General features: G+C 39.0%; 7 protein-coding genes and 3 non-coding genes across 17 annotated transcripts; 4 read left to right on the top strand and 6 right to left on the bottom strand.

Moving 5' to 3' along the window:
* Positions 1–5540: 5540 nt before the first annotated feature.
* Positions 5541–16246, top strand: ccdc3b (coiled-coil domain containing 3b). The gene is made up of 3 exons (XM_068720266.1): positions 5541–6289; positions 10378–10552; positions 15080–16246. The coding sequence occupies exons 1-3, from the start codon at positions 5925–5927 to the stop codon at positions 15371–15373; spliced, it is 834 nt and encodes a 277-aa protein (XP_068576367.1). The 5' UTR covers positions 5541–5924; the 3' UTR covers positions 15374–16246.
* Positions 16247–25879: 9633 nt separating this feature from the next.
* Positions 25880–59766, bottom strand: camk1b (calcium/calmodulin-dependent protein kinase Ib). Of its 2 annotated transcripts, XM_068720128.1 has the most exons (13): positions 59658–59739; positions 57832–57844; positions 53992–54105; positions 37260–37391; positions 32681–32755; positions 31433–31571; positions 31213–31339; positions 30773–30848; positions 30487–30599; positions 29064–29142; positions 28774–28861; positions 27685–27784; positions 25880–27465 (listed from the first exon to the last, which is right to left on the bottom strand). In XM_068720128.1, exons 2-13 carry the CDS (start codon positions 57840–57842, stop codon positions 27371–27373), a joined length of 1149 nt encoding a protein of 382 aa, XP_068576229.1. In that variant the 5' UTR covers positions 57843–57844; positions 59658–59739; the 3' UTR covers positions 25880–27370. The 2 variants fall into 2 exon arrangements, with proteins under 2 accessions (XP_068576229.1, XP_068576227.1); XM_068720126.1 differs by lacking the exon at positions 57832–57844 and having other exon boundaries at positions 59658–59766.
* A 1982-nt stretch (positions 59767–61748) lies between these two features.
* Positions 61749–69436, top strand: nek4 (NIMA-related kinase 4). Of its 5 annotated transcripts, none has more exons than XM_068719960.1 (16): positions 61749–62020; positions 62600–62866; positions 62968–63165; positions 63254–63361; positions 63742–63896; positions 64120–64246; positions 64970–65629; positions 65723–65773; positions 65889–66038; positions 66509–66673; positions 66961–67027; positions 67305–67417; positions 67603–67694; positions 67822–68039; positions 68121–68254; positions 68708–69436. In XM_068719960.1, exons 1-16 carry the CDS (start codon positions 61934–61936, stop codon positions 68804–68806), a joined length of 2691 nt encoding a protein of 896 aa, XP_068576061.1. In that variant the 5' UTR covers positions 61749–61933; the 3' UTR covers positions 68807–69436. The 5 variants fall into 5 exon arrangements, with proteins under 5 accessions (XP_068576061.1, XP_068576058.1, XP_068576060.1 ...); XM_068719957.1 differs by having other exon boundaries at positions 67585–67694; XM_068719959.1 differs by having other exon boundaries at positions 64120–64264; positions 67606–67694.
* Positions 69434–70929, bottom strand: spcs1 (signal peptidase complex subunit 1). Its single transcript, XM_068719964.1, has 4 exons — positions 70797–70929; positions 70156–70215; positions 69975–70061; positions 69434–69728 (listed from the first exon to the last, which is right to left on the bottom strand). Exons 1-4 carry the CDS (start codon positions 70830–70832, stop codon positions 69603–69605), a joined length of 309 nt encoding a protein of 102 aa, XP_068576065.1. The 5' UTR covers positions 70833–70929; the 3' UTR covers positions 69434–69602.
* A 300-nt stretch (positions 70930–71229) lies between these two features.
* Positions 71230–74603, top strand: glt8d1 (glycosyltransferase 8 domain containing 1). The gene is made up of 9 exons (XM_068719963.1): positions 71230–71514; positions 71679–71777; positions 71894–72098; positions 72237–72354; positions 72450–72534; positions 72649–72761; positions 72872–73038; positions 73134–73246; positions 73632–74603. The coding sequence occupies exons 1-9, from the start codon at positions 71499–71501 to the stop codon at positions 73814–73816; spliced, it is 1101 nt and encodes a 366-aa protein (XP_068576064.1). The 5' UTR covers positions 71230–71498; the 3' UTR covers positions 73817–74603.
* A 339-nt stretch (positions 74604–74942) lies between these two features.
* gnl3 (G protein nucleolar 3) lies at positions 74943–80127 on the bottom strand. 2 transcript variants are annotated; one of them, XM_068719961.1, is made up of 15 exons: positions 80054–80127; positions 79814–79872; positions 79505–79645; positions 79241–79354; positions 79066–79146; positions 78844–78979; positions 78642–78745; positions 77863–78013; positions 77636–77723; positions 77211–77388; positions 76945–77087; positions 76611–76747; positions 75855–75988; positions 75558–75627; positions 74943–75471 (listed from the first exon to the last, which is right to left on the bottom strand). In XM_068719961.1, exons 1-15 carry the CDS (start codon positions 80064–80066, stop codon positions 75371–75373), a joined length of 1650 nt encoding a protein of 549 aa, XP_068576062.1. In that variant the 5' UTR covers positions 80067–80127; the 3' UTR covers positions 74943–75370. The 2 variants fall into 2 exon arrangements, with proteins under 2 accessions (XP_068576062.1, XP_068576063.1); XM_068719962.1 differs by having other exon boundaries at positions 74943–75468.
* LOC137879723 (small nucleolar RNA SNORA47) lies at positions 76227–76301 on the bottom strand. The gene has a single exon (XR_011103755.1). It is a non-coding gene; the product is annotated as a small nucleolar RNA SNORA47 (small nucleolar RNA).
* LOC137879721 (small nucleolar RNA SNORD19) lies at positions 76821–76895 on the bottom strand. Its single transcript, XR_011103754.1, has one exon. It is a non-coding gene; the product is annotated as a small nucleolar RNA SNORD19 (small nucleolar RNA).
* On the bottom strand, positions 78177–78308 carry LOC137879724 (small nucleolar RNA SNORA47). Its single transcript, XR_011103756.1, has one exon. It is a non-coding gene; the product is annotated as a small nucleolar RNA SNORA47 (small nucleolar RNA).
* A 2851-nt stretch (positions 80128–82978) lies between the features above and the next one.
* Positions 82979–87046, top strand: LOC137879676 (zinc finger protein 554-like). 2 transcript variants are annotated; one of them, XM_068720581.1, is made up of 2 exons: positions 82979–83202; positions 84443–87046. In XM_068720581.1, exons 1-2 carry the CDS (start codon positions 82989–82991, stop codon positions 85366–85368), a joined length of 1140 nt encoding a protein of 379 aa, XP_068576682.1. In that variant the 5' UTR covers positions 82979–82988; the 3' UTR covers positions 85369–87046. The 2 variants fall into 2 exon arrangements, with proteins under 2 accessions (XP_068576682.1, XP_068576683.1); XM_068720582.1 differs by lacking the exon at positions 82979–83202 and adding an exon at positions 83326–83700.
* Positions 87047–109775: the final 22729 nt, after the last annotated feature.

Raw genomic sequence — 109775 nt, 5'->3', positions numbered from 1 at the left:
TGGTTTACAGTTTACTGCACATTTAACACCGGCTCAAACCAACTAAAAGCCAACAGATCCTCTATTGGTACAGGTGGCGGTGAACGACGGACTGAGACAGGATTCCCCCATGATTACAAAGTTTATTGGATCACATATTTTAAACAAAGTATTAAAAACACAGGCAATCCATTAGATCCAATGGCTGCAGCAGTAAAATCTCAAATATACAGGTTATAATAAAAGGGTAATTTAATGACGCAACACAAAATCATACAAAACAAAACTAAGTCAAACAAAACCATGAACACAACTAAATTGGTAACAAACAAAACAGCAGTGGCAGTCCACATCTCTCCTGCCTGCTCACTACATAACCCCCATCCGGAAGGCTCGACAGGGAAGTGATAATGTAAATAGAGCTGGACCTAGAATAAAATGGGACAAAGTGTGAAACCCACGGCAAATATGCCTCAACTTAAAAAAACCTAAAGTCCACACCTACCGAAGCCTGGGAGTCAGAGAGAGGGACAGATGCAGCTCATGGCATGGCTTATATAGTGGCAAACAAATTAAGAACCCGGAAGTAGGAGGGGCCAAGCCCTACGGTATCCAAGGAGGAACACTTCAGCACCGGCTACATTAAGTAACATGTTATTTTAGAAGTATTTGTTTTACGAAGACGGATATGGTTCTTTTGGCGATTATATTTGAGAGGTTGGTGAATTTAGGTTAGCGCATGTCCGAGGATGCAGAATGGCCTGCTATGTGATTTAGCACGAGCTAGCGGCTTTGGCGCCGGTTAGCATAGTTGCGCTGATTGTGAAATACTCTGGCTTCGTCGCTTCCAAAGCAGCGGACCTTCAGTAGAGAACACTCTGCTTGCCAAGCTGCTGCCGCTCAGGCTGCGTGTGTCAATAGCTAACTTCCACCATGTGGCTAGTCACATCATGGTTCGATAGCACTTGCCATCTGGCTCAGCACTAGCTCGAAACACCACGTGAAAGGTGCCCTACTGGTTGTAGGGCAGTACTACTACTGGTCGTAGGGCACTGCGGGGCTTGTCGCAACCCGCATCTGATAGTAGACTTCGTTTCACGATGCCCCGAGGCGAAACGCCCCTCTGCTGCTAATAGTTAGGCTACCACCGTTTATGCTAATGCCGCTCAGGCTGCGTCATTTGCTAATACAGGCTACCTACATTTTAACCGGCTGGCACCTGCTGCTCGAGCTTGGCACTAGCTAAACTGCAGAGAGGTTTACACAGTTGGTTGACATTACAGTATAACTGGCTCAATGTTAATCCTGATTTACTGTTCAAAAACTAATATTGGTTCAACAGGATTTCCTGTGTAGTCAAAATAGAACATGTTGTATGAATATGCTGTGTGACATCATCTCTCGTCTTTTCTCTTAACAGATGCTGTTATTCAAGAGTTTCCCAGACGAGTGCCTCGGACATGCGAGCGGTCATCAGACGGAAGTGTAACAACGAGCAGTTCAACCAAAAGAAAGGAACATAACGTGGAACATGTTTATGTGTTTCTGTCTTTAAAGTTTTAATTTGCAAATTGTTGGACGTACGATGTTAGTAAATTGTATATATTTGCAAATACAACCGGCGCCAAAGCCGCTAGCTCGTGCTAACTCACATAGCAGGCCATTCAGCATCCTCGGACACGTGCTAACCTAAATTCACCAACCTCTCAAATATAATTGTCAAAAGAACCATACCCGTCTTCGTAAAACAAATACTTCTAAAATAACATGTTACTTAAGATGGCAAATGATTGGACTTACCTTATAACTTGGTCCTGCTCGGTCGGTCAGAATCTGATCAGAATGCCAAGTCCACACTCAGTCACGTGTCACGTTGGTGAAGTGACGTTTCCTTACGCAGGGCGTCACATGATGATTCAGTCACATAAAGTTTACTTGATTTGCCTACATTCAGGTTATACATATTTTCAGGTTATTGCATATTTACTTAATGTTTAAGTGTTTGAATGAATAAACTTTTGATTTCATACAATTCAGCTACATTTTACTTAAAATATTATTGAATGATTATGAGTGTAGCTATTTGTGTACTTTATACAATTTTGATAATTTAACCAATTGGAAAGGTTATAAAGGGGCTTTCGGTGCATCATTCTTCTAATACACATAACCAATAATAATTAACATTTTCCTCAAGAAATATACACATAATGTACTGAAATATAAGCATGAATAAGATGTACTAAAACAGCACAATATCAAAATAGTTTAAAAATGTGCATCCGGTGCATTTGTTTCAATGGTAATTTAGAGCATACATTTTGAAATATAAAAAAATATGTTTGAAAACAAAGTTCAAAGAAGTACATTTAAGTAACTGCACAGAACTTTCACTTAAAGTATATTTTTTTATAATATATTTCTTGAAAGTATACTACAGTACAATTACTTTAAAGTGTGTTAAAAGTTGAATTTTGAAAATAGGTGAAAGCGTAACTTTTGTATACTTTTTATATATTTACAGAAAGTACAATTCTTTGATAGTATATTTGCAGTGTACTATTGAAAATGTCAGTATATTTTAAATACAAAAAAAAAGTACATTTTTTTTTCACCTGGGAGTCCACATCTCTCCTGCCTGCTCACTGCATAACCCCCATCCGGAAGGCTCGACGGGGAAGTGATAATGTCAATATAGCTGGACCTAGAATAAAACGGGTGAATGGCACTGAAAAAGTGTGAAACCCACGGCAAATATGCCTCAACTTAAAAAAACCTAAAGTCCACACCTACCGAAGCCTGGGAGTCAGAGAGGGAACTACGCAGCTCATGGCATGGATTATATAGTGGCAAACAAATTAAGAACCAGGAAGTAGGAGGGGCCAAGGCCTACCCAGCCCTACGGTATCCAAGGAGGGACACTTCAGCACCGGCTACATTCTGCCCCAAGGTTCTTAAATTGGCGGCCGACAATTTACTAAGACCAGGCTCAAAAAAGAGCTGGAGTAGAACTACTAAAGCCAAGTATCTGGGAATTTGTAGCCCCGTTTGCACTATTCCTTACCGTCACTGGCAAATGGTGAGGATTTGTGTGATTACCGGCTGTCTCACAGGCAGAGATGGGCAGTATTTCTATTACTTGTATTTGAAATACGTATTTCAATTACTTTTGAGTATTTTGTAATTTGTATTTGATAGGGCCGATACAAAAATCTAACGTAATTTATAACAAAATAATTTAGAGTGGAGTAATTTTGTATTTAAAACACTCAAAATACTTTCTCCACGAATCAAAAAACAGTTCACGAGTTCAGTCTTCAGATCTTCAAGTTCAACGGATTGTCTGTCAAGGTAAATATTGTATCTGAGTGTGACAGATGTCAACTAGCTTGATGTATAATTTATGTCTGGGTCTGGCTACATAGCCTATTGTATATACATGGTGATGGTTATAATATCAAGCTAGCGATCGATGCTAACATGCTAATGACGCTAGCATGCTGTCTAGGCTAGTGCATAGCCAGTGTTTAGAAAGTTAGCTTATCAGTCAAGTAGCTAGCTATAGGAAGAGGGAGATTGGGAGCTTGTAACGTTACAATACTGTTTGTGTTAGACTAAGGCAAGCAACACAAATTGTAGTTGCAATGTCATCTTAAATTTGCCATGTTATGGACCGCAGAAGTGTGTGTTAGAAATTGTCAGTTACTTGCATTTCCCTTAGTAGTGCAGTAATTTATTATTTATATGCTTTTCACATTTTTCAGTTTCCGTCCAAAGAGTGCTGCACCAAAGGGCTCGGCGATAATTCAATATGATAAATATGCTAAGTATATTTAATCTTAGCATACTTGAGTATACTTGAAGCCCTACTAATCATCAGTATACTTTAAGAGTGCTATTTTGGAACAACTCATTTTGTACTTAATATATTTTAGTTGTGATTAAATAGTAGTTAAGCACAATTTGAAGTGTATTTAGTATATTTTTTTTGTGCTGAATTGGAACAACTTAATGTATACTTAGTACAATTTAAGTATATGACTATGTACTAATATACATGCCGATAGCTAACTTAAATTATACATTTTTTGTGTTTTAAGTATATTTGAAATATATTATGAGTGTTTTACAAATATGTAAACATTACAATATTAATATATTGGTAATAGTATAGCAAGAGTTATTGTTTTGGCTTATTCCAATTACTAAGAAAGCACACTTTCTTAATGCTATGCTATATTACTTTGTACACTACATACTATTATACATTACAATATTATAAATGTATTACCAGTATCCTAAATGCTGAATGAACTTCCCAGATAGTAATCAAAAACACTTTATTGAATTTCAAATATATTCTTAATATATATATATATATATATATATATATATATATATATATATATATATAACATTGCAAATACACTGCCAAGAATTTGGCTAAAAAAGTACATTTTTTTTCGCCTGGGATCTAATGGATTGCCTGTGTTTTTAATACTTTGTTTAAAATATGTGATCCAATAAACTTTGTAATCCTGGAGGAATCCTGTCTCAGTCCGTCGTTCACCGCCACCTGTACCAATAGAGGATCTGTTGGCTTTTAGTTGGTTTGAGCTGGTGTTAAAGGTGCAGTAAACTGTAAACTAAATCCGGGCCTTGCCGTGGCCCGTGGTCACATTAAGATGGCAAATGATTGGACTTGCCTTATAACTTAGTCCTGCTCGGTCGGTCAGAATCTGATTAGAATGCCAAGTCCACGCTCAGAGTCACGTGTCACGTTGGTGAAGTGACGTTTCCTTACGCAGAGCATCACGTGATGATTCAGTCACATAAAGTTTACTTGATTTGTCTACATTCAGGTTATACTAAAGCATATTTACGTAATGTTTAAGTATTTGACTGAATAAACTTTTGATTTCATACATTTCAGTTTCATTTTACTTAAAAATATTATTTAATTTTATGAGTGTAGCTATTTGTGTACTTTATACAATTTTGATCATTTAAACAATTGGAAAGGTTATAAAGGGGCTTTCGGTGCATCATTCTAATACACATAATCAATAATTCCTTCAATAATTTCCTCAAATATGCACATAATGTACTGAAATATAAGCATGAACAAGATATACTAAAACGGCAAGTTTTCAAAATGCATTTTTTTTTTTTTTTAAATGTGCTTTTGGTGCATTTTCACAGTAATTCATTTTAACACATTCCAAAAGAATAATACAATTAATATATTAGCATGTATACGTTTACTTACCAATTACACTATTACTTGAATACAATTGCCTGCGCAATTTTCTTTGTTACACATTTCCATTTAGAGCCTGGAGTGTGCCTCCGGAAAACAATTAACAGGGGAAAAAACTGAATTTTTTTAAGGAAAGTAAAACTCTACCACCAACCTTATGGCCATATTATCACTAGATGGCGCCACAGATTTATTCTGAATGTATTGTTTGCTGTAGAGCCTTTAAGACGTTTCTTTGTTGCATTAAATGCCACATAATCTCACAGATTTGGAGCTGGAGGATTTGTTGTTTCAGAAAATTTTGTTTTGATGAATTCACTTGCAGACCAAAATGCACACACTCTTTATTTGCTCCTTCTGGACTCATTTCAAAGGTCAGAGGCAGATTTCTGAATGGGATGCTGGTGTAAGAATGGGCTGATCCACTGATCGCAGGTAGCTGTAGGAGGGAACAAGGGCCGCAGAGAGCAGATAAATTACCAACTGCCCGGGACTATTTTGTTGTTTATCACCTTTGTTTAAATTGACTTACTGTGAATATCAGTTGAATCGGCATCGGTGGAAGTATGAGCATGGAGTGAAAGCCCTACAGTTTTTTTTTCTTCGTGATTTTATCCTTCAGCAGCATAGCGCGTCCGGTCCGGTTCGCCTCTCTGACCCAGAGTCGTCCCATCTCTGTCGGATCATGTGGATTATATTGGCGTTTATTTTGGCAGCGGCGGGTCCTGATGGGAGCTGGGGATGTCAGCTTCCTCGCGACTGGAGACAGCAGACAGAAGCGTGCCGCGCCGAGTTGGCACAGATCATAGTATTTGCCAAGGTGTTAGCACTGCACAAGGAGTTCTACAATGTGTATGATAACTACCTGCCCGTCCAGCCGTCCGACACAGAGCTGCTTTTCTCCGCCGAGATTGAGCTGCTGTGCGACCAGGCGTGGGGCAGCATGCTGGAGGTCCCTGCCGGCTCCAGGTTTAATGTCACCGGCCTGGGCTACTTCACCTGCTTCTCATACAGTGTCACCAAAAACAACAACTACTACTTCTTTCTAAGGTGAGAATCCCGGATATTCTCTACCTGGTGCAGAATGATATACATGTATATATATAAAACGAACTTTTTTTAGAGATTAATTCCCAACAAAAGAAAGAAAGAAACTTTGCTTCGTTCCACAGATGCATCTCTGTTATAATTAGGGTAAGGTTTCTAGAATATGAATATAGTCTCATAGGTTGAACGGTAATTGATGCCTAAAGACAACATGACATGGATGACCCTCTTTCTTTTCCAACTGTGTTTTGTCTTTGCTATTCCATATTTTCTATTTAAGAGAAAAGATAACAGTTGAAAATTTTGCAGAACTGTCTCTGGGTGTTTGAGAGTCAGGCATCAGCTTTGTGAAGACACTTTATAAACTCAGCCAACAAAGATGACAGTACTTATTGGAATGCATTACCATGAATTGCAAAAAGTTAATGATTTGACAATGACTGATTGTAAAAGGAAACTACATACAATATTTAAATCTCTATAAAAACGCTGTAAACAATGTGATGTTAAGTTCTCCCTGGCAGTAAATGTACATACATGCACATACACCATCACTCCCTCCAGCACACTAGAACTATCCAGTGATTAGTTGATTCAACTTATGCATCCAATCAGATTCATCCTTTATTTTTAGAATTTGTTTTGCAAGGATGGCATTGTTGCTGTTATTCAATAGTGAACAGTTGAAAGAAGACAGAAAATAAGGGGGAATGTCACTGATTGAACTGGGTTGATGTTACCATCACAGTATATAGTATGTGTCTTAACCAATAGTCCATCAAGACACCTTGGTAATGTATTGTCTATCCATCAACTCCTCCTGGCCTGTCTAGCCAATGAAAACCAGCAGCTCTTCAGTCCGGTGCAGAGATCTGTTATGGAAGTAAGGACTCTCTGGGGATTCAATCATTGGTCCGCCAGTAAGGAAACATTCAGCAGTCAAAAGTGGAAGATTGGAACCATCCCCACATGTTCTCTTTTAATCAGCATCTGTCCATGTGATACCATATTGATTTCAGGTTAATAACATATTTAATAACCTGCCAAACGTTCCACTCAGATAAAAAAAAAAGTACGCATGTTAATTCTTAAGTGTCTGTGTTGGACAGAAACAACACTGTTACTCAGGAAACGTTGCATTCCTCCCAGTGTAATTACAGAGCCAGACATTTCCCAAAAGCTTGAAGGTAAACCCGGTCGGTATAGGACCACCTTTTGTCCTGCTGAAACACACCAGTTTGTCGCTTGATGAAGGAAACGTGTACTGACAGGCCTTACTGATATTTCTCTCTACTCTGCTTTTTCTCTCAAACAGATGAATAGTTAGATATTCAGAGTGGGGCACTGAAAAGCATTCATGAAGTTTAATGTGTGGGCTTTCCCACATGAGGGTCTGCAGCAGGGCCAACTTTAATAGTATTCTTTATGCATATGTCACACTTCATATGAACAGAATTACACTCGTGTATTGTCTGATGATGGCTAAGATACTTTTAAGACGATATCACTGGCTTTAGTTAAGTAGACCTCCAGCGATGACTTAACGATCCCCTGTTGTGATGGTATCCGGACGTTATCCCCATAATCAGCCAGGGCGACCACCATCGGAAAATTTCCTGAAGCTGAAGTCACAACACAGTTTGTTTAAGTGCAGAACCGAGGATGATTAAGAAGCAACGATTGGTCCAGTAAACCAAAGCAGTGATCTCTTGCCAGTGGTTACCAGTGATATAATGAAGAGAGCAATTCCAAAAAAACCTCACGCTCATTTTCCTTTCCAGTAGACTTTAGCCCACAAGCACGTAGACCTATGGGAAACAAGACCTGGTTCAGATGGGTTTTTGTCCAACTGGAAGTTTTTACACATCAGTTTCTGTTCGGATTCAATAAACGGGATATAACGTGTTTCTAGTGTGATGCAGGAATAATGTATTTTGAAGGCCAACCTGGAAGTTAGCATCGCACTGGTTTTCTCGACCAAAAGCCAAAGGGATTTTTCCAATGGATTTTGGATTTTTGCAGAAAATAAGCTCTTTTGTAAACACACGTTTATTATACTTCAACATTAAGTTCAGCAAGATAATCCTCACAAATAAACACAACTTTTAGGATTTTTGAAGCCTGAATGCAATCACCAGAAGTAAAAAGGTAATATGAGGATACAAACAAACTACAGCATGGTCGCATGAGCATGAGTATACACAAAGAGGAAGTAAAGGCGGACTAGAGGGAGTTATGACGTTTTGTTTTTGCATTAAGCCACCTGTTAGCAACTGCCTTTTTTAAAAACACTAAAAAGCTTCCAAATTCACGAGAGGGTTATTTATTGAGATATTTTATATCGTAGAACAAACTAAATCTCTTAAGCTTGTGTTAACTACATACCTTATTTAAGGCATCTAAACAAAAACACATAAAAAACACCCATTGACTTTGATACGAGGGAACCGGGAAGTGCAAAAATGCTAACTCATATCTGGGTTTTAGGACTCATTCCTGCAGCACTCTATTAGTGAGCTTTAGAGGTGCTGGTAGACAGATTTTGTAACTTTTCAAAAGAGCCAGGCAAGGTGTTTCCCCTGTTTCCAGTCTTTATGCTAAATTAAGCTAATCCGCCTGTTTAAGCCTCATATTTTTTTACAAGAATGGTGATGGCATAAGCCGCCCTACTCTGCCTCTGATTGGCTCCCCCTGATATTCCAACCCTAACCAATTTCACTCCTCCTTACCATGCATGGGAATGATATGATCTTCTCATCTACGTCTTATGAAAAAAGCAAATGAAAGTATTTACTTAAATATCTGAACATTTATTCATTCAAATTCTCATTGAGCTACTGGTATTATACCTTGTAGAGAGGTATCACTATTGAGATTAGATGTCAACTTTCATGAAAATTGAAAGAAATTAGATATAACAATTTATCTTCGCATGTAGCATTCTCGCAAATGTGAGATTCTCCGTCAAAAACCTAAAATGGATCAGTGTAGAGTTTCATAGGAGTGTTGTTGTGGTCGATCCGCAGTCTCAGACACTGTATGAGCAAGCCAAAACTAAAAAGTTCTCATCGCTGTCTCTAGTGAATGCCTATTTCCTGTTGTAAAGGCCCCAACAACACTTATCTCAGACCAGAATAGTCTTGCCAATCAATCATGAGCATAAACTCCCAGGACAGGACAAATCTGAGGCTAGCATGGAGAAAAATGGAGCTCTGGATCTCCCTCAGGACTTTTAAATAAAATAGACTGACTGTTCTGCTTGGGCAATGCGTTTGCTGTAAAAACTTGCGCCTATATCTCCCTGCATCCATAAACTGTCACAATCAAGGTTTTTTAATATGTTGGGGTGTGCATGTGCTGCTTATGTACAGCAATTACATTGTTGCAACAAATTGTAAAAGATAAGTTTATGTCACTATTATTTTTTAGTTATGTTTACATCAAGTTCCTCTGGATCCACAATTCCTTCTGACCTCCTGGTCACTGTGCTTACACCTGACCCTTGACCTCTTCTGTTGAAGCAAAACATCAGCTTTCTTTGTGCTCTCTCAACACGCACACACACACACACACACACACAAAAACACACAAACACACGGTCGCGGAGGGACAACCAAACTTTTGATGTCCCTCGAGGGATGTGAGATGAAATCCAGATGTATGGAAACACGCTGCTTCAGGACTTCCTTCCTCACACACTTCATGTCGTAGGAGAAGATATGAAACATGCACAGTAAATCCCTTTGGCTTGTAGTTTGCTGGCTTGACTCATCCACATAATGGTTGAATTTGCATAAAAATATACCAGGGACTGTAAACAGTTATGTAAATAGTTCACGTTTTCTCTTTTTTTATTATAGACGTATGTGTGTCAACTTTATAGGATGAATAGGTAAAACCTGTCCGTTTGCTTCAATTTGAAATCCTGATGACATGAAAATTAAGTATAACATATTCTCGTTGCTCACGACTTTTGTTTATGTGCATCTGCATCTGCTTCTGTTTTTACACATGCCCAACATTTTACCATATGCTCATTTTTGCCTTTGTTCTCCACTACATGAATACAATCCTCCTTTTCTTCTATGCAGGATGGATGAGAACTACAATATTATCCCTCATGGAGTGAACTTCCAGGACCCCATTTTCCCTGACACTGCGGAGAACCACCGCGCGTTTGCCAGCCTTTTCCAGTTTGCCAACTGCACGTCTGGTACCCAGGTCCACAGCTATGCCCCAGAGTGGGAGGCTCAGGAGGACAGCCGGGTATGTAGCCCATTGGAATCACCACCACAAACTAGTTCTGAGTGTTGTTTAAGATAGTGATAAGGACATCTACTTGAATCAGTTTCTGCGGATTCATGGTGGCTACACAAATGGTTTGGGAAAGAGAGTGGAGTGAGCCACAATAGCCCAAAGTACTGTGGCACACACTTAAAAGAATTCAATATTACATCCTGTTGTTTTCAAAGGAATACCATGAAGCTGGCAATTTAGATATGTTCTTAATGCATGGTAAACCAAACACACATTTCCTGACGTTTTGGCTACGCAAAGAACTCACTATGTTTAAAGGAGAAATCTACTTTAAACAGCATTGTATGCCAGCTCTTTGGCAAATAATTTTGTTGTTTAATGGAGTATCTTCTTATTCCCAAAGACGACAGCTCTAATGAATTAGTGAGGGACATCACATGGTGACATATCCAGTGCAACTACAATGGTTTTTGATAACTCACAAAACACTAAAGTCGGGTTTTGGTGTCAGTCCATGAGAATCAAATACCAAGTGCTGTTTTACATGGATGTTTAATAATTAAGCAAGTTTAAATTCATCACAGATTTATAAAACAGAACACAAGCGTAGCTACAAAATGTGATGAATATTAAGTAGAGAGGATGACATAGATCACTTTTCTTCGGACTGGAAAAAACAACTCTCCACTTCTTCAATTTAGATAATCAATGCAACAATTACATATCCATCTGTTTCCAAGAATTTATGGAAACAAAGAAAATCACGAACTAAAGTAAAACCAGAGAAAGTGGATACATCATGCAAGTTAATGAATCATAAAATAGCTCCTGGAGTACACAGGACAATGCAGATTGACGACTTTTTGCTTATGACAAAATTACCTGAATTAACCAGCTTCAGCTCCACTGTTTAATCAATACAAGCCCATTTTTATCTAAACACCATTGGCAAACACTAACACCTGGTGCTCCTTGACTCTTAAGTTTCTTGCATCTTGCCCCAGAGTCAATGTGTCAGTACATGGTTTCAAGTCACTCAACACTGCTTTATCCTCTTTAATGAATCTAAACCTTTGGCCTAATCCGACTGATTTAGGTCAGTCTTCTGTCTGTTTCCAATCATTTGCTGAGAGAATGAAAACATGGTTTGTATTTCCATTAACTGCAAACTTTTGGGTCAGGCCTGTGATTATAATTCCAGAGCAACATTTAGATATCATTGCTGCTTTCTAACATAATTCCCGTGATTAGATTTCCTCCTCTTCAAAATAAAAACAGACTTTGTTTTTACAAGAACCGTGCAACCATTGTTTAGACAACTGACCTAAGCTCGCATCAGAACAGATAATACCAAACGCATCACGTAATCAAGTGTCATCCAAAGTAAATCAGACTGCATTTAGTCTTCTTGATGGTTAACGCCAAATACTATCAGCAATAAAAACAACCATTATTTAACCGTTATTTCAACCATTTTCCCACACGCAGAAGATAAATTGTTATATCTAATTTCTTTCAATTTTCATGAAAGTTGACATCTAATCTGAATAGTGATAGCTTATGCCATCGCCATCCTAAAAACAATATTGCTTAAATATGAGGCTTAAACTAGCAGGCATATTAACTTTGAAGGGCTACAAACATTGTCCTGACCTGATGGCTGGATATCAAGGCAAAACTGTTCGCCGACCCCCGCTGTAACAACAAGGTTAGCGGTTCGATCCCCGGCTGCTACTATTTGCATGCCGAAGTGTCCTTGAGCGAGACACAAAACCCCAAGTATAGCTCCCCGGGCGCTTCTCAGCACCCCACTGCTCCTAAAATATGCTTAGGATGGGTAAAATGCAGAGGTCAGGTTTTATGTATGTAATGTAAAATGATGATTGTAATAAAAAAAGTTTAAAATTTAAGCTTCAGTTAACATGGTCCAACTAGAAAATGTGTCAGTTTTTCCTATGATGTCAATCATGGTTCCCCTGAGATGGCACTTAGAGAGGCTTCAGTCGTGCATAAAATACAAATTCTTTTGTTTTGTCCATGTTGCAGTTGAGTTTGGATGATATCAGACTGGATGAAACAACTAATTGTCACCCCCAACTCATCAAATACTGACGTTGGCCCTAAGCTTCAAACTATGATGCTCTAGGTACCACTCTAGCATCGGTTTCACCCGAACCTCCTCCCTATGCAAACTTTATCACTCTTTATTCTGTGTAACATAACCCTCCCATCATACGGCCACATAGCGTGAGTTTGATACGTGAGACCACTGACCAATTTGACGATTTGGGGGTGAGAATGGGACGATCTCTGATTCCGTTCTATCAACCACTAAGATATAACAATTCTCTTTTCATACACTGCTCTTAATTATTACATTAGCCTATATCAGTAGTGCAAATAATACAAAATGTATGTTGTTTATGAGGTCCAGAGGTATACCTCCTTTCACACTCTTTAATATTGAGAAAAAAACTAATATCTTGGCAAATCAACATTTAAATGTCACATCAAAAATCTTGTTGGTAAACTGTAACAGAAGCTTAACTTTTTGTATAGAAACATGAAAACAGGAAGCATTATGGAGATATGATTCACATATATATGACTGTGTCCATCAATATTTCTTAGACTATTTTAAAACTATCACTCTTCAGTTTATGACCAGAGGCAATTTAAATACTGACTGCTGCATTGCATATGATAAATAAGATCACTTTTCTTCCCTGACTGAAAGCTGTAATAAGGTCTGGTCTACATTTATCTACAAAAGCCTTGTTGGAGACTCGCTATGTCATATCTCATCTTTGCTGCTCTGGAACTCTGGCCCATACTTAACCTGCCCTAATGATTGATTAATGCTTATGAAACAATATATCAGAACTATTGTAGGAAAGAGTGCTTTCCCTGTAAGTGCTGTCTACAACTACTTTAATGAGCCAGATACATTTGCTTTATCGTCTACTATTCTGTCTGTTTAGGACTAGGACTATGTTGTTATTATGTCTCAATGTAACTGTAATTAGCTTCTTTATCGAGCTCTATCCCAGACATGTGGTGCAAGAAAGTGTTTATTATTACCTCTACATTACACAAGGGTATAATACAACACTGTACCTTTCTTGTCTCTTGGCTTGAAGTGTCACATTGATAAAACTTAAAAGCTTATCATGAACAAAATCTGTCTTCCACACAGAGGCAGGTTTATATTGTATGTGTCTCAGTTTTGACCCCAGACTTTTTCAAGGGCAATTAGCAAAGTATTTGTCCACACTGCAGCTTAGCCTGAAACTCTGTAATCCTTGACATACGAACCGACTGAAGGCGTTTTGTGTTTGAGTGAAAGTTATACCTGGGTGCACAGAAATACAGTGATGAGTCATTTTACACCTCCTGCTTTACATAACTTGATTGTTCTGCTCCTGAACTTCATATTTTGCACTATAACGTTTCATACCCCTTTCAAATCCCTTACGGGACATAAGTAAGAGCACATGGGAAAAATCCACAGCTAATATTATAGCAGGTAATGCACTAAGCAGGGATGTGGGCCGGCAGCCAGCCACACATTTTTAACATTTCCTCAAAACCCTCAGCGGTTGTTATCTGATGGCAGGGAATATACATCAGCGTTTCACGCTGGTCCCATTTGGAATCATTAGGATCTGTGGAGGAAATCCACACTCAGGCAGACAGGCATGCAGTCAGAGGCAGCTGGAGCTCATTTTGTCACAGAGGAAAAGGTCCGGGCGTTTGGATCCTCTGTCGCAGGTTTGCTGGCATGTTGGGTTTCATCTTGCAGTGATGTGCTGCTGAAACAGAGGGAGCAACTTGTGCAACCATTTTACATCAAAGTCCTCTTGGACCCTACCTGGAGCAACATTGTGTGTTGTCTTTGGCTTATGTAAATTGGTCGGTACATAAAGATTAGGGCATGCAGTATGGTAACACTTATAGTGTTTCTATGAATTACCCCATGGCAAGAATAGGTATAAGGTATAATAGGTATAATTTTAAACATACTTAATAATTCATCTCCTGTTCTTTTCCCCTTCCCTTTTCTTTTTCTTTCTAGGCCACAAGCAGCCAAAAACTTTCTTTTACTTTCTTTAACTCACTCATACACAAACAATGCTAAAAGACTTACGAGCTGTTGGCACCATGGTTGTCGGCCCAAAGAGCATGCCAGATGTGTTCTCTCATATGACTTATCTGAAAGAAATCCAGCATAAAAATTGGCATAGTATTATCTGTCAGGTGCTGCATCATAAATGTGTCATAAACATACTAAATCTGACACTATTATTTAGTTATGGGATAAGCCTTTGTATATGATTTAATTCAAAACCAAGAGTGAGATGAAAATCTGTTGGATATCTCACAGTACATAATCTGATACTGGCCTTCCTCGAACAAGTAACCTGAAAGTAATTGATCAATGATTTGACCGTTCAGTGTTCAAATATGTCACAGTTAATCGCGTTTTACCACAGTCCACTTAATCGAATGCCCCTCTCGCTTTTCCTCATATTTCAGTTGTTGTGCTCCGCGGTGCAGAAGGCTCTGTTTGAGGAGGAGGAGAGGGTCTGGACTCTCTCCCAGAAGGTGCGCTCCTTGGAGAAAGCCAACGACCACCTGAGGGAAAAGGTGAAGACCATGAAACGTCTGCTACGCCAGGCCCAACGAGAGACAACGAAGGACCAGCAGACCCTCAGCCTCAAACAGCTCTACGAGTCAAAGACGCCCCAAACTCACCCCGATCAGGACACTACCCTGGACCAGAGGAACCAGCGCCTGAAAAAGGTCCTCTCCGGGACGCTAAAAAACTAGACTACAAATAACAGTGCTGGTCAATTTAGAGTAACACAATTTAATTACATTCTCCATGTCTTCAACCCAATTAAAATACTTATTTACACAGGGCTTTCACTTAGTCACCTAGTTTGTGTTCCCAGATGAACTAAAGGATTAATGGAGATAAAGGATTTAAATGGTTCCACAGGGGTAACAGATTTTCATCCTAATCTCCTCAACTCTGAATAACTTTTACCTTTGTCTTTTGTTAGCTTAATTCTGGACAGAGCTCTCAGCTGGCGGATGCACTGTTGAACAATATGTGGACAATGTTAAAGCATTGCACATTTAATATCTTGTTTCTTTCTGTGCTGGACACACTATGCATTGCATGAATATTAGAAATAGTTTGTTACTTCAGAAATACTATCATCAAAATTCTCCAAATCAACCTGCGTCTTTTGTGGGTCCACTCTTGGACATGAAAGGATATGAACATGTCTCGTCTTTCTCATCATAATGTTTTGACTGTGTAAATGAGCGTATAATTAGCATTGCCAAAGTTTACAAAGCTGCAAGACCTAACATTATGTTAAATCAGTATTGCCTGCTTTTCATCTTGTATCTATTGATACCCAAAAACTATGATTCTTTAAAATCAGTGAATTTTTATATAAGTATGTTCAAACACATTGTACTGAATGAAAGTGTAATTTTTGTATTTGAAAACAGAGTGCTGAGCATTCATTAAGTCCAGCCAGTGAGCCTGGCATGGTTCAGGATTGGCTTTTTCTGTGTCAGAAATTAAAGTTTTGCATTTGTTATATTTTATATATTTGCTTTTATTATAATTGTTGCTTTCCCTAAACTACATATGGTTTGCTTTGCCAATGGCATACTCATTTGTTTAACAGCTACTGTATTGTTTAATTACAAATAAATTAATACAAATTTACCAAACTTCTCATGTGGTTGTTTTTAGTCATCACAGTTGATGTCGTCTTCATAACATGCATTTCAATCAGGAGAGACCAGTTAGATGAAGAAAAGATAATAGTTTATTTACAGATGATATGTGATGATCAAGTCTTGTCAGAGTCTTTGGGCTTGGACTCTACAGGGAGATTTGTAATCGAGGGGCGTCTGCTTGTATGTTTTGCCTCATTGACTTTTTCAGACCTGTCCAATCAGCTACAGTTTCACGTAACAATTCGGACCAGTTTCTTGGTTGAGGTGCAAACAACAGTGTAACATTATTTCCTCTTTTCACCTGAATTCAACTAAAAGTTTCTAACCTCAATTGTTACATTTCCTGCTTTCCATGTATTCAAGTCAGAAATGATACATGCACAGTGTGTTTAGTGTGATTCAGTGCTACTAAATCAAGATCTCAAAGAACTGCTGCAAATTTAAAAGCAACATAAATCCTAAAGATGAATTGGCCCTATTTTGACCTCTTCTTCTTAAGCTTTTGTCCAGTTTTACGTCCGGTGCACTTTCAGAGAAAACAAAGGACCATTTGAGATGCAAAATCATCTTGGCAGATGAAATTTTCAACACAAGCTGAACCAAATTTCTTCCATATGGTGGTGTTGTATAAAACAGGGAACGAGAGGCGGGGCTGGCATGGCATGAGGAGAAACAAAAAAGGACACATTTCAAACATGTTTTATGTCAGTAACTCTCAATGGATTGTTCTGCAGTAAAGCAGACATTGACGAGCTTTCCAGTCGCGCATCATCTGACCTCTTGAACAAAGACAGAAAGTGTTGTAGAGAAAAGCTTCTCGTCTTGTCTCCCCGTTAGTTCGTTCTTCTCCCCGTGAAACTTTTTCATCAGACAAGCTTGCCTGCAGCCAACTGTCAAAATCCCATGGACCTGGGCCAAAGATGATATACACACACTGCTTTCTGAACATAAACCACCATGCAGAGCCAAGCTGCAAAACAGATGTCAGGCAATACGACGGCACAGTGGTGGTCCCTTCCAGAGGACCTGGCTATCTGTGGACATGGTTTATTTATCTAGCCTTGTTTTGTGTTTTCAAATGCTGTTACTTTCTCTGGCTGCTCTGGTTTCCTTTTTATTTTTCTATTGATAATCCCAGAGCATCTGATTAGTTAATACAGTATATATTTTCCCCTTTTAACCCCCCTTTCTGTTCATGTTTTCTCAAACAGTTACACTTGAGTATTTCACTCTGTCTGTCATTAATCGCCCTGCATGAAGAAATCCACCAGAGAGCTTTCTAACTTTGAACTCTCCAGTCTGCCACAAACTCCATTGTTTTTGTTTAGGTTATTGCGTAGGTCTTCACTTGGAGTTCGTCATTCCTGTTACATGAAATAAAATACTAAGACTCTACAACCATGAAAGTGGCTCTGCACAGTGGTGCTTTGAGCTAAATGCTAACGCTTCTGCTTCTTTCTTTCTTCCGATAATCAATTTCTGTTTATTTTATTAAAGATATTTTTTTGGGGGCATTTTGCTCCACAAATGTCAACCTAGTGATGGCGCTAGAGGTCAGGGATATTCATGTTGCACCCCTGTGTGCGAGTCAGCAATACAGTTTAATTCTGTCAGTTTGCACCTTCCTTACAACTCTATCACCTGCTTCACAAAGTTACACCGCACCTCCGTGAACATGGCTTTGATTTGAGTGGAAACGCTTCCTCAGCATCTCTTCACACTTCACCAACTGTACTCCGGCGAGGAGAAGGTGATTTTTCATTGTTGCCTTTCCATGTCTGTATCAATAAGGATGACTGATGTGTGTGTGTGTGTGTGTGTGTGTGTGTGTGTGTGTGTGTGTGTGTGTGTGTGTGTGTGTGTGTGTGTGTTTCCCTCAGAGACCTCTGCTGTTCCAGTCAAACTACAATCACAATACCTTTTAGTCTCAGACCCGTACTGTAAGCTCAATCTTGAGACTCCAGAGAGGGAAATGCAGTATTTTGTGGAGCCAAAAAGACCATAACACAGGATTCAATTTCACAACCCAGTCATGGCATGCAAAAAGGTCATGGTTCACACTTGAGAATTTGGTTTGCACTGTTGTTTTTTCAATCTGGGAAACGATTTCTCATGTCCATAGTTTCTGACTATAGGCCGTGACACACAAACATTATTTGTCAATAGTACCAAGCATGTTTGCATTTAGTTTAGTTATTCTATCATAAAGGTAAACCGCTGTTCTTACTTTTACAAAAAACCTACTTCTTTACCTCCCTCGCCCTCCTTTTCCCATCCCCCTTTCTTTCTCCCTTTATCCTACACTTGTAATTATTCCCTTTTTCGTCTGGGTTGCTGACAAAGTCCACCAGACAAGCAGGAGGAATTTGACTTCATGTGTTTGTTGTTCTGCCAAGCTGTTTTTATATCTAATGGTTAGACTATGGGATGTTGGGTTTATGTTTCTGTATTTTCCACCCTGAATGTTTACAGCGTTTTTGAGTGAATGTGCAGGATCTGAGTTTTTTCTGTGTTCCACTCTGGACTGCATGAAGTATTTGCATAGTTTTGAGAGAATAGTATCATGCCGTGAGGTGACTGTTGTACTTTGTGAATTCACTAGGGCTACTGAATTCACTAGGGCTACTGGTGATTGATGTTGCTATCTTGATAAACAATACGGTGTTGCATGCATCTTAGATGTGAGTATACTATACGTCAGTGCTCCAAATCAGATCATTAGTATCATTAGCTGAGTCAAAGCGGATGATGACACCAGAAGAGTCTAGAGCATCAGATGAAATGATGTTGGTGGAACATTGGTGGAGCTAGACAGATCCTACAGTGAGGTGATGAAGCTCAAATGCTTATAGAGAGTGAAGTGTTGCAGAATATCCATCAAAAAAGTGTCCAAAAAGTCTCTTCTTGCAGGTTTAAGGTACAGTATCAGTTTGTTGGCAGACAGATAAGCAAAAGCAAATTATTGCATGTGGAGCAGATAGAGAACATTTTTTTACACAAAAAGAAAACACCCAGAGGAAGGGTTCACTCATGAACGGGTTGGCAGTGTATCACAGACAACCATTCACACCTACAGACAATCTCACGAATGAATCACACCTGCATGTCTTTCGACTGCGGGAGACAACTATTTAATAAAAACAGATTTGAAATCGATCCATTTGACATGAGTCACTGGGCAGGTTACAGCAGATTTAATTTGCAGCTCTGTCGATCAACAGCACTCTTTGCACGTTGGTACAATTTAATTTGAGCATAAATTACTGCCTGAACTAAGGATTCAAAAAGCATAGTCCTGCAGTCTGCAGATGCACAGTGTGTGAGCATGTGTGTTTTGCGTGCAAAGGATTGGTAGATAGGGCTTCACTTAATGAAAAATGTTTTTGGTGTTTTTTCTCAAGCTGTTTTTTGTTGAGAAAGGGAAGGACAGACCCGAAGCAGAATTTGTGTAGTGGTAACAAAATCTCAGTTTAAAATAAAGGGTTTAGGGGCCAAGACATTTAGAAGTGGACAATTTTAAGCTTTTAGATGTAAGCAAAAGAAAAATCTGTGAAAATACGAACCGATGTAGAATACTAGCGAAAGTAGCTGCTGTGTTGGACTGGTGACATGATAAGGGTGCATGAACGAATAAATGAATGAATGAATGAAACTAAATTATCACAAAGTCGTTCACATGGACACACACATTTCACACATTCTCTGCTGGGGTCCTCAGCGACGTTGACCTCCAATGAGCTGACCCAGAATTCCATTTGCGTTGATCTTTTGTCCCCACACAAATCTGTCAAATCCCATTCTAGACGGTCAAAGGTGTGGAAACAACACTCTTTCATGATTTAATGTTTTTTTTCTGACGGTGTGTTTCCTTTTCATCTGCCTGCTGTGTCGTCTGATGGACAGAGTTGGGGTTAACTCCCAGCACAGGCCAGTATCAAATGTATGACTAATGCAAGTAAGATGGATGTCAAGTTTCTGACAATGTTTGACCCTAATTGCAGGCTGAATTTTCCAAAAGTGGAAAATTAGTGGCTCTCCTTGTACTGCCAGATATCCTCCATCCTGCTCTCCATCCTGTTTATTATTACCAACTGTGGTTTGCACAGTCATGTAGGACTTTGAGGGTCTGCAACTTTTCATAAACTGTGGTGCTTTGCCTTCAGGAGGTGTTGCACTCTGAGGGTTGATGCTCTGAGAAGGCTCAGAGTTCAGTCCATGCTTTTTAGAAAGAAATCCCTGAACATCTTTTTGGATTTGAACAAACTTTGAAGAGCTAGCCTTTGAAATACTTTCACATCGTCTCTCCCACTCAGATCGGCTAAAATGAGTCATTCCCAGCAAGTGAATTATTCAGAAACTGCACGTCACTCATCAGGGTGAAAAGAGGGAGGGTGAATTCACTGTGTAGTTAAGTCTCTTTCCCTCTGCTGTGCTCCAGCACCTCAGGGACTTTGACTTGCTCAAACTCAAAACAGCCTGCTTCTACTCAGCAACAATGTGAGGCCAAAGGACCAAGGAGAAATGGAACTGGAAAATATTTTAACATTAATGTTTTTTGTCTGTTTTTCGGTGTTTCGGTCCAAAGAAAATATTTGGCCAAGACCCTCTGAGCTATCTGACGCTGCATCCAAAACAAATGTACAAATGAGATGTAAGGAAAAGATTTCAGTGATTAGGTGTAGTAGGAAATATGACTGTTTGGTATTTTGTTCATAAAGCCACTCTTAATCTTCCCAAAGAACTTGCAAATTGTTGGTAAAGGGCTTCGTGCCGTGGTGTGGTGTGTGTTGGCCTGCCCAACACTCAGTCTGTAAGATGTGTGTGTTAGTTTGAGTGTGTGAGGGAGTTTGGTCTTATCAAGAGAAAATAAAAGCTTAATTAAATTTATCGGTAATATTATCATTACTAGCTCCTTCGAAACATCAACTTTTTTTGCAACACACTTTTGTTTAGAATCAAAACACATAAAAGCCTTAGTCTTGTCTTTATGTCATATGGCATCATACACTGCACAGTGTCTATGATGAGCCTAAACTGTGAATGTCCTTATGAAAATAAACAGCACATCAGACTAGATGTGTCATTGAATTAGTTGTTACCTCCAGCAGGAAGGTTATGTTTTCATTTGTTTATTTGTCTGTTTCATCATGGGCCAAAGCACCAGTGATTGGACTTTTCTATTCCCTTTTAATTTTCCCAAAGGGCCTCATAGAAGACCAGTCTAGTACATATTGACCATATAATTACTTAAATAACTTCTGACCGGAAAAAGAGTGGAGAAAAAGTGAAAAGCTCAAAGAACTAGTGAAAACTCTCCACACCTAAGACAGTAGTAATGTTGAAAGACAATATGGATATAATAGGCATATAAACCTCCTGAGAGCACTGACAGACAGACGCACAATAGGTTCCTGCTGACAGACAGGAGGGCAGAGTGTGTGCTCGATATTTCACTGTGCACACAACACATTTCATTTCAAACCTTAACTCAACACTTTGACATAAGGTGAAACAGGTAACCTTGAATCATGCCGGATTATGAAGAGATTTAAAGAGAATATAGTCAGCATATATAGTTGGTTATCTTGGATGGGAGTGACAAAGGTTTGTGGACCTGTGAGACAGCAGCGCTGCTGGTTAGAACTGTGCTTTGGCCTTTTGGCATTGCTTGTAAGGATAGCAATACTGGTCTGTGGGTCGGTCCACCACTTTGCTCCAGACTGAAATATCTCAACAACTAACGGATTGACTGACATGACATTGTGTACATGTCCTCTGACTTTTCCTCTAGCGCCACCATGAAGTTGACATTGTGGGTTTTAAATGAAATGTCTTGACAATTGTTGGATGGATTGCCGTGAGATTTGGTACAAACAATCATGTCCCTATCAGGATGAATTATAATAACTTTGGAATCAGCTATAGGCTACTGTTTGGTGCTAATGTTAGCATGCTAACACACTTGTGTTGATTGTGAACATGCCATGTAAGCACAGTCTTCATCAATGTGCTGCTCCTCTCATCTTGTGGGGGAAATTAAATCGAGGCTTAAAGATATGTGTGTTAGCTTTAGAAATGTCTTTTAGTCCCATCTTTTATTTAGACGTACCTTTCTACACGGTGTCAAGTTTCACTCTTGGCCATGTTTCACATAATTTTTTCCACTATTCCACATCTAAACAGCGCTTGAATCTTTCAGCACTCTCTAAGTTGTGATCCATGCAATTTCTCTCCTATTATTTTAAATCAGTCTCTTGTTCCTGGTATGACCGCATCATTTTTACTCTGTCTACTGTCTCCTGAATGAGGTTGACCATCAGCTCTCTGGTCTCCTCCATCGCAAATGCTCCAGAGAGCCAAACCACAAGCCTCAATTACCCAGTATTCCTCGGAGACGAGAGGGGCCTCATGTAGCAGACTATGAAATTAACATTCATGACAAACCTTGCAAGCCACAAAACTATTTCATGAGAGCAACAGTTGCAGAATTTCACCATTAAGAAAAGTATCACTGCTATTGTATTATTATTCTAACTTTTCTCGCTGGTTTCTTGTTTCTGACAAAGGATGTGAGTAACTTTAAAAAACCCTATCATGATACTATTCTGCCTACAGAGCCAAAACTATATTTAGTCAAAATGTTGACATTTATTTTGCCATATAAAATGTTTATGATGCCATATACATATATTTTCAAAGAAAACAACATGCTAAATGTGCAGTTACAGAGATAAAGCAAATTCAAGATAGCAGCTCGCCCCAGCGAGCCTAGTTTAACTTACAAAGGGCCCCAAAGCATTCAGAAATATGCAACTCACTATATACTACTTACTGTGTACTTCTACTTCAGAGGGAAGCATTTTAAGCTACTAAATTTACCTGACAGGGATATGTTGGTTTACTTACTTTATGGTTACATTGCAGATCCAGATTTGACTAACAAAATATAACATTTATAATATGATGAATCATTAGTCATCAAACTATCCAGCATCATATTGGAATTGAAAGCTCCACCTTGACGTTTAAGTACATTGTGCTGATAATATCTCTCTTGAATGTAGAACTTTTATATGTTGTATTAATAGTTTTACTAATAATAGAAATATATTTACCTCAGAAAAAAAGTTTTGAGTAGCTCTCTTCTTCTACAACTGCCACTTTCAAAAACATTCCCAGTTAGAGAAAGGGGGCCCCTAAAAAACACACCCAGGTTGGGGTTACTTACGGTCAGAAACACCAGTGAAATACTCAGCGATGTAATTTCTGAATAGGTGTATTAGTCACTTATTTTTTCATAAACATCACAATTAGAAATTAGCGCATGGATTTATTTAGCGGAGGTATTTTGCTGGCAGTAACTTTATTGCTGTTTAGTATGAAGTCATACGCCAACACACTCAAGTAATGGTTTACCCACCTTCACTGCTTTACATTAATTATACAGCATTCATGTAATGTATAAGTTTAATATATCCAGCAGTTAAACACAGTTAATGAGTCACTGTCTGCCGGCAGAGATGACATGCTGGACTCAGTCTTCAGAGCTGTGAAGCCCCCCCCCCCCCCCCCCGCTGCTCAGAGCTGTGGTCGGTTGTTTATTAAAAGTTTATTAATATTGAATGTGTTGCGTGTCCAACTTGTACCAAATTCGATTAAAGCACTCCCAGCAATACACACACAAACAGAGATGATTCTTTGCTTTATAGTTAGATACATTTTGGCGAACTAACATCCTGGTAATTTAGTGGCATTCACGATTTGGTGTGACATTTTTAAACCACATGTTTTATATAATATATGTATTAATTGTTCTATCATTTATTAATTATTCATTTATTCATTAGATTAGTTTAAAGGTAATAATTAACAGTAAGTGAAAAGCTAAAAGGACACATTGTGTTTGTTTATGATTTCCCCTTATTCCTTAAAGTTTTTCAGATTGTCTATGTAAATTAATTTTTGTTGAAAAATAAAAAAACGTATATGGTATCATTGCATAAAGACAGCATGCCATCCTATCTATATGTCGGGACAGTATTGGTCACATTATTTCCTGCTCGTGTACAAATAATACATATGCTTAATATCATTGTGTTTCAGTTACATGTTTTGGTATATCATAGTGTTAAACATGTATGTGACATGAAATATAAGCTTACAAAATGTATTTTTTTCTTTACAAATGGACAAACAAATGGACTCAGATTCATAATGCATAGACAGGTATTTTAATGTATGTTTCACTTACAAATCAGTTTTAAGCACAAGTCACTGGCTTTCACACTGAGCAGTAGTCACTTTTCTACAACTCATGATGCATTGCATCTGCGTATACAGTAGGTACTGTAGCCCCAAAAAGCATTTCTTAAAAGGCAACATATTAATGGTACAAATCCTCGTACAACAAATCTTATCACACATTGGTCATTCTTTACAAGCGGTTAATGAGCGTTCAAAGGAGAAATCTTAACACAAATCAGTGGATTATTCTTTGTAATTAATTTTTTGGTTCAGGGTTTGTTGAAAAACATTTTAATTTCAGTACTCTTGGGATTGAGTGTGCTGAACCAAAAGGAGCTGAAGCATGTAAATCTTTATAATCGATAAAATGAATAATCATCAGCAGGCAAATTACAGGAGCTAAATCACACTGCTGGAAATTAAGGACAGTGTTTGTGGCTATATGTCAAAATAAGCAGAGTTGTTTTTATTATCAGGAGATAAATTGTGATATTGTCAGTCTGCCAACTTTAAAAAGACTGCAGACAACAACCACTTCCATGACTCAGCTTTCCTATGCTGGTTTGGGTCTTCCTCTGTCACAGTAATTTATGAAGTACAAACAATTCACACTGAACATCCCAGAGGAATAAATCACTCTATTAACTATGCTTTACAGTTTGGAGTCACCAGTTACATTACCGTCCAAATACATGACAACGTCTATCCAATAGGAATGCAGGAGAAAGCCAGAATTATTTTTAAAGCAGCACATTAAACTTGTTTTGACCTTTTGAAACATTAATACAACTTTTGTTTTTGTCTTTACTCATCTGCATGACAAACATTTGAAGAGGATTCTGAACTTGTTAAAAGTGTAAAACTTCTGACAAAAATATGTCCTTTTCAAAGCACTCATCTCAAGTTGACAAGTTCAAGCCACATCATGCAAATCACATCGGTACAAAATGTCTATAGCATCAGAGAGGGAATGAAACGGTTCAAATGAAACTGCGATCAGAACAGGATGGAGCGATCAGAGGATGGATGAAGCTCATGTTGGTGGAAGATCTCAGCAGGACAGTCCCTCAGTTCCTGACTGTATCAGGCCCTAAAATAATGAACCAAGGATTCGAACAAATGTGCATTAGGCTCCTCTACATCTGATACCCAACATAATTTTCCTCTGAACAAATAAAATTGTAAAAGAGCCAACACTGCTATAAGTTTGTCTATGCACGTTTTTAAAAAGAGTAGGATGAATAAAATGAATACAGAGTATGTACTCTTCATGCACATACAAACATAAAAAACGCCGACGATGGACAGTAAAGATGAAGTAAGTCAATCTGATGCATATTCACATTCTTTAATCCAGGTTTCCTTTCTAAACAGGCTGCATGTGGAGGAAATGTGACTGTAAAAGAATGTACGAAGAGAGGGATGATACAATTACAGTGACAGATGGATATTCAATTTTGGTTGCAGTTTTTGTTTAGATTTTTTGTTTTCACACAACCTACTTAATCCTTCAAAGTCAGCCTAGTCTTGAATATGACTAAGCACACTGATCAATACTTTTTCACTTTTGAAAATACAATTGTTTTTGCACAAAATGTACAGTAGGATTTGTACTGACATACATGAACACAGTACTTTAATCTGCATCATTAAGGAAGTTGGCAAAATATAAATATTTCCGAAAAACATCTATTTAAGGGATAAAAAAAAGAAGTTCGCCAGAAATATTTTGACAATATGATGGTTTCATAATGATGTTATTTCCCCTTAGACTATAATGGCAGTGTACAGCATGTACGCAGGCCTTACAATACTCAAATTTGAGACAAAAAGTATTTCAATACAATTCAATTTCAAAGCATAAAATGTGATACATACAAAAGTCTGTGCTTCAAGAAACAGACCAAAAATTTCAGACGCCATCCGAAAATAAACTCATCATCCTAAAGGCACCTTAGAGAAAGATATATATCCCTGTGCGAGTGGTTAAAGGGGTTCTGGGTCAAGAAAAGAGAAGGGAAAAGCCTTTGCCTTTAAAAAATCCAAACTTCTGCATGGAAACACTACATTGCCTCAAGAAAGGCTACAGTAGATAGATGGATTTTTCATTGCATAAACTATTCTGTACTGATTGTCTAAAAGCTTGACTTAAAAGACATAGAATGCAGAAGATTTGACTCAATTTCATTTCAAATACTGCATCATAGCAAAATGCTCTATGCTTTTCCTCCTTAAACAACTTTGCACACACTTCATTTGCATTGTACTGCGATACTGCATTTCTGCAACAAGGTATATTTCTAAGATAGCAAAACATGCGAGGGGGAAACTCTCTCCTGATCATGCAGATATTGTCTCTGGGTTTGCACTCCACAGCAGGAGGTTAAAAAGACAACAGAGAAATATATAAAACAATAAAACAAACAAACAAAAGAGACAAGTTGAACCAAAAATCATGAGTAAAATCACTGTCCAACAAGCTGTGTCCTGCTTCTGCAAAAACAATCCCCCTGACATGCTTCTTCCAATGTTTCTTCTCCCCATTTCATCTTATCCCAAACTACCAGCCAAGTCTGTAAAAGTAATCCTTCGATGCATCTTTATCCTCAAGTCTCCCTACTCCTCCTCCTTTAATCCCATTTCAGGTCTTCCCTCTCAGGCTGGACAGGCTTGCCCCCCCTGCAGGCGTAAGGTTGGAACTACGCTGTATTCCTAACCAGATAAGGGGGAGATGAGATGGTGCCTCCAGTTCCACCAAAGGGGTTCAAATTGGAAAGTCGCTGGGATTGATCAGGCAAGTAAGTGGATCAGGTGCAGGGATCACACCCTGCTGGTCGGGTGGCAGTGAAAGGTGCTGTTGGACATCGGGTCAGCTCCGCCATCGACGGTCTGGGAGCACCCTCCCTCGCAAGCCTCTGAGAGAGAAAGAGGACGTACTCAGTTCTGTTGCTGTTTTTTCTTTAATCTAATAAATAAGTTATATTAGAAATGATAACAGCTGCAGTCAAACATTTCCCCCGGTGAAAGGCTACAGTAAATTGTTGCTTATTTCATGCTGTAATTACAGTGTGTGTGAGATAAAAAATTACTCAATGGCAATGTAGCAGCACTAGTAACTAAACCACAGATGGTACCTGCATCTTCCTCTGGCAAAGTGGGGTTGGGTCCCTCGTTACTGGTGCCCAGCTGGAGACGCCTCATGTGACGGACTACTGCTGTGGCATTGAATGCTTGCTGCAGTGGAAAAGACGCAAAGGCAATATAAGCCAGAAAACCATAACATCTCATTCATCTGCACCTGAAAGTTGACCAACTCCAAACTTGACAGCAGTCTAAAGCAGTGGTTCCTGACATTTTCTGCTTAATCATGTTTCAAGGTTAATTTACTGTCATTGTACAAAACAGGGTTGCGCAACAAAAATCTGTTGTAGTGCCTTAATGCTCCATTAGAAAAACAACAAAAAGCAAAAAAAATTTGATGGTTGAGTGTGGAAGATGAGTTGATGAGTCTCACAGCCTGAAGAAACAAGCTGCTCTGTAGTCTGGTGATACGACAGCGGATACTTCTGTATCACTACCAGACGGCAGCAGGTTAACACACTGTGGCTGGATTAGGTTGTATTTTTTAATATCTTTTGAGCTCTTCGCTCGGTAGCTGGGTACCAAACAATGTTCTAGACAGAAGCAACTCCTCACAACAGGGTGCAAGTCTGTGAGCTGGGAGCAGTTCATTTAAAGAATGATTTTTACCTTCTCAGAATGTTTCATACCAGTGCAGTGCACTCAGCCAAACACTGCTCAGCCAAACAACTTCACACTTAAAACTGCACAGAAACTGCACAGAGACCGCAGGAGTTAAACAGTATCTGATTAGAAAATCTTTAAAAAATGTACAAAAATCTAGGGAAGCAAAATTTTGTTTTTTCTTATTTCCCACACTGGTAATCATCTCAAGACTTCATGGATTTATCTCGTAACCCTTGAGGGGATCTCGACCAGGTTTGAAACCACTGCCCATGAGATTTGTTGCAGTCCCAAATCTTTAATGTGTCTAGAAATTCAAAAACGTTCCATTCCCAAAAGGTAAAATTAAAAAGGAGTTATTCTTAAAGTTCAGACCAAGACCACACTTTTTATTGTAGCTAAACCATATACTCTCAAAGATCACATGGCATAAATCATGCATGCAAGAAAATCCAAAATAAACTGGAAGTCTGACTTACCTTCCACTTGCTCTTAGCAAAGTTCTTCTTGATCTGAGCACTGACAGACTCGTGGATGTTCTTTTCCAACGCAGTATCCCCAGCAATCCTGACACATAATTAAGGAAACATAAGAGTGTGTGTGCTATAGATAGCAGCCACAGTCATAATCACAATTTGTAAGCACAAAGGGCTCCATGATGTTCTCAATTGGATTAGTTAAAGCAAGTAAATCACTGAAGCTTGAGTATCAAGGTTTTAACTAGACGACAGAATGAGTGCATCGTGTTAGAGGAGTATAGGACCAGTACCAGGGGTGCTGCAGAGCCTGATCACAGGTGTATCGTAGGTTGGGGTCTTTCTGCATCAGCTGGACTATAAAGTCTTTAGCTAAAATGAAAAACAAAAGGTTAAAATGTTAATATTGCAAAGGTCACCAGTTACATTGATGTAACAATATTCCAGTGCTGTAAACAGGAGAACACAAATATTGAGGTAATTCCAATGTGCCAGAAAAATTGGCTGCGACATAAATTGTATAATTTGTTCTAAATGTTGAAGCAATCCTTGCCCAAAGCAGGGAAACAGATTTCAGGAGGTGTTCAAGAGCCAGGACTGGGTGAAAAAATAAAGATGGGTTCATTGCCTTGGCCTGTGGGCTAAACACCTGTGAGGTGGAAGGCAGGGATTGGAGAACATATTTAATAACTTGGAAAACTTGAGACATCACTCTCTCTGTAGGAGAAAGAGCCTAGCTGGCTCTGGAAACACATTCTTGGATAAGAGGTGATCTCTGTCTTGTACTTGGCCTCGCTCAGGGTGAGATGCGTCAGGTTGGTAAGTGGATACTAACAAGTCCTGGCAGCTCACTTCTTTTTCCTCCTGGATGAGAAGGTCTGTGTTTTGCAAAGAGGAAAATTCCACTGTTGTTTGCACATCAATGTGCCAAACAGCTGTTCAGAGTATTTAGTCTATTTAAAGTAGACGGTGCAAGAGAGGACTTCTAATCTAGAATAGTCTAGATTAATGCTTTTTACTGTATAGAAATGAATCCTATTCCAGTATTTATCAAGGCAATATTGCAAACGGAGAAAAGATAATCATAGATAATCAAAGATAATCGTAGTAGAAAAAATTCCCTTAACTTACATCTAATTTCAGATGAAGTGATTATAATTTTGTTGCATGTAAAATTTAGTTTTTTTCTGACATTTGTGCAATTTAATATTCTATGTCATTATCAGGGATGTTTTCATGACTGGAAGCTGCATTAAAGAACACCAGGTTGGTGAGTGTTTATAGGACATGTGTGGACTTTTACAATCTACGTTCTAACACACACATACTGGGTTGTGAGTGAACGAAAGGCATCACTGGTATAAGCAACAGAAATTAAATTTGTCCCATAAAGCGGCTGACCTCACTCTATGTGATAAAGTAAGGAGTTCAGCAAGGAGGGAGAATGATGGTTTTAGGCCACTTCTCAAATAGATCAAGAGGAATTCAGAATGTTTGGGCACTATGAAGTGAAACGACAATGCAAGGGCAGTTTCCAAGCTGACCTGCGGTCAGGAAAATTGTTGACAAAAAGATGTTCTTGCTGCTTTAATAATTGTGTTTCCCTGGTGTCCTATACTAGATCATGCACCTCAAAAAATGACGCTTCTAATGAGGTCTACACATCTAAAGTGAAATATACAGGTTTGCTGAAAAATAGCTTGATAAGAGCTGTACCTGAATCAGAGATATCATCCCAGTAAGGAGAATCAAACTCGTATTCTGCCTTCAGGATCTGTTCAAACAGTTTGGCGTCATTCTCATCGTAGAACGGAGGGTAACCACACAACCTGAGACACACAGTGCAGCACAGATGTCATATTTTCTACTAGGAGCATCCCAGGAGGTTAAAATAACTAGAAAAGAAGTTATAAAAGCAGTCAGCAGGCAAAACAAGGAGATGACTGCATCAATGACAATACATGCTGTGTTGGGCTGGATTCATGTCAGAAAGTGTACTCACAGAATATATGCTATAACACCAATAGACCAGCAGTCCACTGCTTTACTGTAAGGTTTCTGAGCCAACACTTCAGGGGCTGAAAGAACAAAACAAGGTATTACAAGTAAATGAAGATGGATGTTTAATGATGTTTGACACATTAGTATGTAAACTGTATAAGTTATTAATTTAGTAGTTTGGCCTGTGAGTAAAGTGTGACTGAGGCTGCAAAAGTAATTTACAAAAGTAATTTGAATTTCTTTTACTGGGCTAAAATGATTCATAATTTTTAATATCTGTATGAGCTTCCGATAAGCTGTCGATGGTGTTTTATGAAAGACTTTGCATCACAGTATCAGTTAGATAGTGTCATTGGGCTAATATTGCATGACACACTGTTCTCTGCCTTGTATAACTAATTTATTGTAAGTAGATGTTCAAGATGTCTCTGACTTCTTTACCAACATATCCAGGTGTTCCACAAGCCGTCGACATCACACTGTCAGAGCCCTCAATTTTAGACAGACCGAAGTCACTGATCATGATCTTGGAGTCTTCTTCCATGCTGTAGTACAGCAGATTCTCTGGCTACAAAAGGGACAAAAAACAGAAAGTTGATGAGAGTGCCATCACACAAATCCTGCAAACTCTCTCCAACATCTCTGGTATCTCTGGACAGACCTTGAGGTCACGGTGCACGATGCCCATGTCGTGGAGGTATTTGACAGCATCTAGAATCTGCTGAATGAGCTTACTGGCATCTTTCTCCGTGTAGAAGCCCTTCGTTATGATACGATCAAAGAGTTCCCCGCCAGACACCCTGGACAAAGAGAGAGAGAGATTAATTCATTGAAGCAAAGTGAAGCTTGCGGAATATATTGTAAAGGTATAGAGACAACAACCACACAATCAGACTGGACTGGAAATAATGGAAGGAGAGACAGCTAAAGAAGATAGTGATATAAAGTATGAAAAGTGGTGTAAAGAAAAAAAAAACATTTTGAAAATATAGAAAAACAAGAAAAGTGGCAGAGTTTGAGAGGGAAGTACCATTAGGGAAATATAAAATAGGGGCTTTGTTAAATAAATCCCCACTAATCTGAACAAGGAAACTTGCTTTAGGCTTAGAAGCCACTAGATGGAGACCTCGCCCTGTCAACAGTTAATCTGAAGCAGTTTGTTTGAGCCTCCAATATTAACACACCACACACTCAAAACAGACACACCTTGGGAAGGAAAGATGGTAAAATGAAGAAGAAAAACAAGAAATGGAGGAGAAGGAAAATAATAATCCAGTAAGTAAGAACTGAGGTAGTCTGGTCTTGAGCGTTAAGGGGTTTCTCCTTGCAACATATTTTTTGACGTTAGGTCGAGGTAACAATAAATTAGTAGATCCATTACTGTGGGGAAACACTGGGTGTTACATGAAAGAGTGTGCGCCTGTTATTCAGACTGAACACAAAACGTATTGCGAGGACACAAATACTATTATGCGGGAACACAATTATATTACTGGGGAATGGGGAAGTACTTAAAATAATTTCCCACTCGTCCATTCTTTGATAAATGTACTCCCTCCCTCACTTCCTCTGCCTTTTATGCCTCTGATCTGACGTCGACTGTGATTAATGCTTAAATGATTTATGTCTTCTGGAGCCTCACAGTTAACAGTGCCTCTGATCCTGATCTGTTCCGCCTCTCATTCTCTCTCTCTCTGACATTTCAGGAGTTGAGGTAGGTGGGAGGCTGACAGGCTGCAGGTGTGAGGGCGAACTCCCCACTGGTGTTCATGAGTAGGCATAGTACCTAGTAGGGATGTGCGTGTGTGTGTTACAGAGTGCAATTAAATGGCATGTGATGTGCAACGTGTGGGAGAGAGAGTTTGAAACACACATCAACAATCACATTCACACACACGTGAATACTCACAGTTGCATGACAAGGTAGAGGTGTGATTTACTCTCAAATATCTCTTCCAGAGATACAATGTTGGTGTGTTTAAGCCTGTGAAGAAGGAGAGAGGACAACTCTTTTTATTTAGCCATTAGTATTTGACAAGATCTCACAGGCAGTGTAAGTATCCACCACAGAGTTTCATCCAACAGTCACATGTGTTACACTGTGTGGTGGCATTCAGCTCCCTAATTGGCTTAACTCTGTGCTCTGCTGCCCCTTGAGACCCGTCGGTGTGGTGACAGGGATGAAAACATGAATCACCCAAGATCAAAATTGGTATGACAACTGTACATATCTGTACCTGTGTTACACTCAGCGGCCACTTCATTAGGTACACCTGTACAATCTAATGCAATTCCGTACAACTAATCTGCCATAAGTTCTACCTTTACAAAGAACTGTGCATGATAGGAATCATAAAAGTAGACTTTATGGCAGAACAGTTGTATTGGAAAGCACAAGGTTGTAGAGATTTACCTAAAAAAGTGGCCACTGGTGCATGTCAATACACACTGTCTCATACACCCTTATTATTAATGCATGCAAGTTTATTGTAAACTAGGGGTGATGTAAGTGTCTTTTTGCACCATGAAACATTCTTATTCTAGGATATAAGAGGGTGTTATGTCTGTTTAAACCTTTATTTTCCTTTTAAATAATATATATATATTAATAGTTGTTTCACCTTCCACAATAATAATTGTAGGGTTGGGTTTTAAACCTCACTACTTTTTCTGGTATAAACCAATAAGTGTTCATAATGTTGTTTACTTAATCTTCCACCAGGTACTTCCTGTCAATATTTTGCCATTCCTACTTCGACAAATGTATTGCATTGTCACTTTGTGTTTAGTGTGGCTTGTTTAGTTAAACACATGTTTTTATTTCTAAAGGTAAGGCACAGTCTGGTGAAAAGTATTGTTTTGTTATCATGCCAGAACTCAGGTATCATATCAGCATTAGTATCAGAAAGTGTCAGATGATGCCCTAGATACATGTATTCCTACCATGTGACCACTTAAATACTCTCAATTTAAAGGTAACAAACAAAAGTTTAGTTTACATTCAGTGCCTCTCACCACAACACAGTATGTGTAGCCTTGAGGTCTAACAAACTGCATTTCCTTTCTCATGAAATTATCTTGTTATAATATTAATTTGCATGCAACCCTTTCCTTTAATTTACCTCATTATTTGGAATATGAATGTGTGCTTAAAGGTAGGAGGACAAAGACAACACAAAGGCATGTGTCTGAGCTGTACCAGAGGTAACTGTGTACAGTATGAGTCAGCATGAGGTCATGCTGGATTACGGCAACGACTCTTATCCAGATTGTAACAATAGATGGACCCTCATTTATCTGCTTAGCTCAGTGTGGAAGGAGAGATGGACCCAGTGAAGGATGAATGATGGATTAAACCTGCAAAGTGAGCGGACACATGTAAATCATGTGAGCTCAAGCATGCACTTTTACACATAATTACAGAAGGTCAAATACATGCAGTAAAGATGCATTTAATTTGAAGTTCTGTGCAAGTGTGTTTGTGTTGAACTTATAGTGGACAGTGGTCATGGTGATTGTCAGAGAGAAATGTTATTGAGAGCTGGTGAGTCATCTCAACATAGAAGTCGGCGAATTAGAGGACAGAGTTACCAGCTCTGCAGCTAGTAATGACTACATCAGACATCTAGGTGAAATTGGCAGATCTACTGATTATTTAATTCATATTCTGTTGAGTTTCTCAAATAATTACAAAGTTTAATAATGTATTGAAACACATTCTCAGGTCCATTTGAATTACATTAATTCTTTCTTTTAGTTTTGCACATTTGCTTTTGTATTTTCTCACAGCTGTGACACAATTTGTATTTATTGATATATTTTTTTTGTTGGGTCGGCCATAAATTAATTAAGACTTCTTACAATATCGTATGGAGGTGTTTTTTCAATGGGCTTGTGGTCAGAAACACACAATTATTAGGAGTCCAACATTAATTGAAATCGACCCACTTGACATTTCATGTTAAAAAGTCTTCACAGTAACAACGTCACACCAACTCTTCTGGCACGGCTACAAATGAGTTAGCAGCATGTGATTAGTCACTGTATTTGCACATGTCTGTGTTTGAGTAAATATTTGGTCTGGATAAAATGGGGAGAGGATGAACAGCCAGCTAACCAATTTGATGATACCATATGGCCACATTAGCAGTACTCAATCAAACTACTGTTAGGCTTCTGCAAACAGTAATCAGAACAGAGATGAGTTGACTGAGTGTATCCAACACAAACTGGGCTATTAGACACTAAATTGATAATAAATTAACGTATTTTCATATTTAAATCAAAACACTGTGACAAGTGCTTTACACAGGTTGTAAACATTAAGTTAACAACAATAAATTACAGCGAGGGACAACAGGAGCCATTTAAGAAAAATCAAGATAACGGATTTGGCTCATCACAGGAAGGAAGAGCGGATATACTGTAGTGTGGGCCGTATAATGTTCTGCTACCCTTTCAGTCTCAGGCATGTTCATTACAGAACAACATTTTTATGTGCCAACTGTCTCCTGTGGTCAAAAACAAGAGAGCAGGTTTACGTCACTGTAAATCTTCAGAGTTGTGGGGAGGAATAAAAAAGTAGACAGTGCCATTATATGGGACTATTGTACATTGTTGGCATTTTATTTTTAACAATTACGCAGGTACACAATCAATTTAGTGTTATCAATACTACTGATTATTAGTTCGGCTTGGCTGTTTTTCCCCCCAACATTTGGCTGTGATTACACCTTTAACTGGACTGAATGATCCAAAAGGAGGAATATGTTTTTAATCTGATGATTTCCTGCAAACCAAAGGAAATGTTAAGATATAAAAATGTTTTGCTTATAAATACACCTATTCAAAGCATCAGAAAATATCTGGTTCTTAACTCCGAAATGATGCTGAAAATAAGACGGATGAGAGCGGTGAGAGTGAATCCAAAAAGCAAACCGTAAAAAGCAAAACAATGATCTGAAAGATTACAGAGTTGAGGGTGACTTCAGCGTCGGTTGATACATCTCTGTCGGTTTATCACTATGAGCTATGCCTCTCACATTAAGTGTAGTCATTTGATCCACTGTTAATATGAAAATATTGATTAATGAAGCTTTATGGAAATACAACTCAGTCAGACCCTGTCCACATGCTCTGTGTACCGAGGGGGATTTGAGGATGATGTGTTAAAATTACCTTTGTATGAGTCTACACAAAGCAAGCAAACAAAGATTTTTGTCAAAACTGTAACTGCTAACTAACCCCCACCTCTCTCATTCCTTCAGCCTCACCTCAGGATGGATCAGAGCTGTATATTGGCTAGAGTTGTGTCTCCTGTAACCCAGGCAACAAGAGCTCTAAAAATAACTTGGAACGCAACGTAGATCAGTCATTTTCACCATGGTCTGTAATTCCACACATCTGAAGAAAGTACGTTTGAACCACTCCACAAGTACAAGGAGTGTTATTGTCACTTGGAGGTAAATGCTATTGTGTTTAACGTAATGATGGTCACAGCATTGAAAAACTACACGTACACAAACCATTGCAGTATCTTTTTTTCTTTCCAGAAGCTGCAGGTCAGGTTAATCCCATTGATGTATAAAAAGAACTGGATACAGTGTTGGAGGCGGCGCCCTGTTTATTTCTATGAAAGTTCCTCAGTGGCGCAAGAAGCAAAACAAGTTTGACTTCCAAGGATGTAATTCAGATGAAAATACCCGGATCTTCCACCAATCATTTGCATCCATGGTGCCCATAGAGCAAGCGCACTAGCCTTACCTTTAACCATGCCTCCCAGCCCTGGGTCTAGCCTTGGTCTTGGGCTAATTAACTATTAAGCTATTCAAGTTGATTAACCTCAAAACTAATTATCTGCTTAGTTACAGACATCTCTTTCCCAAAGTAAGTATACAGGAAAAAGTCTTTTTGGGCCCAATGGCATCAAATGATTTACCCGGAAATTGTAATCAACGGTTTGGCCACTATGTAAAATTTGCTTCAAATCCCAGCGCTTTTCCTGGGGGCTCGGTTAATCCACAGAACAGGTTTCACAGGGACTATTTCTTCAGTATAAACTAGTTCCAACGAAAGCATTGACGTCAGTTTTTTTCCCTTGATTAACCAGGAAATTGTTTCCTGAAATACAAGTTGGTCGTGAATTTTCTACCAGATGGTTAGATTAATTTGAATGAACTGGCCCTTTCCTCACTGAATATATGAATCCAGATATATGGATCCAATCTTACTGTTATCAAGTGAAAAGAGGATAAACACTCGATATGATGCATATTAGAAGCAGTGTATATCATATACGACATATATGGTATCTAGTAATGTGATACAACTTACATGATGCAGTAATGGAGATACAGTGAGGAAAAATTTACCATTTTTGTGGCTAGTATTTCGGATGCTGGCTAATGCTGCACATCGGCATGTTTATTTTATATGGCATTGTACTTCATTGTTTTTTTGATTACTAAAGAAATACAGGGTCCACTTACTTGTGCAGGACTGCAATCTCATTCTCAATGCTGTTTTCCTTGCCCTCTAAAGCTTTCTTGGGGATACACTTGATAGCCACCAGTCTCTGGGTCCTCTTCTCCTCAGCCAGGACCACCTCAGAGAAAGCTCCCCTGAAACACAAACACACAGGTCAGTCTGTCAGACCTCAGTCCATTTATCTTCGTGTGCAGAGCTCTTCACATGCATCTGTGACATTGTGGAGAAAAAAAAACGAAACTCCTGCTTTGATGTTAAATCGGCCAAACTTTCGTGATAACTTGGCTACTTACATCTAAGTGCTTGTAAAAATTCTAGCCTGCTGATGCCAGATTGTGTTTATTTTTAAATTCGGCCTCCTCCTGAAGTCTTTGGGTTGCTGCTGAGTCAAGTTTTGGAGAAGGGACAAATTGGTGAGATGAATTCAAAGCACCAGTAACAAATGACGAGTTTTATCTTGGTGAGATTTTTTTTATATTGGCCTAAAACTGTTTATAATGTAAAGTTTCACTCATCTGATGCCACATTATCATTTGTGGAACATACTGTATGGTGACAGGCCTCTTTCTTTCTTTTTCTTTCCGTTTTAAGTATTATTACTGAAAAAGTGTCAGCTTAGTTCAGTACTTTGTATGAAGGTATGTGTGGATCATACAGTTCATCATAGCTTCAGATATATAACAACCATAAACATAACAGAGCAGCTAACTCCATGCATTATTCAATTTTAGCATATATGCAAACTAGGAGTAACAATTACCTAACAGGCATTTTAGCGTATATTTATTCATGTTGTCATATGTGCACAGATAATCTTTTGCTAGATTGTGACATGATGAAGTATGCACAGCTACTAGCTCTACCCTGACACCTTTTACAATAAACAATTACATTTCTTCCTCCTTTTCTCTCCACGTGTGTCTCTGCCAACTAAAATCAATAACGGAAAACAGGTTAAGCAACGGAACTCAAACTAGCATTTTGTTTTTGCATTTTCCCATGACCCATTCAACAGTTAAGTCAGACATTTCTTATAACCTCTTGCGACCTCGACGAGGTCCAGAGATTTTATTACACAGACCGAAACCTCTACAATAACTACGTGGAATCCCAGACCACAATTATAGGTTTATAATGAATTTCCCACTAACACAATTAGTAAAATAACTGCAAGGAGACATGGTACAGGAAGGGAATGAGCCTTCTGACATGAATACTGAATCAGTCATGCAAGGTGTGAAAGAAATGCTGCTGTTGAAGTTAAAGCAGCATAACAGTACTCCTTGACAGTGTACGTGTCATATTGTCTTATCTTTTGTGTTTTTGTGTGACATAAAAGATATTTCTCCACGCAGTTCTTTAATGGTAAATAAGGTCTACAGCTGGAGAGCTATGTATGAAGTCGCTGAAGGATTAAGCTAAAAAGTGTCAACGGTATGTTAGTTGAAATAACACAAAATCGCTTTAAATTATTATGCCTTTTGTTACTAAACAATTACTAAATATCCTGCTCTGATGGAGTAAACTGTAGGCTTTACCATGATGCAATTTTACATTTGGTAATATTTCAAATGTTACCACAACAACCATAGAGGAAGAGCTTTCACACACTGGGAGCATGTAATCTATTTTTATTACATACGCTACAGGATATACACACACAAGTGTATATATATATATATATATATATATATATATATATATATATATATATATGCATTCCAGTAATTAGCCCAGATGCAAAACATCTGTGTATCCTACAAACAAGACCATGGTGACTTCACACCACGGATCGATTGTAGGGACGGGAAAGATTCTCATAAGTGTTCACTTCACCAGACAACTCAAGACTGTTGTGTGCTTGCAGTAGAGGCAAAATCTATTTGAGTTGATTAATTCACAGGTATGCTTTGTGATATGAATGTGCTGCTGTGTGTATTTATAGAACTGAGGCATTGTTACAAACCTGGCTGTCACAAAATGTACTTAACTGCAGCAGGTTCAAACTCTTTGTCTCTATTTAACTGCTCAATAGATGGCAGGAATGTCACACAGTAACAAAGACCATTCAAACCTCATCTGAAGAGAGCAACCTTTCTGGATGAAAGTGTTTGCAATTTTACAGGGAAGTTTGCACATCAGATCTTACTCATGCTTCCTCTTATGTTTTACTACCATGCTGTCATTCACTTTTCATCAGCCCATGGCGAACAAATGTTTGTTTTGGAACAGGCTATTATCTAATCTTTGTACTAACAGTGCTGCCAATAAATGTTGGCAGAGTCAGCATCTTCAAACATGTCTCTGTCTCCTCAATGTGGTAGGAAGGTTGAAGAAAAGTTATAAGTCATGCAGATCTCTTGCATCACTTATGGGAATCATACAACGACACAAAGACAAAACAACCTTACACCACTATAGCTGCTAGTGTACTCTTGTAAACTGCTAAATGTAAAAAACATCCTGCATTTACCTCATTAAAGCAAATGTGTGTGTGTATATATGTGTATGTGTTTGTGTGTGTGTGTGTGTGTGTGTGTTGGGGGGGAGGTGAATGTCAGCTATCTTACAGTATCTCCTCAGCCACATATAGCTGTATGTGTGGGCAGAGAGGAACCATAATCATCCAGTCACTAGGTTTGTAGATACTTTATCAGCGTGGCCAACAAGGAAGAACTGCATGATTCCATGCCACAGTGATCAGAAAAGAAAGAGCATGACCTACAGAACACAAGTCCTCTATAAACACCACCCTCTTCAGTGTGAAGCCACTGCTGTCCATGCTTAAACATTTGTAAGAAACACTGAACTGTACTTTAATGATTTTCGTTTCCCCATGACTCAACCTTACAGGTGCTTCACACAATATGAACAAACCTGAATACTGCACCCTGATTGGTGTTTTGATCCACAGTGAGTTTGACTGCTTATATGCAAATCATATTTGTTCTACAACCGTGTTTTTCAGCTCTTAACTGGAAATTGTATATTTTCCTCGGGCAGACCCTCTGGGTGTTTTAACAGGAAATTAAGTGTGTATTTTAGGAAAGTGCACCAAGCAAACAGCATGCAATGTCTGACTTGCTAATGATAATCTTGGTGCTGCTGTATTTCCATTGGCTTCATGACCAAACAACTAAGGTGGATTTGATGATTCCATTTTTAAATGTGGGTACATCTAGACTTGGAAAGATGCAGTGAGCATGGCTTTTAATCTAGAACAGTTTAGCGAGTGCATGGTCTAAGAAATGACAAGAATTACAGAATCTGCACTCACAGATAAGGGGTCATCTTGTTTACTGTGGGAAAAAACATACGTGTTTTAGCTGAAACAAGGGGTCCCAACCCAATGATGGATACGGCAAAAGGTACACTTGTTAAACGAGTAGTAAAAATTACAACTAGTACGTAAAAAACCTAATACTAGTTAATTGCATCTTTCTTACAGTGCTCAAGAAATAGATTTAATCCTTGGTTCCTTCACATACTTTATCCAGAGTGACCTACATAAAACTTCTAGGGTAATATTAACCTCAAAAGCTCAAAGCTAACAGAACACTGAACCCCTTTGCTGATCAAAGTAACAACAACAACAACAGTATCTTGGGAGCAAAGCCTTGTGTTCACATTTCAACAAGAACGTTAAACTGTCACAGAAACGCCATTAGCTTTGGCATAAATCCAGCTGTGTGGAGGAGGTTGTCAGTGCTGCAAATTCCTCTGTATCATCTGGAGGATTTAGTTGACATTCTCCATGCTCCCACCGAGGGCCTCTGGGGAAGTGTCAAACAGTGGTTCACAAAAACATTGGGAAAATCTGAGAACACTAATGTGTTTTGGACTATGGATAGTCCCACTGTCCGGTTCTTTGCAAGCAAACCCCTTCTAGTGGCACATAGTTATCTTGTGAGGTAATGACACACTGCAACACGTTTCCCTTAATTATTTCCCTAATTACAGTCAGTGAAACAGTGACCCTAGTTCCGCTGGACTTCAGACAAAGCCTGTTAGTCAGAAACAAAAGCATTTAACCCTTGACTTCCTGTCATCAAATGGCACGGCACATTGTTTTCATGCAGTCCCAATAAATACTTCCTTCTTTCTAAATGTCAGTGACCTGCAGGGTAACATTTTCATTGTGTTGAGCAACAATCTCTAACACAACACCATTTCAAAACAGGTGAATTCTGTACATTGTGGACTATGCAGTACACTCCATAAAACAAGGCCCTTTCGCCCATGATGATGTTTATTCTGTGCGTGATAGCAATAATTATATTAAGCTATTGGCTGGCAGTGATCTGCTTACTTCTGCTGCCACTTGCTTAAAACAACAGCTCACTATTGTATCATCCAGTGATAAATGGCGAGATAAGAAAGAGGAAAGAGAATGTAATCATGCTCAATTTTAAGTTTGATAGAAATTTTACGTGGGGGAAAAACACTGCTGAAGACAATGCTTCCACACTTAAGCCCTGTCCCTTCTCTCATCCGCTCACTTCTCCAAGTGCCTTTCAACAGACTATATTGTGGAGAGTCACAACATTACTAGAATAAGGATTGAACGATAGATGATGCCTATGTCCAGCTGTGGAACAGAGGTTAGTTGATTAGAGCAAAAATTACCTTACCTAAAAAAGAAGAAAAAAAACCCTGCCCCTTACACAGTGCAGGCCCGTAAAATATGAAGAGCATGATTGTGATGAATATTTGATGGATGCTGAGTAGTGTGCTGAGTTTGCTGCAAGCTTAATCCTAGCGAAGGCTTCAACTGGATTATGAGGTAAACAACTGTGTTTGCTGAGCTGTTCCTGTTCCTTGCAGGACATTCTTATCTCCACCATGGGACATGTGTCCAGGAAAAGGATACCCACACACACACACACACACACACACACACACACACACACACACACACACACACACACACACACACAAGTAACACTTTATAGCTATTAGCCACTAAACCCTCAATAAAGACATGCTTACTGACACTATCCAAACAGTAGGGCGTGTTCTCAGAAACTCACTATGCAAATACATTACACAAGAGTTTAAATATAGACAGGCAGCAACAAAATGTAAATGTCCTCAGCCTCAAACAGAGTAAATATTTACATGCAATTTATATCAGTGATGGGTATTGTGCTATTGTGCAAATTCCAAATCCAAACACTTTGTATCTTGCACAAACAGTGGACAAGAAGCAGCCTCTTAACTTTCACTGATCAAAAAGTTAACATAACTAAATATTAGCATAGTCAAATCACTCAACTCTTTTCTGTCTCTGAGTAAGCTGCTTGCTTAAAATACACACTTGACATTGCTGATTTTCTGTCACTACAAAGAACCTTTTCATGTGTGTATGCCACGATGCCTCACTCTGCACATCAAAGGAATTTAAAACCAAAGAATTATAATCTCACATGCCATCATGCACACATTTGTGCTAATGACTATACAACAGACACACAGACATGTAACAAACATGTACTAGCAGACCATTATAAGATTATGTGGTTAAATTCACACAGAAAAAAACAGCAGAGCTCTGATGATTTTCTATGAAAACAACAATAAAGACCGTATACATATTACTGACACATTTTTAAATGCAATTATCAAAAGACAAAAACAATCTGCCTTGTCTTTTTGCTGGGCCCACTCTCTATGTGCTGTTACAGTCTCTTCTCTTTTAATGAAACAGTTTTTATACTTTGTTACCATCTGCTGTGTTACAAAGGAGTCTGTGCCAATGCAGACATGCACAGTACACATGCCGTGTTAAAGTAAACTCGGTGAGAGACGCTAAACGATAGCACTCTGAGAAACTGCAACACCAGCTCTCAGCAAGTGACTGTGCTTCTGTCTGGAGAGGTCTGAGACAGATAACAAACTACAAGCCTAAAGCTCCCCACTCCATGAACGACCTACGCCTGGCAAACAAGCTGAACGATTTCTACTGTTGTTTGATGGACAATGTGACAGTCCTGACCCCATCCCCCATGACCCCATCCACCCGCTCAAGACCACCAGGTCCCCCTCCCCCAGCTCAGCAGGGGCCCATGCCTCTGTACCACCCATCACAGTGCCCCCCCCATCCTGGGCTCCATCATAACCCAGGACCTCAAGTGGGACCTTAACATCAGCTCCATCACCAAGAAGGCTCAGCGGAGGATGTACTTCCTGAGGCAGCAAAAGAAGTTCAACCTGCCAAAGACAATGATGGTGCACATCTATGCTGCCATCATTGAGTCCATCCTCTGCTCCTCCATCAGTGTCTGCTACGCTGCATCCACGGCCAAGGACAAGGGCAGACTGCAGCGCATCATTCGCTCTGCTGAGAGTGATTGGCTGCAATCTGTCGTCCCTACAGGACTTGTTCGCTTCCAGGACCCTGAAGCGGGCAAGAAAGATTGTAGCCGACCCCTCTCACCCTGGACATAGACTGTTCGAGTCCCTTCCCTCTGACAGGAGGCTGCGGTCCATCAGGACCTCACACCACAAGAACAGTTTCTTTTCATCTGCAGTTGGGTTCATCAACAAAGCCCGGGACCCCCACTGACTCTGACTCTTACATCCCCAGGACAATTTCCTACTGTTACACACCCTTGCATATCCTTTCTATGTTAATTAAATACACTTGTCACTTTTATAATATACTTGTTGTAAATTTCTGTTATCTGTTTGCTTGTTACCACATCGTATTGTACATTTTAATATTTTTCTATTTTAAAATGATGTCTTGATGTTCATTGTAATGCACCATTCACCAGGTCAAATTCCTTGTATGTGTAATGTACTTGGCAATAAATAGTTCTGATTCTGAATTCAAATAATATCAATGTTGATTTTTATTAAGAGACAAACCAAACAAGGATCGTTCTTCTTATGCTGTGGTGTTTTGAGACTACAGACCTTCCTGGACTATCTGCCATGTATTTCTTTCCTATAAATCTCACATTTCTCAAACACCAATTGTGCCATCTGTCCTGCTGAGAAGTTGGTCAAGACAGTATGCAAGCAGATGACAAAATGGTAACTGTGGAAAGGTCAGAGAGACATAGGGAAGGACCATCTGGTCCAATCAGAGCTTAGAGATACCCAACTGTGATTCTGGCCCTGACACATAAAAAGACCATCTTTGCTCTGTGGGCCCTCCAAAATACCTACAAAACCAAACCACAATCGCTCTCCTTATCTGAAAATTAACACAATGCATAACAACTTAGTGTAAGCAAGCACTGCGAGCTAAATTTAATACTCCAATACAATACATTGAGCAATTTAACTTCTAGATATTTATATTTCTATGAAATATGGAAGGGAGATATGTACTTTTAAGAACATGATAATTATGTTTGGATCCCTTAGTGAAAAGGTGAGATCTTAAAGTTGCTATAATACATATTTTTATACCAACAATGGATTAAATAACTTATTATAAACCCGCAGAGAATTATCACCCGATTCAGTTAAAGTCAGCTCTACTGAGCATTTTAGCTCTTTCACACATACACCCGTATATGGCGATGAATAGTTGATGCAGGTTTAAGTCTAATTCTGATATATATCCTGTGGTTTGGGGGTCATGACTGGTATGTTTGTGATACAGTGCGGGAAGCAGGAAATTACATTTCTTGTCATGAATTAAAACAAATATAACACTTTACAGGTCCTGGTTGGCCACAATTCTTATGTTAAAATCCAGCCGCTGGTACTGGTACTGAAGCTTTTTGAGCGTATGCTTGGATTCGGTTTTACTCTGATTAAAGTCACATGTGTGATAAGAAACTATGCTGTTCATTATTGTTTTGGTTGCATACTGAACAGAAAATGTTTCCAGATGAATATATTTCAATTGTAATAAAAAAGGGATCAATTTAGTCTACTTTGATAACAAATATAATCTGCTGGTACCATCATCTTTATAATCCCTTAATATGAGTGTTGCCATGGTGCTGGTATGTTTGACTCACTGCCAGTAACTGTGTCCTTTGGCTGGAGACCTCAGTGCACTACATGCCACACTATGGCTCACCAAGAGGAAATGTCATGACCATATTAAGAAATATAAAATATTAATATTGTGTACTGTCAGTACACAGTTTCCGTAAGGTGTGTGGCAATGGGGACAGTGACACTGGACTTCCACTAGTCCTCCAAATCTTCCTCCCCAACCTGCTTCACAAACATTTCTGTCCATTTGTAAATCCAAAGGTGGGAATGACGAACAATTTTGTCGTGCTTAACATTTCTCAGTAAGTAAAGTGCAAACAACTTGACTTTGTTTATTGCCAGTATGTGATGTACATTGTGGTTGTGTGACGTGATCTTATACATTGCAAAAATACTTTTGAAGTGTCCTGATCGCTCAGGATAGTACATACATGACATAACTTGTGGTGAACAGGTTTAGTTGATTTGGTAGGAACTATTTTTAAGTAGAGAGAGGCTCTAGTACAAACTCTGTATCCCTACACAAATACTCAGTCATGTTTAGCTCATTGTTATTGGTTTTATGGTCTTTTCAGCAAAAAGTCATAAAGCCACTATAAAACTATCTGCCTAACATCAAAGACAGACCAACTAAGCAAGTAACTGCTGAAGCATGCCAAACATCTAGCGAGCTAAACACCAATATTTTGCCCAGGAGACTAAAATGGAGCTAAAAGCAGAGCAAATGTCAGACTGAAAATATGCTAGGCCGCAGGAAACATGATTCCGATAGAGGGATAATGTTGCTCTGCGGTGGAAGCAGGTAATAGTGTCCTTACACATTAGCCGTTTAGTGGCTTAATTAGTGCAACTTAATTCCACTTACTGAAAGGAATTGCTTTGAAACACACACATGTAAAAACAATGTCACTATCCAACTCGTAAAGTGGATTGTAATTTAGCTGCAAAGCAAAGAACGTCCCTCCCTAAGGATTTCTAGGACCAGAGATAAAAAAACACAAAGAAAGTCTTCTCGAGACAGTTTGCTGATATGTGGACAGCTGGTAATGTGGATAGTATCGGCAATAGGGGATTATTAGAATTGTGAAAGACTGTGGGAAGATGTACATGACAAGCCTGCAAGTGTATATATTGCTGTGAGCAGATGGAGATGCATAAGTGGGCCAGACAGTGGGACTGGGCATACGTGTGTGTGTGTTTGTGTGTGTGTATTCCAGGAACTGCAGGCTATGCCATGCTGAGCTGTGCTGTGCTGAGACGCAGGCTTCTGTTTGAATTAGGTCAGGGCAGGGCTGAGGGTGCCATAAGCAGGGATGGATTTTCAGGATTGGGTTGGGAATTGTTTCAAGTTGTCATTTTTCAAAATAAAGGTTAAACTGTAATTGCTATGAATGCTGGAGTGACGGAAAAAATTGATTTAGTCTCAGTAGCTTGCTTTTATATTCCTGTAATGAAGCCTTGGCTCAAAATCTAGTTTAAAACGTCCAGGATGGTATCTGCACACCTTTGGAGCACAAATAATGTCTGAGCACTGAATTAAAAGTATGTATGTCTGAGACAGAATTACAAGGGCAGACACGGTCAAATGTTATCCTGCATGAGCTTTGAGATGCAGGGCACTTTGTATGCCTCCTCCCCTTTGATGAAGGAAGGTCTTAGCTCTGTTCTCATCCTACAGATTGGACACAATCACACCTTATAACAAGAGAGAAGCTAAGCAAGGAAAGGACAAATTATTAACACATTTCTAGAAAGGCAAGGAGGGTGCATGTGGGACACCTTTGTAGAAAAACAGAGACATGTTTCAAGGAAGATAAAGAAGAGTTAAATTGTAATAAGAGATATCACAGGAATACAACGTATATAAAATATATATGTGATATAAATATAATATAAATCATGGGGAGCGAGGAAGAGATAGGACACAGACAGCGAAAGAGAGAGAGACAGAGATGAAAAATAGATGAAGTGGGACAGCTCTCATGCTGGGAGACTCATCTGCTCTATAAAGGTGGCTGTTTCCTTTTGTCAGAGCCACTTTGTTATCATCATTTTGAACTCATTTGAATCTAACTTGGCACACAAACACGTAATAATGAAGATAAAAGTCAATAAAAGAAAAATTGGTCTGGACTAAAATTCCCTCAAGCCCCTTCTCTGGGCTCCTCACTGTGTCTGCACCTCTAAAATTATAGTGTGGTTACAGATGGATCGGTTGTCACAGGCTGCTTTGCCTACTCACTATCTGAAAATCAGGAAGATGGACATCACAGCAATTAGGAAAATTAAGTTCAACAATAGGGATTCAGAATAAGTAAGTGCGGTGCATCTTATTGGTATTAGGCGACAGTTGCAATATGTTGTAATATGTTATTGGTATGAAGATCGATTGAAAAGAATGTGCAACACACTGTACATTGTGGATGATTGCTTGTTAATATCAATGGATAATTATGCATTTTGATTAATGGTGGCCATAATAAACAGTTTCTGATTAAATGTGACAACAACTAAGTTCTGAATGGACAATGTTCATTCTTTATGTAACCTATAGCACAATCCTTAGTTTTGAAAAACTCACTTACTGTCCTCTGCTTTTGAGTTGAAGTGGCACCCTAACTTGTACTCATCTACTGCAATTAATCCAAGTGCATTTGACATTAAGACAGAGTCAAATCCTCACCTCTTGTCACACAATTTGTAGACTTTCACTAATGCCTCTGCAAGCAAAAGTGCACACACAAACACATACACACAGTATTGAGTTATTGAATCTTTCCACTCCACAAGCAGAGAGCCCTCAGCTCGAGTGGTAAATTAGCGTTAAAACCCATGTAATTTAGCCGAGAGGCACAAGTGTGCGGGCACAAGTGGAGCAAAAGGTTCCTCTTTTGACTACCAGATTGTGTCCCAGCCCAGACTATAATTTGTGAATCACAAAACAACAAAAAGCTTTGTGGATCCAAGATTTGAAACATCAGCATATGTGTCTAATGAAACTACAAAGCAATAAAACTATGAGTATTTCACAGTCTTCTATCAACTGAAAATGGATAAAAGGGCAACAACTCTGAAGTCGTGATGCACAACAAATGCCAGGGTAAGGTTTTAATAAGAGATCTTTAGTCTGTCAAATCAAAAATAACAGCCTGTGGGCGAGAGGCATCCTTGCTTTGTAAAAAGAGAAAATGTGGGATGAATGGGTGCTATGCGTTCATTCATAGAGGTGGAGAGAGAGAGCGAGAGAGAGAGAGAGAGAGAGAGAGAGAGAGAGAGAGAGGGAGAGAGAGAGAGAGAGAGATGGGAACACTGGAGGAGGCAAAGGTCATCAAGAAGAAAACACAAAGAGGAAAGATATATAGAACAACTCTGAACCATCCCAGTGTAGAAAAAAACAGACGAACAACATAACTAAAACAAGTGTCTCACCCTCACCCACACGTTAACACAGACAACTTTTTCCCAAATCAATTGTAGCCAACCAGTAGATCATACAGCCAGCGAGCGCATGGGGCTGCTAGGTCACCGTTCGACATGAGTGACAGAAACAGGCGGGGGCCAATCCATCAGCCGTAATGATTTTAGATGATTACACCACGCTCCCCTACCCTTCACTACATACTCCGTCCCTCCATCCCCTCTGTGTTTCGCAATATATTCTGGGCTGAAAATGCAGAGAATTTCCCCTCGCTGCTCTCGGCATTCATTCAAATGTCAGAAAAGACAACATGGCCCATTAGTACAATTTGTCATTAGTAGAGAAACCTCGAAGCTGGCAGCAAAGAAAAACAAAGAGCTGCTTTTTGTGTTATTGAATTCAAGAATCTTTCTAATAACTTATTTGGCAGTATGTTACATCAATATTACAGCACTTACAGATCCTCTGGCATAGACCTGTGAACTGGTAGAGTTGTTTGAGATGGACATGAAAGTAGAATTGGTGCAAAGCTAAAAATAGTTACTGTAGTCATGTAATAGAGTCACAGCGAAATAAAGAAAATATCAATATCACTTTTGCAAATACGTGTCCTGTGAATCCACAAGCATGTTTGAATGCTGACATACTGAACAACGTATGCTGGAGAGTGCAGGATAAGTCAATATTTGATATAAAGCCAAGGGAAGCACTGGGGAAGCCAGAAGGTCTGAATAGGTGGGTATGTATGTGTGACATGGTATTAAAAGGTGTGTTACTTTTTTTAATTTTGAGAGCAAATTCTAACATATAATTGTGACATAAAGGTTTTTAAAGCTACCCACAATTTAACTGTAAGAGTAGATTGATTATACTTTGTCTCATTGAAAACAAATGGTTTGGCCCTGTTGTGTCCTGAGCCCTGTGAAATGAAACTAAAAACAGGGACGCAGGACACACTGGGATTCCTGTTCCAGAGCCAACACAGTGTGAAACCAGGATACAGTTGGAGAGCAGGTGACAGGGATGGGGAGCTGGATTTGTGATGGCAGAGTTTCGGGCTGGGTTGGACAGAGAAAGACACACAGACACACACACACACACAAAAATACCTTTTCCTTTTTTAATCTCATCTCATTATTACTTGACACCTTGGCAATATTGTCTTTGTTACACTCGTGCGAATAAAGCATGAAGGAAATGAACTGAGAGAGAGAGAGAGAGAGAGAGAGAGAGAGAGAGAGAGAGAGAGAGAGAGAGAGAGAGAGAGAGAGAGAGAGAGAGGGGGATAGCTTAACATAAGTAGAAATGAGAAAAGAAGGAAGGCAAAAGAGGATTTGATTTGATTGCAGTGACAGTGCTGTTGCCTGTGTGTGCATTATTAATTCCCATCTGTTTTGATTACAAAAAACATGTGGCAGCAGCTGGGGATTCAGTACCACTATCTGGTTTAAATCCCTGCATAATTACTATTTGTGTCACTAAACTCAGACATTTGAAAGAAATAATCAAATGTAAGAACTATTTGTTATGTTGTAATAGTGTACTTATGATAACACAATCTATTACATCTAAACATAGAAATACAAACATAATCAATTTGATACTTCGTCTGCAGAGGCACAGAAAAATTTTAATATATTCATGTTTTAGACGTGATGAAAATTGTATTCAGTGATGAGGTTATTTGTAGCACCTACAGTGCATTTCCCTCATGGTTGAAATATCAGTGAAGGAGGCTCTAGAAATATGAGCACATTTACAGAGAAATATCTGAACGTGTGTCATCTTTTCTGTGTTTTCATGTAAAAGAGAGAGCGAGTTCATCTCTTGCACAATGCACACATATTGCACCCGTTGGAGGATTATTATTAGCAAATCAAAAAAACTTTGTTTCCATAGTGACTGTTTGAGTCCATTATGGAAAGTGTCTCCTGTTGTTACCAAGACAACAATCCAGCAATTGCGAACAAATGTGGCGCACAGCTGAGTGGTGTGGTGAGCTGGTGATCGCTACATAAACAAGCTCAGCACCAAACCCGGGGCAGGTGGAGGACTGAAGGGAGGACAATGAGAGAGTTGAAAGAACGGGCAAACATTTTCATGTATGCACCCATTCATTGTACTCATACACTAATACAACTTCAATAAGGCTCGATACTGCTATATTGTATTTACCTGTACATAATATCCTACTTGTGTCCAGATACACAGGGTGCCAGCTAAATAATCAAAACATTTCATGGATTAGATTTACAGAAACTAGCCTCATTGGGTTGCATATCATTAAGCATTGCCATTTCAGTCATCCCTTTTAACTTCTTTGAACTGAAGATCACTGTTGCTCTTGCAAGTTTGGCATCAGATTATTTGGTCTTTGCAGCTTTTCTTTTTTGTGGGATTTGTCATTTATTAGAGATAGAGATAGATACCGACAAGAAGGAGGGTAAGTTTCCATCAAGACTTTCATTGCAATCATTGTAACTGTGAAAGTTACTTCAGTCCTTTTCATTAGGTGCTTGCAACATAGTTTCTACTGTCTGTGCATCAATAACTAAAAAGGCTACGGACGGCTTAAACTCACAATGCACGCTTAGGTGTAATCTTGGATTCAGCTTGTGTTCACACATCTTAATCCTGGGCTAACAAGGACGTGGGTGTTTGTAGAAGGCACATTAAGTGAGACACCTTGGATAAACATTCTGTCTCATGACACTCAGCACCCATGATTAAGGATCATAAAACAGAGAAGTAGGATTAAAAAAGTTACACTTAAATGCAGTGTACTCTCAGAGTAATTTGTTCTTCGAGAGCAAACTGGGTTCCAAATTGCTTCTGCCAATTTTGGAAAGCTGGGCAAGTTCTTCATTGTGGGATGGATAGCAGGACCATTTAGACAGGAGGGCCCAGTCAACCCCAGGAGAGGTCAAGAGGACAGAGATGGTCCTGTCTTGGTGATGGAATATGCTCTATTGTTGTGAGCACCAAATTACATTTGGGTTTTGACAAGTGTCCTGTATAGTTATCAGAATTAGGTTCCTGCTCACTTGCGTAAATATAGAATAGACACAGTGTATACTCACACACACTGCCCTCAAAAGTGAAGAGGTCTAAGACAGATTTAAAGGAAAAGCAGAATAAACAGCAGAGTAACAACACAGACACATCCAACATAACTCTAAAATACCCCAAGTGTACTCGACAGTGCAAGACTATTCACAGAAAGCAGACTTCTGTTGATCTGTTAACTTGCAACAAGACATTTACATTTGTACACTTTAACTTTCAGGTCAATCAAAAATTCAGAATAGTGCTGTAAACCTTGCATATCAACAAAAAAAATCTGATTAAAAGAATTTTTGCAACACAAAAATGGACCCATGCCTTTTTTAAGTCCAAAAACACAAACATACAAAGACCTTGTTTACGGCTCTACTGTAGGATGTGAGCGTGAATGGTTGTCTGTCTGTATATGTCAGCCCTGCGAAAGTCTGGTGACTTGTCCCGGGGGACCCTGCCTCCGCCCAATGTCAGCTGGGATCGGCTCCCCCCCCCCCCTGAACAGGGTAAGTGGTTAAAGATAATGGATGGATGTAGAAACACATGTTGGCCTGAAGCAGGACTGATCCCAGCGTACATGTGGTACTGAATTTATTTAATATCAATGTATGTGTTTTAGACAACATCGTCACAGCAAAAAGTCTTATCCTCAAAATAGAAATAAAACTAATGCCTCACAGTACAAAAACATCCCTTCCCCGGCCAAAATGTGTCACACTCACCAGCTATGCAGACATAAACACACGGTGAAAGAATGGGAAGCTAGAATCTAAGGTTGGAACTGATTTTTACATGTAGTTAAGTTGCACTGTGTTGAGCCATTTTTTTTATTATTGTTGATTATTAGATCTAGCTGTATTGTGCCTTTGTAAAGTCCATTGACAGATCCTTGATAATTACCACTTCATTACATAAGTACATTCTGATGTAATCTAATACAGCGGCCCAGCAATAATTCCTACTTTTGTGAATTGTATGAAGTTTTTGTTAACACTGTGTCAGTGGAGGCAATTTATGAGGCTCAATATTAGCGGTGCTGTTTCACTTTGAACTGCATTTCCTTAAGAGGTGTTTCTGATGTTCTGCCTGCAATCATTTACATGAAGGGAGCAGAATATGAGCCCCTCAATGTCATGCTTTGTGGCTGGTTTGTTGACACTGTGACACTGAGAGGAAAATCAACAGGTTTCTGATGACACAGTGTCAACAAAAGTGAGCATTAGAAGCGTCACATAGATAATATTGCAGTACTATTCTATTACTGAAAATCTACCGCAGGGTTATTGTAATCATTTGCATTAGACTGCATACATTGACTACTTCCAAATAAGCCTGTATATTTGATGGAAAATGTCCTTTTGATTAACCAAGAAAATGGTGTTTGGAGTTTTGCCAATATAAAAATGTCACAAGACCTGTAAAAGGTAAAGCATTATTTTACTTGATGAATCTGAAGGAAATAGTTAACAAGCATGGACAGATTGATTGCTTTAAATTTTGTGTTTTACATTTTTTAGAGAGGTTTATATGATTTATAAACCGCTTTATGTGTTTTAATCAAAGCACAAAAATAGCTGTTGCCGTTAATTTTGTAATAAGAAGTGATCTGAGCAGCTGAAAATGCAGGTGCAATTTCATGCCAAAACAAACCAAATTGCACGGCACCACATGATCCGCTTTAAGACCAACTTATCTGTGCCACTCCACCTACATTGACATAAGCAAAGTTGTTAAGAACCATGAAATTACCGAACTGGGAAAAGCTACAAAAATGGCCTGAAAAAAACAGCATTGTTGCTACTGCTGGCTTTGCACTGACACAATTACCGAATGTGTGCTGCTTGCACCACATCAGGTTCCCATTAGAGCCCGTTATGTCCAATTAAGCATCAAGCTGTTTATCTAGGGACACTGACAGGAGCAGCCCAGGATAAATATACTTAGAGCATTGACACATTTACAAGATACAGCCAAACCTTGTCAGGAGTCTTGTTGCGCTGTAATAGATTTATGGCCAGTCCATCCCTACCAAGTACGGTCTATTGAGCAATTACACAGCAATCTGCCCGAATACTTGCATGATAATTTGTAAAATTGAATTCCACACTAAAGGGTCAGAAACAAAAAAAATTAAAATTGTCTGTGCTTTATCAACCTAAGAGAACGGTTAACTGATTTGTATTAAATACAAAAACAAGCACCCTTTATTCAAAGCGTGGTTGTGTTATTGTGAGTGTGACAAAGCCAATCATACAAAGCTGAAACACAAGTGGTTTTGCCGCCGGCACTGACAAACTTACGTTCCCAGGATCTCTTTGAAGTCAAACTGATCCTTCACATCTGTGGTCTTCTTTTTCCAGGCATGGCAATCGTCACCCAGTGGCATCTTCTTGGTGTTACGGTCCGAAACAATACTAGTGAAGAAAAAGAGGATAAGGAGAAGAAGCTCATCAATACCAACAGTTTAACTGTTTCCATCTCCAACCTGCAATAAATATAACACTACACTTATTGTGCTGCTCACTTTTCTTATATGGTTGATTGTATAAAAGTGAATAAACATTTAGATATTTTTATGACTTGGATTAATGACATTCGTGGATTTTTTACAGTGTTTGCCAGTTGAGATGACACACTAAGAGTATGCAATACATGATGTCATGTCTGGAAATACTGACAGGGGCAATTCAAAGTAGTTAATATTAACCAAGTGTAAAAGACACACGTTAGATCAGGTCCTATTGTTGTGTGAGCATTACGTTGTTTTGGGGTTGATGGCTGGGGTTTGCAATAGCTCTGTGGGTTACATAAGGAAGTGAAGTAAACTAATTGTTTAGCACAATCGAATCTCATGATGCCAAAAGGACAACTTCAATTTCAGGTTCAGGCAACGAACTGTCCTAATTTAAGATATTACAAGCAGCTTGACAAACAGACTGTTAGAGAACCAGTCGGTCTGTTACATAGACAATGGCTAGTGTCTCAGTTGAACGTGCTAAATGCTTCCTCACTAAAACAATTTTCACTTCGGCTGCAGTTCAGCCATTATACTGAAATACTTGTCACAATCATTGTTGTTTATGCGAGTTTGGGGTGGTTGCTGCAATGTTGTTACTTTGGAGGTTCAACATGGCAGACAGTGCAATAGATCTGGTTTTTATTCTGACATGTTATGAAAAGTTATGTCCTGCGGTCATGTTCAAAAATCTTTATGATCGGCAAGTGTGGAATTTATGGCCTGGACGGCTAAAAGTCATGGCCAATATCTACTGAGGTAATAATTAAACTATAGTTTCACTCTAGTACCCTGACTCTTGTTGGAGAAGAATGAGTTCAAATATACATTTTTTATACTACAGCCAAGCAGTGTTAGAGCTGCATTATACCCTGGTGCTTACTTTGGTGTTACAATGGTCTCGTCAAACCTACAATGATATGAGTGGCACTTTAAGATGAGCCTCTGTCTGAGGAGGTGCAGATGATTCGAAGAGCCAAAACTCAAATGCTCATCTGTCTATTAAATGTCAGCTTATGTGTAAGGTTTGTGTGTGACCGAGCTTGTGTAATGCTCAAGTTTTAGTGAGGTGATACAAAGCAGCGTCACAAACTGGGGCAAATCAAAAATCCTGCCAAGGTGTAAAGGATAAAAAAAAAAAACACTCCTTTCCTTTAAGAGTCAGGAAAAGACACAAACAATGTTAATTCTACTTTTGTCTCACTTGCTCGTATTTTTTCAGAAGAAGCGAACATTCAGATGTTTGTCCTCACCATGCTCTCAAGAGTGGGAGTGATCAGAGGACCCTGCTGTCACAGCCATCATCATCTAAACCCAGAAAGTGCCTATAACTCTAAGACCTGGAAGACTAAAATAGCCCTGTTCATATCAGCATGCCTCACTCCTCCTCTGTTCCTGCTGCCTGCCTGGCAACTTCACACTCCGTCTGTGTGAGATGATGCAACGTATTGTTCTGGATTGTACAAGAGCAATATCGTTAAAAGACTTTAGATGATGGCACAATGAATCATTCCCATATTGGTTCAGAGTCAACTTATTTAGATGCTGAATTGTTAATGAGTGGCATTAAGCAGTAGACTCCGGTGGGCGTAACACTGCTTTTATCTCAGAATAAATGTTGATCGAACTGGGCCTCTTCTAGTTGCATTGAGGTGCAGTCACTGATTGCTGCATGCACACACACACACACACACACACACACACACACACACACACACACACACACACACACACACACACACACACACACACACACACACACAAATGTGGTGGCCCTCTCGCCGCCTTCACTAATGTCAGAAATCGGCTTCATACATGTCGCCATGGAAACCCAAAAGAGCTGCTACGGTATCTGAGAGACGACATTGCTTTAGTGTCTGATGGCACGTGGCACCTAAGGTGGAAATCATTACGGTCACTTCAATGGATGGCTGGCTGCAGAGTGTTATGTTTAGTTTTAAAAAAAATAACACACACACACACACACACACACACACACACACACACACATAAGCCTCCAGTGTGTGGTTATAGGATATGGATTAGAAGGACAAGACAAGAAGCAGTGAAAAACCATTCAACCTGACCAGGTACACACGACATACAGCATCTGATATAAACTCACGGAACAATGTAACCAAAAGTACTATAGGAACAAAGGGTACAGCTGAACATTTAAACTGATATCATTCATTATTTCCTCCACTGCATTTTGCATGCCATTTAAAGCAACCAAAGTAAAAGGAAGTATCTCTAAACTTGGCATGATGAAACAGCATGCAAAGGCATGTGCTTAGGGGAAGTGGTAAGAGGAAGTCTAGTCTAAAAAGCCGTAAACCGGCTTTTTGGAGGCTCTGTTACTCTAGTACCTACTGTAGGGGACAAACAAACAATACACAGTACTGTAACTCTATTCCTCAGCACATCTTCAACTTGACACCAGATTCTTTGAGAATCGAGGATCCATTACTGAGCATGATTTTTTTTTTTTTATCTTTTCATTGAAAATAGTCTGGAGTAGGTCAATGCGTACTTATCAATGTCTGATAATTCAAAAGGATACATGACAGTTTTTGTCCAAAGAATAGGGGCGATTTTGTATGTTGTGTAATGTTAATCTTTCAAATGTCTGGATTTGAGGTCGAGGACTATGAGATTGTAATGCTTAAACTGACTGACTAGCTTGTCGACACAGAAATATTTTGTGATAATTATGCGAATATTAATTGATTATTTATTAAGCGCAAATATCAATCATTTGCTGATTGCAGCTTATAAATGTGAAGATTTGTGAACATTTTATAGACAAAATTATTATTTGATGCATTGAAAAGACGTATCAACAAGGTTTAAATAAAAACAAAAATAACAGTTGCAGCTCTAACCTTAGTATCATTTTGAAAGGGCATTAAAGTACATCTTTTTAGAGAGTAGTAACCTTGAGGCTAAAAATAACCGAAACAGGATAAAAGCATTTGAAGGAAACACTGAAGTCAGAGAAACAGTGAACACCTCACACAGGCACTGCTTGTTTGTAGCATCTCACCTCGCTCATATGGAGATTCATTGAGATTCATTTTAATTCATGCTCTTAAAATCTATGAATGCATCAACGCTTGCTTGTCACGAGTTTGTATACATTTTAGAAATCGACAAGAAATACCAACATGCAGCCAAATCTCCTTCAAAACAACAACATCTGGATATTATTTTACATTAGGCAACTTCATATAACATTTCAAATAACATATTTCAAGCAATTGGAGCTTTAAGGATAAAGTTGAGCAAGGGAGTCTGTTTTTCAAACAAGCAACTGCTGTAACCAGCAGAATACGGTTTAAGTTTAAGGCATGTAGGGCAAGTTTCAAAATGCGGGATAGAAGAGGAGAGAGACACATGCAGGTATCGTATGAGCATGTAGAAGGCCAAAAACAGCCCCTCCATGTCCACTGATGACATGACTTTTGGCCAACGGGTGAAGATAAGCTGCTCAAAAAAAAAACAAGAAGCGAAAGGATTGAAGAGGCTGGAAATAGGGAGATGCACGATACCAAAATCACAATCCTTGACTAGTATGTGACATGCAGCATTCATCCTTTACAGAAAAGAGTGTCGCTGTACTCACTGGTTTCCCATTCCTGTGATGTGCAGTAGACAGAAGAAACACACACATGTACACACGACCACAATTAAACGTGACGAAATGACAAGTGGGAACTGTGTTAAGAGTGTGAAATTTAGTTTGCAATGGTGTTAGAACGTTTCGCAACACTTGCAGAAATACACACACACACACACACACACACACACACACACACACACACACACACACACACAAACGTATAAACAGAAAAACTCATGGAGTTAACATTAAAACCAGATGTCTAAAAGTTAAGTTAAAACTTGACCGTGTCTCCCCTTTGTCTTTAAACACTGTCAAATATTGGGATTTTTTTAGCTTGCATTTACGACTATTATTTCATATCTCAGCAGGCAATCTACGGCACAGCTCAAAACTGCGAGAAGATTCTGCTGCCAAGTTAAGAACAGAGGCTTAACTCATGTCAACGGATGGCATTCCTGTTACAGTTTTTGTAATCATTTTCATCTTCTTCTTTTCAAGACATCGTTAGGTCAGACACATAGCTACATTTCTGATCTATAAAGCTTTCAAAGCTACAGGAGCAACCCATGTTTGGGATCACATTTCATACAGTATAATGCATTTTTGAAGGACAGTAATCCTTTTAATAACTCCCAACATGTGTTATCTTTATGGCTTTAATAGTCTCTTACACACACAGCGCGAAGAAGTTGGAGCCAGCACAATAAAAACTCCATTCACACATCTAACAACAAAAAATGATTCTTTGTCTCTAATGGTTGAACTGACGAAGAACCCAGGTCTCTGCAGTGGTGGGCAAGTGCTTTTTCCTGCATGCCAACAGTAACTTGTTAAAAAGCATGAACACAGGGAGCAGTTAAGAGGCACTTTGTGATTTCCTGTTTATGATGTCTATTTAAGATGTGCAGTAATTGCTCATATTTAAGCACTTTCACCCTAACTGCTTGGCCTACTTACTTACTTTTGTTTTTTTTAATCTCATGTAGCCTATTTTAACCCATGTCAAAGGAAGTTTTCCAAGTGTATGCATGTCTGTGAAGCCTGAGAAAAATTTCCATGCGAGTCGACAATAAAGATGTCTAATTCTAACACATCGGCCTCATAAACTCATATTGAAATAATAACTCATCAGAGTTGCCATAGTGTCTGTCCAAAACTGCACTGCCCTAGATGGACGAACTCTATGCATTCACTGGCTGAATGGCAACACAGAAAGATTTCTAACAGCAGTCTAATTGGTCAGCTGGTGCCAATGACGCACACCAAATCTCCTCTTAAAGCTTATTAATTGATAGGCAGACAAGATCCCACGGACAGATGAGGTGAGGCGGTGTGTGTATGAGAGAGAGAGAGGGGGGGGGGAATTAGGGAAGGGGTAAAAACTGAAAAATGCAACGTCATGTCAGACCACACTGTATAAACTTGACTTTATTATTACATTGATTCAGAGGATAGTCTTGCCATACTGGTCACTGCAGTTCCTCGCATATTCCATAACAGTATCTGATCCTCGAAAGAGCAGCTTCTGTCACATACAAGTCTCTTCATATGAATTTAAGCAGCCTCCCCTGTAGTAACGCTACTGATAGTTGTAAAGTCACTAAATCTCCCTCAAAGAACAGTTGTTACAACGTCCCTTCAAACGAAAAGTCCCCATTACACGGGGCAAAGGTAAAGCGCCCCGTTAATGTCAGCTAACGTTACTGACAAAATGAGCTGTCAAAAAAACACTGGCAGGAAAGCGCGCTCCAACATCCATGCAGCCTTTGGGGAAATAGTCGGAGTTAAAGTTAGTGTCGTGGCAGTGTAGCGGCAGTCGTTCATACCTGAAATTGAACAGTCGGTAGGTCCAACAGCCGTGTCCAGTGTCCAGTGTCCGTGTCTGTCGGTCTCTACTACTCGGAGCGCTCTCGTACGGAATCTGTACTTGGCAACCTCACCAGCAGCGCTAATCCTGACGTCAACGCATGGTGGGACAGCCAATGGACCAATCGACGCTCGAGCTTTGGCGCAGGTAAACAGCTCTGCGACATTATTGGTCACCTCTCGGCCTCCACCCGTGACACCCGTGCTTTACTATAGGAGGGAATGCTTGGAGGTGTGTAGTCGACGGGCGTGCAGCCTTGGTAAGGCGCGCATAGTTGTTGCAAATAACCCCAACTGAATGCTGACATTGTTTCCACAATCAAACATGGTAGTGATGAGACGGATTAGCCGTGATTTTAGCAAGTAGTAGCCTAATGGCATGAGTAAAGCCACAATTTTAGACTGGAGTTTCTAAAACTCTGGCCCACGTGATCACTTATCGAAGCTCTCGATTTGGTCGAGCTGGTAAAGTGCACAAACACAAAAAGAAAACCTACTGAACTGGTGGCCTGCTAATATCAACATTGTAGATTGGATAGTTGTCATATTAGTACATAAGACGGTTTTCTTAATTAGCTGCTTAACCCTTCATACACCAGGCATTCAAGTACTGGCTCAATCATTTGTTCACCTTGTGTTTTATTCTCTGTCATCCTTTGATTTCTTACACACAATCCTGTCTGTATTGCATGCTATATATTGTGCTTTCATTTCATTACTTTGTTTGTTTTCGCATGTCCATATCCATGCTCAATTGAATCTTTGTTTTGGTTTTGCTTATCCGCGTCTTATGTGAGTGCGTTGTTTGTATATATTTGTATGAATTAAATAAAACCACCAATACCAAACCTAATTAATCTATTTGTGACGTTGTTCTAAAACGAAACCTAGAATGAAGCCCACATGGACTTCTTTGTCTATTCACCCTACCAGATGCAAACAGACCTGGGTCCACTGAATTTGTGTTGTCTAAGCTTGTGGTGGTCTTGTGCTCCATCTAGTGGATTGCATGACCCCAAACAGGCAATGTCAAGTAAATGGTCTACAGAAAAAATCTGGCCAAAAGTAGTAGTAAAGACACTGTGAATCAAATCGAGTGCACTTTTAGGCTAAGCAAACTAATTATTTGTGTTTTAATTTTTTAATAAATACATGATTTGTAGACAGTCATCAATGTTTATAGTGACTATTTGCTTTTTTATTATTGTTTTATTTTTAGATCTTAATTCCCATAAATTTGTTGCATTGTTTATGGCAGACATGGCAGAAAGAGTACAGGTTGAACTCATAACTTTAACACAAGAAATCAATGACCCAAAATTTGGCCCACCAGCAGGGACTGGTATTGTTTGTGCTAGCTAGATAAAACCCATCCTGATTAAAATTATTATTATAATTCCAAGTGAGAAAAGGTACACTAAGAAATGTTGAAACCTGCTTCTAGGATCTGCATCTAGGATCTGTCAAAAATGCAAAAAAAAAAAGAAAGATTTAATTTGTATACTTCTACATTTGTAAATAAAGAATTTCTCAAGTAAAAGCAGGGCATTTATAAGGAATGTCCCTTCTTATATACAGTCTATGGATATTGGTGCAGCGGCTTCTAAATCTTCTTTCTTTTCTGTTCTATTTACTGTGTATATAATGTGCATTTTTTATATAACATCTTTACTATATTATAACTGTATATATTGTGACGTGTATTTTTCTTGTATTTTTCTTTTTCTTTTTATATAATATTAAGATTTTTTACCTGTAACCTATTGCTGCTTGTAACAAAATAATTTCCCCTCGCGGGATCAATAAAGTTAGTATCTATCTATCTATCTATCTATCTATCTATCTATCTATCTATCTATCTATCTATCTATCTATCTATCTATCTATCTATCTATCTATCTAAATGTTCCTCCAGTAAAGCTGTTACCGTTTCTCAATCCAGACGCTGGGGGGCGCTGTGGTGCACACGGTGCTGTGTTCGGTCCAGTCGGACCCTCTCCTCGTCGTTGGCAGTCAGGCTGACAGTTGCCTAGTGACGAAAAACTATCGAACTGCTGCTGATTTCCTGCGTTTTCAAAAATCTCAACACTGGCTCAAAGTGAGCTAGTTAGTGCGAAGTTTTCATATGGTTATCTCTGGAGTATGGGACGAAATAAAACCGTTAGCGTTGCTGGAAAAGTCGCGTAGCAGTTTTCAGCGTTTTCAGGGGTCGCGTTATGAAGCGTTTTGAAGAACGATGAATAATTATATTTTCATCAGGGTCGTTGGTAAAGGGAGCTATGGGGAGGTGAACTTGGTGAAACACAAAACCGACCGAAAACAGGTGAGAAACAAAAACGTGTGTGTGGAATTCAACACAGCCAACAATAGCTCAAATAAACAACGTCACGTTATAGCTTTGATGCTCAAAAGACCCAGCTAAGCTTTAACTAGCTTAAAGTTAGCTAAAGAATGCTAAAACCTCACAGTCAGCGTTACGCTTTTTTACGTTATGTTTGAGATTTATGGAACAAACGCTGTAATGTTAGCAGGAAGACATAACGAAGCAAAGTAATATGTTAGTGAAGGTAATGTTTGTGGTTATTTACAGGCATATAACCAGCATGGTGACTGTTATCCCTCTCCTGTAAAGGACGTTTTTGTAGTTTGGTCTTAAGATGTAGAACAACAAAAAACTACATCAGGTGAAGAAGAGTTGTCATTAACTTCAGCTAAAATCATGTATGTGTGTTAATGTAAATGAAAACTGAGTTCTGTTCATTGTATCTGGTTGGAAATGCTCTTGTAGTGACTTTTAATGTTTGATTCCAAGCGTTTTGATATCTGAAGTTGTTCATTTTCACAAACATAATATGTGTTCCTTTGTTTCCAACTGACTGCATATTTAAATTTTTTGTTACAGTATGTTATAAAAAAGCTGAATTTAACCACCTCCTCCAAGCGGGAACGGTGTGCTGCAGAGCAGGAGGCGCAGCTCCTTTCCCAGCTACGACATCCTAACATTGTGACGTACAGGGAGTCTTGGGAAGGAGATGACTGCCAGCTGTACATTGTGATGGGTTTCTGCGAAGGCGGAGACCTTTATCACCGACTCAAACAGCAAAAAGGCGAACTCTTACCTGAGAGGCAGGTGGTGGAGTGGTTTGTGCAGATAGCCATGGCACTACAGGTGTGATTTGAAAGTGAAAGGCCAAGCAAAAGTCAAACATCATTTATATTCTTTACACAAGTTTGGGACATCTGAAGTCATTTGTGATTTTTGCTTTGCAGTACCTGCATGAGAGAAACATTCTTCACCGGGACCTTAAAACACAGAACATCTTCCTGACCAAGACGAATATCATCAAAGTTGGGGACCTTGGCATTGCACGAGTATTGGAGAACCAGAATGATATGGCCAGCACACTCATAGGGACCCCGTACTACATGAGTCCAGAGCTCTTCTCTAATAAACCCTATAACCACAAGGTAATATGGTTGTTTGCTCATACACTGCATAGTTTATTTGTGACTGGTCATCGTAAATGCTTTACAAATGGATGTTATTTGTTTCTAGTCAGATGTATGGGCCCTGGGCTGCTGTGTGTATGAAATGTCCACACTGAAACACGCCTTCAACGCCAAGGACATGAACTCACTGGTTTATCGCATTGTAGAAGGGAAGGTGGGTTTCATCTTTTTACATATATTTTATTAGATATTCTGTTAAGGTCAAGTTTGAATGGTTTTATTTTTGATACATTGTTATACTTTCCCAGGTGACGGCAATCGTCTTTTTGCAAACAGATACATATTTTAGTATTTGATCTGTGGCTCACATTTGTTTGTCATTTCCTGAGAGTCTCAGAAGAGTTCCTGGACATAATTTTTAGCTCCATAAACTGACTCGAGTTTGGAATAGTCTTAATTTGTCTTAAGCAATCTTGATCGGGAGTTTAGTAATTAATTGTCTTTTATACAGTATGCTATTTTTCCAAAAGCTGATTCTGGAAATGTAATTTATTTCACAATGACTCGTAACTATTTCTCTGGTTTTCTCATCAGCTGCCACAGATGCCTGGTAGGTATGATCTACAGCTGGGAGAACTGATCAAGAGCATGCTGTGTAAGAGACCTGAAGACAGGCCTGATGTCAAGCTTATCCTCAGGCAGCCCTACATCAAACGACAAATTGCTATGTTCCTTGAGGCCACTAAGGAGTAGGTAGCACTGACAGCAGACTGCCCTGCTGTTATTCCTAATGTCTTTAAAGCAATATTTTGTCTGCAAATTGTATTTCTTTCTGTGTATGCTTCAATAGGAACCATTTTCCACTGTCAGATATGTGTTTCTACCCCTTTTTTTGTTCCTTTGCCACAGTGAGCTGCTAGAATTAATCTATATCTTCTCTTATATGTTTCTGTTTGATTTGGTTCTTACCAGAAAAACTGCCAAGTCAAGAAAGAAAGCTGTTGGTGAGTGTAGGGCCAACAGTGGACCACCTGTGGTGTCTTATCTGCCAAAGCCTGAGAGAAGTGCCCAACCTGAACCTCTTGTCCGGGTGAAACGCGTGAGTGACTATAGAATAGTAAGGCTGTAATACCTTAATACTTATATATATATTATAACATTCTAGAATATTGACGTTTATCAGTTGATCAGTTTCTGTGTTTTCATGTATTGAAATGTATTCCATAATTTTCTTATATTTCTTCTATTTTATAATAGACTAATAGTAACATGCAGGTATTTTCTGCATGCTGGTTCAACATGAGGACGAACTTTTTGATTTGTTTAATAACTGGTCTTCATGTCTGTGACCATGTTTTAATGCATTTTATTTTGCCAGCTCTCTCCTCTCTTTATAGTGTTTGTTTGCCACTTGAATATGGCTGGTATGGACAGTAATGTGTTGGCCAAACTTGAACAATGTCGGTTAAAATTAATTCTAACAGTGAGCTGCTGTGCTTGGCAAATACTGGTATGTAAGCTTAATGAATCTGATTACACAAAATCAACAGAAACTGTATCTTGTTCTTGCAGCATTATCTTTAGATTTATAACCTACATGGCATTGCATCCAGATTTCCAAATCCCTTAATTCCGTCCTGAATAAGTTCCATTATTGTGTATTTATTTTCAACATGGTTTTGTGTCGATACATTCAAGTAGTGAGATGTCAAAACCAGTCCAGTGGATTACTCCAGTTGAACCCGTTTACCCAAGCTTCTTCACTTCTGATGTAAGCCAGGGAATCGCCAGTGTTAATTCTGTTTTTCCTCTTCATCCTCAGAAAGAAGAGAAATCACATCAACATAAAGTTCGGGACGGCATTGGAGACGACACTCCGGTCCAAACATCACGGCCAGCAAAACCCTCCTTAGCCGATGCTCTTGAAGCCAGCATCGCATCCCTGGCAACTATCAGCAACGTCGATGTCCAACTGCAGGAAGACGAGGACCCGATGAAGAGACAGGTGCAGGGGCCCCAGTCAGTTGTGTCACACCACCGTCGAGGTAATGAACCTAAGACTCGCAGTGTGTACAAAGACAGCAAGGGGAGAGGAAAACCAGATCCCTCTCCACATCCGTCCCCTGTTAAGCCCCCTCTGAAATCAGTATCGGATGAGAGGAGGACATCCAATGGATTGTTAGACATTAATCCGCAGGCCACGCCGAGCCCCGGGGATACATTTTCTGTCGGTGGGGAGAAACAGAAGTCCGATGTAGATGATAAGGATGATACCATGGAGTTACTTAAAGAGGCGGACATGCAGAACCCAAAGCTGAAAGTGGAGAGCGACGGTACCTTTTCTATCCATGAGACGAGATCTGCACACAAATCCAACATAGAAAATATTGAAGCGGTTGTGGACGTAAATATGGATGGGAAAAGTGACACCATTACCCTTCTCAAGGGAGCTCCGACACAACACCACACCTCAGACACCCAAGTATGTGCTCTTAGTAATAGATTGGTGTTTCTGTTGTTTTCTCAGGGGAAAGTCTTGTCTACTTTTTTAACGTGTAAATTTATGTCTTCATAGGATAGCCTAGAATCTACTGAAAAGCTGTTAGAGCCGTTCCCTCCAACACTGGTGAGCATTAAAATTCTTGGAGTCTTTCTGTGAACTCTAGCCAGAATAAAGCCTATAAGCTGTATTGTGAAAAGATTTTTGCCGCAGTGGAAAAAGTGTAATTGTGTCTGTTTAGGAGCCCGTTCGAGAGGAATCTCCCTTACCAGCCAGTAAGCTGGGTCCGACCACTCCACACCAAACTCCTCTGTACTTGTCATCAGAACCGTCTATAGCGCAGCAGCACAGAGGGAGGGACATCAGACGGACACACGGGGGTCAGGACACGGTAACGACAGATACATTAGCTAACGATGGTCACGTGATACTTTGGATCTTGAAGTGCAAGTTGGGCTCTTAATTAAAATATAAAAGAATCTTAAAGCAGTTCAGTTACATGATTCAATTCATCATTGAGGCTCGTGCCTCATGGGATAACGGGAAAATTGAGAGAAAGACGGTTTTACTCCAGAAAGTGCTTCTGCTTTTTGCTCAACTGCTGTTAAGTCTGCTGTTTTTCTAAAACTAACCATCACATTGCATTTGTGAATGGACAATCACAAGTTCAAGTCAATGATTGTTCAAGTCAATGATTGTTGAAAATAACTTTTTGAAAGTACATTTTTACTATACTACTATAGCCAACCAGTAAATATGACAAATGTAAGACTTAAAACAACACACTGATCAATAGTGAGTTGATTCAGTTAATCGTTTTTACATATTAATTTATATTTCTCTTTTTTTGCCTCTTGTTAGTCCAAGGTGACTGCTCCTAGACCTTTACCTCCTCTTCCTGTTAAGAGCACAGCCATGGACGGCAGGAAGAGGAGCAGCAGGGGCACAGAGGGCAAGAAAGCCAGCGTAGCGGCAACCTCCACATCGGTTAGTTGCTCTACGGATGGATTCCTACCACTGCCACAGGTGAGAGGGCTCATCCACTTGCTCCCTGTCTACAGCTACTTTACTGCAAATACTTGTTTTGAATATCCATTCTGCCTGAAGCATTATTTTTTCAGTCAATATAAAGCATTTGAGGCCATAGTTTGGACTAAAAGATTGAAATATTAAATAATTACAAAAAATATGAAAACATTATTTCTGTCCTGATTCTTTTTGTGCTGCTGACTTTGATATATTGGTCTATTCTTGCTGAAATCAGCAGATGAAGCTTATTAATCACAGAAAATGTGGGTCAATTGTATTTCCAGGATCGTCCTCTGTCTGCCAGAGAGAGAAGACGACTGAGGCAGTCCGGGGAGATTGCCAGCCAACCAGGTACTTCCTATCTTTTCCTAACTGAAGGCTGAGATGTATTACTGGACCCATCACAAAAAACAACAGGAACACTAAAGTTATGGGAGGCTTGAATACAGCAATTAAAAAGCTTTCACATGCTCACATACACACATATACACCTAATCAAACAAACAAATGCACATGTGCACATTTTAGGTTGAATATTCTTTACATTATTCCAAATCTATAAAAACAAAAAAAGAGTAGTTGGTGGTTTACTTTTTTTTTCTTTATTACTTTCCTGCTCTTTCCACAGGTGTTAGTGTTATAAGAAGGGCATCTTATGATGTTTCTTCCACCAAGGATGAGCACTACAATGCTCCAGTAACCAGATCTGTTTCAGACTCTCTCACTGGGACCAACTGTAAGGTACTGACATTGCATCACTGGGACATTCTATTGTACGTCATACAAAGGGAGCTACACTTTTTCACCGTCTTTTTGGTCAACAAAAATGATGTGCCTTGTGATTCTAATGTGATAAGTTTAGAGTTAATTTAAAACAAAGGTCTGTGTCAAAATGGCGGTCACAACAGTGGGATGTTTCAACAAAGCAGGATAAATTGCCGGAGCAAAGGTCGGATGAAGATGAGTGCAGCTCATCCACAAGTTCCACAGAACGTTCGGAGGGAGACTGCAGGGAAAGGTGAAAGACAAGACCAGAGAATGTAGTCACCACACTGATTTCTATTTCTATTATTAGTTCTGGAAAGTCTATATTGACATATTTGCTTTTTTATAAAAATGTGCTGTGTAATCCATGATTTATGCAGGAAAACTGAATCCAGCGACATGCAAGATTTAGTGCACATGATGACCCAGACGTTGAGAATGGATATTGGAGATGGTGTGAGTGAGATGGACAAAGGCAGCTTTGGCTCTACAGCTTTACCAGAATTTAAACTGAACAGGAAGTACAGAGATACCCTGGTGCTTCATGGGAAGGCTAGAGAGGAAGCAGAGAATCTCTCACTGGGTGAAATACCAATCGGTTAGATACTTTTAAACTATTATCATCAGTCAGCCATTCTGGAGCTTTCGTGTGTTTAACCAGCTTTTCTCTCTCCAAAAGGCTCCACATCTGGTCCAGCCAAGATCAGGAGAGCCATAGAACACCTGAGAACAGATGTGGTGAAGGGTCTGGGGGTCAAGCTGCTGGACAGAGTTCTGGAAATCATGGAGGTGGAGGATGACACCAAACGAGAAGTATGCTTTTAAAGAAGTAAATCGCATCACACCAAATCATATACACTTTAACATGTTCAGTAACATTTAGTTAAATACATTATGCACTTCTATACCAGGAAGGGTAAGCGAAGTCACAAAGATGTAAGTTATATACAGAAACTGATGCATTTCTAATGCATTGTTTCGGAGCTTAATTGAATGTTCTCTTCATGTCGAGAGTTCTGACACCCACAGATGCATGGAGCTACAAGTGAAATAAGTTACTAACTTCTTAGTTTAAAATAAGTAAACTTTAAGATAAAATTGTATATTCTAACCATATCAAACCTTAGAATATATTAACTTGCCATGCACAATATAATCAATTGATCTGTGATGTTCAAAACCCAGTTTGTGTATAACTCAAGCAGTTAATTCACCAGTTATTTGTTTTCATAATGATCACAGTTAGCCTCCTTTTTCTCCCTGCAGCTGTGCCTTCGTGACCAGATGGGAGATGAGAAGTACCAAGCTTATGCCGTAATGGTGAGGCAGCTGAAATTATTTGAGGATATTGCCGTCAAGGTTTAGTGAGATTGCTGTGGATACGGGAGCGTACACATTCACATTTCTATGACACCACTTCTTAGAAGAGGTAAGCGTCTCAAACAAGAAACTTTGGGAAGAATTTGACAGTTTAAGTAGAAACAAATGGTTTGACAAACGGTTATTATTGTTCATGAAAATTTGTTTCCTGCCACAAAACCAACCTGCTTCTCTGGCATTGCCACAATGCAGCTGCTCCTGTGCGAGCAATCTTATGTAAATGACTGTAAAGTTGTTGTTTTCCCTCATTCTTCAAACACAGAATTTATTATATAATTTTCAGGATTTCTATGCAAAGATTTTGAGTATGTTAAAGCATTTGTCTTTCTACTTTTGTTAGTAGATACTCGTGATTATTTATAAAGGCAAGCTAGAATTTCAATAACTGTTTTACCCATGTTGTATCTTTGAAGATACTTGATCACTTCTGCTGTATTGTATTTTCTTAAACACAATAATGTGATGTAGATGTTAACATTTAAATCTTTTCTATTAAATCTAATTTTTTTTTTGTTCACACCAATTTTCCATAATGTTGAAGACCTCAATAAAATGTTTAATTGAGAGCAACACGAGCATCATCAAAAAGTCCTGCAAAAAAACAACAACCTCTAAATAAAAATGAAACATCCCATTTATAAAACAGAATGTCAAATGTTTATTATTTGGACACAAGTAATTACTTATCACTTTTACGATGTTTTCTTTCCCAAATGCGAACTGTGAGACAAAAGGATGTATTATCAGGATGTGTTAACAGCCAGGCAGGACCAGATGTGAGTTATTTGTGTTTCTTCTTCTTGAGAGTTTCCTGAGGTTTTTGGCTGGACTCCGCGCTGATGTCTGGAATAATTGGCTGCCAGGACAGAGGATTCTTTCTGTACATGGGCCATGGAGGCAGCGTCAACTACAGCAAAGTACACAAAAAGAGATTATAAAATGCTCTCTGGTAAAGCCTCTCCAGGAAGACGTATTTACATGGTATACAACCACAAGACGGGCAACTATGTGCAATAATTTTGTCAAATTGTACTAATCTATGGCGTTAACGTGTGTAAACAAACTAGTGGCTAGTTCATTATACTGGGCGCACAAAGCTATGTATCGTTCCTTCCCTTAAAAGCACATAAAAATGCTTAAAACAACAACTTACCACACAGGAAACAACAAAGCCAGCCAAGACTATGTACACGGTCCACCCAAATTGTTCAACGATCAAACCATACACGAATCCAATAGCCTGAAAAGAGATCAAAATGATTAGCAGTAAACCTAAAAGGTAAAAACTCAATGACGTACTAGTGCAATGTTTTGCAAGAGTCATGGTTAGTTACCGCTGAGATGAGTATTATTCCTTGGAAAATCTGTTCAGCCAGTTTTTGGCCTTTATAATCCTGTAACACAAGAGAAAGAGAAACAATAACAAAATGAGCACAGATTGATGTTCAGAGGTTGGTGGGTACATCTGTGTAAAATAAATATCTGGTAAAACTTGGCTGTTGCCCACAAGCTTTGTTTACGGCTACACTAACCTTAGGAACACGTTAAATATCGTTAAAGTTCTAAAGAATTAACTGAATGGCTATACTAAAGTTAACGTAGTAGTTCTTTTGATTACCAATGTTGAATCCACTTACTGTAAGTCGCTTTGGATAAAAGCGTCTGCTAAATGACTGTAATGTAATGTAATGTTACAACAAAAATAACGGTAGCATTACTGCGTTAACAATTAGCTATATATATAGTCCAGTCATAGATGTCGATATGTCACTATTAAAACCTAAAACAAATTATAAATACTGGATGGCAGGTTATCTTCTAGCTTTGAAGGATATCACTATTGTAACTAGCAGCTGTTACCACTGTAACGTTAGTTTAACCACTTAGCTAGCTTCCGTTAGCTTGAAATAATAGCATGGATGAATAGCAAGCATAACTATGCAGCTCCACAACAAATACGCCAGTCATCTCTTACCATGTGCGAAGGAATGGATTTGAATATAGACAGCATCTTTCCACTGAAGAGTGAACGAGCAAATACGGACTGAATCAGGCTCAAACGCTGGCAGGTTGGTTGCAAAGCGAATCAGTTTGACTTCCGGTTTCAAAAAGATACGTCGTGTTGTAAAGGACCCCTCCTCCGACTGAAGTGCCCATGTTGTTGACAGATCTGGTTTTATAGTAGGCAAAAGCTTTGCCTGTCTAAATGACTTACCATCAATATGCTTAGTGTCTATTAGATATCCTAGTTTAAGCATGTGATTTTTTTACCTAGCCATTTAATCATGTATACATACCGAATATTATACTATTTAATTTTGTTTTTGCTGGGAACAACAAGCAAATTTAATGTTAAAATCAGGCAAACGCATGGGCATCTATTACTACGTGCGAGTTTGTTGGCGGAGAGCGTTTAACTTGTTGATGTTGAGTTGGCAGTTTGGCTGTAGCCTAAATTATCTTTGCTGTCCTGTCCGACATATTTTAGTAGCTTCCTTCACCTAGTCTGATGGTCCTGTTGTGTTTATGCAGCAGTAATTCTTGGTTTATGTCAGTCTTCAGTAGCTAGCCAGCTAATACAGCTTGGGCTGCGCTCAGATCAAATTTGACACTTTCACCTGTTTTAATTTTTACATTTATCAGGCGTGCAGGAGGAGCAGACAATCCTCCTGTTATCATGACACTGAGGAAAGGTGAGTCAGTCTAGATGCATGTTTGTTATGTCTAGATAGTGCAGTGAGATTGTAAAACAATAGTTAAATAGCAACATTAACATTAATTTACTCCTCAACAGATGTGTGTCTTTCACAGTGTACCACAGCTATCATTGAGATCAGTTCTTCACCGTTTCTTTCAGTAAACGTGGTCATTCTTTTGCTGCTGGCTGTCGCCTTCCTGATCATAGTTCAACGAAATCTCCTCAACCTCGGAGACATTTTACACATGGAAACCCCAGGTATGTTTCTCTTGGTGCTCTGTACCTTCTTCTCGGACTATGAAGTGTGTTGTTGTAAATGTCATCCGACAAAGTCACTGCATTATTTGTGAAATCCTAAATATGTCTTCATTCAGATGCGAGTCTTCCCTTTGAATCCGAGTTGTCTCCGGAGCTTCGACTGGAGTCTGTGCGGAAAGGAGAGGAGATCCCTGTCCTCATTACTGCTGTCGAGGAAAGACTCGGAGCTGTGGTTGCTGCCATGAACAGTGTCTATCAGAACAGTAAAGCCAATGTCGTCTTCACCATCGTCACCCTGAATGACACGGTGGATCACCTAAAGTAAGACAATGGAGCTTGTATACTGCATCATGCATACGATTATATTGCCTTGAAGAAGAGAAATGTGTGAAAAGTAATTCTCATGTGATTTAAATAACCGTTATCTGACATAACTTTATCTCCTTGTTTCACCGACAGTGTTTGGCTTAGTAATACGCGGCTAAAAAATGTCAAATATAAGATTGTTATTTTTAAGCCTGAGCTCCTCAATGGGAAGATAGCGAAAGACACTCAGCCGCTGGAAGCTGCTAAACCGGTGAGATAACAGAATGTTTTCACGGTGCCAGAATAAATATTCATGTTACTGTTTACAAATGGTTGTCAACTTTGTTATGATTGTCTATTTTTCAGTTAACTTTTGCCAGGTTTTATCTACCTGTGTTCATACCCGAAGCAGAGAAAGCGATCTATTTGGATGACGATACCATTGTACAAGGTAAGGCACCACCATAAAGAAAGAGAGTTACTGTGGCCATAAACTAACAGTGAGAGAAAAGGTTCTCTGGAAGGGAATTTACGAATGGACTTAGTCTGTTCTGTTGGATCATAGGGGACATTCAGGAGCTTTATGAAACCAACCTCAAACCAGGACACGCAGCTGCCTTTTCTGATGACTGTGATTCAGCATCTGCTAAGGGCATCATTCGAGGTGCTGGAAATCAGGTAGGCCATCTCTTCCATGAGTTATGAAAAAAATAAAAAATTCATGACGTTAAATGTTTTTATGCAAATGTAGTGACATTTGATTTAAAATAATGAATCTTCTCCAATAGAATAACTATATAGGTTTCCTGGACTTCACAAAGGATGCTATCAAGAAGCTGGGGATGAGGGCCAACACGTGCTCCTTCAACCCCGGGGTCATCATCGCCAACCTGACCGAGTGGAGGAACCAGAACATAACCCGGCAGCTGGAGCACTGGATGGAACTCAACACACAGTATGTTACTCACACTGGTGAAAAAGATGCATGAATATTGAGGCTAGTGGACTCCTTCTGTTAGAATTAAGCTGCATTTGTTGGTTTCCTTTTAGGGAGGATCTGTACAGTAAGACACTAGCAGAGAGTATCACCACCCCTCCACTCCTCATTGTTTTCTACAAACGTCACTCCACGATTGACCCGATGTGGCATGTCAGGCATCTTGGTAAGTTCTGGTTACTTACTGAAGGGAAACTAAAATACATTACATGTTTTTTCTCAATGAACCATTGGCTGTAGATCCAACACATTTTAGACACAACCCTAATTATTGTTTCCCATGAAAGTTATTGTCTTATCGTGTAACTATTGGCAAGATTAGGAATTAGTGTACCTCCCAAAATGTTGAACTATGTCTTTTAACAGACCTTTCAAGGTTTATTGAGGCAGTTTTCTGTTGTAAAAGCATCTAGCCTGTTAAATGATACTAGAAAATCACAACTGACCAAGGAAGCTCTGTTCTTTGTGAAGGATGCAAGTTTTCAGGTTAAAATATTTTAATGTTGACTCAATATATGATGGAAAGTATAAAACTCACATTTGTTTTTCAGGCACTACAGGTGCTGGAAACCGCTACTCCCTACAGTTTGTGAAAGCTGCTAAACTCCTCCATTGGAACGGACACTACAAACCCTGGGGGAGGACATCCTCCTTTTCTGACGTGTGGGAAAAGTGGTTCATTCCCGACCCCACAGGAAAATTTAATCCTGTGCGAAAACACACAGGGTACAACTAGACTGAAAAATTTGGTTTTAGGAACTTTCGAGCAGCCAAGCAGGACCACGCCTCGTGATATCTCAGGATCTAAGTGAAGCCTTTTCACTCGCCACTTCTGTAATCCTCCGAATTTGTAGACTCTCACATTCCCTTGAACAGCTTTTTTCTATACCCAGTGCATCTATCTGACCCACGCTTCTCAAAATGTTTTGTTTAAAGCGGATCGTTTCACTGAAGAGGCCTAGACTGTTTTCCTCCCGATAAGAGCAATGTTTCATCCTGTTGCATTTGAAGAGTATAATCTTAATAGACATGTATGCATCAATCCCAGTCTACTACAATGAGATACCTTGCAACAACATGCCAAGACAACCATGTGCTGAAGAAGCCTTTGTTAAAGTAATGACTTCAGCAGGTTTGTTTACATGCAGCTGAATACTGATGAATTCACTTTATTTGCATACTGGACGATTTTAGTTACCTTAGCTATGATATAGGACAACCAGTCCAGTATTAGCCACACAGGTCATTACCTCAATCTGTACTTTCTGTGGCAAAGTAGCAAGTTTCATACTTAATTACATTTATCAGATCATTTTAACAGTGGTCTGTACACGGTGCAGCATTTGTTACAAAAATGCAGTTTATCTCCCTCTTCCCCTAATTCCATTATTCTGAAACAACGGTGAATTGTTAATACAGGGCAGCTCTTTCATGTTGTGCTGTCATTGTGATTCGTCTTGGATAACATTTGTAACTGCCGTAAATGAACACTAAATCAGTGCTGTACTGCTGCTCATGATAAACTGAAGTGTTTTTTTAATGACATTTTATGCAGACCACTAAGCCAATTGCACCACTGCAGAAATTGAATAACAAAATGTGCACAATATTCTCATGCTTTATAACCCTTCAGTCAGGATTTTTTTTATATACATTGCTTTGCTGATGTTAATATTGGTCATCCTTTGTATGGCACATGAAATTAATATTTTATCATTTCAATTTTTTTTTTTTTTTTTAAGATTTTCCATTTCCAAGATTGTGGCCAGTTTATTGCCTCAAAAAGGAGGAGGGGGGATAGGTTTCAACAGCATGGAACTGCTGTAGTGCAACTTTAAGGTTTTATAAACATAACAAATGAAGGCTTTGTAGAGGGTTTATTACATTTATAGTACATTGTCTATATACAGTATTCTGCATGAACACAAAATTACAAATGACCTCTGGACATTTAAAACAGGCGATTATTCACCAACAACATCTAGAAGTAGAAGTCGGTGGATATATACACATGACCACAGACAAACTATTCAATTAAATTAACTGAAAAATGTCGTCGAGGATAAAGGTCCTTGTCTGGAAACTATCTTCCAGATTCAGAGTTTAAAGGCAGGTCACGGACACCAACGACTGCCCACTCAACTAGGCAGTGCCTTTTAAACTGATTCTGAATCAACTTGGCCTGTCTGAGGTGATCAAAAGGCACCCTGACAGTGATTCTGTATGTCAGCATGTTTGTGTATGCTGACAAATCCACATCTGCATGTCCTCCAGACAAAGAAAGCAGAGCTCATTTAAAATGTGTGTTGAAGTCATAGGTGTCATCTGTTGTCGCTGCAGAGAGGCTGATGTCGATGGGGACAGACTGGAACTGCACATGGCCTGGTTCTTCTGGAAGACAAGTAGAGATGTAAAAATAAGCCCTACTAGGTGGATATTTTAGTAATAAAAGGACATTTTTTAAAAACAAAACTTACTCTTGAGTTGCGCCGTCTGTGGTTTATCTGGTTCTTCTGTTTTATTTGCCTCCTCAGCACTTTGTACAGGCTGCAAGACAAGCAGATGTTTTAACTATTCAAAGTCAAACAACACTCCAGATGAAAAGTGATTTGAATGAGAACGGTCCAGCCAGCAGGATCAGAGTTGGATTAGAAGTCTTCATACACAAATCAAGACATGAATTTTTGTCCTCATTTCCTGGAAACCAGACTGCTAACACTATTTGAAGAATCTGTATCGTCTTGCAGTTAAAAAACTAAAACTTCTATCATTACCTCATTATTCTGCTCTGCTGCTCCCTCTGCAGCAACAGGTGTTTCTTCAGAGGAGTCGAGGACACTCAGCTGACCTGCAGTCGGGCCTTTAGAGATGAAGCCGATGCTGCTGGCCTGGCTTGGGAATTTAACACCTGAAAAGCAAAAGTTGTTTTCAGCAAAGAGTCTAAAAGCACATTAGTGTCACTTGAAAGAAAGTACCATTCACAAATGAACTAAGTTTTTTTTGGTTTGCATTTCAAGTGGCTGAAACTCACCATCTGAATAACACAGCATGCACGTATTGGAAGATACTTCTGGAAAAACACTTATTTTGTTAACAAACACACTACAGATGAGCTCTGCTTGTGACAGAGCGACTTTATAGAGTGGTTTGTGTGTTACTCTTGGAGGTTATAACCAGTTATAACAGCACAGCAAAAGCTGCTCAACCTTCTCAGTCCTCCTCCACATTACAACAACGTGATAACATATTTGTTTTCAATAATAAATCCAAACTATAAGAGGGGAAAAGAACATTTCACATCCCGCCTCAAGTTGAAAAGTTAAAACTGTATTATTGATAGTTGACCCGTCACACATTTGAATTGCAATGAATCTAAATTCAGACTATTAAAAATTCCAATTATTTTGCATAGAGCTGGGATGTGTTAGCCCCTAGCGGCACCAAAAGGCAATGTTGCTCTTTACACAATATGTGAAAAAAGTTAAGTTGGCAAACTTGCCGTTTAAGGAATCAAATCAAAACACCGTTACCTTTCAGAGTTTCCTCGTTGCCCTTCTTCAGATTGTTCAGATCCCAGCCGCTCTGCATCTCTGTGACAACAGCATCGGACATGTAGGCGGGAAGGCCGTGGTTCTCCGGTGCCTTACAGTGGTAGCTTGTCTTGGCTCTGAGGAGACACAGACTTCTGTGAGATCAATGGAGACACAACACTACCTACTTACATAATGCAGTTATTCTGGCACAGTGTTGGGATCAGAGTTGGATTAGAAGTCTTCATTATGAAATCTAGACTTGCGTTTTTGTCCTCATTTCCACACCGACGCTCTACGGCTGCCAAACCTTTGTCTTCATACAAACACTCACCCTGTCCAGTCAGCAAGGAACGCTGTGGCCGCCTGCTCCGTGTTGGGGACGCCACCCTTCTGCAGATAGCCACGCTTTTTGGCGAAAAGGGTTAAAAACTCAAGAGAGTTTCTAAAGTCTGGGACGTTGTACTGAAGCATGATCTGAAACCATGAGAACACATCCTGAAATTATATATTTTTTTAAATCACAAGAGAATAACCAAATTAATCTAACCAGTTCACACATGACTCAACACATGTCTCCTGTGATTGAGCTCCTCCTACCTGGCTGTGGTCACACTGTTTCAGCAGAGTCCTGACGGCTTCCAGCACATTCTGCTGGCCCTCCTCCACCTGCAGGCTCCTCAGAGCCATGGAGGCTGGTGGGTTTGACGCCGACGCCACAACTCCTGGGCTATCTATGAGCTTCACGTTCTTCAAGATGTGCACCTCCTGCATGGATCTGAGGGGTGGCAACAGGCAACATTTGACTATTAGGATGAACTACAAAAAAAAGTATGTAGTTAAAAGTGAGTAAGTAAATTGTTATGTTAATTAGAACTTCAAACAATATGAACTTAATCCCACAGTAATGTGCATAACACTTACAATTTGTAATTGCCAGTTCTGATAACTGCACTAAAACTGATCCCACAGAAAATGCTACAATTGTGTTTGGAGCTACTGTTTTAAGCTTAGTCATCACTCACTTTGTGATGCCTCTCTTAACGCCAGCATTGCATGCAAGGATCCCCTTCATACTGTTGATGAGACTGCTTTTCCCCACATTTGGAAAACCTGAGGGTTTATAAAAAAAAAAAAAATAAAAATAAAAAAAAGAGCATTAAGATTATGTACTTTGAGCAACCAGAATTTACAACTGACAATACAATGTCAAAGTAAATTCTGTTTTATGTAGGGGAACTGCTGTGCTTACCAACTACGCCCACTTTGAGTGAAGCTTCATTCTGTTTGTTAGCAGCAAAACTTGTGAGGAGCTCCGTGAGAATACCGTTTCCAGAACAGGCTGCTGCTCTGGATCGGTCCAGGACTTCATGGGAAGCCACGATCCTGCTCTTCCTTGCTTGCTGAGGAAGACGTTACCAGACAAGTTAAGTTACTTGGAAGAAAGTACCGTCCACAAATGAACAAAGTTTTTTTGGGGGTTTGCATTTCAAGTGGCTGAAACTCTCTCCCACCGTCTGAATAACACAGCATGGATGTATCAGGAAATATTGCTGAAAAACAATTATTTTGTTAACAAACACACTACAGATGAGCTCTGCTTGTGACAGAGCCACTCTATAGAGTGGTTTGTGTGTTACTCTTGGAGGTTATAACCAGTTATAACAGCACAAGCTGCTCAACCTTCTCAGTCCTCCACATTACAACGTGATAACATATTTGTTTTTAATGTAAGAGGGGAGGAGAACGTTTCACTTCCCGCCTCAAGTTGAAAAGTTAAAACTGTATTATTGATAGTTGACCCGTTGCAATGAATCTTAATTCAGACTATTAAAAATTCCAATTATATTGCATAAAGCTGGATAAACATGTATTTATCAAAATAGAGATTGAGGCCCCTAGCCTTGTCGAGACACAGGTTGGTAAATGCATCCAAATGTGTATAAAATGACAGTGCAGTGTCCATATAAACTATTATACTTTTTATAAATCTAAACATGTGTTCTTGATCGTGTCAAATGCACCTCCTACCACTGTTTTGTCCTTGATCTGTGTTGATGCTTTGAATGCCACAACTGGAAACTCCAGTTGTAAGCACTGTAGCCACCGCTCCACATTATCTATTGGTACCAGATCTGCAACACAGAACATCAAACATTTAGAGTCCAGACAAGACATTTTTCATTTAAATCCACAACATGAGTTAACATGATAGTGTCTCGTGTCCACTTACCTATTTTGCTTAAAACCAAGATCAGTTTTTTATTGCCTTCCCTCTGCAGCACCGCCTCCTCCAGCTGTGGACACCTGCACCCCAGTGGGTCCCGAGCATCGAGGACTTCTATTACTACATCAGATGCATCAATTACCTGAAAAGATTATAGAGGGATCACGCTAAAGATTATCAGGTGAAAGCCATTCCTGTAAAACACTGACTGGGATAGGGAAGGTTTACCTTATTTAATTCAGAGCAAAGGTAGTGTTTGGAGTTCTTGTCTGGGGTAGATGGTTTCTCTGACTGCTTTTCAACAACATCCTATGGAAACAAGACACCCCGCAAAAATAAAAGTCAGTCAACCGTAAATTAATATAATTCTGAACGATGGATTATTTTAGTGTTTGCCTTTTACCTGCCGAGCCTTCTTGGCCTTGGGTTCTGATCCTTTACTCGCAGTCTCCTTTTTCCTCTTCTGGGCTCGCTCCACTATCTTAGCTTGTTTCTTTTTCTCTTTTACTTCTTCAATCTGTGAAAGAGGAGAACATGTTCGATGAGTATTAGAGCAGTCCAACACAGCACACTTTTAAAAAAAAAAAAAAAAAAACACTCAAAATGCACATTTAACCAAAAGGTAGGTGTTGTGATAAACTACGTTAGAAGACTAAATGAGGCGGACCTGTAGCCTCCTCTGCTCCGCCTCGCGGAGGACCTCCTCTTTGAAGGGAGCGCTGCTGGGGACGCCGGGATCTTTCTTCACTCGTTTGCTCACTCCGTTCTTCTTTGCCTCTTTTTTTAACTTTCTGTTGTGTTCCCGAACCTAAACGCATACAAAAAAATGTTAACTCGATTTCTTGAAGACATTAAAATGAGTCTAAACGAGTTATAAATTAGCATCAACGTTAGCAGCGTTCACACAGGCCTCATCGACCGAAAAACTGCACACGTTTATCTTTAAAGTGACGTTAATAAGAGTCAAAACACTCACCTTTTTCTGTATTTTATAGCGTTTGGAACATGAGACCCGCTTACTTGCTTTCTTTAACTCTGAAGACAAAATATAGAAGAAAAACCGAATAACAATTAATTAACATTAGCCAAACACGAAGATAAAGCAGACCAATGGTGGCTGTTACCGATGAATACAGGTAGTGTATGGTTCGATGTATTAACCGAACAATAAAGCCCTAAAATATGTTTTTATGAGCTCATATCAGGGCTTACTTACTTGGTCGTTTCATCGTGGAGCTGCGGACCTGCCAATGTGACTGCGCTGGTCTCGCACGTGGAGAAGTGCGCAAGTTTGACGGTTCGTCATTTCCGCTTTTCTGGGCGCATGTTTCGCACATGTAGGTTTCGCCGCCTGCCGAGCTGGAGGATATTCTTCTTTTTCTTCTTCTTCTTTTAAGTTTTATGGCGGATGGCATCCAGTGAAAGGTGCATTTCCGTCACTTACTGTATTGAAGTGTGGACCAGAGTATCTATCCCCTTACAAAAACAAATAAACAAACAAACAAATATAATTTAAAAAAAAAAGTGCTATCATTTCGGTGACTTAAATTATTTTACTCAATCCTGTTTCTTTCACGTATTGTAGTACATTTCCTTCCCCCAAGGTTAATGCATCTTCTAGATTTAGTTCCTCAACTCCCAGCTTCCTCTTCAACCTGTCTTGTTCGAGTGTGAATTTCTGGCAATGACAAATGATATGATCTACAGATTCTGGTATTTGGCAGTGCTCACATAGTCCTGTTGGGTGTTTATTTATTAGTTGCATTGTTTTGTTCAGCCTTGTGTGTCCAATCCTCAGTCTGGTTAGTATGTTTTCTTCTGTGTTGCTTCTTCTGGATGTCCTCCATTTTCCAACTTCTTTCAGAACAGCATACAGATGTCTTCCTGTTTCTCCTACGTCCCAACTATGCTGCCACTCCTTAAGAATGTTTCTTTTGATTATTGATTTAGCTTCTGCTTTGCTGAATAAAATGTCTGACTTATGCTTGTTTTGCTAATTTATCTGCTCTTTCATTTCCTTGTACCCCTCTGTGTGCTGGTACCCACGTAAATGATACAAAAATACCCATATTCTTAAGTCGGATGAGTGTCGTATATTTCATTAATTAAATCCTGCCTGCTGTGGGATGTGAATGATTGTAATGAGGATAATGCTGAACTGGAATCTGAACAGACAATGACCTTTTTTTATCTGAGCCTCCTCTACCCACTGCAGTGCTGTTAAAATGGCCAACGTCTCAACTGTATAAACAGACAGATGATCTGATGTTCTCTTTTTGACTTCATATTGCAAGGTTGGTATGGTGACTGCAAAACCAGTTCTCCCTGTATTAGGATCTTTAGATCCATCTGTGTATGCTAGAGTAAATGTTTGATATGTTGTCTGTAAATCATGATATCAATGTCTTTAAATGCTTGGGTTTTGTCCAAAAAATAATTATCAACTGACACTGATGGAAATAGCCACGGTGGTGTAGTTGATAACGGTACTGTAGGAGTGAATGTTACCTGATTCAATGACATATTTCTTGCTAATTTTCCACTGCTCCATGCAAAACATTCCTGTTTGGCACTTTCTCTTTCCCAACATGGCAGAAGCACTTTTGTGGTCGGATGATCATCTCCAGAATGTCCTTGAAGATTGGCCCAGTAGTTCATAGTTAAGAGCTTGCGTCTCAAATGCAGCGGCATTTCCCCCACCTCCACCTGAAGAGCAGCCACAGGACTTGTCTTAGGATATTAAGTTCATCCGAGAGACTTATACTGACTGAAGTATGGAGGATATTTTGGTCATGATTAAAATAAAAAGTTCAATGCATTAGTGTTCTACTACTCTATTATAAATAATCAGTTCATAATCAAACTAAAAAGCAACGGGTAAAATAAAATTGAAAATATTAAAGGTTTATTTGAAAATGGGAAGTGACATTGGAAATTAATGATATAATCTAAAATGAAAAACAAGACGCTGGCATTTTATCTATTTAGTAAAATCTAATTATTTAAAATAAATAAATCTTTATTTTTTATTAACTTAACATTTAATCAATTGCGAAGAAGCCAGTCCTCCAGGTCACGCCATCTTATTCATTAAATAATTAATTGCTGATAATAAATCATATGACTGAATGTGAAAAGTATTGTAAGACTTGTTATTTAATGATGTAAAATACCAAAAAAAACATAGCTTTAGCAAATGCAAGATATTTTACACTTTCAAGTATATTTTTATTACCATGTTTTATTTCACTACTCATTATATTTAAGTATCGGCTACATAACTTAGATATTCATATCACGATATTTACATATTAATCTTTGTATATTTAGGGTATTAGCTGTTTCCATTGCTTTATTTGTTGTTAAATTTCATATAGCATATTTGGTACTTGTTTTTTTAATTTTGATGATGCACCTGATTGGAGATGTAACTGTAATGACATATAATCCGAACACTGTATACAAACACAATAAGTATAGACTATGTATCATGTAGCTATGCCACTGGGTTGTTTTTTTCTTTTGTTTTGTATTATTTTCGATTATTTTCGACATTTTCCCACAAAGATGCAGAATGCTTTGTTTGGGCTTCATGCAATAATGTCAAAGCTGCTTGTAGAAATGAGAAGTATTCAGCTTGATGACAAACGGTGTCCCCTTTACTCTGTAAATCCATACATTTTACTGATGCTTTTGTAATTATGTAACTGATAAACTATTTTGACAATGTACATAATAATAACATACCAAAACTGCATGTTATACTTTAGATGTGTGGTGACTGGTTTTATTTAAAGGTGTAAGATTGTTTTTGATGCTTTGAGAAAACGGATTGAGGGGTTTGACAGGAAATAGTCAGGAGACAGCTTTTACATTTTATATATGCTGAGCTCAGCTGAGCGTTACTGATTACCTCATTTGAAGATCCATAGAGTTTTCAAAATTTGGACATAGATTAATGTCAAATAAACTGGCGCTTTCACAACATTCAGGCATGTTGTTCTGTCACCTGAGACCCGATTATAAATACTACAGAAAAAGTGGTGTCACAGGAGATTTATGGAGAACGATGTGAAAGGAGGAGGCGAAGAAGAAGACGACTTAACTCCGGGTCACGTGACAGGGTCGAGCATCTTTTTGGTCCATTTTGGATGGTAGCAAGAGCGCTGTGCAACCCAAGAAAAATGACCAAACTTCAGTTTTTAAACGTATTTTTGACTGAGCGTCTCATGCTTGCTGCGCAGGAGATCTACAAATCTGTCGAGGACACGATTTTGGAGTACCAGGAGGAGATAGCGATCAGGGAGCGGGAGAACGACCATTTGAGACGCAGGCTGCGAGACGCTGGAATTGAAATATGGCCAGGTTAGCTCCGCTGAAAGCTAACGGTGCAGTGGCGCCTCTTTATGTCCTATCTGCCAACTCTTTTGGGGCTGGCGTTAGGTAGTGTAATGAGTATGACCGCGTGCAGAAATAATGCAACAACACAACAAATAGTATCAGAGTGATGTTCCGTCACTTCCAAACAAGTTAACTTTAGCCGTTAGCGAGCTAGTTGACTTTAGCTGCTGTTGTTGTGGAGCGGCTAGCGCTTTAGCAACCTTTGTTCGTTAGCCAACCAGCTAGTTTAGCCGACTAGCCTACACCCGGGGTTAGCATATAGCTAACTGTTGTATCTGTACACTAGTGAACGTTTTGACATACTCGGTGTACTAATTCACGATTGATTTGACAGGGCAGGACAGATACACGTGAACACTAACTAAACGGATTCACACTACACTCTTGTCGTGTCTTAGTGTTGGTTTACTTCAATTTTAAAACTCCCTACCCTCACAGAGTAGACCCATGGCTGAAACTGCTGTAAGTATTGCTAAAGGTGCCAAATATTTATTATGAGTATGATAAGTATTGCCCTCTTAACTTCAATCCATTTGTAGAGATTGTGTACGTACAGTAGACAAGTCTTTTTATTCGTTAGCAGTGTTAAATATCCCAGTTACATCCACTGTGAATGAATGGCATAATGCTCACTTAAAGAATCAAGGGAGTGAATACTTTATGTAGGCATCACATACTGTATTATTGCCTATTATACATACTCATGCTTTCCCCGGACTGTTTTGTATCATATTTAAATACGTTAAATAAGAGAGTCTATTGCTTGGGCCATTATTTTGCTTCGTGAACTAAATGTGTCAGTTTGTTGGATACAGTACATATGTTGACCTGCTCAGTTAGTGTATCACCACACAGTTACACTTTTCTACATGGATGTTTCTAAGAATTGTATGACAATGTGGCGAGTTCAGCTCTTTGTGTGTTTGATGGAAAAAGTCTGGTAAAGGGGTGTTTTACCGAAGAACACCACATTACTATTTCCATGTGCTCCGGTTGGCTCTGCCACAGCTTCACGGTCTCTTCTGTAAATGGGCAGCACTATAGATAATTCCCAGAAGCAGTAGCTGGTTCACCTTTCTCTGAAAGTATCAACAAACACACCAAGTGCCATGTAGTTCAACTAACGTTACAATGTGCACTGTTATGTTTACAGCAATGAAGTTAATATTTTTATCTGATCTTCTTCCTCTTGTTATGTTCGCAGATCGTCCGTCCATGGCACTGTTGGACGAGGAGGAGGGTGAGCACCCACGGCGTGAGTGGAGTCCCAGCATGGGGCATGAAGAGCGCATCCCCATTCAGATTAAGGATAAAAGAGATCTCCGGGCCAACCAAGGAGATGATCAGCTCCGCGGCCACGGCTCTTGCAGCACACCAGAGAACTTGTTCACTCCCCCGCGTGTTGTTAACGAGTATCCTCAGGACGGCCCCCACACATCCAACCTCCCTCAGCCTCAGAGTCAAGGCGTGGAGAACAGGGAGAGGGATCCTGCATCTCGAGGCTCCTCGAGGCATGTGAAGGTAGAGAGTGGAGGAGGCCACAGAGGCTCGACTTCTTCCAACAGCGGCGCCCAGCCACTCGCACCAGTCAACCCAAACTGCTCAAATGAGAACAACATTGACATTATCGGGGTAGAGAATGGAGGACAGATGGTTGGTGTTAAGGGAAATGGAAGTGGAGCCAACAGAGGACAGGCCTCTCAAATGCGCAACCAGGGAGCCAATGCCGTGGACTGCCCTCATCAAAAATCTCCCGTTCAAGGCCACATGTCTTCCTTTTGCTGCAAGGTTTGTGGTGAGGCGTTTAGTCACGTTGGCCACCTGCATGTGCATGTACAAGTGCACACTCGAGAAAAACCTTATCGCTGTGGAGTATGCGGGAAATGCTGCAGCTCGTCTGGAAGACTCCAGGAGCACCAGCGTAGCCACACGGGAGAAAAACCATTTCGCTGTCAGATTTGTGGAAAGGGCTTCACACAGATGGCTCACTTGAAGGTTCACATGAGGATCCATACTGGGGAGAAGCCATACAGCTGCCCTGTGTGTGGCAAATGCTTCAGCCGTTCTGACAAAATCAAAAGGCATCTCCAGACCCATAGCCGCGAGGGAACATATTTCTCAGGGCAATGATGATGCTGTTGTTAAACAACCCAGTTTGTGAATCATATTGATGAGGGAAATTTCCCACAAAAAGCTAAAATCGCTGCCAATAAAACAAGGCTTTTTTCTTCCTAATGTCCAAGAACTAGGGATTCTGCAACTTTTGGAGAAAGTTTCTTATCTAACCTAACACTGCTCCATGCCATAGTCCCTCAATAGAATTTGTATTAGCCAGTTTAGTATGTCATTTACTTAATTTTGTACTTGTCACTGAGTATTACATCTCTAAGACACAATTTGAGTTTTTAGCTAGCTTTTCTGAATTATCTAGTCTTTCCATAGTCATATACTTAGCATGACGAAGTCTTCCACACATGCCTTGAAACTGAGATGCATTGAGAAATGCAACAATGTTCAACACGGTCACGGCTTATTATCAACCAGTCGCTTGGTATCCATAAGTTTACACTTGAGTTTGAAATCTGCATACTTGACATCTGTCTTGTAATCGTTATTTTACGACCTAAGATTAAGAGTCAGTGCATGAAGTGATCTACATTTTCTCAATTAACTAGAGAATTGATGGTCTGACAAATGAAGCCTGTGTGTCATCTGCCAGTAACACTGCCAGTAGTCTTTTTTTTTTTCTCCAATTTATTTTATGAAGCAATTAAACATTGACACAAAATGCCACTGAAATGCGCCTATAAACTGTAAGCTTGACTGACTTACCAGGAGAAGTCTAATCTAACACGTGTCTCCATTTTAGTCTTTATTTTAACTTTTTCTTCTGGGTGCTGTTACATTGTTGCAGAGCTGAACACTGCCATCTCACATCGTCAGTGCTTCATGTTGTCCATTTGAAATATGGATGAATCTATTGTGAGACTGCTCCACTATTGTGTGAAGTAATGTGATATTCTGTAAAATACCACTAGTCTCGATCTACCATTAATTTTTGGAATTTTGTGGTGTTTTCTTTTTAATGACATGCACTACGGCATCTGTCTGAAACGGTGCATATTCTCACTCTATAATAGGGCCCTACAGTATTAGCTGAACCTATCTGTGGTTCTTCAGGGGTTTCAGTCTGCACAGATTTCTGTTCACCTGTGGTTCCATCACAATTGTCATTCACATGTGAGGTTATTTTGGAGTGGCCTCGGTTGTGGTTGATTTTCAAGGTGATGGTTTGTTTATTGTGGAATCAGGTAGTCTGCCCATCTTGGACTGACTCCATGAACAGTAGACCCTACAGTCACCTTTCCTCCTCTCAGGACTAATGCTGCATTCATGACATGAGGGCATACCAGAAATACTAACGTCTGACTTGAAACGGCTCTTATAAAAGGTCAGAAACTCAGGGTTTGTGGCTTTTCCCATGGAATTTGTCCCTGCTTGTTGGAGACATTAACATGACATCAATTCAAAAAATATTAAAAACAATTTGTATCTGAACCTCCTGCAAGACGATGAACTAAAATATGACAACTTCAGAGTGTGTCAGAGGTCCGTTGATGCACACTATTGAACCCTCCGTGCGTGATGAATGCAGCATGAGACGACTACAGCACGTCCTCACAGCTGACCAGCAGCCCTTCACTTACAGTCTTCTGGGACACCTTTGCTCCCCCTGCGCACACACACTAATGTACAGTGTTGTATCATTGCGTATTAAATGTTATTTTTTAATAAAGTAGTAATTGAGTATCCTTTGTAAATGTCTTGTATTATATATATATATATATATGCAAAGAGCTAGCTTTAAGAATCTAACATGAAGTGTTTTATAGAGGCTAACCTCCAGCCTTTGCATGAGCAGGTCTTAGCATTCAGATGTTACGCTGGTTAGTCGTTTAAGGGAAAGCTCAGGTGTTGCTTATAACGGTAACGATGCATCTTCATGTACCCCAGTGAGTCGTGACAGGGAGTTGGCATGCATGAGAAGTTTGAACTCCTACATTGAATGTAGACACAGAACTTTTAATAATCATCACCTGATACATATTTTAAGGAAATGTGCCATTTTCATAGATGGCATCTTGATGTCACAGTGTGAAAAGCACAAGTGTAAAAAAAAACCCGACAACATAAAATGACTCCTGTTATTGTGCATGCTGGCTTACTGTCACGGCTTACTGGCGAACTTGAATAGAACAGAGCCATCGTTAATGTTATTAGAAACAGATGTGCCTTTACTACTATGACAAGTCAAAATGCCCTTTGGAGATTACATCTTTTTCTCAATTACAGTATCGCAATTTCAACTCTAAATCCTGCTGCTGTGCATACAAAATATGAATATTAAAATCGTCACACCCATCATGTGATGTAAGCACTTTGACAAACTATATGTAGAAAAAAAAAAAGATTGTTTCATAGTAAAGCATCTGTATTCTATAATTGTAGTAACAGCTATACAACACCTGGTGGGGTACTTTCCATTTCAATGTGTTTAATGCAAGAACTTGACAGTAGTTTTAAAATTGCCACCTGCAAGGGCACATTTTATAGATGTTTATTGTATATTATCCGAGTGATTGATTAAATGCAATAAGTTGCTTTCCAACTATCTACCTAAAATTAAAAGCAATTAAAGAAAATGTTATTAAAGTAACCACTGGAAACTGGAATTTACCTTAACCATCATAAGATCATAAAGCCTTGTATGTTGTCACAGCCTGGCTCTAAACATGTGACACAAACAGTAGTATATTAACCAAAAAATAAATTGATATAAGTTAAATAAATGAATGGGAGGAATCTGTAAAGTCAGTAGTGTAGGGATTGGATGCATGAAAATGTGCTATATGGGTGTTGAGCTGTAAAAACTAAGACAACCAAAAGCCACAACAAGGGTATGACATGAGAGGAGATCTGCCAACAAATGACTTCTGCTGCTCAAGCTTTCATGGATGGGACGCACCGGGTCCAGGTGTGTCAATGACACTGATAACCCCCCATTCAGGGCTCCTCCAATTCAACAATCTCTCTACTCTGTTATTGTTTGATTACATCACCCAATCACAGGCAATCAAATCAAAACCCTGTGGTGTAATCAGCCATCAACACCAAGTTATGACACATGTAAAAGGATTCATGTAAGGATCCTTGACATTCACTCAGTGATGGCTCCAAACCTCTAAATATGTAATGACTTTGCTAACTACCAAATGTACATTAGGCTCAACGCAAAACATGCAGCATCTCATCTCTTAAAACACTTATTGTCGCCATAGAAGTTTGCATACTTACCTCAGCATTTCATTAATAATATCTACCCCTCGCTGATTTGAGTCCGTCATGACGAAAAATGTAATTATATTTCACAGTGAGCTTCACCTGGAGGCTTTCCAGAGGTTAATTAAAAACCGTCAGGTAATTGATATTCATACAATTTGTGATTCAGTTTCAAATTATGGAAAAAATATTCTACTCCCTTACTCGAGTGGTATCTAGCCAAGCAAATAGTTTTGACCTTATTTGCCCCAAGTTTTTACATCTCTGAGATTTCTGCTTCTATCTAAAACAAAAAACCAACTATTTGAATGGAAGTTTGATTGGGATTTTGTAGTACAAAATTAAATAAAAAAAATAAATTTAACAGCAACCTCTCTTTCTAAAGTCTCCATGTTTCTGGATAGTCCACAGACTTTTCACACACTATTCATCTGGACTATTTCTTTGGCTGAAAGTAGCTCAACTTTAAAATGATCACAGCGAACCTGTTTGTCATTTCCACATCACCCTTAGGTCGTAGTTGCACAGCACCGCAACAATACCAACAGAAATACAATGAATTGAATTGCCATGCAGCTAATGAGCTGATATTTCATTGTCTAGCTGATATCTATGGATTTACCTTTGCGAATGCATTCATAGTCTTTTCAGCGGACCTACATCAGACATTTTTATCCAAAATAATATAAGAACTTAAAGGGGACATTTTGAGCAACCGCCATCTCCTTTATACTTAAAATGAGCAGAGAGCATCAATACTTCATGAGCTACAGAGGTTTCAATGTCTGACAGCTGGTTATTGATTGAGTGAGCGGTGAGATGAGAGTGTTCTCCAGGGATCTCATTCAAATGTTGATGGATCTCCAGTTTAAGCATTCGGTGAAGATGTCAGTTTATAGCCCACACTGGCATGAATATTAAGTTTCATGAATATGGTTTGGCTGCATGTAGGTTAGAAGCAGTGGGCAGAGGGCACTGGAGATGGATATCAGTCATTTGCTCTCATATATTTTCTAAACGAGTGTCTACATTACATTTGTAAATAGATCTCTGACCATCAATTAATATATTTCAGCCTTAGTAACAGCAATTCAGCTTTAACAAATGAATCTAAGGTACAAGACAGAATCTGTATGTATGGACATTACACAACACATACTGTACCTGATGTGATGTTGCACATGAGTGTGGTTCTCTGTCCCCTGTTTTCTGAACAAGTATTGACTTTTCTTTCACTCCAGGGGAGCAGCATTCATCTGTTCAGAGTAGCCTGCAGGGAGTCTGTACAGCTTTTTTCTCTTGCCCTGCAGGCAGAGAGTTTATTTGAGCCCAGAATGTGCTGTTATTCACTGGAGAATACTGTGTATGTAAAAACCTCATAGTTGACCAACTTTATGATAAACTTTATGGCCAATCTGCATCCTGTGGCAAATTCAATAAATTACATAAAATGGGAACATAGTTTTGCATAAAGCAAGAATTAGTCATCTACTCTATTTCTTGCAAATATCTTTCTAAGATATCTAATCCTTTAAATAGATGACTGAGAGGAAGCTATGTGTACCAAAGTTTATGGGATTTCATCACAAACACATAAATCATCATTTAAAAGTTTGAGATTTTGGGGAATATGCGTATTCACTTTCTGTGTCGTCACTGTGAGTTTGCCACGCAACCATTTGAGATTCCCAGAAGTCACTGCCTCCTGCCAAGAAATAGTGTGGCAGATAAACCCTTGTTAAAACTACAGCTTTTTGTCTTCATGTACAGATTAAACAAATGAGAGATACAACGTGATAATCAGTGAACTGTGGAGGAGATGGTCGATGAATTGTGTTACATCTGGACAGAGTCAGGCTATTTGTTTCCTCCCCGTTTGCAGTCTTTCTTCTGAGTTAAAGATAGATAGATCAAAACTCATTATATGTATACATGAGGTTTAACAAATATGATTAATGTGTTTCCTTCCTCATAAAATGTTGAACTATTCCTTTAAACTGGCAAAAACTGAACTTCCAGGAAGAAAAACAGTTCAGAGTTGGCACAAAGTTGGCAGAAAACACCTCTTCCTCAGTATGACAACCAAGCATATCACGAGGCTGTAGCCAATCAATCCATAATAAATCTCAAGAAACCACATCATAATATCTTGCGATACTGATTATTTGTCCCATAATCATGAGCCAAATAAAGAACAGTCAGTTATTCAATCCGATGGTGTTCTCGAATCTCTTATTGCGTGATGCTCGCTGATCAGAGTTTAGTTTACCACAATGATAGCAGATGTGTCATGACAATATGTCTGCTGGTAAATATTTATTCAGATGGAGCCAGCAGAGCAGTTTTTATTAGGCGGCTTTGGAATTATGTTTTGTAAATACCAACAAAATGGCATTCTCACATTAAACTGATGCTCACTTGCTCATAATAATGTAATGTATTAAAGTCACTACTTTGTTAGTTATGTTCATTTATGTCAGGGGAATGTTTATTGCAAGATCCCTCTCATAAATGTCAGATAACAGGCTGCTGCTTATGAATTTGACAGTTGGCTGATTCTGAGTTTTTGCAGCTTGACTGGAGCTATCAGTTCTCTGCTGTCAGTTATTGGGCAGACGATTCAGGTCAGCCTGAAAATCTGTTTGACTGAATAGGTGGAACAGGCATAAATCACAAAAGTTCCTCAATATTGCAAGATATTTTACATCATAACAATTCATCATTGTCCAATCGTGAAGCAACTGTGTCCGAAAACTCCTTGATAGAATGATCATGTTAGGGCTCCTCTTTAGACATTACACGTTGACAAAATCCTTGATAGAAAACCATCGTTTTACAGATTACAGTTCTGCTTTTCAACTCTGCTTTTAGGTTCAGGTTGTCTGTGCTTATGATGAGTCATTACCTAGTGAAAACGATTCAATCGATCCAATTGTGGTGGCAAACATGATATCTCTGGGGATTTTTTCATTTTCCTGCTATCTCTGCGCTCTCTCTCTCTCTCTCTCTCTCTCTCTCTCTCTCTCTCTCTCTCTCTCTCTCTCTCTCTCTCTCTCTCACACACACACACACACACATAAACGTCAGCTGAAAAATTAATGATATGTCAATATTTTTCTCACACCTCACATATCCTGCAGCTTCTGTCTGACCCCTCTATGACACATCAATTTGTTTTCTTCACAGAGAGGAGACGGCAGGATTACGCCTGTATCTGTGTTTTATCTCAAGATACAACACAGCCTCTGGAGGACTGTGGAAATTAAAGTATATATTGTATGCTGGCAGGAATTTAAGTGATTTGAGGGCAAGATGTGACCTAACTCTAACTCGAAAAAATGTCGCTGCATGAATAATGCTTTCTCCGTAATTATACAGAGGCGATAGTAAGTCAGTAATGTCTTGTCAGTGTAGTCAGTAACTAATGTGATGCACTGAAGCAAGTTGCTCCAATGTAAAGGGCCAGTGAAAACTGTTGCTGCAGCATTAAAGCTTTTTACATACCTCTGAGTGATAATTTAACAGAATGATGAAGATATAGCCTACTATATATGTTGTGAAATAATTTCATGTATGTTGGATGTTAGATTCAGATTTATCTTTCAAATCTCCCTTAGCTTTCCTGAAAACAAATTGCACAGATGAAAACGTATTACGTTGTCCTCCTTTTTATTTTGACCTCTTAAGTCACTGAGGAAAAGCTCTATGGCATGCTATAAAGAGTTGTGGCTTTACACTAATACGATTTGCCACATGGACTAATTACTATACATAATCTCTTGGAAAACCCATAATAAGCACCACAGAAAATGAATTTGTCCATAATAGGATTACAGATCTCAGGCGCAAATACCATCAACCACATAGTGCCCACTTCCATTTTGTTTTTTCCTCTTACTGCCAGCTTTTGGAAAGAGCTGGAGGGAAATGCTTGGATATAAAATGCTATTCAAAATTGAGTTGTTCAAAGGCTCACTGGGGATCACAGATAAAGAAACAAAAGATAGGAAATTCAGAATGTGTGAAAAAACCAAGTCTAACATTTACGAGTGATTTGGAGAATTATTGTTGTGCAGGAGAGGCTACACAGGACTCTGGCTTCACATCTGTTCATCCCACGTTGGAGTTACTCTGAATTCAAGAACAATGTTGACACCAAATTAAGTTCACCCCATCAGGGATTTAAGAGTGGAATGCAGCCTCAAGCATCTATGCAAGCCAAAATCATTCTTGTGTTTGATCAAATTCATTGTTCATGTGCAAAGTCAAATATCTGTTTTTTCACTCAGATACACTGATGCTTTGCTGAGTCTGGGCCTTATCCTGTCATCCTCCTACATCTGCTCTTCCCCTTCTTTTTCTATTTAACCTCATCACTACCTCTTTACAAAATAACATCCTTTTTTTTATCCTCTCTCCACCTCTCCACCTCTCCACCTCTCCACAACCTCTGTATTTCCCCCTTCTCCTCCCTCCCCAGCCATCACTTTCCTCCTGTCTCTTGCAGCCTAGCTTTCTCTTGGCCCTGCTGTCATATTTCCCAGCAGTCTTTTAATGTTGATGTGCCTAGGTGCACATGCACTACCGTAACTCTCCGGGATTACATGAGCAGCCGTATTTCTGATCCACCTATCCAGGCAAACAGGTAAATCTGTGTATTTTTTCACCTTCTGGCAGTGATCGCCTGTAAGTGGCGAAATAATTCACCCAGCTTCAGAGTTTCATGATGCTGTGAGGGGCAGCAAATCAACAGGGATTGACAATAATAATTATGTCCCATGTTGTTGGCCCGCCTTAGAACCACTGTTTGACAAAACAGATCTAACACACCAGCGGCTTGCAAAACAAAATTCAATATGGTATGCTTTCATTGGGGCAACAAGCTCACTTTGGGGCGACTAGCTCACTAGGCTAAGAGGATTGTCTGGGAACCGAAGGGTCGATCAGTTCGATCCTTGGCTGGGACGTTAGCTGAGTCGAAGTGTCCTTGAGCAAGACACTGTCCCCCTAGCTGCTCCCCGGGCCTGTCATGGGCAGCCCACTACTCCCTGGTACAGGGATGGGTCAATGCAGAGAAGAATTTCCCCCTCAACGGGATAAATATAGTGTAATAAATAAATAAAAAATAAATGCCTACAATATCTTTCACAAGGCATATAAGCTTGTTTGCCAGGCATGCTAACGTTTGCAGTTTACAATAAGAAAAATAAACATGCATGAGAGCAAATAAATACACCTTACAAATCCTAAATGTGTGCTTTTTTGCTCTAATGTAAGTTGCAAAAGTTAACATGGCTAATTAGCATACTACCTACAGTAGCCTTATCTAGCGTTACTTCCAAAGCCAAGGAGCATAATAGTATCTTTATTTAGTTAGGGCACATGTGCTCATCCCTGTTCCAAGTTACAAAGCCATACAATGAGTTATTGAAATACAGACACTTTTCAAATATGTGTAAATTTAATAGATGCAAAAAGAAAGAATGAGACTTTTCTGTCCAACACAATTTTGGCTTTACAAACTTTTCTAAACAAATAGTTGCAGACCTTTGGCTGATGCAACATTCACATGTGGATGATAAATAAGTTTACAATGTTTAAATATTTGACTGTTTAAAAGTTTTAACTGACTCAAGGGGGCCTTGTGGGTTTTCTGTGGGCAGCCTAGATTTGGGAAAGCCTTCATTGGGGCCCCAAAGGTCTAAAACTAATGTATGCGCCGCATGGGCTCATCCACAGACATATGGCATTAGTGTGGGGTGCTCACACGGCCCACAGTAAAGCAAGACCTTTCCACAGTGGGCCCGCACGGACCCTTTGAGAAGTATGCTAGCTGGATCCAGGTAAAAAAAAATAGCCAAAAGAAATCTTTGGCTGTTGGCTAGAAATGAGAAGCCTGCTTTTTTTCTCTTCTGGGTGAAATTAAATACCACACATAACACCAATTGTTTAAAAAATACTGTGAATTTCAAGTGGTCAATCTGCCACTGTAAATTGCGTGTGCATTGCAATAATGGTAAGCTTGACAGGCGTATGGTGCTTTTTGCCTCCTGTTGTAATCTAGCAATGTAGGCTATTTATAAATACATTGCATCACATGCTGTTTTATGGCCTTTCTGCTTTACTGGACAGTTTTAAGTGGAGAATGACATGAGGGGTGGACGGATGACATGCAACATATGAGTTACACACGGAAGCATTCTCAGACCTTATATCACCCCTATTGCCTATATCTGGTTTTACCAGAAATATCCATTAAAATTAATATTTAATTGAAGGCACTGCATTTCATTTATCAAGCAATTTTGTGCATCACTTTTCCCAACAACATTGAATTTGGCTTCAGCCACATTGTTTGATGTAAGATGGTTATCAGTTTCAGTCACTACGAGCAATTTCTGGGAAAGTAATTCAACTTAAAAACTTGCCAGTAGCCACAATAACTTATATCAATAGGGTCATCTTTCCTTTTTGGAAATTGCTTGGTTATTCTGAAGTTACTCTAAGTTATTGAAATGCAGGAATTCCTATAATACTGAGGACTTTTTGGCCAGTATCAGAGGGAGAGAAAGGGGGCAAGAGAGAACAAGTGAAAGGATGAGGGAGTCTTGGCTGACTGGGCACTGAGTTTAGTGGGCCTCATTAGAGATGAAGCTTCATAAAGAGGATACTTGCTAACAACCCTGGTGCTTTGACCCAAGTGGGGAAACAGGGTCCAGAGAGAGCAGACTTTTTAGGGGGAGCATTAGGGGTGTCCCACTCAAGTCCCTGGGGCTCCTCTGTTGTTTCCCCTTCTAGAAATAATTTATCCTTATGAAAGAATTACCCTGAAGATCAGTAACATTAATGGACTTGCCCATTAAAGTAATTGGCCTGGCTCCAGGAAAGGATTAAGGGTTTTAGGCAGACAATAAGTGAAGAAAGTGATTTACTGCACTCTTTCTCTAGCATTCTGCCAAAAGCTGGACGGATGATTAAGACAATAAATACACCTTTAAAACCTTCCAGCCAAAAAGACATATCCATCCTCTACATATAGGAATTCATTATTTTTGCCACCATGAACGAAAATTTAAGTCAAATTAGTGGTAGCAGCTATCTTAAAACTTTGTCTGGGAAAAACTTCTGTCTTTTGAAAATCCAACAATACATAGTCCAATTTGAGGCACAGCTTTTTTGAACCATTTTCTTAGAGACTGCAGCTTTTCCACTGACGAGACTTCCTTTAGTCAAGCTTGGAGGGAGGGTTCATTTCAGTCATACATCTGTGGAGAATGAAATGCAATAAGAGGCTGCCCAGGGACAAACAACCGATAAGATCAATAAGCTCCTGAGTGTATCATCAAAGCTCTCCCTCCTTCACCCTACATCAAAACAACCATCTCTATGCGGTTTCAAGGAGCGCTGCATCATTTTCTGGTAGATACTTTATTATACATTACTGTATAAGAGCTCTGGAGAGATTTGTTGTGAAATGATTGAGTTTACAGCGACCTTGGTTCAGGACGGAGCCCTTAGACAACTGGAGTAGATGTCATTCAGTTTGGTTTCACTGTGTGTATTCAGTCTCTCTGAGATCTCTCTTCTTCTTTTTCTTAATGCAAAATGCCTGAAACTTATATAATACAAGTTTCAGTCATTTTGTAATATATACCCCCTATATCCCATTACATGGGTATCTATTTTGTGCTGAGTTTGCATGGGAATGGAATGTTATCCATCATATTTTGTTCTGATTGTATGGAAATTGTCCAGCTGGTAAATCCTTCCTCATTACTTAAGATACATGTTTCATTTTTTTTGCACACAGTCCCTTACAAGGTACATCTAAACATGAGAGATGCATAGTTTACCACTCACATTACAATTCAACATTTAATTTCATTCAATAAACAACACACAGTTGAACAATGACGGGGCTTATGAGAGGAACAGATTAACGTTCTGATTAGTATTTCTTAATAGGACCCACCAAACCCGAAAATCAAAGCTAGCATTTTTATAAAGGACACACAGTGAAAACGTGACAAGCTGGCAAAGTAAAGTCTTGTTAACAGCAAGTCTGGTCACATCCATACATATATCCCTCGGCGTATTTTCAGAGGCAATTGAACATTTTGTCCCGTCAGTCACTGAGATGGTTTATCAAAATGTCAGAGTGAAACACAGGAGTGAGCTGAGACAGAGACACGGAGGCCTGTGGGTCTGAGAGAGTCTCGGCTCGGTTCCTCAGAGAGGAGCAGTCAGTCACGATGTGTTTCTGCATGAATGGTCAGGCTGTTCTTTGAGGCAGTGACGTATCCAACAAATGTCAGAGCACCGACCACCACGTGTACAGCTGTAACACTGCTGGAGCCCACAGCTGTCTAAACCAACAGGATTTCAGCTCACTCTTTTCTCTGTATAATACCACACTCCTCTCTACAAACTACGCATCTGGTGGAATGCACTGCTCTAGAGAGACACAATATGAACAGTGAAGTAGTGCTCACCATTTTCTTGTGATCAATGAGCACTTTTTTGTGTAGTGATAGAAAATGGCATGATTTATTCTTTTTTTTTCTTTGTCAAATCAACCTTTTCAAATCTAAAGGTCAGCTGGATGGATGTTGTGTGTACTATGCCCCCTTCATGTCCTGTTAACATGTTTTCCTGACCTGCAATCTATAACCAACATGGAGCAGAAACCCTAGAGTGCTGATAATTGTCGCTGCAAAAGTGCTGTATCCCAGACACAATGACGTACCTGGGGAGAGTGCTGTGTCGTCGCCCCCCCCCCCCCCCCCCCCCCATGGCTGCTTACGATTAGAATAAAGCAGTAATTGAGCTTCTTGATGGTTTGACTCAACATAGCAATCATAACACATTGAGAGCAAAATTACATTCTCAGTAGAATCTGAGCCGGTGGAGGCTGAGGAAATGAAGGGAAACTCTAACAACAGAAACAATAATAAGGATGAATCAATTTCTTGATAGATTGACATTTTGGGAGTTGGCTTTCTTGCCAAGAGTTTGACAAGAAAGATCAATACCACTCTCACACATGAGAGCTATCAATATTTTCAGAAAGTTAATAGGTGCATTTCCAAATAGTGTAATTACTCCTTTAATGTTAATTCTGTGGGAGCAGGAGGTCAAAATGCCAAAAAAGACACTTAGCTTATGAGCTCTGGGCCTGAGGAGAGACCTTATAGAGTGACATTTAGGTGTCCTTTAAAGTATAAAAACAACAGAAGGCATTTCAGACACCACCAACATGCATAAGGTATGCTGTCAGCAAAGCTCCTTTTAGTGAGTGACATACACATTTTTTTGTTTTTTTGTCTCTAGGATATGCTTTGTCTGTGTGATTCTCAACTTTCATGTGAGGCTGCATCATCTTAATTCAAACCTGGCATCTTATTTGAGTAAATAATTCGGTTGTATGTAAATTTATCCATCTACAGGGAGATCACAAAGCGGTGAATAAGGCTAAAAATAATAAATGACATTCACATATATACCAAAGCTATACAGTACGTGGAGGTCGTTCAGTTAAAGGAGAGACACTGTTCTGTTCCAGTGCTGCGGTGTGTAGCATGACAATGAACTTCAGCTCTCCGTCTGTCTGAGTCGATACTGAGCCACAGGAAAAGAAATAGAGGTAAGAAGAAGGGGGTGTGGGGGGGGGTTCAGGTGAGTGAAGACAAGGTAAATTCGGAGTGAAAACACTGAGAGAGTGAGATTGTTTTATGAGGTTATTGTATCTAGAACATTCTGAGCAACAGAGAGGATAAAACAAAGAAAAGAGATCACTGACATAAAGGACGACATTCTCTATTTTCTATTCATTCTAATATCTTTGGTAACAAATTAACCCATTAAGAAATTATATCTTAAGATTGATGCACTTTATACCTTTTCACCTACAAACAGCCATAACTAAACCTCTAAACTATCTGCTGATAGTAAGGACTTGTGTGGGCATGTTGGCAATTTATAATTAAATTGTGACTCAAGATGCAGTTGCCAGTTTTGATTAAGCAGTTTTCTTAACCTCTTGCACCCGAAACTGACCTTCAACAAATTGTTCAGCTTGCCAGCCCAAAATTTCCTCTGCTTGAATTAAATAAGTTGTTACTTTGGCAGGAAAACTGACTAATGACTTTAGAAGAGAGAGTTGGTGGATGTTAAGACCAAGTTACAATGTCGTAAGTACACTACTGTAACACTAGTCAATCTTCATGTGAGTTAAAGTTATTTGTACAGTTTTAACAATTTCAAACTCTAACGTGTCTAGTCACAGACGCTTATGCATTAGTTACAATGTGAAAAGTAAGACTTCATTTTTTCAAGCCGATGAAAGAAATGCTGGATGACACAATGCATTGGGTTACAGGATAGTGGAACAAAGGCTAGCCTGGATGTGACAGCAGGACTTTGGCTCTCTATAGTTGAGCTTCAGAGGTGCTGGCAGGCACATTTTGTCACCTTAGAACCCAGCCAGGCTAGCTGTTTCCCCTGTTACCAGTCAGGAGTAAGCTAACTGTCTCCTGACTTCAGTTTATAGTTCCCAAAATGTCAAACTTTTCTTTTACAGTCAGAAAATACACAGCCATAAGAACAGTTTTATCAGGTTCCCTTTTGATGGTTTCACTTTGAACTTACATGCATCTAACCCAATTAATCCTATTTGCCCCACAATGGCTATAACTTTCCCAGCATGCCCCCTTTAAAAATCAAAGAGGGATGAGATTCAAAGCTCCAACCAGTAAAAGGTTTGGATGGGAGAACAGCCTTTACAATGATCAAAGTGAATGTGTATTAAAAATATGTAATGCACTGAGGTTGAGCTTATTAAATGTAGAGAGCAATCTAATGGCAAAAGCTTTTTGGTGGGTACCTGATTCATTTATATTCTGAACTTGTGAGGTGTGATTGGATAGAGATGTTATAATGCAAAGCTAGATTTCGTTTGTTAATGCAGAGCTATCTTAATTTGCATACAAATCTGAATAGAATGGAAAGCAAGTGATGTTAGTTTAAACAACAGAGAAGCAAAGACTTGTCTCGATGAAATCAGAAGCTTGTCAGTGTCCAATTTATGATTTATCTTAAAAGATTGTCTTTATGTCTCACATTTGACCAGTTTAACGTCTCTACAATCAAGAAGAGCTTTAAACAACAATCTAGTGTTGTTTTTCTTGCCTTCTTGAGACCCTCTCTGGCCACAAATTACTCTTCAATCACTCTGTTTCAGCAACATCAACAGTCAAGTGACTCAGTAATCATGTCTGTCGTTGTATTCCAGAGGCTTCTCATGAATTCGCAGGCAGACATTACAATTTATTTATTTTTTGTTGTGGAGGGAGAGAGATGTGACACTAAGGAGAAAGGTCGCATCAGGATTTTAATGCTAAACCAGGAGGGAGCAGCAGGGCTATAAAACTACACCACTGAGTGGGAACAATTTTGTTATTTGGTCTTGGGGAGAAGAAAATAGCTATTTTTAACCGCAACTGGTTCTAACAGCAGCCGAAGATGAGAAAGCTTGCCTCTCTTGTTATTACACAGTGATAAGGAGCTTTCCAAAAAAAATAAAAATAATAATGTACAGACTATGTGTCTAAGAAATCTGTGAATTCATCTTCAAGTAGCTGAATTACTTTGTTTATTTGTTTTTCTTGGGATAAAACTGTCTGCTTGGTTTTAATAAACCTAATGTTTATGTTAATTTGAAACTACAAACAAATTATAATGCTGATAATGATAATTTGCCTATCTGTGTGTAAATCATCTAATTGTTGCAAAGGAAAACGATTATTATCATTTTAATTGAAAGGTCTGTGCTGCAAACAATCTTACTCGCTTGGACTGGAACTTCAAATCCTTGCGGCTGACAGTTTGGAGATTAAGACTTTGGAGGGCTCAGTGAAGAAATGAGACAAAATCAATCAGAATATAAATCTATTTACATCCTACCACTAATGCCCAACATCCTTTTATTGTGAACACACTCATTTCCCTGGGGTCTCGTCTAGATGATGGATAGACGGTGCCAAGGTAAACCACAGACTCATAGCTCAATGAGGGTGAAAAAGAGAGAGGACAGAGTAGTACAGAAATCTGACATCTAAGTAATACAAAAGCACAAACTCCTGCCTGGCAGTGAAGGAATATTTCTTATTTTATTGGAATGTTTTTCACACAGTTTTTACTGGCTATGTTGAAATCCTTGTTTTGGTCAAGGGTTGATGTGACGGCATTATCTGTGAGAGCTCGGTAGCTGCAGAGCTCAGTTTGATGTGTGTGTATGATAATTGTGTGTACACTATGCCTCATTGTAGACATGACCCTAGACCCTAAATCCTGATGCTTTCATAACACATTATTGTCTCTTGTTGTAAGCATGGAAACAAAAGTTATCTGAAGGTATCCAAAAATCAATGTAACAATCTATCCAGGGGTTAAGTCTTTTTGATTTATTCAGGCAAGCAAAATAATGTAATGAGGATACAATGAGAAGAAGCTAGAAGGGAAGTTGTGATAATGGATGAAATAAACATGAAACTGCTTTTACAATTTTAATTGTGCACACATGTCATTTTAAAATGTGATAACTAGAGACATTGGAATGTCAAGGCTGAAAAAATGAATGGAAGAACTGAATGTAGAAAACTACTTGAGATATGCTTGAAATCCAAAGCTACACTAAATGCCACAAACAGGCAGAGAGAACAAACATTTATCTCCATACTCATTTACATTTAAAAAAACAATCGCCATCTGCTATGGTTCTTTGAAACAAACAAAACATCATCTGCCTAACTACAAAGCAGACACAGAGAATAACTTCCTCTACAATCTAAACGTTGCTCCAATCCTCAGGTCCTGGATTGCAAAAAAAAAAGAAGCTAATCACAGCTAAAACTGCTGACCAGAAGCAGATGTTGAAGGCATTCAATTTTACAGGACATAGCGCAGGAGCAAACTTTATATTTGCTTCAACTACAAACAAGAAACAAGCTGAAGGGTGCCAGAGAGCCTTTACAAAGCCCAGCAGGGCCGGCTGATTGGCCACAGCCACTTTCCCTTCCCAGTGAGCCAAACATAGATGATGTAATGGGCATCATCAAAACCAGCATTGTTCCAACACTGTCATAGTTTTTTTTTTTCGTTTTAATTGGGGCCCAGAGACATATGCTGGGCAAGTCGCGGGTTCCTCACACATACTCACACCCACAGTTTAGCCATGGGCCTATGTTATAGTTATGCAGGTATCTAACACTTTTTTGGGGAGAAAAGGAACGTTAGCAGGTTTGTGTGTGTGTGTGTGTGTGTGTGTGTGTGTGTGTGTGTGTGTGTGTGTGTGTGTTTTCATGACTTAAGGGGACATGAATCAGTTTACACAGCCACATTGTGGGGACTCGCCTTCCTTTTGGGGACAAAATGCACATCCCCATACCGTGTGTGTGTGTGTGTGTGTGTGTGTGTGTGTGTGTGTGTGTGTGTTACCTTGAACAGCTGTGGCACCATACTGACTCTCTAAATTAAAAGCAATCTGTGCAGTAGATGTGTCTGTGTGAGACATCAACATTTTGACAAAGATTACATTTCATTCTGCGTGCATCAGGATTTAGCTGCTGCTGCATTTTGTATCTGTTTTCACATAAATAATATTTTCCTGGAATGATGTTTCTTATATGACCAAATGGAGACCAAATAATCAGGTTCAGGTCTTAACTTTACAATTCATTGGAAGGAAGTAGTATTTTATGACATCATTGGTGGAATTGATGTGAAGAATCTGTAAATCACACAATGCAATTTTAAAACAATTTAAAGATCAGACATTTCTAATCTGAAGTAGAGATTTTGGTGTTTGTTTGTATCTGAACCCTCTGACAAAGCAATGCTAACAGCCCAACTGTCACAATGAATAACAGCAGCAACTATCTAGATACTTCTTTGTATGTAGCCTGTGAAATCTCAGGTTTAGCGACTATCTCTCTCGTCACATTGATGAGCCCCAACTGCAGTGAGACATCCTACTGTGGTCCTGCTGATGAGACCATCAGAGTCTGATTATTATGTATCCCGCTTCCTCCATCAGAGGTTTATCACTTCCACATGTTTGCTGGCTTGTTGTTAACACGCCATGTGGGACTGAGAGGGTGTAGACTGATGGACAGGTGACCAGAGGTGCTCTGTGCTCAGAGAGAAAAACAACAAAGAAAGGACACACACCTAAAGGCCCCTTGTTATCACCAGGAGAGGAGCAGACAGGTGAAGGCTCAGCTCTCCGACTAGAAAGAGGCTGAAATAGGAAAGAGGCTGACTTTAAAAATAGATGTGTGTTCTGTGAGTATTTGAACAATGAGAATGAGCAGATATGTGTGTTTATATTTCGTATCTTCTATTCACTAGATGAATGAAAACAGATTAAGAGGGATTTAAAGATTCCCTTTTCACAGACCGTTGATCCAAAGCATTAACTTCGTAGCCCAGAGAGAACACTGGTGAATGTCATGAACAAACCAGACTGGACACCAACTCAACCTTGAATGAGAGTTCAGTGTTTACACATCTCTTAAAATGCATGACTTGACTCTTGTTTCGGCAGATTATCTATTCTTTTTTCAAGATAGTCCAATGTGTGAGAAATAAAGTAACGAGTCCTTCTGGATGCTGATTAGCATCTACCTCTCTGGTTATGATGTTTCATTAGCACACCTTCCACCACGGCCACCCAGTCTCCTCAAAACATACTGTGCAAAACACATCAGTAGTATATGAAAGGAGAGAGGGTTGAGAAGAAGCCTGAGGTGCGTGAAGACGTGAGACAAACACACACTCAGACAATTTACTCGGTTTATGTACAAAAAAAGAAAAAAAACGATGAGAAAAGCAAGTTAAAAGCTAGTGTTTGCTCATTATTGTGCTCCCTGTGGGATCTTCTGAAAGAAATACTACCAACACTGCATGGCTCAAAAATGCGCAATTAGCATGTTGTTTACCAGAACCTGAGACGTGAAACTACCTGTTTCATGAGTGTATCTATCTATCTATCTATCTATCTATCTATCTATCTATCTATCTATCTATCTATCTATCTATCTATCTATCTACTGTATCTATCTATCTATCTATCTATCTATCTATCTATCTACTGTATCTATCTATCTATCTATCTATCTATCTATCTATCTATCTATCTATCTATCTATCTACTGTATCTATCTATCTACTGTATCTATCTATCTATCTATCTATCTATCTATCTATCTATCTATCTACTGTATCTATCTATCTATCTATCTATCTATCTATCTATCTACTGTATCTATCTATCTATCTATCTATCTATCTATCTATCTATCTATCTATCTACTGTATCTATCTATCTACTGTATCTATCTATCTATCTATCTATCTATCTATCTATCTATCTATCTATCTACTGTATCTATCTATCTATCTATCTATCTATCTATCTATCTATCTATCTATCTACTGTATCTATCTATCTACTGTATCTATCTATCTATCTATCTATCTATCTATCTATCTATCTATCTACTGTATCTATCTATCTATCTATCTATCTATCTATCTATCTATCTATCTACTGTATCTATCTATCTATCTATCTATCTACTGTATCTATCTATCTATCTATCTATCTATCTATCTATCTATCTATCTATCTATCTACTGTATCTATCTATCTATCTATCTATCTATCTATCTACTGTATCTATCTATCTATCTATCTATCTATCTATCTATCTATCTATCTATCTATCTATCTATCTATCTATCTATCTACTGTATCTATCTATCTATCTATCTATCTATCTATCTATCTATCTATCTATCTACTGTATCTATCTATCTATCTATCTATCTATCTATCTATCTATCTATCTATCTATCTATCTACTGTATCTATCTATCTATCTATCTATCTATCTATCTATCTATCTATCTATCTATCTACTGTATCTATCTATCTATCTATCTATCTATCTATCTATCTATCTATCTACTGTATCTATCTATCTATCTATCTATCTATCTATCTATCTATCTACTGTATCTATCTATCTATCTATCTATCTATCTATCTATCTATCTACTGTATCTATCTATCTATCTATCTATCTATCTATCTACTGTATCTATCTATCTATCTATCTATCTATCTATCTATCTATCTATCTATCTCTCTATCTATCTACTGTATCTACTGTATCTATCTATCTACTGTATCTATCTCTCTATCTCTCTATCTATCTACTGTATCTACTGTATCTATCTATCTACTGTATCTATCTATCTATCTATCTATCTATCTATCTCTCTATCTATCTACTGTATCTACTGTATCTATCTATCTATCTATCTCTCTATCTATCTACTGTATCTATCTATCTATCTATCTATCTATCTATCTATCTATCTATCTATCTATCTACTGTATCTATCTATCTATCTATCTATCTATCTATCTATCTATCTATCTATCTATCTATCTATCTATCTATCTATCTATGTACTCGTGTAAAATGTATTGTTGAAAATGCCACATAGATATCTACAACCAAATATGTTCAAAACCTTAATTAGACGGTGCAGTAAGACAATAGTTAGACTATTATATAGTGTGGTTATATATACAGTATATATATATATATATATATATATATATATTTATATATACTGTATATATACAGTATAATCATTTCACTGTTTCATCCCGTCATGCTCAGCTCTACTGTCAATAACATCTCACCAACAGCTATGTTGAAGTTGCACCAGTATCCTGGTGTTCATTTGCTAAATACACATTATCTAAGGTATAATCAAACATTAACACTTGACCAATATTTTATTGCCATTGGACAGGTTGCTTATCCATCACAGGTTTAACACAAACACAAACAGACAAACTCATTCAAAACACTCGGATGAAACACAGACAGAGGTAGGATATGCAAACACATTAAGGCCCCAGTCAGCTGTTGGTATTGAACTTGAAAGCTAAATTGATTACATGGATTTACATTTATTTTGGCCACACTAGCAGTATGGCTGTCAGTCCACCAATAATCTATACTGAAATATCTCTACAACTATTTGATGGATTGACATGAAATTTTCACATCCATGTCAGAGTTTTCACTTAGTCTAATAATAACAATAAATATCTCAACATCTGAAAGATGCATTGACACAACATTTTGCAAAGACATTCATGGTTCCCAGATGATGAATTTAGACATCCCCTGCCACCATGAGGTTGACATTCATGGTTTTGAGTGACATATCTTAACAATTGCTTAACAATAACTATTGGATAGATTGCCTTGACAATGTACATTTTTTAAAATTTACATTGTTTTGTGAAGCACTTTGAATTGTCTTGTTGTTGAAATATGCTATACAAATAAACTTGCCTTGCCTAATCTCCCTAATTGCATACTAGCAAGCTAAACTAAGACGCTTAACAGACATTATTCCTTCTAAACAGCATGTTTGCATGTTGATAATAGTGTTAAGCTCAAAGCTAATGCTAAAGCTAATGATATGCTTTGGTAAATGAATGTAACACTGAATTGATTTGTTCTTTAATGTCCTCTGCTTGTGAATCCATCAGCACTTCAATGCATCATCAATCGGTCTATAAATCCTTTGCAATCAACATGATCTAATCCATGTTTTACTTACTGTATTTCTCCTTGGAAAACAATCTCATTCACTAATGTACTGATGCAGTATATCATTATTACGTAATAATCATTGAGTGTTTTTTTTACACAAGTATTCTTTGTAAGCTCTGGTATTTGTCTGTCATTATTTGACTGTGGTTTTGTCTGAAATGTTAATCATAGACTTACTGAACGTGAGATATGTGCAAGATGTTAAATAATTGCAGTTGGGCGTTGTACTGCAAAGTCAAACTTTGTAAAGTCATAAGCATGCAGAATTGATTCGAAACCTGATAAAAACTAATTTGATTAAATCATCAGTGTTGTATTGCAACAATGAACTGTTGAGGTTTAGAGAAATTATGAAAAAATCCATTCCCAAACTATCCAAGACCCCTCAGGACTTCTGTATCTTAACTCGAGAATCGACTGATTGTGTAAGAGTTATTAAGATCCTTTTAAACTGATGTGTTATTGATTAAGCCTTGTTAAGTTTTTTTGTCTCCAGATTTAGAGAAAATAAAAGGGTGCACACAACTTAACATCTAATGAAAATGTATAATATACATTGTTTCCTCATCACTTCCATTTAATTGTTTGCCAAATATTCCCAGACATCATCAAAAGCACAGTGGAGTTCTGGGTATCTTACCAGATATTTCTTTGAAGCTTCATTTGAAGTGGAGACTTGAATTGAACTCTCAGACTTGAAAGAAGGTAAAATCTTCTCAGTAATAGTTTAAACCAGTTGGTTCTCCACTCAGCCTTACAAAGAAAGAATGTTTTAGCCTCAGCAAACCTCTCAGGAAACTATAGTGCAGGTATACCTTGCATGTATGGACATTTTCTAAATGCAAACATAACAACCTTTCTCCAGAAAATACAGGTGATTAGTGGGAAAGGACTATGCATGGTTGAAACATCTTTCTAAAAGCCACTGCATCTCAATAACCCTCTTGTTGTTTGTGTCCCACAAGCACAGCTGTGTGACTCTCTCCGTCTATTCTCTCTTTCTTCTTCTCTGGCTTTTCTGTGCTGGACCATCCGCCTTCCTGGGACCTCTCTCTCTCTCACTCCCGGCTGTCGGAGCCTCATTCCAAATGTTGGATCTGGATCTGCGTCCTCCAGGAGATGCAGCCTCTCCTCTTCTATCTCTCTCCCCATCTGATGTTTGTTTGTCTCATTTCCCTATCTGTTCAAATAAACACCATAGTAGAGGAGGCATATTAGAAAGCCCTCTGAATATATTGCAGTAAAACATCATTACTATGACCTCAATGCTAAATAATATAATTTAAACTTCACCTATGTGACAGCATCAACAACAAATGAACATAATGGGTATGATATTAAAAGACTTTATAGCAGAACAGTTGTGTTGGATTGCATTAGATGGTACAGGTGTACCTAATAAAGTGGCTGTTTTCACAGGCTGTGTAGGACTCCCTGTGGATAGTGAAATAAGAGGAGTGCCCTTATGAAATGAATAAAAACATGCTAAATATAAAATACAACTTTACTTGGAGGTATCACCATCCAAGAGTGTTACATGAATCTGATGTTTTGTGCATTTCTATCATGTCAGCAGCATATATTCCTCTCAGGATTATCAAGCCTCCCCTGCCTCAAACATTCACGCATCAATGAACTCTTTGCTCTGTTTCTAATACTTCAGCACACATCTGCCATGTCAGTGTTGTATGGACCATATAACTGTAATGAAAAAAAGTCTTTGTGTTCCCAAAATGAGGAATTAATTAAACCTGATTGAGTTTTTCAGTTATTGTAGCTCTACAGTCTTTGCATGCAGTAAGAGGACACACATTCGTTGTCCATGATCCCTTCACACACCATTAGCCCAAACCAATTCGCTCTTACTCCTGTCCTTGGATAATACATGGCGTTTGCTATGGGCATCTGTGGAACAGTCAAGGTCACACAGTGGCACTTGAGAAATTTCTTTTAAAGTTTCCTATCAGATGAAGTGCGACAGAGACGATGCATTACATCTTAAATGTTTTTTTTTATAACGTGTCAGCATCATAAATAGTGGAAAAAGGGAAACGTGGTGTGACAAATTGAGGAGCGATCCCCTTATTGTCCTTGGTCTGTTCCTCCTGAGGTTATCAGGCTTTCTGGGTTGGTTTATACTTTATTTTAACACGTCCACTTTGTATTTATCTGCGGCTGCATGAAAACGTCATTGGATTTCCTGAGAAGAGGTTAGTTAATGGCAAAATTGATACATATGTACTGAGTCACAGGACATAACTGTTTTGATTTGTTTGAGTACATACCGTGTCGACTGAAGCAAACTTCCAACAGATTTCCGGACAACAAGTGGGTGGAAACACAACTCAATTATGTTAACAGCCACAAGAGACTGAAAAATGTCCCTCTGGAAAACTTAAAATTTTTTAGCAGTTACTATCATTTAGCTCAATCTGCTTGTGAGCTTATCTGGTATGTGTGCCACTATTTCTAGCATTTTCTAGTTTTCATCATGTCAAACAAGTGATGTAAAAACATTCACTCTGAGGCTGAATGATCTGGCATGCTCTCTTTCCATGGAGAAGTTACGCTGTAAAATGACAATTAAAAGGTATGAAAAGAGAAGGGGTTAAATATTGACTTGTGGAAAACAACATCTTGAAGGACTCCCTGATACACGATCATCTGTAATGATAGGTTTGTAGTTTGGACAGTCAGAACTGCATGGAAAGAGAAAGAAGTCAGCTCGATACCCACTGATGCAACACACCTGGGAGGTGGGGAGCAAACAGTGTGGTTGTTGAGCGGTGACGATCCTGTTTAATTTGTCGTTTGGGGCACTTTTTCATCTATCTTTTACACATAAACTAAACTGCTTTCATCAAGAGAAGTGAAAGCTGGCCAAAGCCTAAAGGGGCCTACATGCTGCTATCACCACCAGCGTCACAGGAGAACTCTGTAAGGGTCCAGTCCTGCAGCTACAGGTGAGTCAAACGTGTTCCCACCCCAAGGCCAAAGAAACAGCACTCATTCACAGGAGATAAACGTTGCGTCCGCAGGTTGTCGGTGATTCAAGTGGGGTCTTATAATAATGAGCCGGTCAGAAGGCAGACGCCAGGGAGAGAAGAGGGAAAGTATATATGGACGCATGAGTGTGGCAAAAATAGTCTCACTAGTGGGTCTAATTAGTAGCTGTTTCACACTAACTTCCTCAACAGAGGGAGTTGGCCCAGGTGTCATGGATTTGTGGAACTACTATCATTCTGGATACTTTAAAGGTTCTCTATATTATATTCAGAGCATTAATACATCAGCAAACAACAACTTTCTACCTAAAGATATAGTTGAGTAATGTCTACCGGAGCAGAGGATGAAGTCACTCTCTCACAGCCGCCCATACGGCGTTTACAGCTGATAACGCTCACCCAGAGTTGTTGTCTCTGGTACCCCTCAGGTTAACACTTTTAGCTCTGTCAGCACTGTTGACATTGTTTTGCACTGTTAGTGCCGCCATGC

Source organism: Cebidichthys violaceus, unplaced genomic scaffold (assembly GCF_023349555.1).
Source record: "Cebidichthys violaceus isolate CVI_PGR_0920_01 unplaced genomic scaffold, fCebVio1.0.p SCAF_25, whole genome shotgun sequence".
Taxonomy (NCBI): Eukaryota; Metazoa; Chordata; class Actinopteri; order Perciformes; family Stichaeidae; genus Cebidichthys; species Cebidichthys violaceus.
Note: the sequence above shows the minus strand (reverse complement) of the source record. Positions and strands in the feature narration are given on the sequence as shown.

What these genes read in the sequence shown, in the direction of transcription:
- ccdc3b (XM_068720266.1), top strand. Translation starts at nt 5,925, where the DNA reads ATGTGGATTATATTGGCGTTTATTTTGGCAGCGGCGGGTCCTGATGGG. An exon ending in AACTACTACTTCTTTCTAAG is followed by an intron (nt 6,290 to 10,377) that starts GTGAGAATCCCG and finishes TCTTCTATGCAG; the next exon opens with GATGGATGAGAACTACAATA. An exon ending in AGGCTCAGGAGGACAGCCGG is followed by an intron (nt 10,553 to 15,079) that starts GTATGTAGCCCA and finishes CTCATATTTCAG; the next exon opens with TTGTTGTGCTCCGCGGTGCA.
- camk1b (XM_068720128.1), bottom strand. An exon ending in GGTGTTATAGCATATATTCT is followed by an intron (nt 30,600 to 30,772) that starts GTGAGTACACTT and finishes TGTGTGTCTCAG; the next exon opens with GTTGTGTGGTTACCCTCCGT. An exon ending in TTTGCCAGAGGAAGATGCAG is followed by an intron (nt 27,466 to 27,684) that starts GTACCATCTGTG and finishes TTTCTCTCTCAG; the next exon opens with AGGCTTGCGAGGGAGGGTGC.
- nek4 (XM_068719955.1), top strand. Translation starts at nt 61,934, where the DNA reads ATGAATAATTATATTTTCATCAGGGTCGTTGGTAAAGGGAGCTATGGG. An exon ending in GATTCCTACCACTGCCACAG is followed by an intron (nt 66,674 to 66,960) that starts GTGAGAGGGCTC and finishes TTGTATTTCCAG; the next exon opens with GATCGTCCTCTGTCTGCCAG. An exon ending in TCACTGGGACCAACTGTAAG is followed by an intron (nt 67,418 to 67,584) that starts GTACTGACATTG and finishes CGGTCACAACAG; the next exon opens with TGGGATGTTTCAACAAAGCA.
- spcs1 (XM_068719964.1), bottom strand. Translation starts at nt 70,832, where the DNA reads ATGCTGTCTATATTCAAATCCATTCCTTCGCACATG. An exon ending in AATCCATTCCTTCGCACATG is followed by an intron (nt 70,216 to 70,796) that starts GTAAGAGATGAC and finishes CTTGTGTTACAG; the next exon opens with GATTATAAAGGCCAAAAACT. An exon ending in GCTTTGTTGTTTCCTGTGTG is followed by an intron (nt 69,729 to 69,974) that starts GTAAGTTGTTGT and finishes ACTTTGCTGTAG; the next exon opens with TTGACGCTGCCTCCATGGCC.
- glt8d1 (XM_068719963.1), top strand. An exon ending in TGACGATACCATTGTACAAG is followed by an intron (nt 72,535 to 72,648) that starts GTAAGGCACCAC and finishes GTTGGATCATAG; the next exon opens with GGGACATTCAGGAGCTTTAT. An exon ending in TTCGAGGTGCTGGAAATCAG is followed by an intron (nt 72,762 to 72,871) that starts GTAGGCCATCTC and finishes CTTCTCCAATAG; the next exon opens with AATAACTATATAGGTTTCCT.
- gnl3 (XM_068719961.1), bottom strand. An exon ending in CAGCAGAGCAGAATAATGAG is followed by an intron (nt 75,628 to 75,854) that starts GTAATGATAGAA and finishes CTTGTCTTGCAG; the next exon opens with CCTGTACAAAGTGCTGAGGA. An exon ending in ACAGACGGCGCAACTCAAGA is followed by an intron (nt 75,472 to 75,557) that starts GTAAGTTTTGTT and finishes CTTGTCTTCCAG; the next exon opens with AAGAACCAGGCCATGTGCAG.
- LOC137879676 (XM_068720581.1), top strand. Translation starts at nt 82,989, where the DNA reads ATGGTAGCAAGAGCGCTGTGCAACCCAAGAAAAATGACCAAACTTCAG. An exon ending in TGGAATTGAAATATGGCCAG is followed by an intron (nt 83,203 to 84,442) that starts GTTAGCTCCGCT and finishes TTATGTTCGCAG; the next exon opens with ATCGTCCGTCCATGGCACTG.